Source organism: Mesoplodon bidens, assembly GCF_964165515.1.
Source record: "Mesoplodon bidens genome assembly, chromosome: 6".
Classification (NCBI taxonomy): domain Eukaryota; kingdom Metazoa; phylum Chordata; class Mammalia; order Artiodactyla; family Ziphiidae; genus Mesoplodon; species Mesoplodon bidens.
In genome coordinates, this window is record NC_138162.1 from 36,881,753 (window position 1) to 37,023,190 (window position 141,438).

A 141,438-nucleotide genomic window follows, 5' to 3' on the forward strand; every position below is an offset into this window, starting at 1 on the left:
CACTCATAGTTACTGATGTTGTAGATAAAAGGGGTGATCGTGTCACCGGCGTTGTTCCCCTCCCCTGTAAACACAGGACTCTGGCCGTGGGCTTCATAGTGTTGCAACCCATTGTTACCACACCACCCCCAAGTCTAAAAGGAGGCACAGAGCATTTTTAGGAAATGTTCAGTGGAAAAAAAAATTTGCCAAGGCTGTTCTAAACATTCATGTGGAAGAGAACTGTCTAACTTAACAGAATATTTTTACTGGAATGAAGACTTATGGCTTTTGAATACATAGAAGACAAAAGGAACTGTATCAAAGCAACACTGCCTAACAGACATTGCAGGGAACTTACTGGGGTGGCCAGGCTAGCATACTTTCTAATTAGTGTGTCAACCAATTGTCGGAAAAGGGCTTCTTAAGTGTTTACCGTATTTGCCTATGTCAATGATCTCTAGCCTTTGCAATGACCTCCTTCATAAAGTCAAATTCTAGCCCACACTTAAGTCTATCTCATTACTTATTGTAAAAGAATGGATTCTGAATTAATGACAGAGATGCTATAAAGGAAGAGGCAGACAGTCTCTTGCATTCAGTGCCTAGAGGAGCTGACTCTCAGGCATCACTCAGAGGAGAACACAGGCCAGTCCATGTGACCTGTAGCCTGTGGTCAATATTACATTGTACATCAAGGTTCTCAAGTTCAGAGACACAGAACTGGTCGTGTAGCAGGGAAGACATCAACGATTCCCGAGCGTCCTCCTTTTGGGGGATTCCAAAGAGATAGTCACTGTCTTGAATCCAGGAATGGGATTGCAGGCCCACACACACACAGGGCCTTTGTGCAGACACTTGAGAAGCTGTCATAACATCTGCCCCAGCAGCAGTGCATCGTCTTCACGCAGCATTGGCAATCTAGACATGGTGGAGGAAAAGAGAGTTCACTGACACTTAGGTTTTCCTGCGGTGCACCCCCGTGTGCACGGGAAGCGGTACAGGAGATGAGCCACCACTCTGTGAGTGTTCAGGGCGCCATCACTGACCCTGCTCTCTTCCTGGGACTGGAGGGCATGCCCCTCCCTCCTGAGGTGCAGAGTTACCCATGCCTTTCACCTGCTGAGCCTGGGACAACCTCCTGCACTCCCCCTCTGACCCTCCTCAATCCCAGCTATTCTTCCTGACTCCAGCCCCACCCTCCCTCCATTCCACTCATTCCTCAAAAATGACAGTCGCACATACCACACTGCTGAGAAGGAGAGGAATGCGAGGACAATCACAACAGCCAGGGAGCCTAGCCCAACGCCTACCATCTGCTGCAGCGTGAGCGATGAATCTGCGGGACAAAACCACACGCTGAACCCACAGAGCACAGAATCACGGCCCTCCCCGGAGGTGCACATCCACCTGTCCTCGCTCTGTTTTAACCAGAGGTTGGCCCCATTTAACAAACCATCCCAAGAATGCCCAGAGTTCCTCTGTGCCCCCTCAGTTGGCCCTGAGAACAGGGCATCAGGAAAAACCGTTCCACGACATTTTTGAAAAGGAAGCGTAAAACCTGGCCACATTCAAGTTACAAGGGATAAAAGCTGATTTGTTGGGCACACACATAAAGCATCCTGTGTTGTGTGTGTTGGTCCTCTCTCAAGTCAATTACACTTGATCGATTTTTACCGGCAGTTTTCCTTTGCGTCGAGGAAGATGTCATTCTGATGTCATTTGGACTTTTGCTCCAAAAATGATAGCTCCAGTAATCAAATATAGCAAACAGGGACTTCCCTCGTGCTCCAGTGGTAAAGAATCTGCCACTGGGGGACGCGGGTTTGATCCCTGGTCGGGGAACTAAGATCCCACATGCTGCTGGGCAACTAAGTCCGCAAGCCACAACTATTAAGGTTGCTCGCCTCCACTAGAGCCTGCATGCCACAAACTACAGAGCCCATGCGCTCTGGAGCCTGCGTGCCACACCTAGAGAAGAGAAAACCTGCTGCCACAAATAGAGAGAAACCCGAGCACCACAATGAAGAGCCCGCATGCCACGACAAAAGATCCCTCGCGCCTCAACAAAGATCCCACGTGCTGCAACTAAGACCCGATGCAGCCCAAAATAATAATAATAATAAAAATATTAATAAAATAAATAAATAAATCTTTAAAAGAAAAACAAACATAGCAAACAAATCCTCTCTGTTGGGTAGAGTCATCTGTCATTTCCCCTACAGGAAGAAAAGTAGTACCTCCCTGCTCTGTTCAGCAGGTTGCCGTGAAGATAAAATAAGAAAATTGATGTAAAAGCTCTTTGAAAGACATTCATATGTTCTATTCAGGGGTGTATTGCATGTCAACTCCAGGGAGATCCCTGGCTGTTAACTGAAAAACACGCACATTTGAGTTGTACATTTGGGCCAAGTGACTAAGTCAGGGCGTCATGTTCTAAACTAAAGATCTCATTTTAACTTGCAAACACTTACTTAGCACTTACTATGTGCCAGACACCGTTCTAAAACCTCTCCTAACCACCCACTGGGTACCGTAATAATGGCACCAGGTATTATTACACTGGGTACTATTATTATTCCCACTTTATAGATGATGAATCCAGACATGGAGTGGTTAAGAAACTTGCCCAAGGTCACCGAGCTAGTAAATGACAGAGCCAGGATTCAAACCCAAGCTGCCTGGCTCCAGGGTCTTTGCTTTTGACCACAGCACCATGCTTTCCCAGTGCAGATCTGAATCCAGCTCTTTCTGCAGCAGAGTGGGTCATGTTCTCCCCCAGAAGTCAGGGGTGCTGGCCCAGATCTTTCCTCCACAGGCTGATGATTATGGGGCCTCGGGCTGTGGTTGCTCAAATTCCTCTTTGGAAGAACAAAAATCTGTACAATGGTGCCACCAGACATTGAGAAGATCTTGGGGGGCTGACTTTGCATGTATAGAATTAAAAATAAAAATACCACCAAGTCATGGAATAAGTTTAAGGGAGTGCAATCAATTCCAAATTTTTCCAGATGATTTGTTGCAGTTGTCATTGTTGGAATATCAAATTACAGTCATCCCTTGGTATCCATGGGGGATTGGTTCCAGGGCCCCCCTTGGATACCAAAATCCTCAGATGCTTGAGTCCCTGATATAAAATGGTGTAGTATTTGCTTATAACCTACTGTATACTTTAAATCATCTCTAGATTATTTATAATACCTAAAACAACATAAATGCTATGTATATAGCTGTAAATACAACATATTCAATAAATCCTAGGTAAAGAGTTGCCAGTGTGCAGCAAATTCAAATTTTGCTTTTTGGAACTTTTTGGAATTATTTTTTCTGAATATTTTCAATCCATGGTTGGTTGAATCCATGAATGTGGAACCCGAAGATATGGAGGGCCAACTGTATTTCATTTGTCTGTACCCTCCTTTTACCAATGCACCAGGCATATGCTTAGTGCTCCCCCTGGGTAATCCAACACTGCCATTGGAGAGCTGAAAACAGCAAAAGCAAACATCTGTTACCATAAGGGGAGAGGGGCTTAAGAGGAAAAATAGCCCCTGGACTTGAGACCCTCAAAATATAGATGACTTATTTCCCTGGCAGTGAATGTAGCACATTTGAGAACAGTTCAAGCTGCTTAACTTTTTCATCATCAATTCTGTGCTGTCTAATACAGCAGCCGCTAGCCACAAGGTGGCTATCTAAATCTAAATTAATTTAAATTAAATTAGATTTAAAATTCAGTTTCTCAGTCATACTATTTTAAGTGCACATTTCAAGTGCCCAGTAGCCACAAGTGGTGAGTGGCTACCATACCGGACAACACAGCGTTTAAATCTTTCCATCACTGCAGAGACTTCTACTGATCAGCACTGCGCAGATCTCTACAACTAGGTTGAGAGCAGTTTGAGTCTACTGGAGACTCTACAGGAGAGCTGGCACCAGCAAAAGCAGCCATGGAACATATCTCTTGCTAAAGAGCCTGGCAAATCATTACCTCAGAAAATGTTGTCAAGAGACTTTCTAGAGGGACTTCCCTGGTGGCTCAGTGGTTAAGAATCCGCCTGCCAATGCAAGGGACACGGGTTCGATCCCTGGTCCGGGAAGATCCCACATGCCGCGGAGCGGCTAGGCCCGTGAGCCACGGCCGTTGATCCTGCGCGTCCAGAGCCTGTGCTCCGCAACGGGAGAAGCCACAACAGTGAGAGGCCCGCATACCGCAAAAAAAAAAAAAAAAAAAAAATCTACAAACAATAAATGCTGGAGAGGGTGTGGAGAAAAGGGAACCCTCTTGCACTGTTGGTGGGAATGTAAATTGATACAGCCATTATGGAGAACAGTATGGAGGTTCCTTAAAAAACTAAAAATAGAACTACCATATGACCCGGCAATCCCACTACTGGGCATATACCCTGAGAAAACCATAATTCAAAAAGAGTCACGTACCACCATGTTCATTGCAGATCTGTTTACAATAGCGAGGACATGGAAGCAACCTAAGTGTCCATCGACCGATGAATGGATAAAGAAGATGTGGCACATATATACAATGGAATATTACTCAGCCATAAAAAGAAACGAAACTGAGTTATTTGTAGTGAGGTGGATGGATCTAGAGTCTGTCATACAGAGTGAAGTAAGTCAGAAAGAGACAAACAAATACCGTATGCTAACACATATATATGGAATCTAAAAAAAAAAAAAAGGTTCTGAAGAACCTAGGTGCAGGACATGAATAAAGACGCAGACATAGAGAATGGACTTGAGGACACGGGGAGTGGGAAGGGTAAGCTGGGACAAAGTGAGAGAGTGGCATGGACATATATACACTACCAAATGTAAAATAGCTAGCTAGTGGGAAGCAGCCGCATAGCACAGGGAGATCAGCTCAGTGCTTTGTGACCACCTAGAGGGGTGGGATAAGGAGGTAGGAGGGAGACACAAGACAGAGGGGATATGGGGATATATGCTCACATATAGCTGATTCACTTTGTTATACAGCAGAAACTAACACAACATTGTAAAGCAATTATACTCCAATAAAGATGTTCAAAAAATAAAATAAAATGAGTGTGAGTGTATATGTGTATACATGCATGCACATAGTATATTCATAGATAATGTACACACTAGGCTTATACCTTGATATTAATCTTCTCTGGCTTATTTGATAAGTATTGCACCCACTATGCTTCTTTTCTCACCAGACTGTACTGTTGGTTCCCCAGTAATCATTCAACTCAATTCAATAAATTCTGACTGAGCACCTACTGTGTGCCAGGCACTGCTCCAGCCCTTCAAATGCTCTCTCTCAAGCGTATGAAATCTAGTAAGAAAAAACAAGTATACCAGTGACTCGAAAGTATGGCAGAATGGCTAAAGAGAGGGAGGGAGAGAGATCCTGCCCTGTTGAGGAAATTTAAAAAAGTGTCAAGGAGGAGATGGCATTTGATTTTAATCTTGAAGAACAGGAGGGGTTGTAATAAACAGAAATTACAGGAAGGTTATAGGGCAATCCAGGTGGAGGTAAGTACATAATCGTATGAGCAAGACATTAAGGAGAGAAAGAAAGGGCCATATCCAGAGAAGAGCTGACACATCGGTTTGAATGGAGAAGAATGAGAGATGCAATCAGAAGGGTACATTGGTGTCCAACTGAGGCCTTGGAAACCAGAAAAAGAAATACTGGAGAACTGTGGAGGGAACATGTCAGGTGGTAGTGTAGGCTTGAGTGAAGAGGGAAACCTGAAAACTGTGATGGGAGATGAGAAAGAGGCTTGGCCAGTCATCCAAAGGCCTCTGCTCAGGGAGTAAACACAGAAATGACAGTCAGAGAGGTCTGCCCAAGTGCAAAATGTGGGCTAAATGAGAAAGAGGAGTAGTCACTAATGACTCAGAGCTTTCATGCCTATGACTAAAGGATGTTCCCTGATTACAGTTTATCATCATCTCACATATATCAAATGACCTTGCTCTGTGACTCAAGAAAGCACAGAATCATAGTACTTTGTGGCTGGAAGGGATCGCAGAGATCTTGGAGGAAGGCAACAGTGAACCAGCCAAGTTACATATAATTTCCAAGACACTCAGCTGATTAGTAGCAGGACTCGGGCAAAGAAGCCCAGGCCTCTGCACTTCCCATCAAACCGACTGCTGGCTCCCTGATAGTCATCACAAAGCTCTTTTAGGGGCAACGTGCAAAAGGTAAATAGCATAATTCATCAGAGGGCAAGGGCAAGAATGGGGCTGTTGCTTGGCATGAGTGAACTGAAACAAACTGAGGACTTATTTGGATCCTAGTTCTCTCCAAATTACTTTCTGAAATGGCAGGCTCCAAAATTTTTGCAAAAGGAGACTGCCAGGTGAGCGCACAACCCATTCCGTATGTAGATGTATATCTGCTAGAGCTGCCTTCAAAATTTCAACGTAACTGGGTTTTCTATTATCTCAGCTCTTTCCAGTAGCTTGAATTCAAAGGTTCAGATTCTCTTTCAACATGAGGGGAAAAAAGCATTGCCAAAAGCCACTTAGATATTTCCAAAGCAAAATCCTTCCTGTTAACTTAATCACAGTAGAATGACTGTAGCCAGCTCTTTGGCCATTTCTTCTACCCAGTTTGAGTTTGTTAATCACACTGAACAGCTGCTGAAAGCAGCGGATTCTGGAAGCTATTGTATCTGTGCCTGTCCATGATGCTTGCACATCTCCGTTCTTCTGGTAAAAGCACCTCTTTTCCTGTAGGAACTCCATCCCACCCTTAAGTCTCCAGGGAATGGATTGGCAGAAAAATTTCCAAATGTTGGAATGCATGATTGTTTCTCGTGGCCATCATTCAATTCTAAGAAAGGGGCTTAGTCTATCTGCACGCAGAAATGTAAGAGCGCACATCTTTGTTAAGAGAGGCCCTCACTCATGGACATATCTACACTACCAAATGTAAAATAGATACCTAGTGGGAAGCAGCCGCATAGCACAGGGAGATCAGCTCGGTGCTTTGTGACCGCCTAGAGGGGTGGGAGAGGGAGGGTGGGAGGGAGATGCAAGAGGGAGGGGATATGGGGATATATGTATATGTATAGCTGATTCACTGTGTTATACAGCAGAAACTAACACACCATTGTAAAGCAATTATACTCCAATAAAGATGTTAAAAATATACAGAGAGAAAATGCAAAAAAATAAAAAACAAAAAAAGAGGCCCTCACTTATGATGCTAAGTGAAATAAGTCAGACAGAGAAAGACAAATATGGAATGATCTCACTTATACATGGAATCTAAAAAAGCTGAATTCGTAGACATAGAGAATAGAACGGTGGTTGCCAGGGGCTAGGGGGTAGGGGAAACGGGGAGATGATGGTCAAAGGGTACAAACTTCCAGTTGTAAGATAATTAAGTTCTGGGACATATTCTAATGTACAGCATGTTGACTGTAGTTAACAGTACTGTATTGCACACTTGAAAGATATTAGGAGAGTAGTTCTTAAATATTCACACATACATATACACAAATTATATATATAAATATATACGTATACCTATATACATAAATTACATATATATACGGTGATTATGTGAGGTAATGGAGGTATTAACTAACCTTACTGCGGTAGTCATTTTGCAATAAGTAAGTGAATCAAATCATCACATTGTACACCTTAAACTCACACAACGTTATATGTAAATTATTTTCTCAAGAAAATTGAAAAAAGAGAGAGAGGCCCTTGCTGCCTGGCAATGTACAATCCAAGATGGCTGACAGTCAGGTAATGTGCCTTGCCCAGTTGAAAATCCATGTACCCTACCCTTGTTGAAGAGATAAATACATGGGAAATGAGATTAGGGGATAAGCAGAAAACGAAGGAAGCTTATTTCTCCAGCTTCCTCCCAAACATTTCCTGCTAGGTACCCTCTACAGACAGGGTAACAAATCCCCCAATTGTAAGGCACCATCCACTGGAACCCTCCTGGAAGCACCCCAGCCTATTGTTTTATGATGCTCTTAGGTGAGGGACAGGATGTAAGGAGTTAAACCGATACTCTGGGCTAAAAGCAGAATTCCTCAGGCTGTTGCTAGGATTCATGAACCACAAGGAAAAGTTCCAGACTCAAAAGGTCATAAACTTGACAAGATTTCTGGTATTAGCTACAAACTAATGGAATTCTTATGAATCAAATCCAGTGGCTGGCTGCCTGCTGGTTTAAAGAAATGTACTGCCAGGGAAATCCCAGCCTGGCAAACAAGGACCTGTGATTGCTCAATCCCTAAGGCAACTCCGCCACCCAGATAACTGCCCCCATGAAGCAGAAGGTTTAAGTTGTAGGCACTCAGTGGGGCTCCTTCTCTCTGCATCTCTTAGGGAAGGCTCTGGAGGAAAGGGACAAGGCTTCTCTCCCATCAGGCAGAGCCCGAGGCAGCCAAAACTAACTGACCAAGCGACCCATTCTGCTGCCAGGACAGGAGATGCTTGCTTTTCCTGTCCAGCAGGATGTGGTCCTTGTTATCGGCCCCCTGGCCACTGCACGGTTCTTTATCTTTTCTTCCTTTCTAAATGAACGTACTTATTGTGATTATCCACCCTTCCCTTTCATATTATATACTGTGGTTTGAGAATGATTAAGTTTGCCATTTAATCATAGATTGCTAACAGATCATGAGAAGCACATCTAGATTAATTAGATCAAGAGGGACGGATCATCCCCAGGAACCCTGGTCTTGGAGTTGGATTCAGTAAGAGACCCACCTTTGAGCTGTCTTCTACTTGGGTTCCATTTTTGGTTGTATGGAGGATAATTTCACTTTCTTAATGGAGGGTGTTTTTCTAAATAGTGTATGTGTATGTGTGTGCACATGCTAAGTAGCCAAATGGTTGAAAGTAGTGGACTGCTTGTGGCTCTTTGTTTTGGTCTGCCAACATGGTTTTCTGTGCTTCCTCCTGATGGGGATCATGTCCCCCTCTCAATGCAACCCTGGTGAGGTTGCTGATCACATTGATCTGCCCCCAAAGAGCCATACCAGTAAGCCCCAAACCCAAAGTAGGCTAATCACACTACCCTATCTCCTCTTAATAGTGATTCATCCAATGGATAGTCACTTAGCTAGGAGAAGAGACTCCCTGAATTGAAAAACTGTCTGTTCCCACTGAAGTGGCTAAGCTGGGGCAGCTGGTTCCCCCCCACCCCAACACCACATAGCTTATAGTAGAAGAAAATGAGGCCAACTCACACTTAGAGAGGAGATAGAGACAGATAGAAAGGGACAGTCCTACTTATGGTATTGAGTCCCAAGTCCCAGTTTCTGGAGGCCTGGTGATGCCACTCTGGTTCTAATTCCATAAGTTCCTACCCCTCATCCTTTTCAGCTATGTTTTTTTGTAGGCTAGTCTGAGATGCGTTTTTGTCACCTGTGACAATTTAAAAAGAAATCTCATTAACATATACTTGATGCTGCAGAGTGGACAGAGGAGAAATAAGGAGAACAGTCTTAGGCAGAAAATGGTTTTACCTTTTACCTGAGCCCAAACTGCACAGGAGCTTCTTCTCACCTATAAAGGAAAACACAGCAACACATATAATTGGGTGGCATGTGATGTCAGTTTAAATAACACACTTTAGCCCTCCAAGTTGCAGGGTTTTATCTCTTATTTTGGACCACACGATCTTTAAAATCTCTTCTAGCTCTAACATCTTACAATTTAGCCTTATGATCACCAAGTGTTCAAAGGGACTGGCGTGGGCAGCAGAGACAGAAGTGACCCTAGGAATGGATGACCCTAAAGCTTTCCAATGGATCTCAGGAAGCACATGCTATGAGGAAAGAGCAGGGATGGTGGTAAGTTCCATTCCCCTTGCCAGCTCTCAGCAACTGGCACTGACTGCCTGGAGAGCTACAGTATGTTGAAAAGGATTCTGGGGTCACATCCAGGTTCAGCAAGAAGTAGTGATGCATGTTATGTGCAAGGCTATGAGACGGCCTAGTATATACGAATACTTCACTTCTCTAGATGATATTTACCAGGCAAACTCAGTTACCCAAAACATAGCCAAGAACCAGAAAGAAAGCTAAAGGAACATGTATGAAAGCTCATCCATGGTAGAAGCAACCCACAAACTCATTGGAATGAAATACCTTCTCTTCTTCTCCCCTGCTGATATTACAGGCACATTTGTCTGTTAGGGATGCTAGGATTACTGTTGATCTATGATAAAAGTCAGCAAAAAATTTCCCAAAGGAAACCAAATAGTAGAGGTTAGAGAAAGATCCCTTCAACTTCATTAAGTAATTCTCTTTCAAGTGACAACCTTAGTCATTCTTGGTTTATTTTATTAAAAATTGAAAAACTATATTTACACTGATAAATTCTGGGAAAAGCTTAAAATGGCCACAAGGTTTTGAATGTGACTAAATTTTGCCTTGATGCTTAGTGCATCAGGTGCATTTAATAAAAGATAACATGCAATTCCTATACACTAATGATGAAAAATCTGAAGGAGAAATTAAGGAAACACTCCCATTTACCACTGCAACAAAAAGAATAAAATACCTAGGAATAAACCTACCTAAGGAGACAAAAGACCTGTATGCAGAAAAGTATAAGACACTGAGGAAAGAAATTAAAGATGATACAAACAGATAGAGAGATATACCATGTTCTTGGATTGGAAGAATCAACATTGTGAAAATGACTATACTACCCAAAGCAATCTACAGATTCAACGCAATCCCTATCAAACTACCAATGGCATTTTTCACAGAACTAGAACAAAAAATTTCAAAATTTGTATGGAAACACAAAAAAACCCAGAATAGCCAAAGCAATCTTGAAAAAGAAAAACGGAGCTAGAGGAATCAGGCTCCCTGACTTTAGACTATACTACAAAGCTACAGTAATCAAGACAGTATGGTACTGGCACAGAAACAAATATAGCTCAATGGAACAGGATAGAAAGCCCAGAGATAAACCCATGCACATATGGTCACCTTATTTTTGATAAAGGAGGCAAGAATATACAATGGAGAAAAGACAGCCTCTTCAATAAGTGGTGCTGGGAAAACAGGACAGCTACATGTAAAAGAATGAAATTAGAACACTTCCTAATACCATACACAAAAATAAACTCAAAGTGGATTACAGACCTAAATGTAAGGTCAGACACTATGAGACTCTTAGAGGAAAACATAGGCAGAACACTGTATGACATAAATCACAGCAAGGTCCTTTTTGACCCACCTCCTAGAGAAATGGAAATAAAAACAGAAATAAACAAATGGGACCTAATGAAACTTAAAAGCTTTTGCATAGCAAAAGAAAACATAAACAAGATGAAAAGACAACCCTCAGAATGGGAGAAAATATTTGCAAATGAAACAACTGACAAAGGATTAATCTCCATAATTTACAAGCAGCTCATGCAGCTCAATATCAAAAAACAAACAACCCAATCCAAAAATGGGCAGAAGACCTAAATAGCCATTTCTCCAAAGAAGATATACAGATTGCCAACAAACACATGAAAGGATGCTCAACATTACTAATAATTAGAGAAATGCAAATCAAAACTACAATGAGGTATCACCTCACACGGGTCAGAATGGCCATCATCAAAAAATCTAGAAACAATAAATCCTGGAGAGGGTGTGGAGAAAAGGGAACCCTCTTGCACTGCTGGTGGGAATGTGAATTGGTACAGTCACTATGGAGAACAGTATGGAGGTTCCTTAAAAAACTAAAAATAGAACTACCATATGACCCAGCAATCCCACTACTGGGCATATACCCTGAGAAAACCATAATTCAAAAAGAGTCATGTACCAAAATGTTCATTGCAGCTCTATTTACAACAGCCCGGAGATGGAAACAACCTAAGTGTCCATCATCCGATGAATGATAAAGAAGATGTGGCACATATATACAACGGAATATTACTCAGCCATAAAAAGAAACAAAATTGAGCTACTTGTAATGAGGTGGATAGTCTGTCATACAGAGTGAAGTAAGTCAGAAAGAGAAAAACAAATACCGTATGCTAACACATATATATGGAATTTAAGAAAAAAAATGTCATGAAGAACCTAGGGGTAAAACAGGAATAAAGACACAGACCTACTTGAGAATGGACTTGAGGATATGGGGAGGGGGAAGGGTAAGCTGTGACAAAGCGAGAGAGAGGTATGGACATATATACACTACCAAACGTAAGGTAGATAGCTAGTGGGAAGCAGCCGCAGAGCACAGGGAGATCAGCTTGGTGCTTTGTGACCGACTGGAGGGGTGGGATAGGGAGGGTGGGAGGGAGGGAGATGCAAGAGGGAAGGGATATAGGAACAGATGTATATGTATAACTGATTCACTTTGTTATAAAGCAGAAACTAAAAAAAAATTGTTAAATGGTAAATTTTATGTGTACTTTACCACAATTAAAAATAAATATTAAAAATAATCACTGCTAAATGTCTGAGTATTAGATGGTGATCGTTGCATTACCACCATCTTGTAAACATATTAAAAACCACTGAATTGTACACTTTAGAATTATATGAATCGCATCTCAGTAAAGCTGTTTTAAAAAGAAAAATAAATAAATAAATCACTACTGATTTTAATATGACTGCAACACTAATATATTTGAAACCCACAGGGGAAGTAATAGCAATTCAAATATGTGAGTCCAAATATAAATGATTTCAAAGAACAAGGACGTGTTCCACTTAGCTGTATGAAAAAGAGGCATCAATACAGGAAAGTTCCCTATAAACTAGAACTCTTATTGTAACCTCCCACTTCATTCCCTCTGTGCCCCAAATTGATATTGATTCATATTGAAGCCCTAACCCCCAATGTGATGTTATTTGGAGACAGGGCCTTTGGAATGTAATTAGGTTTAGATGAGGTCATGAGGGTAGGGCCCACATGATGGGATCAGGGTCCATAAGATGAGGAAGACTGATCAGAGCTCACTCAGTCCCCACCACATGAGGACACAGCAAGAAGGCAGCTGTCTGCAAGCCAGGAAGAGGGTCCTCCCCAGGGAACCAAAGCAGCCTGCACCTTAATCTTGGACTTCCCCGTCTCCAGAACTATGAGAAATAAACGTCTGTTGTTTAAGCCACGCAGTCTATGGCATTTTGAAATGGCAGCCCAAGATAACTAATACACCCTCCCAGACCAAAGTCTCAGTCTGAGACAGAAGCTCTCTGAGCAATCTCTAAGTTGCACACGTATGGTACTGCCAGTGTTGTCTATGGCTAGAAACACCAAGTCAGGATCTCCAGGTAATTTACCAGCAAGGAGGCCTTGTCTAAGTCATAAACACCTGTGGAACAAATTCAGGGCAATATATTCTGGACTTTAGTCTTCCAATTCTTAATCCCTACATAATTGCCACAAAAACACCACCAGAACTTTTTGCTACTTGGAAATATTCTTAGTTTTATATCAAGCATGATAATGGCGCATTGACTTGAGTCCTATACAGAATTTAATTGCATGTTTCAGTTTTAAATATGTGATGAACCTTACACGATGGCTCAAATTCATCAGTCAAGAGATATTTCTATTAATATTATTTTTTCTAGTTTCCATTACCAACCGATATGAATTGATACCAAACCTTGAGTCCTCCTAAGGCAACCATCACAATGCTTCTTCTAGATCTTCCACCCCTGACTGACCCATCCAGCTCTTGCTATTCTGCTTGTCCAGCTCATTATATTTATTCATTCTTTTTTTTTTTTTTTTGGCTGCACTACATGGTAGATAGGATCTCAGTTCCCTGACCAGGGATCAAACCTGCGCCCCCTGCGTTGGAAGCACAGAGTCTTAACCACTGGACTGGCAGGGAAGTCCCCATCTATTCATTCTGAAATGAATATATAGTTTTATGTCTCAAGAAAGAACCAGCACTGGAAAAACATAGCCTTTCAAAGGATGGAGAGAGGAGAGTGAGGCTTACGCAATAGCCAAGGAAATAACAGAAGCAGAAAATAGAGCCAGAAAATAGTGCTGAGCTTAATCTGCCCCTCCTCCTGGCTTCCTGGAGAATGAGGAGAGGCAGCAGTCTGGCAGGAGTACGGGGAAGTGACAGAAAGATCTAGATGTTCCTCTCCAACTTAGGCTTCAACAGTGCAATAGGATGAGGGCATTCATGAAGCTTAAGAAGAAGAATCCAAACTAATTCAGTCCAAACAGGTCCCCCAGCAAGTTCAGAATATCAACCTCCAAAAAGGTTTCACCTGCTCATCCTTTATAAAGTGAAGATTCAACACATTCTTATTGTTCTTACAAGCAGTGCTCATCTCAAATATTGGGAAAACAAATGTTCAAATATTTAAATTTCACATGAAGAGGAAAATATAGAATTCACAAGAGTTTTTAAAGAAATATACCTTATTCCATTCACTTGTGATTCGTAATATAATGCAGTAGTCATTCCCTATTTTCAAGGGTGCATTATAATATTTCCCATAGTACAGCCTGTCTCCAATAGATATCTCCATGGCATCATCAGGAACATCCTTGGCGAGCAGTTCTGCCGTCACATATCCATCAGCACCAGAAGCATTGCTAAAGAATGAGGTAGCCTCTTCAGAATCACAAACAAATGTGCTTTGGAGGGCCAGGGGAAGCACTAACACCTGATATGAACTGGAAGAGAAAAGAAAATGTCTATCAGATCCTTGCTTGGGGGATTCGTTCATTCATTTATTCGTATTTGTTGAGCACCTGCTATGAGATCAACACTTTTCTAGACACTGGAGATGCAACACTGGATAAAAGTCCTTGCCCATGTGGGATTTACGGTCTGACAACTCCCACAGTCATGGAACTCCAGTTGGAACCAACAGTGTTAATGCCAGATGACACTGGGTGAGGGATCTCTCCAAGTTCTGGCTGCAGATGGCTATCCGGTAAATCCTCTTTAGCTGGGAGAAGTTGCTGCATGAGTATATGTGTCTTAAAGTTGATCTAGTCAGTGATTTTCACATGGGCAAATAAAACCCAGCTGTGGAAAGGGTTTAGTAGTCACATGGAGGCCAAATGCCTACAAGAGTTAATGCACTAAGTCTGCAAAAAGGCTCCACACAATCACATGCAGTACCTAAAACGGAACTCATGTGATTTACATTCCCTCCAGTTCACGTACTGATACCAAAGTTCCTGTGAAATGAATGAGAAGCATGGAGTATAGATCACCATGAGTTCATCTAGTCTGACAATATCCTGAAAGAGCCAGAAAGGGAAAATCTCATATGCTCCCTAGATGTGGACAAAGAAACACGCTAGCAATCAGGTGTCATTTTTGTCATGTGTTTTAGTATTATTTATCCCACCAAATAGAAAATCTGTCAGTGAAAGGAAGTGTAAGAACAAAAACACTCTGAGAGACCTACTAGAGAATGGACTTGAGGACACGGGGAGGGGGAAGGGTAAGCTGTGACAAAGCGAGAGAGTGGCATGGACATATATACACTACCAAACGTAAGGTAGATAGCTAGTGGGAAGCAGCCGCATAGCACAGGGAGATCAGCTAGGTGCTTTGTGACCACCTAGAGGGGTGGGATAGAGAGGGTGGGAGGGAGGGAGATGCAAGAGGGAAGAGATATGGGAACATATGTATATGTATAACTGATTCACTCTGTTATAAAGCAGAAACTAACACACCACTGTAAAGCAATTATACTCCAATAAAGATATTTAAAAAAATTTAAAAAAACTCTGAGAATGAATCACGCCTTTCTTTTTATTCCCATCTATTTGGGACTCATCTCCTGCCTCTAGTATAGTAGGTGTTGGGATGTCTGCTTTTTCTATCAGGCTTGATAGCAGGGATTTGAATGATTTACTCTTTTTTTTTGTAAGTTCATAGGGGTGCTTTTTTTTTAACATCTTTATTGGAGTACAATGGCTTTACAATGGTGTGTTAGTTTCTGCTTTATAACAAAGTGAATCAGCTATACATATACATATATCCCCATATCTCCTCCCTCTTGCATCTCCTTCCCACCCTCCCTATCCCACCCCTCTAGGTAGTCACAAAGCACTGAGCTGATCTCCCTGTGCTATGCGGCTGCTTCCCACTAGCTATCTATTTTACATTGGGTAGTGTATATGTCAATGCCACTCTCTCACTTCGTCCCAGCTTACCCTTCCCCCTCCCTGTGTCCTCAAGTCCATTCTCTACATGTGCGTCTTTATTGAATGATTTACTCTTGTATCCTTGCAAATCCTTGCACAGCTCTTTGGCTGTGACTGATTCCTCACTAATGTTTCTTGAGTTGAAATTTCAGTAAAGAAGAAAAACATGCATCAGCACCAAATACGATTAGGGTACTTTCCAAAACTCATTAGCACACATAATTCTATTTTACCAATAAGTATACGCTTCCTGCTCCGCATTCCTAACGCCCTATCTCCTGCTTCCTAAGAGCTCATGAGTTACTAGGTTAAGAAAAGGGAGTCCTCCCCAACAGCAGGTGTTGGATTTGGAAACTATCCACCAACCAGGCTCCCCAAATTCCTAGGTGTCCTCAGGCCCCTGATTTCCACAAAGTTTCTGGGTTCACTTTCAGCATAGGGCTTTCTACAAAAGGGACAAAGTAAAGACTGCTGGGCAATAAGTTGTCACTGCCATCACCAGTAAACATTTACTAAGCCTCCACTGCCGACAACGGAACACTTATAACAACAAACTTTCCTGGGAACTTGAAGACATCCCTATGAATCATGGCCACAGGTAAGAAAGTAAATAGGCAGCAGACTCCATGCTGTCCATAAGTACATCTTCAAGTCCCTCTCATCTTTCCATGTAGGTGGTGATATTCAAGTGAAAGTTCAAGGCTCACCTGAACTCTTTTGGTTCTGAACGTTGCCCAGTAGAGGCACCATTCATGACGCATAAAGCAGTCTCCCAAATTAGCATGATCATAATCACCTGAGTTGCTTGATAATTGCACAAATTCCCAGCCCCCATTCCAGACCTACTGAATCAAAATCTCCAGTAGAGTCTCAGAATTCATACAGCTGATAAAGCACCCCAGGTACACTTGTAATCTGGAAAGTGTGGGAGACACTAGCATTAAGAGAGCCCAGCCACAGGCTGCATCATCCACCCAAGATCACCAAGCTAAGGAAGGGAGTGTGGCCCCAGAGCCCCTGCTCCACCATGTGCCCAAGCCACTGTCCCCTGACAATGTACAAGGCAGACTCCGGCCTGTCACACTGGCGGTGCTGCTACCCCCAGCTCAAACCAGGTAGTCGGGCCAAGAAAACCCCCCAACTGCCTGCTGGTAATTAGCTCCGATGATGTTGGGGAAGCAGTTGTGGCTGTTTAGAGCATGACTGCTCTGGAAGGACTTCTCCCCTCTTTCTCACCACCACCCTCCCTTGAATGACTCACAGATCTCCACTTCCTGTTTTAGAGGCACTGGCCGGCACAGAGCCACAAGGATAGACTGTCATTTGGCTTTTCTTTCTGCCTTACATAATCATCTGGCCTAAATATCACGTACGTCTTGCAAATTCTCTCAGGCAGTGAGATCACAACTTCTGTTCTCCTTATAGCAACAGAATTACAATGCCTTCCAGTAACTTGTCAGGAATCAAGAAACAGAACAACTTAGGCCATATCCATGCCTGGAAAGACTTTTGAGCACTTACTGAACTCAAACTAATAGACACAAAAAGCTCAAGTTTCATTACAAATGGACACATAATATCGATGCTTTCTTTTTTATAGTTTTGTGATACCTCACGAATTTTACCTTGATTGTACAGCAGGGTCATTAGACCGAAGGGTCAGGAGAGACATAGGTGGTGTAAGTTAGGTCAAGGAAACAGGTTGTTGCCATCTCCTTGATTTGTTACTGTCAGTAAGTTACTCATCTCTCCAGGCAAACCTCAATCTTCCTCTCTAAAAAGGGAATAATTCTGCTTTCCTAATCCTGCCATGACCTTTGTAAATAAAAAGCTTAATTGCACACAAGGTAGTCCAGCAACTGAGGCAAATTAATTCCATCCTAATACCACCTGGAGTCCCAGAAGCAGTTGTTAACAATGCAGTGTCTTGCTCACATCTCAATACATGAATGAATTAAAAGAATTATCCAAATGACTCTTCCAGAAATCACTACACACATGGGAGTGGGGGAGGGAGAGGGATGGACTGGGAGTTTGGGGTTGGTAGATGCAAACTATTATTTTAGAATGGATAAACAACAAGGTCCTAATGTATAGCTCAGGGAACTATATTCAATATCCTGTGATAAACCATAATGGTAAAGAATATTTAAAAAAAGAATGTCTATATGTGTATAACTGAGTCACTCTGCTGTACAGCAGAGATTGTAACAACATTGTAAATCAACTATACTTCAATAAATAAATAAATAAAAAAGAAAGCACTACACTGCCACCCCCAAGATCATCCTTAAATAAAGGAAAATATATTCTGTCTTTGGTAAATGAAATGATGCTCCTGATCCACCATCACTAAAGGATGTACCTGGAGGTGTGAGTGCAAAGTGATAGCCTGACATGTCACGGGCACCCAACCAGTGCTCATCTAATGACCAGTGGAACGGATTTAATTTCTCGAGCTCAGCTGCCCAAATGTTTGTCTCTGGTACTTTACAAGTCTCTCTATTCATTAGGGAGGGTGCTAGTTGGAATTAAAGGCCCAGTCTGTACCCAAGGAAACAAAAAATGAGGCCCTGACTGCACTGACTCAACTACTCCAGTGAAGCCACCTAAAGAGAAGTCTCCTCCTCACTCAAATCAAAGTTTTCAAAACACTCCATGGAGATCACTGGGCAGCCATGGAAAAGAGGCCTCTACTGACCTGATGGGTCCATTTTTCTCCTTGGCTTTCCTCAGTCTCAGGCGTGGTAAAGGCCCTCCGTGCACAGTGAAAAAGTCTACTTCCGGAAGGGGAGGCTCTGAAAACATGTTGAAGAGAAGAAAGGGGGTATGATCAGAATGAGCAGAAGCATGAAAAAAGTGGTCCTGGGCTTCCCTGGTGGTGCAGTGGTTGGGAGTCCGCCTGCCGATGCAGGGGACATGGGTTCGTGCCCCAGTCCGGGAGGATCCCACATGCCACCGAGCGGCTGGGCCCGTGAGCCATGGCCGCTGAGCCTGCACGTCTGGAGCCTGTGCTCCGCGACGGGAGAGGCCACAGCAGTGAGAGGCCCGCATACTGAAAAAAAAAAGTGGTCCTCATGGGGCATCAAGAGGAAAGTTTTCATGTAAGAAGAGATGAGCAAATTCAGACACATGCTCCGACATGGATGAATCTTGAACACATTAGGCTAAATGAAATAAGCCAGACACAGAAGGACAACTATTGCATGATTCCACTTACATGAAATATCTGGAACAGGTAAATCCATAGAGACAGAAATAGATTAGAGGTTGCCAAGGGTTGAGGGGGGGTGTAGGAAATGGGGAGTTATTGCTTAATGGTCAACAGAGTTTCTGCCTGGGGTGAAAACATTTTAGAAATAGATAGTGGTGACAGTTTACAACATTGTGAATGTACTTAATGCCAATAAATTGTGTCCTGAAAAGTAATTAAAATGGTATATTTTATGTTGCATATATTTTATTACAATTAAAAAAAAAATGATGCCCCAGCACTGACAGATGGTGGATGCTGTGGGCATTTCAATTAACTTGGTAAATAGGTTCTTATTTGGTGGGGAGACCAGCTTATCAGACTTCTAGATCCTTTAGGAACAGTTTATTTATTATTATTATTATTATTATTATTATTATTACTATTATACATATATTTTTTGGCTGCGCCGTGCAGCTTGTGGGATCTTAGTTCCCCCACCAGGGATCGAACCTGTGCCCTCGGCAGTGAAAGCACAGAGTCCTAACCTCTGGACCACCAGGGAATTCCCTAGACTTCTAGATCCTTTATAATCGCACAGCTGTCTGCCCTTATCTTGCTCTCCCCAGCAACCAGATTTCCCAAGTAGATATTCCACAGGGAGGAGAGTGTTGGTTGATTGGTTGACACCAGTGTTCTAGCATCTAACTGGGAGTTATAATCATGGTATAAATGTACCAGCTGCCACTCTGCCTTGTGAGTAACACAGCTTACATGTGTTGGGCACACAACACATATATAGATGTGTCCTATATATGCCTCATCTCATTTAATCTTCTCCACAGTGCTATCAAGTGGATGAGATTTATAAAGGGAGGGAGGAGGAAAGAGAAGAAGAAAATATGAACACCACCTCCCCTGAAATTCCTCTGAATCCTGCCACAGTGAAATTAGGACTAAGAGGCCAAAATAGACACTCAAGACTCTATTTACCCAATTAGAAAATAGCTTTGGGGTGGAAATTCTCAATTCAAATTATAATAAATAAAAACTTAGACCTTCCTAGATAATTTTTAAAGCTCTACTGAATATGTTATTCATACACTGCCTTTCAACAAATATTTATTAGCCACCTCTATGCACCTCTATGTGAGGCTGGGAGAAACAGCTATGGAAGACATGGTTTCTGCTTTCCAGGAGCTCAGAGTCTAATAGTGGAGAAAGTCTTATAAACAGGCAGTGCTTGGAACTACGAGAAAGTTCCACAAGAGGGTGGTGGGAGTGCAGAGGAAGAACACCAAGGGCAGGGGGGTGAGCCTATCAAATACAGAAACAGACGCAGGGGCAGGAGGTGAGAGAGAGTGCGGGCTGAGACAGAACTGCAGGAGTTCAGTGTGTCCGAAAGGTTGAGTCCCAGCTGGGTAGAAGTGGGCAATAGAGTGAGACATGTGAGTATAGGTCAGATCTGAGGTCCTAGAAATAATGAGAAGCCACCTAACGATGCTTAGCAGATGTGTATTTTAGAAATACAATTTGGACCGCCTGTTGGAGGATGAATTGGAAAAGAGCAAAAGCACAGGTTCTCCAAAATCTAGGTAAGAAGTGCCTGAGGTCTGAAGCGAGTGATGGCCCTCGGAAGGGAGAAGAGGGGGCAGATGGAGGAGACACGTGGGGCGGAGACGGAACAGAAGGTGGTGGAAGATAAGGGAGGGGAAGGAATCTGGGCTTTGGTTTTGGCCACTGAGTCAGTGGTGACGTCATTCGTCAAGGTCTGCAGGGAAGGTTCAGACGCAGCTCACTTCTAGAGCTGTTAAGTTTGAAGTGCTTGTGAAATCGTCCAGCAGGCAGTTAGAAATGCGGGTCTAGAGCTTAGGAGCAAACTGTGATCGTGATATGGAGTCAGTCATCAATAGAAGAGGCTACGGCTGCCCATGGGGGAAGGTAGAAATGCATCTGAGAAGAGACGAGGGCCTAAGGCGACCACCGGGAAACCCAGGCATCTAAGACCAGGTGGATGAGTGAGAGTCCCCTATAGCTCTTATTAAACAGTGCTAAGTCTAGAATTTCTTCCAAAGTCACCCAGATACGCCACACAAATTAGGTTTTCCATAAATCCGTGGGTTTGTTAGGGAACAATCCCCCACCTACAGTTAAGACCTCACGCTATGGTGTTGAAGGTCTATGCTGTTTCCAAGAGGTGTCCAGTAAGAGACTCCATAACTGACACCCCTGAGAAAGACAACGGCCAGCTTCCTGCAGCGGTAATGGGGAGAGGGGAAAATGCAGTTTTAAAAGCCCCCACCAGGTTCCCCAGGGAAATGTGAGCATTTGAGTACAGTAAGTCCCCTGCGTACAAACAAGTTCCGTTCCAAGAGTGATTCTGTTGAGTCCAATTTGTTCTTAAGTCCAATAAAGTTAGCCTAGGCACCCAACTAACACAATCGGCTATATAGTACTGTACTGTAATAGGTTTATAATACTTTTCACACAAATAATACATAAAAAACAAACAAACCAAAAATAAAGAAAACATTTTTAATCTTACAGTACAGTACCTTGAAAAGTACAGTTGTACAGTACAACAGCTGGCATACAGGGGCTGGCATCGAGTGAACAGGCAAGAAGAGTTACTGACTGGAGGAGGGAGAGGAGGTGGGAGATGGTAGAGCTGAAGGATCGTCAGCAACAGGAGATGGAGGGCAAGGTGCAGTTTCACTCAGGCCTGACGTTGATGGCACAGGTCCTGGTTCCTTGCTGGATTCAATTCTATCTACCCTCTTGAAAAAACGATCCAGTGATATCTGGGTAGTAGCTCTTTTTTTTCATCATAGATGACATGGAAGCACTGGATTGCATCCTGAACAGCTGTTGCAACCTTCGTGTACCGTTCTACGTGCAGGTGCTGTGCCTCAAAAACTAACAGTGCCTCCTCACACCAAGGAAATCCCCTGGCCATTTCCTGTGTTGTGAATCTCTTCAGTTCTTCAGTTACTTCTTCTTCCTCTTGTCTCTCTTCATCCTTTCTCTGGGCCTCCAATTCCTGGCGCTTCTTAGCAGTACCAGTTACATCACCGTGGCTTTTACACTTGCTTCTGGTCATCCTGGGCTTGAAATAAAGATACCGTACCACTGTACTCTATACAGTTCTGTACAGTAAAGTACGCAAAAGCACAACCACTTGTAGAGGATGTACGCATGTGACAATGTATGCCAGACACATGAACTAACGTACATGATTGGACATGTGAATGCACGTTCTCATCCTTGAAAGCTCACAACTTGAAGGTTCATATGTAGGGGATTTACTGTATCTCTGCACGCAGCCCTTCAGGCTATCAATGAAATGCCCTTTCATTCATGATGTTTTTTCCTCACAGTAAAGTAAGTGGTTTTTATCACACATTTCCTGTTTTCAGCCCAGAGGGAGATTAACTGTTTACTCTTTTCTGTGTGAGAACTCTCCTTAAGCTCACGTTATTCCTCTGTTTGCTCTTCTCTGAGATTAATAATTCTAGGTCCTCTAATCTCTTGGCTAACCTTTTAAAACCACCAGCTTTCTCACCCACCCCAGGAACAGCAGAACAAAGTGCTCGCCCGGCTTGGAGAAGGAGGGCCCACAGCAGGGGCAGGAAGGCCATCGTCTGCTTGTTCTGTACCACGCTGCCCCTTGTCAGTCCCAGCATCATTGTTGCCATTCTAAATGTGCCACTACCATGCAGTTGATTCCATCAACACGTGACTTCTAGACTGTTTTCTGCTCTGCCTGCTCGAGGCCTTCCCCACCTTAAAAACAGTCTGCCTTTTCTCTCGAATGTGAAAGCCTGGATTTCATCAGGCTGGTTCTTCGCCACATTTTTGAGTTTAAATAATCTTAACTTCCAGCCATATTTTCCAAGGTGCTGTTTCCCATCCCCCAACCTGCTGTCTATGGCAGACCTGCTCTCCTTTCCATCGGCTTCATTACTGATTTAAACCAAATCAGACCCAAGGCAAGAAATGGGTCGTGTCTAGGCTGGAGTTCTTTCACCCTGAGTATGTGAGATGAGGGGACATACTCATTACTACCCCTAGGCGTCAACAGTATCCATTCTCTACTAGAAGCAAGTGACAAAGGAAATTATGGAGGCTACCATCTGAGAAAACTTTGAAGAGTCAGGAAAAAAGCAATGAAGCAGGACTTGTCCTACAAAATATTAAATATATTATAAATTTACAATAACTGAAATAGGAAGGTACAAGCACAGGACAGGCAAAGCAATGGAAGAAGCTAGACAATCGAGAAAGAGACCCAAATAAATAAATGAGAATATAGTGTGTGGCCTGGACAGTCATTCCAAAGGTGATGGGGAAACTGGCTTATCATCTGGGGGAAAAAAATTACCATGTAAATTTAGCCTTATACACGCATCTAAACAAATTCCAAATGGGTCTAACCTTCAATGTGAAAAGCAAAACCATTAAGAAGCATTTGAAAATAGTAGAGAATAAAAATTATTGATCTGATTTTCAGGGTGGGGAAGGCTTTTCTTGGCATGACCAGAGGGAGAAACTATAAAAGAATCAATAGAATTGATTACATGAAAACTTAAAATGTCTAAATGTCAAAAAGAATATTGACAAGAAAATTAAAGAGTAAATAACCTGGGGGTGTAATATGTATAACAAAAGATTAAAACCATTAATGTAGGCAAGCTATTAAAATCAATGAGAGGAAGGAGGTAACAGAAGTGCAAATGTGTTAAAATTCCTCTAAAACCCATTAAATGAACCAAAAAAAAAAGTAAAAGAAAATTTTATCTGCACCAAATCTAAACAAAGGTCGCAACCTTATGCTATAAACTTCAAGTAAATGCAAGGAACTAATACATATAAATAAATATATAAAAATAAAGACACCTAATGGTTCTTTTCTAATCCTCAGCATCTCCCCAACTGGACCACAGCCCCCACTCAAGGCATGATAAATTGAAATTGATGGCAATAGAGCAAATGGAGCTTACACCATAAGTCATCAGATATCGCAAGGTGAGCTGCATCTTCCCCATCAATAAGGTTATGAGACTTGGCTTCCCAGGAAGAAGGAACAATCTTCTTTTTATCTTTATCTCCCCTTCAGCACTTGGCACTGGTCTTTGTACATAACCAATCAATAGGTATTCACTGAATTAAATTGTTAAGTTGCAGTATACCCTTCCCCCACTTCTATAACACAGAGAAACACTGTTTTTTAGGCTTCTGATATAAAGAAACTTTCCCATCCATATTTTGTAAAAAGCTAGCATTAATATAGGAACATAACACATCCAGCCCATTTTCCTCTGTGGTGTACCATCTTGTCTCAGTGGGGCCTCAGCAGGGATGCAGATGTTTTCAGTGAGAAGAGTGGGGAGATATCCATCCCCATATAGCCATTTCCTTGAGAGGCTAGGTTTTGATTTGAAGCTGGAAAGTAGTTGAGAGATTTCTGGGCATGAGAGGAACAGGTGGCCCATGGAGGTATGGAAGGACATGTGTGCCTCCCTCCTGGCCTGACCTAACATTAGGTCCTCAGATGTCAAAGAACCTGTGTCCGTGAAAGACTTAGAGAGAGCCTGGAGGAAGAAAAACAGTTGGGATGAAGGCCAGCTCCTCTCCTAACCTCCGGGGCAGTTCCTACCCAGGGGAAACAGCAGGAATAAGTGTGGTACCCTGGAACCAGCCTGAGAAGACAAGGTCCTCACTGAGGACACAGGAGTGCACAGTCCTTGGATGGTTTGTGGAAGAGAAGCTCACAGCAGAAGAACATCAAGACACCTGGCCCTGCATGGTCCTTCCTAAGGACACTTAACAGTAAGAGAGGAGGGGTCAGAGGAGGGGGCAGTGGTCCCCAGCCCTGTAGGAGGAATTACAGCTATCCTGACTGGACCTCTCTGTTAGAGGGATAGCCTGAGAACGCTTGGGACATACCTGTGTTTTCAGTGGCTTTCCTGAACATCTGAAAAAGTACATTGTTTTTCTTATTACGAATGCAGGTAGAGATGGGAAAGTTCCTGTGTACGTTGCCAGCCTTGGTGTTGAAGGTGGACTTGGGAAGGAATGATTTCCTTTACATATTCGTTTCCCTTTTCTCTTCCAGCATTCTTGGTTCCATAATAAACATTCAACCACAAATGATCACCACATCGCGTGGAACAAGTGGTTTATCTTTACATTCCTGCAGGCACTTGCTTTCTCTCTCTCTCTCTCTTTCTCTCCCTCCCCCCACTTTCCCCTCTCTGGTTCTCTCCCTCTCTCTATGAGAAGAAAATTTTGCCTACAAGCTTTTTGACTTGGCTAGAAAGTAGCATAACCAGTGTGGGGCAGCTCTTCTGACCCTTTGGGTTTACATCAAGGATGAAAGTTTGTTCTTACATAAGGGTGTATAAATGGTGGTACTATTCTGATGAATTCCCATCAATGGGCTGCTGCGGAAGCACGTGGGCCATGAGTCAGAAGCACTGTGATAGCCCTCCATCTCACCACCTTTCTCACCAGCACCCTCTTCCATTGCCACTACAACACTTGCCTCTGTCCTTCAACATTCCAAAAGCTTTCACTCTCCTCTGAGGTCAGCAATATATTTAAAGCGCTCATTTTCATCCTGTTCCCATCCGTAAGATTTAGCTTAATGTAAGACACTCAGAAGGGAAATTCCATTCACTTTTCTTCTGGGAAATCAGCTGCTGCGTATTCCACGTCCAAACCCCTTGCCTCACATTTCTGGTAAAATTCAAAAGTTCACAATTTTGCTGAAACAAAGCCACATCTTAGGCAAACAGGCATACCTCTTCACATCAGTATATGGTTCTCTTATTAAAGAGAGGGCTTGGGGTTTGTTCTTATTTGTTTAGTTACTCTTTCATAAGATCTTAACAATGTGAATTTTCACACTTTTAAAAAATTGCTAATTCTTTAAAGTAGAGTGAAAAATATGCAGTCATGGTTTCAATGAACTTAAACAGCTCAACAGTGTCCCCTGGTGGCCATGAACACAGACACAGGGTGCTTGAGCTACAGGGCAATATTTAGCGTACAAAACAAGGTAGAAGGGCTTCCCTGGTGGCACAGTGGTTGAGAGTCCGTCTGCCAATGCAGCGGACATGGGTTCGTGCCCCAGTCCGGGAGGATCCCACATGCCGCGGAGCGGCTGGGCCCGTGAGCTATGGCCGCTGAGCCTGTGCGTCCGGAGCCTGTGCTCCGCAATGGGAAAAGCCACAACAGTGAGAGGCCCGTGTACCGCAAAAACAAAACAAAGTAGAAGTAAGTGTCTCATCGAGATGAAACACCCTCTCCCCAGCTCAAAAAATATGAAATGCTAATGTGAATCAGCAATGCAAACCATCAAAACATGAGAAGGACCAAAGAGTAGGAGACTGAATAGCTATCCATTTTGATAAATCACCATGGGAAAAAATGCCCAAATTGAACATCTCTTTCCAGCCCCAAAGTTGGTGAATTCTTTTTGGTCTAAAGCCTTTATTAACTAACCAGGCATTTCTTCAATGCCAATACCACCTGCTGGCCATTTGGGGGTTAGCCCTCGTATGCATTCATTACAAAAATATTCTTTTGTTGTGCTATCATTGTCCTTATGTGTGCTCACACTGTCCTTATGTGTTGGGGATTCAATGAGAACACACAGACAAAAGTCTCTGTCTTCAAAGAGTTCCTATTTTAGTAGGGGAAAAGAAAATAAACAAGTAAATTTTAAAATACGAGTCCTGAAAATGAGTTCTATGAAGAAATTCAAGCAGAGGAAATGGATAGAGTGATGGGGTGGCAATGGGAGATGATTTTTGAAAGGGTGGGCAGGGAGAGGCTCTCTAGGTAATGGCACTTGAGCAGAAACCTGAGTGATTATAAAGAAGCCATGTGGAGAGAGTGTCCCACGAAGATTAACCAGCAAATGGAAAGACCTGGATGCAAGAACAAGTTTGACCCGTTTGAGAAATAACAAGGAAGGATGCTGCTGCTTAGTGAGAAGGAAAGAGGGCAGAGGGAGATGAGGTCAATGAGGTAGGCAGGGGCCAGACTCCATGTTCCATGGTAAGGAACGTGGATTCCGTTAGAACGCTAATGCAAACTCATAGGACCGTTTTGAGCTGGGGATGACATGTTCTTATATGCATTTTTAAATTAATTTTTATTGGAGTAGAGTTGATTTATAATGTTGTGTTAGTTTCAGTTGTACAGCAAAGTGAATCAGTTATACATATATATATATACATCCACTCTTTTTTAGATTCTTTTCCCATATAGGTCATTAGAGTATTGAGTAGAGCTCCCTGTGCTATACAGTAGGTCCTTATTAGTTATCTATTTTATATATAGTAGTGTGTATATGTCAATCCCAATCTCCCAATTTATCCCTCCCTTCGTTTTCCCCTGGTAACCATGAGTTTGTTTTTTACATCTGTGACTCTGTTTTGTTAATAAGTGCATTTGTACCATTTTTTTAGATTCCTCATATAAGCAATATCATGATATTTGACTTTCTCTGTCTGACTTACTTCATTCAATATGACACTTTGAGTGATTTTTTAAAGTTATGGTGAAGATTAAGACTTAGGGCAGCAGGTGATAGGCAACTGTGAAAACAGGGAGAAGAGTTAGAATGCTATTGCAGGAGTCCAAGCAAGAAGTTGCTGGCTTGGATTGGGTTGCTAGTGGTAAAGGCAAAGGTGGGGAGAAGTGGTTGGATTCAGAACGTTTATTTCAGAAACAAGCCAGCTTGCTGATGGACTAGAAATGGGGGGAGAGATAGAATCAATTATGATTCCTTTCTGGCCTGAGCAGTTGGTGAATAGGAATGCCAATAACTGAGATAGAGAAGCCTGGGTGGAAATGGATTTGGGGGTGAGGGAAGAGGTGAGAAATCAAAAGTTCTACTGGGTTTGCCTATTAGATGTTCAATAGGATATGTTTAGGACGCAGGTGGACACATGAGTCTGGAGCTCAGAGGAGAGATTGGGACTAGGATACATATTTGGGAATGCTCAGCACATAGGTAATGTTTATAGCCATGAGACTGGTAGAGATCGCCTAGGCAGAAAGAGTAAATAACGAAGAAAAAGGAATAGAAGAAGGCGAGGGGAGGGGCATCAATAAAAGTATTCGGTTGGCCAAAAAGTTCATTTGGGTTCTTTGGAAGCTCTTATGGCAAAACCTGAACGATATTTTTGGCCAACCCAATAGATGGACCTAGTGAAAAAAAAAACTGAGAAGGAACAGCCAGCAAGGTAGAAGGATCCAAAAGCCAAGAGAAAAGGTGTTTCAAGGATGGAATGCCAAATGCTGTAGAGAAAATCATATAAGAACAAAATTGGGCAGTGGGTTTTGCAAGATGGAGACACTTCCAGTAAAGCATTGAGGACAAATGCCTCTGGACTGGAACCAGTTAAAGAAAGAGTTAAAGAAAGAAGAGGAGGTAATGATGTGGAGCCTACACAACATTCTTTCAAGGAGTTTTACTGTAAAGAGGGGCTGAGAGAAGGCAGAGTAGCTGGAGGGAATATGGGATCAAAAGAAGTGTGTTTATCTTTTCTATGTTTTCATTTAAAAATGAGATATTACAACATGCTTGTGCAGTGTTGGGACTAATTCTTTTTTTTTTTTTTTTTTTTGCAGTAGGCGGGCCTCTCACTGTTGTGGCTTTTCCCGTTGCGGAGCACAGGCTCCGGACGCGCAGGCTCAGCAGCCATGGCTCACAGGCCCAGCCACTCCGCGGCATGTGGGATCCTCCTGGACCAGGGCATGAACCCGTGTCCCCTGCATCGGCAGGCGGACTCTCTACCACTGTGCCGCCAGGGAAGCCCGGGACTAATTCTTTTTTTTTTTTTTTTTTTTTTCGGTACGCGGGCCTCTCACTGTTGTGGCCTCTCCCGCTGCGGAGCACAGGCTCCGGACGCGCAGTCTCAGCGGCCATGGCTCACGGGCCCAGCCGCTCCGCGGCATGTGGGATCTTCCCGGACCGGGGCACGAACCCGTGTCCCCTGCATCGGCAGGCGGACTCTCAACCACTGCGCCACCAGGGAAGCCCGGGACTAATTCTTTACTGGAGGGAATTGAGGATGAGGCAAGAAGGGATGACGGGTTGAGGGAGGATTCGCCTTAGGAGTGGGGACAAGAGAGAAGATAAAATATAGGTTCTGCATGAAGGCAACAATGGGAGATTTGGGAGTGGAAAGTCCTCACCTGATTCCTTTTTTTTAAAAATTTTATTTATTGATTGATTGATTTTTATTTATTTTTATACAGCAGGTTCTTATTAGTTATCTATTTTATACATATTAGTGTATATATGTCAATCTCAGTCTCCCAACTCATCCCACCACCACCCCCTCACCTGATTACTTCTAATTCCTCAGTGAAATAAGAAACAAGAAGCTAATAGTCGGAATATTAGCTCAGAGTGTGTGTGTTGGGGGATGGAGTGAGCATCACAGATTTGAGGAGACATGAGAAAATGAGTGGAAAGTGATTTTCTAGGGGACGAGAGTGGGACTCCCAGTCATTTTTCCCTGAGACTAACCTACTCTTAAGGTACTTGTAACAGAATAAGAATTAAATATGTTACTGAGAAAGAAAGAGTAATAGGAAAAATTCTTTTTAAGTATGAAATATTTTAAATATTTCAAATATCCAGAAGGAATTTAACCAACACTCAGGTACACACTACCCAGATTTCTTCAATGTTCCTATTTTGTTTCAGGTAACTTTTTAAGAAATAAAACATTGCAGTTCAGGCTGCAGTCCCCTTAGTTCCCCTCTCCAATTTCACATCCTTCTTCCTCTTTCTCTTTAAGTTCATTATATAAAGATAGAAAGTAATAGTGTGCCTCTTTATTTGAGCCTATACAGCTCTGCGGTGACTTCCTTCATCCAAATGCTGTTATTCAAGATTTACCTGTTATCTGTGTTGTCAGGGAGATGACCGCAGGAAGTTCAGAAGACAAAGCCTGGATGCTGACACTGTAGTTGGTACCTGGCCTCAGGTCCAAACACGTCTCAGGAGCCTGGCTGCTGGCAGTGATATTAAAGACCATTTCCTGGGCAAATTCCTTCTGATACCATCTCTGGCCCCAAATGTGGAACTAAAACATAGAAAAGTTCACCAGGTGAATTGCTAGCTTGAAAGGCTCTGAATGCCTGGATATCTACCCTTTCTCTCACACTCTGTTACTCTTGATTCTAAAGTTCCTTCAGAAAGTGAAATACAGCAGAAAGCAAATATTAGAGTTTTAATACCATAAATATTGTAATTACAATATTATCAGTATCATAAACATATTTTTAAATCAAAATGCACAAAAACTCGAGGCCCCAACACCGACAACTTTCTCTTTCTTGTTCTCACACATATAACGGCACATGCCCAATGTGAAAGTCTGTTGGCTAAACCACAGGAGCAAAACCAAAGAACAACTTCCTAGAAAGAAAATTAAGAATCTGAACTAAGGCTTCTCCCAGGGCAGAACGTGCATTAGGATAGGGGTCCCCAACCCCCAGACCGCAGACTGGTACCAGTCCACAGCCTGTTAGGAACCAGGCCACACAGCACGAGGGGAGTGGTGGACGGAGTGAAGCTTTGTCTGCTGCTCCCCATCGCTCGCATTACCGCCTGACCCATCACCCCGCCCCCTGGCGGTCGAAAAATTGTCTTCCATGAAACCGGTCCCTGGTGCCGAAAAGATTGGGGACTGCTGCATTAGGGTAATCCTAGTCGGTTTGGTAAAACCTGGGAAGAGTTTTTCTCCTCTGCCCGCCCCCTTCTGACATTCCCTGCACTTTACTGTAACATGCCAGCACCTGGGCCAATAGATGCACTTTTCTTCCTACTTAATTGCTCCTAGTAGCAGCTCATCCCATGGTCTTTACCTTTCTTACTCACAACCATATCTAGCTTTAGAAGTTCCCCTTGACTCTCCAGGCAACACATTCAGACCCTGACCAGAGGCACTGGTGTGGAGAGACACACACTTGCAAAAGCCACTGGCTTCCTTCCATGACACTGCCTGAACATCAGCTCTGCATCAGGCTATGTTGCACAAAGAACCTCTCATGATTTTCTCATCAATCCCCAAGGTCTCTGTCTTCAAATATGCAGCAGAAGTTCCCACTTTCTTGTTTCTTACTGCAATTGTCACTATAAATCTTCCACTGATAATGGCAGCTATATAAGTAGTTTTTTTGGTTTGTTGATATTTTTTGAACCTCCCACACAAGACAAACACCTATAAACAAAGTAACTTTCAGTAACTTACTAAATACATCTCCTCTATATCAGCTGTCTTCATACTTCTCCATCTCAAGCAGGTTTCATTAAATATTGAAATGTTACTGATGGTCTGCTTTACTGCAAGGGGAAAAGAATGAGAAATCAACTTACACCTTATACCAAAATACTACCTTTTAATTGAACAATATTCCAAGGATAAGCATTTACAGAGGATGACTTCAGCAGTATTTTTTTTTTTTTTTTTTTTTTTTTTTTTTTTTTGCCGTACGCGGGCCTCTCACTGTTGTGGCCTCTCCCGTTGCGGAGCACAGGCTCCGGATGCGCAGGCTCAGCGGCCATGGCTCACGGGCCCAGCCGCTCCGCGGCATATGGGATCCTCCCAGACCGGGGCACGAACCCGTATCCTCTGCATTGGCAGGCGGACTCTCAACCACTGCGCCACCAGGGAGGCCCAGCAGTATTTTAATTTAGAAATCAGTGGTAGCAGTCCAAGAAACACCATTTTTATATTTATATAAACACAGTCCTGATGAAAGATTTAAGATCAAAAGATACCCAGTCAGAGAATCCTTCCTAAAATATTATTTAAGTCGATCCACTGCAAATTCCCTTGGTTTAGTAAGCTAAAACAGCAACTCATTGTCCTGGCCTTGGACAACCTCATTTAGACAAACAACCATCAGTTTGAAATTCTGAGCTGAGAGTAACATTTTGGCAGAGAACTGAGAATTACTCCTTGAGGAAATGAAAAAGGCTACCTCAAGCAGTCAGGCTTTTCATGATGAAAAGGGGGGAGTGGTCCCTCTCGGTTTGGTCTTCCTCATCTCTTATGATCAAAGAAGCATTCAGTGGTCTCTGCTCAATTTCATGGTAATGAATCCAAAAGACAGTTCAGTACTGTACCATATAATACAGAGGCACATCCCCCAAGCTTTTTAAAATAAAGACTAGTTATTCAAACAACACTGTAATTCAACTATACTTCAATTAAAAAAATTTTTTTTAAAGACTGGTTATTCAAAACTCTGGTATCAAAGGTTATTTCCTTCAATGATGATTCCTGTCCTTAAACTGAAAATAATACATCAGACTTGCTAAGAAGTTTCATAGGAACACTGTGATGATTAATAAGTGATAAAGAACTCCCAAAGCACGTGAAAAAAAAAGAAAATCTCATGGGAGCCAAACCTTTATTGTGTAAGCCCCTGGACCAACAGGCTCCTATGAATGAAGCCTAGTTGATAGATGTGACCCCTCTTTATGGATGGGGCAGCTTTGCCCAGAGAAAACCTGTTCCACAGGTCACAAGCTATTCTTCAAATGCTGTAAGACAGAGTAAGGGATAAAGTATGGATGATTCAGGATAAAGCAACCTTTAAGGAAGGTAAGGAAGATGGTTTTAGAGATAAGTAGTAGTGGCCCAAGGAAACTCACATTTATGAAACTTTCAAAAAGCATATAACTTCAGTAGTATTTAAACAGTTCCAGACCATACAAAAAGGTAGAAAATTTCCCAATTCACTCAGTATGACTGGATAATCCACAATGTCCAACGTGTACAAGGACAGCACAACAAATTACTAAACACACTATGCCAAATTCACTTATTAATATAAATACAAAAATAAAATATTAACAAATAGAAGTCAGCAGTACATTCAAAGAACAATACAGTATAAACAAGGGAGATTTACTCCAGGAATACAGAGATGATCATTACTAGGAAAGCTATTAATAGATTGAAAGAGAAAAAACATATGGTCACTTTTATAAGCATAATGGTTAATACATCTAATGTACATTCCTGCCTAAAAATCTTAGCAAACTAGGATTTAATTTGATAAAAACTCCTTGATTTAAACGAATGTTTATTAGAAACCACCACACTCAGTGGTAAAACAATTTCTAATAAAGTTAAGAACAATCCAAGGATGCATGGTTTCACAGCTATTATTTAGCATTAGTCAGGAGATTCTAGACAATGCAGAACGAGGCAAGGAAAAAAATGAGCTATAAATACCAGAAAGAAAGGGAACAAATTATGCAACTGACAGTAAATTTTAAAAAAAACTGAAAAACAAATATGCAATTGTTTGAAACTGACAGAAAAATAATAGAAGTTTGGCAAAATGCACCCAAAGACAAGAACATAGAAAAACTTATCGTTTTCTACATATCTGTAAGCACAAGTATGGTAGGCTGAATAATGGTCCCTTCAAAGATGTTCACATCCTAGTCCCTGGAATCTGTAACCATGTTACCTTACATGCCATAAAGACTTTGCAAATGTGATTACAATAGGGAGATTATCCTGGATTATCCAGATGGGCCCAATGCAGTGACAAGGGTCTTTAAAAGACGGAGACAAGAAAATCAGGGCCAGAGAGAACTTAAGGTTGAACTGATGAGCTTTAAAGATGGAGGATGGGGCCACAAGCCAAGGAATGTAGGCAGGGGCTAGAAACTGGAAAGAGCAAGGAAACAGATCCTCCCTTTGAGACCCCACAATGAACACAGGCCTGCTGACACAAATAAACTAAAACCACAAATAAAATATAATAGAAAAATTAAAAGATTTCTATTCACAAGAGAAGAAACCATGAACAAACTTCAGATACCTAGCAATAAATGTAACTAGAAATGTCCAAAACTTACAAGACGATATTTTTCCCCCAGAAGGACATAAAATAAAACAATAAAGAGAAAATGCCACATCCTTGAATGGAAAGTTTGAAACGTGAAAAGATATCAACCCTCCACCAATTAACCTGTAAGTGGAATATACTTCCAATGGTGATTCCAATGGACTTTCTTGGAACGTGATAAGTTTACACATTATTCAGTGAATAGAAATTTCTCACCATGTGCCAGGTATGCTTTGGGGCTAAGGATAAAGTGGTGAGAAAACAAAGTCCCTGCACCTAGTGGAATTCATTCTAGTGAGAAAGGCAGAAAATAAACAAGTGAAAAAATAAATTTTAAAAATATAGGGCTTCCCTGGTGGCACAGTGGTTAAGAATCCGCCTGCAAATGCAGGGGACATGGGTTAGACCCCTGGTCCAGGAAGATCCAACATATGCCGTGGAGCAACTAAGCCCATGCACCACAACTACTGAGCCTGTGCTCTAGAGCCCACGAGCCACAACTACTGAAGCCCATGTGCCACAACTACTGAAACCCATGCACTGCAATAAGAGAAGACAGCACAATGAGAAGCCCGTGCGCTGAAACAAAGAGTAGCCCTGCTCACTGCAACTAGAGAAAGCCCACGCACAGCAGTGAAGATGCAACGTGGCCAAAAATAAACAAATAAAATAAATAAAAATTTTTTAAGTATATATATATATATATATATGTATATATATATATATATAAAATTTTGTGCACTGGTAAAGACTATGAAAAGCATCATACAAGAATAGAAAGGATGGTTATGGAAGGTCCGCTGTGGAGGTGATATGTGAGCAGAGACCTGAAGGATGAGTGAGTGAGCATCAAGAGTGGAGGAAGAGGGGTCAGACAGAGGGGGCTCCAAGGTCAAAACCCCACATGCAGGAATCAGCTTGGCATGCTCAATGAACAAAAACACAATTACTGCTAAATTTTGGGGGGGGGAGATTAATGAGAATAACAAGAAAAAAGTTAAAATAAAAATATTGAAACAGGACATAACCAGGTTTCAGTAACTATTATAAAGTTATGACAGTATTTCTCAACCTTTTTTCATTATAGCCCTACATGGAGCCTTTTTAAACATTTTTTTCCCCTAATCTCTCACACTTTATAAAATTTTAACACCACAGGTTTGTATATGTTTCTTATTTACTATATGTTTATCTATGATTCATATATATATATTTGTTTGTTTGTTTGGTTTTGTTTTTTAGTGTTAATTTCCTGGGTTTTGTTTTGCTTTGTTTTGTTTTTTTTGGCTGTGTTGGGTCTTCGTCACTGTGCCCAGGCTTGTGCCCAAACAAGCCTTTGGAATATAAAGAAAACACCTTGAGTTAGAAATTCGAAAATAAGAACAGAATGAACAAAAAGCAGGAAGGAAATGAAACACAAGTGACTGAATTCAGGAAAAAAGCAAAGGAAAAGACAAAATCACATCAGAAATAAAGACTAAATTTCATGGTGCCCAAAGAAGGATAGATTAGAATATAAATGTATTGAACAAATACAAGAAAACCACCAAAAAGAATAAAAATGAGATTAAAAAGGAAGTAAAAAGGATCATAAATAAAGTGGTTGACATGGAATATAGGCGAAGATCCAACATATGTATAATTAAAGTCTCTAAAGAAGAAAAACATGGAAACAGAATAAATATTTAAAACTATAATCCAAGATAGCCTTACAAAAATAAAAAGACCTGAATATAAATACTGGAAGGATTCACCAGATACCTGAGAAAACTCACCCAGAACAATCAGCCCTAAGATTTAGCTAAGTAAAACTATTAGACTTCAAAGATAAAGAAAAACTCCTCAGCATCTCCACTCAAAGAAATAAACAATTAAGATCCAAAGGCAAAAGAATTAGGCTGCGCCAGACTTCTCAAAAGCTACATAAAAAAGCAACAAAAGAAGTTATTTTAAGGAAATTCAAACAAAGAAAGTGTAAATCAAGATTTTTATATCCAACTATTCTATCTTTCAAGTATCAAGACCATAGAGAAACAGTTTTAAACATCTAAGAACTCAGGGAATACTGTACTCTTAAGGAACCTACTAGAAAATGAGCTTCATCCAAGAGGTAACTGAAGAAACTTCAGTAAAAAGACTGATGGTGAGCATCTGATATATTAAACTGTAAATCTAAGACTAAAATAAAGGTGGGGCAAGATGGAAGGATACAATATAAACAGTATATGTTCTGATAAAGTAGAAATAAGGCAACTGAAAAATTGAGAGGAGAAGGAATAAAGAAAAAGGGAAATAGAATAGACTAGTTTGAATGTTATATAGGCAATACATGGAAGTTACAGTATGCCATTTAAAAACTTATAAACCAGGAGAAGACCTTCAAGATGGCAGAGGAGTAAGACGTGGAGATCACCTTCCTCCCCATAAATACATCAAATATACATCTACATGTGGAACAACTCCTTCAGAACACCTACTGAACGCTGGCAGAAGACCTCAGACCTCCCCAAAGGCAAGAAACTCCCCACGTACCTGGGTAGGGCAAAAGAAAAAATACAGACAAAAGAATAGGGATGGGACCCCTATCTCTGGGAAGGAACTGTGAAGGAGGAAACGTTTCCGCACACTAGGGAGCGCCTTCACTGGTGGGGATGGGGCATGGGGGGAGGGAAGCTTTGGAGCCACGGAGGGGAGTGCAGCAACAGGGGCGCAGAGGGCAAAGTGGAGAGATTCCCGCACAGAGGATCGGTGCCAACCAGCACTCACCAGCCCGAGAGGTCTGTCTGCTCACCTGCCAGGGCAGGTGGGGGCTGGGAGCTGAGGCTCAGGCTTCGGAGGTCAGACCCCAGGGAGAGGACTGGGGCTGGCTGCGTGAACACAGCCTGAAGGGAGCTAGTGCATCACAGATAGCCAGGAGGGAGTCTGGGAAAAAGACTAGACCTGCGGCAAGAGACCATTGTTTCGAGGTGTGCGAAGAGAAGGGATTCCTTCCCAGAGTGCCCAAAGAAGGCAGAGCACCGCCTAAACAAGCTCCAGGGACAGGCATGAGCCACAGACATCAGCTCGGACCCCAGAGATGGGCATGAACTGTTAAGGCTGCTGCTGCTGCCACCAAGAATCCTGAGTGCAAGTGCAGGTCACTACCCATTCCACCACCCCGGGATCCTGTGCAGCACGCCACTGCCAGGGTCCCATAACCCAGGGACAATTTCCCCGGGAGAACACACGGCACGCCTCAGGCTGTTGCAACATCACGCCGGCCTCTGCCACCTCAGGCTCGCCCCGCATTCCAATTATGACTACCGTACCCCTCCCTCCCCCTGGCCTGAGTGAGCAAGAGAGACCTAATCAGCTGCTGTCTTAACACCCTCCTGTCTGGGTGGGTAACAGACTCCTGAGGGTGGCCTACATGCAGAGGCGGGGCCACAACCAAAGCTGAACCCCAGGAGCTGTGCGAACAAAGAAGAGAAAGGGAAATCTCTCCCAGCAGCCTCAGGAGCAGCAGATTAAATCCCCACAATCAACTTGATAAAACCTGCATCTGAAAAATACCTGAATAGACAATGAATGTTCCCAAAATTGAGGTGGTGGACTTTGGGAGCAACTGTAGACTTGGGGTTTGCTTTCTGCATCTAATTTGTTTCTGGTTTTATGTTTATCTTAGTTTAGTATTTAGTACTTATTGATGGATTTGTTTATTGGTTTGGTTGCTCTCTTCTTTTATATATATATATATTTTTTAATCCTTTTTCTCTTTTTCTGAGTGTGTATGTGTATGCTTCTTTGTGTGATTTTGTCTGTATAGCTTTGCTTTTACCATTTGTCCTAGAGTTCTGTCTGTTTGTTTTTTTCTTCCTTTTCTTCTGAGCCATGGGGCTGGCAGGGTCTTGGTGCTCCGGCCAGGTGTCGGGCCTGAGCCTCTGAGGTGGGAGGGCTGAGTCCAGGATATTGGACCACAAGAAGCCTCCCTGCCCCATGTACTATCAATCAGCGAGAGCTCTCCCAGAGATCTTCATCTCAGCACTAAGACCCAGCCCCACCCAAAGGCCAGCAAGCTCCAGTGCTGGATACCCCATGCCAAACAACTAGCAAGACAGGAACACAACCCCACACATTAGCAGATAGGCTGCCTAAAGTCATACTGAGTTCACAGACATTCCAAAACACACCACCAGATGCAGCCCTGCCCACCAGAAGGACAAGATCCAGCCCCACCCAACAGAACACAGGCACCAGCCCCCTCCACCAGGAAGCCTGAACAAGCCACTGAACCACCCTCACCCATGGGGGCAGACAACAAAAATAACAGGAGCTACAAACCTGCAGCCTGCAAAAAGGAGAACCCAAACACAGTAGGTTAAACAAAATGAGAAAACAGAGGAATATGCAGCCGACGAAGGAGCAAGGTAAAAACCAACCAAATAATGCTGGAGAGGGTGTGGAGAAAAGGGAACACTCTTGCACTGCTGGTGGGAATGTGAATTGGTACAGCCACTATGGAGAACGGTATGGAGGTTCCTTAAAAAACTACAAATAGAACTACCATATGACCCAGCAATCCCACTACTGGGCATATACCCTGAGAAAACCATAATTCAAAAAGAGACATGTACCAAAATGTTCATTGCAGCTCTATTCACAATAGCCCGGAGCTGGAAACAACCTAAGTGTCCATCATCGGATGAATGGATAAAGAAGATGTGGCACATATATACAATGGAATATTACTCAGCCATAAAAAGAAACGAAACTGAGCTATTTGTAATGAGGTGGATAGACCTAGAGTCTGTCATACAGAGTGAAGTTAGTCAGAAAGAGAAAGACAAATACCGTATGCTAACACATATATACGGAATTTAAAAAAAAAAAATGTCATGAAGAACCTAGGGGCAAAACGGGAATAAAGACACAGACCTACTTGAGAATGGACTTGAGGATATGGGGAGGGGGAAGGGTAAGCTGTGACAAAGCGAAAGAGAGGCATGGACATATATACACTACCAAACGTAAGGTAGATAGATAGTGGGAAGCAGCCGCAGAGCACAGGGAGATCAGCTCGGTGATTTGTGACCGCCTGGAGGGGTGGGATGGGGAGGGTGGGAGGGAGGGAGATGCATGAGGGAAGGGATGTGGGAACAGATGTATATGTATGACTGATTCACTTTGTTATAAAGCAGAAACTAATTAAAAAAAAAAAAAAAAAAAAAAACCAACCAAATGAAACAAATGAAGAGGAAATAGGCAGTCTACCTGAAAAAGAATTTAGAGTAATGATAGTAAAGATGATCCAAAATCTTGGAAACAGAATGGAGAAAATACAAGAAACGTTTAAAAAGGGCCTAGAAGAACTAAAGAGCAAACAAACAATGATGAACAACACAGCAAATGAAATTAAAAACACTCTAGAAGGAATGAATAGCAGAATAACTGAGGCAAAAGAATGGATAAGTGACCTGGAAGATAAAATAGTGGAAAAAAACTGCTGCAGAGCAGAATAAAGAAAAAAGAGTGAAAAGAATTGAGGAACAGTACTCAGAGACCTCTGGGACAACATTAAACGGACCAACATTCGAATTATAGGGGTCCAAGAAGAAAAAGAGAAAAAGAAAGGGTCTGAGAAAATATTTGAAGAGACTGTAGTTGAAAACTTCCCTAACATGGGAAAGGAAATAGTCAATCAAGTCCAGGAAGCGCAGAAAGTCCCATACAGGATAAATCCAAGGAAAAGCACACCAAGACACAAATTTATCAAAGTATCAGAAATTAAATTCAAAGAAAAAATATTAAAAGCAGCAAGGGCAAAGCAACAAATTATATACAAGGAAAACCCCATAATGTTAACAGCTGATCTTTCAGCAGAAACTCTGTAAGCCAGAAGGGAGTGGCAGGACATATTTAAAGTGATGAGAGGGAAAAACCTACAACCAAGATTACTCTACCCAGCAAGGATCTCATTCAGATTTGATGGAGAAATTAAAACCTTTACAGACAAGCAAAAGTTAAGAGAATTCAGCACCACCAAACCATTTACAACAAATGCTAAAGGAACTTCTCTAGGCAGGAAACACAAGAGAAGGAAAAGACCTACAATAACAAACCCAAAACAATTAAGAAAATGTTGGTAGGAACATACATATCAATAATTACCTTAAATGTAAATGGATTAAATGCTGCAACCAAAAGACACAGACTGGCTAAATGGATACTAAAATAAGACCTGTATATATGTTGTTTACAAGAGACCCACTTCAGATCTAGAGACACACACAGACTGAAAGTGAGGGGATGGAAAAAGATACTCTGTGCAAATGGAAATCAGAAGAAAGCTGGAGTAGCAATACTCATATAAGACACAATGGACTTTAAAATAAAGACTATTACAAGAGACAAAGAAGGACACTACATAATGATCAAGGGATCAATCCAAGAAGACAATATAACAATGGTAAATATTTATGCACCCAACCTAAGAGCACCTCAATACATAAGGCAAATGCTAACAGCCATAAAAGGGAAATCAACAGTAACAAAATAATAGTAGGGGACTTTATAACACCCCACTTTCACCAATGGATGGAGCACCCAAAATGAAAATAAATAAGGAAACAAGCCTTAAAAGACACAGTAGACCAGATAGACTTAATTGATATTTTTGGACATTCCATCTAAAAACAACAGAATACACTTTCTTCTCAAGTGCTCATGGAACATTCTCCAGGATAGATCATATCTTGGGTTACAAATCAAGCCTTGTTAAATTTAAGAAAACTGAAATTGTATCAAGTATCTTTTCCACCCACAACGCTATGAGACTAGATATCAATTACATGAAAAAAGCTGTAAAAAATACAAACACATGGAGGCTAAACAATATGCTACTCAATAACCAAGAGATCACTGAAGAAATCAAAGAGGAAATTAAAAAATACCTAGAAACAAATGACAATGAAAACACGATGACCCACAATCCTACCTCAAGAAACAAGAGAAATCTCAAATAAACAACCTAAACTTACACCTAAAGCAATTATAGAAAGAAGAAGAACAACAACAACAAAAACCCAAGTTAGCAGAAGGAAAGAAATTATAAAGATCAGATCAGAAATAAATGAAAAAGAAATGAATGAAACAATACCAAAGTTCAATAAAACTAAAAGCAAGTTCTTTGAGAAGATAAACAAAATTGATAAACCATTAGCCAGACTCATCATCAGAAAAAAAGGGAGGAGACTCAAATCAACAGAATTAGAAATGAAAAAGGAGAAGTAACAACTGACACTACAGAAATACAAAGGATCATGAGAGACTACTACAATCAACCCTATGCCAATAAAATGGACAATCTGGAAGAAACTGACAAATTCTTAGAAAAGTACAATCTTCCAAGATGGAACCAGGAAGAAATAGACAATATGAACAGACCAGTCACAAGCACTGAAATTGAAACTGTGATTTAAAATCTTCCAACAAACAAAAGCCCAGGACCAGATGGCTTCACAGGTGAATTCTATCAAACATTTAGAGAAGAGCTAATACCTATATTTCTCAAACTCTTCCGAAATACAGCAGATGGAGGAACACTCCCAAACACATTCTACAAGGCCACCATCACCCTGATACCAAAACCAAACAAAAATGTCACAAAAAAAGAAAACTACAGACCAATATCACTGATGAACATAGATGCAAAAATCCTCAACAAAATACTAGCAAACAGAATCCAACAGCACATTAAAAGGATCATACATCATGATCAAGTGGGGTTTATCCCAGGAATGCAAGGATTCTTCAATACATGCAAATCAACCAATGTGATAAACTACATTAACAAACTGAAGGATAAAAACTATATAATAATCTCAATAGATGCAGAAAAAGCTTTTGACAAAATTCAACACCCATTTATGATAAAAACTCTCCAGAAAGTGGGCATAAGGGAACCTACCTCAATATAATAAAGGCCATATATGACAAACCCACAGCCAACATCATTCTCAATGATGAAAAACTGAAACACTTCCTTTAAGATCAGGAAGAAGACAAGGTTGCCCAATCTCACCGCTATTATTCAACATAGTTTTGAAAGTTTTAGCCACAGCAATCAGAGAAGAAAAAGAAATAAAAGGAATCCAAATTGGAAAAGATCAAGTAAAACTGTCACTGTTTGCAGATGACATGATACTAAACATAGAGAATCCTAAACATGTTACCAGAAAACTACTAGAGCTAATCAATGAATTTGGTAAAGTAACAGGATACAAAATTAATGCACAGAAATCTCTTGCATTCCTATACACTAAGGATGAAAACTCTGAAGGAGAAATTAAGGAAACAATCCCATTTACCACTGCAACAAAAAGAATAAAATACCTAGGAATAAACCTACCTAAGGAGACAAAAAACCTGTATGCAGAAAACTATAAGACACTGATGAAAGAAATTAAAGATGATACCAACAGATGGAGAGATATACCATGTTCTTGGATTGGAAGAATCAACACTGTGAAAATGACTATACTACCCAAAGCAGTCTACAGATTCAATTCAATCCCTATCAAGCTACCAATGGCATTTTTCACAGAACTAGAACAAAAATTTTTACAATTTGTATGGAGACACAAAAGACCCCGAATAGCCCATCTTGAGAAAAAAAAAAACCGGAGCTAGAGGAATCAGACTCCCTGACTTCAGACTATACTACAAAGCTACAGTAATCAAGACAATATGGTACTGGCACAAAAACAGAAATATAGATCAATGGAACAGGATAGAAAGCCCAGAGATAAACCCATGCACCTATGGTCACCTAATCTATGACAAAGGAGGCAAGGATAAACAATGGAGAAAAGACAGCCTCTTCAATAAGTGGTGCTGGGAAAACTGGACAGATACATGTAAAAGGATGAAATTAGAACACTCCCTAACACCATACACAAAAATAAACTCAAAATGGGTTAAAGACCTAAATGTAAGATTGGACACTATAAAACTCTTAGAGGAAAACAGAGGAAGAACACTCTTTGACATAAATCACAGCAAGATCTTTTTTGACCCACTTCCTAGAGTAATGGAAATAAAAACAAAAATAAACGAATGGGACCGAATGAAACTTAAAAGCTTTTGCAGAGCAAAGGAAACTATAAACAAGACGAAAAGCCAGAATGGGTGAAAATATTTGCAAATGAATCAACAGACAAAGGATTAATCTCCAAAATATATTATCAGCTCAAAAAAACAAACAACCCAGTCAAAAACTGGACAGAAGACCTAAATAGACATTTCTCCAAAGAAGACATACAGATGGCCAAGAGGCACATGAAAAGCTACTCAACATCACTAATTATTAGAGAAATGCAAATCAAAACCACAATGAGGGGCTTCCCTGGTGGCGCAGTCGTTGAGAGTCTGCCTGCCGATGCAGGGGACACGGGTTCGTGCCCCGGTCCGGGAAGATCCCGCATGCCGCGGAGTGGCTGGGCCCGTGAGCCATGGCCGCTGAGCCTGCACGTCTGGAGCCTGTGCTCCGCAATGGGGGAGGCCACAGCAGTGAGAGGCCCGCATACTGCAAAAAAAAAAAAAAAAAAAAAACACAATGAGGTATCACCTCACACCAGTTAGAATGGGCATCATTAGAAAATCTACGAACAATAAATTCTGGAGAGGGTGCGGAGAAGAGGGAACCCTCTTGCACTGTTGGCGGGAATGTAAATTGATACAGCCATTATGGAGAACAGTATGGAGGTTCCTTAAAAAACTAAAAATAGAATTACCATATGACCCAGCAATCCCACTACTGGGCATATACCCTGAGAAAACCATAATTCAAAAAGACACATGCACCTCAATGTTCACTGCAGCACTATTTACAATAGCTAGGTCATGGAAGCAACCTAAATGTCCATTGACAGACGAATGGATAAAGAAGATGTGGTACATATATACAATGGAATATTACTCAGCCATAAAAAGGGATGAAACTGGGTCATTTGTAGAGACATGGATGGACCTAGAGACTGTCACGCAGAGTGAAGTCAGTCAGAAAGAGAAAAACAAATATCGTATATTAACACGTATATGTGGAATCTAGAAAAATGGTACAGATGAACCGGTTTGCAAGGCAGAAATAGAGACACAGATGTAGAGAACAAACATATGGACCCAAGGGGGGAAAGCGGGGTGGGGGTGGGGGTGGGATGAATTGGGAGAGTGGAATTGACATATATACACTAATATGTATAAAATAGATAACTAATAAGAACCTGCTGTATAGCACAGGGAACTCCACTTTGCTGTACAGTAGAAACTAACACAACATTGTAAAACAACTATACCCCAATAAAAATTTCTTAAAAAAAGAAATTATATCAAATTAAAAAGTCACAAGGAAATGAAATAAAAAAGAACATCTTGTAGTTAGCTTTCCTTTGCATTGTATTACTGGATAGAGTACACTAAGAAGCAAGCAGTCTTTGATTTCAGCCTAGAAGACAGTCGTGGAGCCTCTTTGTCTGTACACATGATTAGAATATTGTGGCCCTGAAAAGAATGAGATGAACCCATTGCTTCTAGAGCCATTTAAAACCCATTTAGTGATGGGCTTCAATTCCAAATAACTTATTCATCTTTATATACCCCATGGGTATGGTTCTACCTAGCTGGATCTTACAATGTCATTATCTTATCTTATAAAGAACAACTGTTTACTCTCCCCAGTTTTGGCGTGTTACAGATGATTGGATATTCCATACAAAACATATGCCAATTTCTGGCTTGGCCAACTGCAAGTATGAGTTTCTCAGGCTGATGGTTTATAAGAGAAGCAGGCTGCCTTCAGACATAACTTTTCCACTACAGAATACTGTTACAATATTTATCATTTTGTGGGAAAATGTCAGAAACAATGTTAAACTATTTACTCTTTATTATGTTTTCTTTGGACTTCGGTTCTGTGAACAGGAATCAGTTATGGGGAAAGTTTTATTAGGTCCCTGTAGATCTCAAATTACGCATACTGTTAGAAAACCTGCCATCATAAGCCACCTCATCAGTTAGGCGTTCTACCAGGGAACAGAGGGAAAAAGTGGTCTGTCCCTTCTTTAGATTTTTTTTTTTAATTTACCAACACTATTTTAGAAGTAACTAAATGCATGCAGTCCTCTGCTAAAGAGAACAGAAAAACCAGTATTCTCTTGATCATAAATGATATGGTTTTAAAACCTCTAATTAGGAGCAGCCTAAATAGACAGTTGGTTTTGCAGGGTAAGTATTGTTGGAAAGAATGGCTACAAGTCAACTATTTTGAAAGCAAAGTTACTATTTTTATAACACCTCTATAGCTCTATAAATAGTGGTATCATTTTATTATCCTTTAGTTGTCCTTGATGTACATTTCAGTTTGTCTTAGAAGGATATAACATACTTTAAAGTTGGGAGTTTGACTGTTATTTTGTTGAAATTTTTCTTAAGACAAATTTGGTATCTAGTTACAACTACCATGAGATTTTCAAGCTAAAAGTATGTGGTCACATTATATGGAGAGGAACTGGGATTCAACCATGGAGAAGCAGATTCATACAATTCCCTTAGCTCAGCTCCCTAGGCTCGGCTCCGCCTTCTAACCGAGGTGGCCAGCCTTCTTTTCAGGCACAGATTCTTGTTATTCAACTGGCAACACAGACCAACTGCTCCCTTGGTACGGATGAAAGAGGACTGTCTGAAGCACAATGGCCCCATCATTTATCAAATCTGAGTTGAGAGAAACAATATTTAGGAAACATTGCCTGAAAAACATGGACTCCAGTCATTCCTCCAAATAATCTAAAATAACCTAATCCTACCCCTGAATCAAGCCAGGTCAGCAGAGCACAGGCATTTCTAAGGAATCTTTCCTTGTCTACCCCACAATGAATTGTGCTTTCCTCAAATATAATGAGCCATGTTGAGGGATGATGTAAGAAACAGCATCATAAAATCCTCATAAAATGCTGCTCATACATGGAACTATTTATGAAACCCCCCAGAATCAGAAATTCCTATCTGATCGTGGTGTTGAAAATAATTGTGCTTCTCCCAAAAAACACTGCTTTGTTGTAACCTTATGGATAATATAATGGCTCCCTTTCTGACTGGATGGGTTGAAAACTTAAACCTAAACGTGTGAACCACTAATGAACAAGTAAATAGGTTATAAGGATATGAACTATTCTTAGCCTTATCTGACATCTTTTTTTATGTCCCTGACTTTGTTTTCATTCTTCTTTAGGTTACCTATTTAACTTATTTTCTTTTATTTTATATACCTATGCAGGTCACTTAAAGTCCTTCCTAGAAAAAAGATGGGATATAAATTTAAAATTTTGTTTAAAAAAAATTCTAGGGCTGGGCTTCCCTGGTGGCGCAGTGGTTGAGAGTCCGCTTGCCGATGCAGGGGACATGGGTTCGTGCCCCGGTCCGGGAAGATCCCACATGCTGCGGAGCGGCTGGGCCCGTGAGCCATGGCCGCTGAGCCTGCGTGTCCGGAGCCTGTGCTCCGCAACGGGAGAGGCCACAACAGTGAGAGGCCCGCGTACCGCAAAAAAAAAAAAAAAAAAAAAAATTCTAGGGCTTCCCTGGTGGCACAGTGGTTGAGAGTCCACCTGCCGATGCAGGGACACGGGTTTGTGCCCCAGTCTGGGAAGATCCCACGTGCCGCGGAGTGGCTGGGCCCGTGAGCCATGGCCACTGAGCCTGCGCGTCCGGAGCCCATGCTCCGCAACGGGAGAGGCTACGACAGTGAGAGGCCGCGTACCGAAAAAAAAAAAAAATTCTATATTTAATATTAATGTAATATCACAAAGGAAAAGTTCAATAGATTGGACTATTTAGAAATCTAAAAACTTTACATGTCAAAAACACCATAAAGAGAATTAAAAGAAATGATAAAACAGGAGAAATATTTGACACAAATAGTCAACTCTTACTATATGAATAAGCTGTATATATCAATAAGAACACAAAATAGAATAGATAAATGAAATAATGATGGTAAATAAATCAGTCAAGAAATTTGGATGTTGAAATAAATGAATTTGAAGGAACTTAAAATTGCTTTCCTAACACAGACTCCTAGAACTAGAATGGACCTTTCCTGATCAACCCTCTAACATTACAGAGGTCATGTGTGTTCAAGGCTGCTATTTACCTGTCTTCTCATTTTTATAAAGGAAAGGACAATTTTGGCCTCTCTCCACTCCCTACTCACTAATCCTCAAGGAATGAACAGTAAATATGTAATCTGACAGGTAAGAAGGAGACTGCTATTCCTTGGGTCACATTTCCTAGTAGGTGGAGTTCATATATTACAGGTCACTGCCCAAAAAAGATGCAGATTTTTGCTCTCTGGGACCTGCCTGCGCTTAGGCACAAGGGGCATGTGTATCTCCAGTCTCTAAGAGGTAAGTAACCTGTCTTTGTCCACTCCCTCTCCTCAGATCTTCAGCCTAAGACTGGGTGGGTAAACCAGGCAAGGTCCCTGTGCAGATCCAACTGCCCATACTTCCAGGGGGAGAGGCAGTAGAAAACCCCATTTGGCCATTTCTAAGCCTCATTCTCCAATATAAAGTTTAGTACTAGAAACTGTGTTGGGGGTAGTTCCTGGGAACTTGCTCAGGCCATAACGTTGATACTTGACTTCTTCTTTGTCAGTCTGCAGGAAGGAGGGGTAAGATTCAGTCTCTCCCCCCGCAACATGTGAATACACTGACTGGGACTCTGAGTTTATATAAAGAGAGGAGCCGCCACAGGGGAGCAAAGCACCATCAGGGAAGATGGAGGCTCTTGGTCTCTATAGCTGGAACTGCAAGAATAGATGAGGTAGATATTCGATTACCAGGAAAACTTCACAAATCAGGCAAAAACACTTAGGTTTCTTAGGCATGAGCACTTTGAATTATTTTGGTTATCACTTTTTTTTTTTTTTGTCTTTCTCTTTATCGGGTCTTTTCTTTCAAGTGAGGGCTTTAAATTGCCCAGAAGTAGCTAAGGTCTATGTGGTTAGAGCAGTGCTGCTCAAAATATGGACTGGCAGCATCAGCAAGGCCTGGGACTTTCTAGAAATGAAAATTTGGGGTCTCCACTCCAGGCCTGCTGAATCTGAACCTCTAGCATGGAGCCCAAGGACCTGTGCTTTAATAAGCTCTCCAGCTGATTCTTTGTTCGCTAAAGTTTGAGAAGCACAAAGAGAGCATTAGTGGAAGATTTTGATAGATTTCAGAAAGCATTTGGGGGAGCCTGACATTAGCAGACAACAGGAGATTAGCTGCCCAAAATTCTGTCCCTCTTTATCTTGTTCAGAAGAAAGAGATCTGAGAAAAGACTGAATCCATGGTTTGTCTACAAGCTCAGGAGTCACCCCAGCATCACAGGCTCTCAAATTGCTCTGGACTGTTTTACAGAGCCCCAGACTGGGGATTCTACACCAGGGATTCTTCTTGCGTGGAGAGGATAAAATCCAGGGGGATTTTACAACCTCAAGTGCTGGGAAGGAGTCATAAAAGGTGTATGCCTAGAACCCTCTGTTTCTAAAGATGAGATTTGCCCAACCTCTGAACAAGGAATGAAATCAGTTTACAAAACAGGTTTTGATCTTGCAAATGGGACAAGATTAGGAGAGAATGGAAAAAAGTGAAGGAAAGCACACCAAGGAGGAGAAGGAAATTTGAAATCATATTAGCCCAGCTAGAAATCTATGACAAGGAAAAGGAGAAATACTTACTAGGTCAGGGGAATGGCTGAAAATCATCAAAGAGAAGAATAAAGGGACTATTTTGGAGAACAAACTAAAATGACTCCCCTAAAAGGGTACCCAGAGTCAGGTATTATTCTATCAAAAAGGATCCTCTCACAGTTTTAAATAGGGAACCCAGAGCAGGCATTAATGGAGAACTCTTTAATAACTGGAGTTGTGGTGCTATGTAGTTACAGAAAATGTGGACATATTTAAAAAGAGAAATACTAGAAGGATCAGTGTAGAATTCTTCAGGTATCATTAAATGAATTCCAAGGTGGCATTGTTCTTACAGATGAAAGAGAGGGTATAGCCCAGGCTATAAGGAAGCCTGCCTGGGAAATGCAAGGATTTAGAACTTGAAAAGAAGGAACAGAAAAGCAGAGAAATGTTAAGGAGGATCCAGGGATCCAGGGAGCATGACCCTTGATCAGGGCTGAGGTTATAGGCTGAACTGAATAAAAATAAATACCTCCTAACAAAAGGGAAGGTGGGCAGAATTTACCTGAACACTGGGTGAACGTGGCACCATTCTTGCTCTATAGAGACCTCACAGGCAGAATCGAAAGTAATATGTTAGGAGAAGAAAAATGTACGTATGAAAACAAAAAGGAAATACAGAGAAGGAAAGTACTAAGACCGAGCAAAAGGTATTAGCCAGGCCTGGGGAGGAAGAAGGAACAGAAGCAGCTGGCATGGAAGGTTGAAAGCTTACTACTCAGCTGGCCTGCTGGAGCAGTAGGAATACTTAGAAGGACCTGGAACACTGGAGGATTATCTCTCCCGACGCAGAAAAAGAAATGGTGGCAGGAAAGAGTGCTTCAGTTCCCATCAAAGAAGCACAGGCAGTTCAAGTCTCAGAAATTCAGTTCTAAGGAAGAGTGGGGCTTGGGTGAAAAACCACGAAAACTAGGGGACTTCCTAGACCTCATTAGACCAGTGAAAACACAGGTTCCAGAAACTCAACAGCAGCTCAAGGATCAGCTGAGGGTGATACTCCAGGGAAGACAAAGGAAACCTCCTAACCAGGAAGCAGGACTCAGAAGCAAGGCATTCAATAATAGGAAGCCACGCTGCTCAGAATTAAAGCAATACTTAGGATCTTCCTGGGGATAGAGAAATTCCGAGAAAACAGCAGGAAACTGGGAGTGTGAAGGAGGCAGGCATGCAAGACAACGCACTTCTTTTTTTTTTTTTTTTTTTTTTTAGTTAAATATGAGTTTATTGAAGTACTTTTCTCCCCATTTGGTATGTTCCCTCCTTCTTTTTTTTTGTTGTGGTATAATTAATTTACAACGTTGTGTTAGTTTCAAGTGTTCGATTCAGGTATACAATTTTACATATATATCTATTCTTTTTGAGATTCTTTCCCATTATAGGTTATTACAAGATATTGAGCACAGTTCCCTGTGCTATACAGTAGGTCCTTGTTGTTTACCTACCTTATATACAGTAGTGTGTACAGGTTAATCCCAAACTCCTAATTTATCTCTCCCCCTGCCCCCCCGCTACACTTGAAGAGCTTCCTATTATAAATATGGGATGTCCTGCTCACAAAGAAAGGAGGCTCTTTCACTGCACGGATCAAGATCTTCAGCAACGGTGGAGGGTAGGTAGAAGAAGGACTCAAGGGAGACATGAAAATAAAAGGTTCTAAATACTTGGGATAGACACCAAGAAAGACCTGGAACCACCATTGGCCAAGTTCCAAAATTTTCACGAAGCATAGATTTCCTTCCCCCACGACAGATGGGAAGCCTGGTGTCAGACTGAATCCAGTAACTTCCAGAGAAGAGATCTCCCAAGGTAAGTTGAAACTCACAGGGGGTGGAATTCGGACAGCTGAGTAACCTACAGAGGCTGTCACATCACACGCTAGATTACACGCACTACTGACAATCTGGGGTCCACCCCGCAAAGGAGGAGGTAACAATAGTCTCACTTTCTGAACTTGACACCATGGCCCCCTCGTTATACTCAAGCTAGAGACCTCAGCTCCCACCACTTTCTCCAGCTCACTCTGCTCCAGCCACGCTGGCTCCCTTGATGAACCCAGAACATGCCAAGGACATGCCTATCATTTGGTGTTCCCCCTCACTCCCTTCAGGCCTGTGCTTACATGTCTGTAATAGAGGCCTTCCCTGACCACCAAGTGCCACTCCCTTTGCCAAGCTTTATTCTTCATCTTACCACTTAGCCCCACCTAGCACACATTGCCTTACTTGTTTATCTGTCTCCTCTCCAACCTCCTGACTCCAACCCCATGACAGCTGAGTCTCTTTTATTGCTGCTACACTGTCAGCTATCCGAACCTGCCGGACACACAGTAGATAAGAAATGGACACTTATTAAACGAATGCATGTACACATCCATGGCATTTGAAGTTTTTGCTCACGGTCCAAGGTTGAAAAAAGCAAGGTGGGTCTAGACAGACTTACGCACTAGGTTCTAGGAACAAAATTCTCCCTTTTTTCTTTTTAAGCACCAAATATTTAGTAAAAAGCAGTAGATGTACTGATTAAAACTGAGGGCCCTGGAGCCAGAATGCCTGTATTCAAATCCCAGTTGTACATCTCACTAAGTGTGTGATCTTGGGCAAGTTGCTTAACTTCTCTGTGCCTCATGATCCTTAATCTGTAAAACGGGAATAAAATAATGCCTTCCTCAAAAGGTTGGGTAGGTTTGGGTTGACCGAAGGATAGCACTTTGAAAAATGCCTGGACATCTTCAGTGCTCAATAAACAAAGCTAGTATTGTCATCATCATTATTATGTACTAGGCACCATTCTAAACATTTTACTTGCATTACGTCACGTACGAATCACTCAGAAGGTAACTGAGGCCCAGGTGCAAGAAGAACGTATCTAAGCCATTGGCTTTTCTTTTTTAAGTGAGATGAAATTCACACAACATAAAATTAACCACTTTAAAGTATACAATTCAGTGATATTTAGTACATTCACAGTGTTGTATAACTATCACGTAACTTCGCTTTTCTAAGTTTTGTATCTCTGGGACTCATGTTGAGAAATGGGACAATGAAACTTGGAATAAGATTAATTCAACTTTGGAGGTACCTAAGAAATAACATCTACTACAAAAAAAAAAAAAAAAAGATTTATAGGATGTAACAGCTAGAACATACTCCCTGTCTCAGGGAGGCCACTCTAATGGAGGCTTAGCAGAGAAGGCACTGGGGAGGAAAGAACCTGAGACTTGAGTGCCTTTACACGTTAATTTACAGGGAGAGGTGGGTGTTATTTTTAGACTTTAATTTCTCTGAGGATTTAATAATTGGAGGAAATGCATATTCAAGTTGTGAGCATTATTCTGTAGCCAGAAATGTATGTGGGGGCTAGGTTTATGCTGTCAGGAGGTCTTCAGCGTGCAACCTCTGCTGATACAAGGCACAATCTGAGATGAAAAATACAATAAAGAGTGAATTTTCGGCCTCTGGTGCTGCGTGGCCCTCATCTGTGTCTACTGCATTTCAGAGCCTTCCAAGTACAAAGACCAACGTGCCCACTACTGACCCACAAAGATCAGTCGGTGAACAGGATAAAGGCCTCAGGAAGGTAGGAGCGAGACCTATCTTATTCTACTGTTTTCTTTCAATGGTTGCCCATAAATTTGTCCGTTAAACCCAACTGATGAGGGACTTCCCTGGTGGCACAGTGGTTAAGACGCTGCGTTCCCAATGCAGGGGGCCCAGGTTCCATCCCTGGTCAGGGAGCTAGATCCCACATGCACGCGGCAACTAAGAGTTCGCATGCCACAACTAAGGAGGCCGTGAGCCACAACTAAGACCCAGCACAACCAAATAAATAAATAAATATTTTTTTAAAAAAAAGCAACCCAACTGATGAAAGAACAGAAGAAATGGTAGAGACTTCTGCATCCCTCCCCACCAGGGAGGCCTGTGGAGTTGACACAGCCGCCTCTATTGGGCTTCCTTGCAAGCTACAGGAGAAGGAGCCTGACCTGCTTTAGGCCACTGTTCTCTGCGACGGATTAATGTGCTCGTACGGCGCCGTCAGGAGGCCTCCTTGTCCTACCCATGTCCAACACACTGCAGCTCACATTTCTGATCTCCTGGAAGTTAGTTCTAGTTGCCCATAGTGACTACCCTTAGGGTTCAGCTGTCTTAAATTTGAGGTGAGAGATAGGAAGCCTTACAGTATTCTCAATCCATCACTCCTAGGAATTCCTGAGTAAAGCAGTCCACTCCTGGTCTGTACCGTCTCTGAGCCAGAACCCAAGTGGGAAAGGGGAGAGGTGGTAAGATTCAGGGACACTGTGCCCCAGAGAACATTGGTAGTTTGTTAGAACTAGAACCCAGGTCTCTTGACTCTGAGGCTATCGTTCTGCCCCATGTTGTACAGTTCAATACACATATTTAACTTGTTGTCTTGAGATACCAAACAGAAAGACAACTACACCCACCTGCTGGTGCGGTTGTTATTGTTATTTGCACTGAGTGCTGCTCAGGAGATCCCAGGAGGGTGACATTCACTGTGTACTCAGTTGCTGGATACAGATCTAAACACACCACTGCGGTTTGTTCCCTCGTTGTGAAGTTAAATGATGTTGCGTGATAAAAATTATTCAGATACCGCCTTTGACCTAGAACTTTAAACTGTGGTGAGATTAAAAGAAAGTGATGCATTAAATTCATTTGGCTTGCAGATGTCTAGACTATAAGCAAAATGGAAAGAACGCAGGAAGGTTCCTTCTACTTGTCCTCACCCACACAGAATTATTTTTAATACAATAGCAGGCTAAACCGGACAAGAACTTTACAAAGCTACCCTACGTACCCTATTCAACCTCCCTCTCAACCTAAGCTTAAAATGCATAACTACATCTCAGATGGACAAAATGTCAGGCTATTCTAAAGTAACCCCTTGAGCCTTCCCAGGTGAAGGAGACAGTACTGGAGTTACTGGGCAAAATTCTTTTCATTTTTTTTCATTCATAAGGCATCCATAGACAAGCCTCATGGAACAGACTTTTTACACTGTATGAGGACTACCCCAAATTATGCATTCAAAGCAACTGAGTCATGGTACTTCACTGGAGGCTTCCTATTAGAGTTCTGTAAACCAGTTCTTGGTCCACAGAGTCATCACACACACTGGTAACCCAATAATGCTCTAACCACTGCCAACTCAAGATGTATGTATAATATAGGGATTTATAAGAGAAAAAAGATAATAAAACATGTGAAGGTCCCAGAAGTAATATGATCAGCCCTTGATCAATCAATGTGTTTTAGCTGGATGTACATGTTTTTAGTGTTTCCTTTGATGCTCGTGTCATTGGCTATTCCACCCTCTACCCTTCCTCATCACTGTCATTCTTCCACAGACATCCAAGACCCTGGCTCATTTGGGAGATTCCTCTCTCCCCCAGTTCCTAGCATTCTCTTGGGTAACATAAAGGTCCTTATAGGTAAGCCATCAAAACTTGGCCTCAGAGTTGCTTGAGTTCAGTGCTGTGAAGTTCCTCCACTCTGCTTCAGCTACCCACATCCACCGCCACATCCTTGACTGTCATCCTCTGAGCTGCTCCACCAAGATCTCACAATTCCTTGTTCTTCTGGACCACTCATTCCCACTCAGTCTGATCTCTCTCAGGAAATCCCCCAAGATTTCCTCACTCAAGATTTTCTACCAATATTTTAACACCCCCATCCTCATCTTCCCACCTATCTCGGATACCATTGTCTATCACTTCCACCATTCTCTTTGCCTGATACCCTCAACACCCTTGCCACTTTGTTCTCAATTTCACCCATTCTTGAAAACTCAAAAGCCCTGGGCCAATCCAGATGTTTGACTTCACCACTTCTGCATTCAGACTGCTGCCCTCTGCTGGAGAAAAACCTCACAACTATGGAGGCTGCATTTCTATACAAAGTCAGTCTCATTCTAAACTACATGTAGTTCAGTCTATAAACAAAAAATTACTTTCTAGTTAACAAACTTCGGATCACACTGTCTGTACAATTTTATAATATAGTCCTTTTACTTAACAACATATTAGAAAGTTTTTCTCTATCATTAATTCATTGTATAAATAGACAGACTGCCTATTATTTGCCAGCCAGAGTATACAGTGTTGGTTATACAATAGTAAATAAGATACAGGCCCTAACCTCAAGGAACTCACAGGTAAGTATCTAGGCAAATAAAATACCCAGGGATAAGTTTTATAATACATGAAGCTGGAGGAGTACCCAGGAAGGACACCTGACCCTCCTCTTTGGGGAATCAGGGAAGGCTTCCTCATCTTAATTGTGGACCGAAAGAGAAATTAGCATTAACCAGGTGAGTTGGTGATGTGAAAAGTAAGGGTAGGAAAAACAACTCAGAGCAGGGACAGCATTTGGGGGAGGAGGTCAATGAAGGCCTCCCACCAGGGAGATGACTGAGCTGAGCACTGAAGGACGAGCAGGAGTTATCCAGGTAAAGGAGGGAAAGGCTTTGCAGGTAGGAGAGTCACCTATGTGAAGACACAGTGCTAAAGGGAGCACAGGAGCCTTTTGTGGGGTACAGGGCCCAGAGCTTAGAGAGCAGATTAGCCCTAAAGAAATCGATTTAGGAGTCTTCAGCATGGAGATGGTCAAGGAGGTCAGGAGAATGGGTAAGACAACCAAAGACGGGTATAGAATGACAAGAGAACAGGGAAGGCACAACCTTGGGGGTAATCAGATTTAAATTGTGAAAGAGACTGAGAAGGCTCAGACCAACAGGAGAAAAAGAGACCATTTCAATGGGAATATTGGTCCACAGCAACAAATGTTGTCCAGTGGGAAGCAGAAGGTATTTCGTGTCTGCATAGTGTTCTATCCAATAAATGTATGATTATTTATCTAATCAAATCCCTATTGATGAACATTTGTCTCCAATTTCCCCTATTATAAATAAAGCTTCAGAGAACAGTTTAATCTTTCTGTATATGTTTGAATAATTAATTATAGTATACTTGTGGAAGTTTATGGATCCTAACAAATAACTATTCCAGAAAAGTCATGCCACTTTAAGGGCCCACGGCTGTGTGTAGTAATACTTTCTCCAGGTTTACAGAAAAATCACGGTATCTCATGATTTAAAAATTTTTTTCATGTGTGTATTCATGTGTGTTTTGGCAGTATCTATATTCTCTTTTACATTCAAACTGCCTTTGAATGTTCACTTCCTTCCAATGGATTTGTTAAGAGTGTTTCACATGTTACTTAAATTAACCTTTGTCTAACATATTAAAAAATAGCAATTTTTTTTTCAATTGAACTCTTTAATCATTTTAGTGCAGGACATGAAGTGAGAATCATTTATCTTCTTAACCAAGTAGTTAACCAGTTGTCCCAGAACCATTTATTTCTGTACCCATTCGAAAAATCATCTTTGTTTTATATTAAGTTATTTAGGTACCTGAATATATTTCTAGGTCCAGTGTTCTTTCCAATATTAAAATTTGAATATTTCACTCACCTGCTTAAAATCCTTCAGTGCCTCCATATAGACATAAAAAATAAGATCCAAGCTTAAAAGTACAGGATACAGGGATGATCACTATTCAGATTTTTGCCTCATCTCCTCCTACTCCCCCTTGCTTTCTCTGTTCCCCAAGAAAGCCACATTCTCAATTATCCAATAAGCTACTCAACTTGCCCACACTGCCCTTCGTCACCTCATCCAACATCTTTTATCTGGTTAATTCCTACTTACTGTTTATGACTCTGCAATGTTTTTGCTTCTTGTTAAAAAAATTGTACCTGGACATGGGGACTTCCCTGGTGGTCCAGTGGTTAAGACTCCGCGCTCCCAGTGCAGGGGGCCCAGGTTTGATCCCTGGTCAGGGAACTAGATCCTGCATGCTGCAACTAAGACTCAGCGCAGCCAAATAAATATATATATTTTTAAATTGTACCTGGACATATATACACATACATACAGACTCCTATTCCATTTATTTACTTTTTATCAAAGCTCTCATTACACCATATTGTAGTTGTCTGTTTACTTGTATGTTTATATTAGTTCGAATAGAACTTCCAGGTCCTAATACATGATATTCTTTTGGTAAATGGTTAATGAATTAATTCTAATTTAATACTTACTTAGTCTACTCTTTGCCAGATGATTTGCTAGGCACTAAAAATGATACAAAAATAATAAATTTCAGTTCCTGCCTGAATATACTTATAATTTTACTTGAGATTTGTGATGTTTATAAATTCAAGTTAAGTGAGGACCAAGAGCCCTGCAATAAGTTTCTTAAAAACCCACATCCGAGTGTGAATTTGTTGACAAAATAAGCTGCAACTATAAATGAACCAAAATAAAATATAATACATGTGAAATACCAGACAGAGAAAATGAGAGCAAATCACCCAATAGTGTCTTCCTTCAATTTAGTCCCTCACTTGCAGCCATCTCATATCCATCTCTAGAAACAAAAATCAAACAGTCTAGAAGCTCATTCCATTAGTGTTTTTAAATACTCTGGATCCCCACTTGGAGAGCACCCAAATTTTTAAGTGACACAATTCATTAACGAATAGCATAAGAGATCTTCTTACTTGGTACATTCGTTCTGCTCCAACTTTCCTAGAATGCCTGTTCAATTTCAAACAAGCTTCATTAAGTATTGAAATATTGAAAATCCTGTCATCTTCTAAGAGATCATCACCTAAAAGATAAGAAAGAACACAGGGAAAGGTTACATCTTCTTAGCAAAACATACCATGGCCAAGGACAACTGAAACTCCGAGAGCCAACAGTGTTTAACAGCAGAAGCATCAAATCTGGTTTCAAGTCCTAGCTCTACAACTTCTTAATTGCATGATCTTAGCTAACTCACTTAACCCCTCTGAACCTCAGTTTCCTTATTTGTGGAATCAAGTAATCACGTTTGCTTTTCTTATATCATAGGCTGTTGAATCAAATGAAATAATGCATATTTTAAAACTGTTGTAAACTCACAAGGCTGTGAGATTTTTAGAGAGTTCATTCTATCACTTGGATGGTCCATAAGTAAAATGTCATGAAGGTAAGTATATCAATAGCCAGAAAGTCTGAGAATAAGGAAAAAGCTGAATAAAAGTCAAAGGTCAGGGATTAGAACTCTCAGAGCAGGTGTTTCCAACCTAGAAGATGACCAGAAAGTAGATGACCAGGCAAGATGTTTATTCTCACAGCAGACAGTATTTCAAGAGCTACTCAGATGAGGCAATGAAATAATCAGAGAGCTGATATATTTGCATCGCTATATAGAAAAAAAGTCATTTCATGCCTCCTGCAGCCTAATTCATTCCTTCGATGTTCTATTTCCTTAATGCAGGAAATGAAAAAAAAGAAGAAGAAGAAGAAAAAATTTGTTACTAATGAATTAAAGAACCCACAGAGAGTCTAGTAGTACCATGGCTAATTTTCAAGGAAAAGCAAATTTCCTAACAAACAGGTCTGTACATTTTCTACAAGTGAGAAAAAGTTAAATGTCTACAGAGAGAAGCTTTTTATTACTATAAGATAGCTATATTTCTCCCATGGGAGTCTTTGTTACCTAAGAAGTAATAATTATAACAATAAATTATTCTACTCAAAATTGGAATTGTCCACAGCATTTTAAATATCACTGACATAGGCAGCACCAGGCAATTAGCTGTGGGAGAAAATATTCTTGGTTAGCTATAGCTGGAAAATGTAAAATATGGTTATGAGAGAGAATTTGAAGACCTATCACAATGTGCTCTCCGTTATCTTCATAGCTTTCATTTTCAAGATTTCATAAGGACACCAGAAACAAAAATTTCCCCATGTACGCACATGATTTTGAGGTATACCAAATAAATGTATGTGAGAAATACCACATATAGTATATGTCTGTACACAAACAGAGCATAAAGCAGAAGTATTGTCTGCAGAATTCCCATCTCAATATGATTTTCCCACTTATAGCCATTATAGTCTGAAAACAAAAGCATCTGGCTCCCACTTCCCACCTCCAACCCTGACAGAAGTGACTGAGAATAGTGAAAATGGGTCAAAATTTGCATCTGGGCTGGAAAGAGGGATTGACTGCCATCCATAAGGCAGAAACATGAAGATATTTCTGCTTAGCACAATGTGGAAGAGACTAGGTAAAGAAAGATGCCTTCCAAGCAAAGGAGCAGGGTTCCAAAATCTCAAAAGAAGGAATAGGGGAGGACTGGTGCCCATAGAGGTAGGGGCTGGAAGCAAGGATAGGCCACAGGACTGCTCCAGCTGGAGCCATTTACCCTGGGGGTTCCCAATCCTAAATGCACATCAGCCTCACTCAGACATGGCAGATCTAAAGTAAAGCTTGGACACCTGTGGGTTTTTTTTTTTTTTTTTTTTTTACTTCACCAGGCAATTCTGATAGGCACCCAGGGTTATATACTCTGTTATCACTATTTCTACTTCTAATAATAATAGCCTTTCCTTAGCACAATGGAGATCAGTAACAGGGAAGGACTTCTAAGGGGAGGCCTAGGGACCTGGAGGTTCCACCTGACAGACAGCCTGGGTTGGCAAAAGGAGAGACTTGGCTCCCTCCTGCCTCTGTAGGCTATAGCACCATAATGAAGCCAGGCAATGCTGAGCTGGCCCAAGAGCTACAGCTTCACCACTCAAGACAGCAAAGTGCTCAGAAATAAAACTCGGGGCAGTAGGTTTTCTCACAGCTGCTCTCCAAAGGATACTGGATCATCAACCAGCAGTAAATCTTTCAAGATGAGATCTGAGATAAGCATACCAATATTATCCAATAAAAAGTAAGATCAAAGGGAATGCCATCCATTTTATTATGAGGGAAATATCAAACCTAAATAAAACTTTTATCTTCCAAGGATAAATAATATAGAAGGGGGGAAGCCCATGAAATGATTTTACAAAGAAAAAGAGGGAGATCGCGCCTAGAAGGCAAAGAATGAACACTGCTGAAAAAAATAGTGAGCAAAATAATGGTAAAATTCAGCAACATCTGTTCTGTACTTTCAGTAAAAAAATTTTAAAGATGATTCAAACAGATTAAGGATGAGATGTAAGAGAATGTGATAGCAGAGAGGAAGCTGGTTGAGAGAGGCAGAAATAAAAAGGGAACTAGAAGAGACAAAAAACAAAAAGAAATGAAAGTGCAACAACAGAATTTAAAGTGCATCAGAAATGTCAGTGCAGGGACTTCCCTGGTGGCGCAGTGGTTAAGAATCCGCCTGCCAATGCAGGGGACAAAGGTTCAAGCCCTGGTCCGGGAAGATCCCACATGCCATGGAGCAACTAAGCCCCTGTGTACCACAACTACACAAGCCTGAGCTCTAGAGACCGCGAGCCACAACTACTGAGCCTGTGTGCCACAACTACTGAAGCCCACGCACCTAGAGCCCATGCTCTGCAACAAGAGAAGCCACCGCAATGAGAAGCCCAGGCACCGCAACAAAGAGTAGCTCCCACTCGCCGCAACTAGAGGAAGCCTGTGTGAAGCAATGAGGACCCAACGCAACCAAAAATTAATTAACTAATTAATTAATCTTTTAAAAAAAGAAATGTCAATGCATATATGCATATATGCATATAGAGAACAAACTTGCTAAGTACTCACAGAAGGCAAAGGAAAAAGGCACGGATATAAAAAAAGAGAAAATAGAAGACCAATGCAGACAGACAAGGAATTCCACATAGGAGTATTTGAAGAGCTAAAACAAACAAACAAAAACAATAATCAGAGATTTAATGAAAGAAAATATTCCTAATGTGTAGACAGATTGAAATTTGAAGATCCAAAATCTCACAGGGTACTAGGAAAACTTTGTGAAAAACATTAACATGTATATAACCCATGACTGAAATTTCATGAAAGAAAGGACTCCTGTCTCATTCACTATTGAATTCCTGATGCCTAGAACAATGTCAAACACATAGTAAGTGGTCAATAAACATTTACCATGTGCATGAGTAAATGATTAAAGTCTTGAACTTCACACATAAAGAAAGCTTCTATGATATCCAGGCTGAAAAATCAGATTGTCTACATAGGATTTTTTTTTTAAATCACACCTTCAAATTCCTCTTTCAAAACTTTAAATTCCCAAAGCCAATGTGAAATGCCACCAGAATTCTGACAACAAAGATTTTGGCCCAAGAATTTTATCTTCAATCAAGTTCCTATTCACTTGTGAAGACAACAAAAGGATATTCTCAGATAATCCTGGGCTCAGAAAGTATCCCATTCCTCAGTAAGAAGATAGAAATCACTGTGCAGAGAGAGAAATAAAAATACAGAGAAAGACAGAGATGCGTTGGTATGAAAGGACTGGTAGTAAACACTGAAACTATTAAAACACATACCTATTTAAATAATTGTTATGAATATTGCTATAAATTAATATAAAAATGAATCCTTTAAAAATGTAGTACATGTTAAAAATAATTAAAAATAAGAATCTGGCAATAAAATGCTGTATTAAACCAATAACATAAGGGAAGCAAAAGGGGAAGGAATAAAAGGAAGTAAAGAATGCTAACTTCCTTATCTTACGGGGGGAGAAGTTAACATTATTTCAGTCAACACAGGCAATAAGAGAAATACACATTCAAATAGGATTTTTTTATTTTTGTTTTTTAATGTGTAATATAGAATAAAAGCAAAATCTATACTGTCTGAATCACTGAAAAAAGAAAATCCGTGTACCAAAAAGAGAAAACAATGGACATAACAACATAGCATAAAAAAGAGAAAAAATTAAGATGACAGAAGAAAGGAAAACCATATCACAAACAACACTAATGTAAATTGCTTAACTACTATTTTTCTCAAAAAGGTTTGCAACATATGCTGTCTCCTAGAGTACCTCTATAGCAATGTTATCCAGATAGCTTTTAAGAAGAACAAAAGTGGGGCCAAGGCATATCATGCAAACAGAGCACAAAGAAATCAAGAAAATCGGGGCAAAAAAAAAATTAAATAGGCTAAAGTGAGCCACTTCTTAATAGTGGAAGTTAGAATCTACAGTTAAGATATCAATCACGAACATAAATATCATAACATCAAAATGTGTGAAACAAAACAATTAGAATTTCTAAGAGAAACTAAGAAGAATGGCAATCCAAGTAAGCAAAGAACAGTAACAACAACAAAAACAGAAGTCCTGAAAAACCTTACTACTAGAGCTGATTTAAGACTAGATCCTACCTTACAAGCAAACACTCTACCTATTATCACAAAACTTTGCCAAATAGTAAGCCCCAAGAAAATGTTGATAAATTCCCCACAAAGAACACTAAAATGTAAAAAAAAACCTAGAAATCAACAACAAAGTGTAAATGTTAAAAATATTTTAAACCTACCACTTGATAACACACGTAATTAATCCTTCAATCAATGAGGAAATCAAGCTAGCAAGTAGGGACTTCCCTGGTGGTGCAGTGGTTAAGAATCTGCCTGCCAATGCAGTGGACACAGGTTCAAGCCCTGGTCCAGGAAGATCCCACATGCTGCAGAGCAACTAAGCCCCTGTGTGCCACAACTACTGAAGCCCATGCGCCTAGAGCCCATGCTCCACAGCAAGAGAAGCCACCGCAATGAGAAGCCTAGGCACTGCAACAAAGAGTAGCCCCTGCTGGCCACAACTAGAGAAAGTACACATGCAGCAACAAAGACCCAATGAAGCCAAAAAAATAAATAAATATATAAATAAAAAATAGCAAGTATATAATGCTTCGAAAGTAAAAATAAAGAGAACATATATTAACACCCTCATAAATAATTATTCGATCAAGGGAAAATCAGAATAGCAATTATACCATGTCTTGAAAGTAAAGATAAAGAGAACATGTATAAATGCCTAAAGAATTCTGCCAAAGCTCAAATCCAGAAGGGAGAAAGAAGCACTGAAGGCTTTTATTATCAAACAGAAAATAATGGAAATAAGTTGAACTATGCATTCAACTCAAGAATTTAGTAATAGAACAATATAACGAAGTTAAGAGAATCAGGGAGAAGGAAATAATAAAAAAAAATATAAGGGGAGAAATTAATAAGCCAGAGAAAGAAAAACAATGAAAAAACCCAAGAGATTACTCTTTGGGGGAAAACAACAGTAATAAAACAGACAACCCAAGCGAAGCAGATCAAGTGTTAAAAAGAGAGAAACACAAAACTACAAATCGAAATAACCTGGCGTTATATAATCTGTAACCCCAGAGGAGTTGTAAACAAATATTCCATGTGACATTCTGCCAATATATCTGCCAATATATTTAAAATCACAGCTAAATGGACGTTTCTTAGGAAACTACAAATTATAAAAATTGACTCAAGAAAATGTAAGAAACATAAACAGACCCCCAAAAGCATAGAAGAAACTGACAAAGTTATCAAAGAATCATCTCCCAAAGGGGTGAAACTTAAATAATATTAAGAGCAACGTGTCCAACTTTAAGGGAAGGGGATAATTCTAAAGTGGTATAAACTTTTCCAAGGTATAAAAAATATGGAAAACTTCCCAATTCATTTAAAGAGAACTAGCATAATGCTAATAATGAAATCAGATGGCTAAATGTGCAGGATATAGAGGAGGGAATGACAGACCTTCACAAGAGTGCATAAGGAAACAGCAAAGACAAAATTTGAGTAGATATGGAGTAAATGTAGAAACATACCTTGTTCCCAGTTGGAATAATTCAATATAAATCCCAATCCTCACTAGATTAATTTGCAAATTTAATCCAATTCCACTTAACATTTCAGACAGAGGAAGGAGGTCTGGCGACATTAAAAAACTCAGCCATGGTCACCCAACTCTTAAGCAGCAGAGTTAAGATGCAAATCCAGGTATGTCTGACCCAAAAGGCCATGCTTTTCTCAGTGGAAATTAACTTGAAGAGGTTGAAGGGGATATTAGTAAAAACAGCTGACACTGAACAGTAAGCTGTCATTCTGACTGAACAGAGACAGATGAGTTCGGAGTCCTGGGATACTCTTTTAAAGAAGACATATTCCTAATAAATCCACAGTAGTTTATTTTTAACTTTGAACAACTTTCTCTAGTTACTATATTAATCTGACAATATCTTTCCCTACCTAGTATTTACTTAGAAATAAATCATTTTGTTTTATTTATATACAAGTACCCTGAGACCTATTTTGTATAATTTCACAGTTGGCTTGATATTGTTAAGACTGGCAGGCTTCAATTATTTCTGCCACATCCATGTTACTTCCCAGTTCCTAGTGGCAGCAACACCTAAAGGTTGAGTTTTCTTAATTAGGACATCAAATAGCGAGTTGAGAACTACCTCAACTCATCCAAAATAATAAATGACACCAGTGGCTTTTCAAGGTTTGCTTATTAGGAGTTTAATTAGTCCTGACACCTCACAACCAGAATTATGAAAAAAAAAAACTTACTGTAATTGTCATGATGATATAAAAATCCATGTGATAACTATGTGCCTTGGGGCTTATTATGACTTCTTGAAGCTCCTTCTTGTCCACTCCTCTTTTCACCCCACATCTACCATCCTGCATCCTAGGGCTGCCTCCCCCTCTCCACCTGCCCACTCTCAGCTCAGTTCCCCAACCCCAATCAGTCCTAGGGTCAGTTCCCATCCTGGAGCACAGCTCCTGGGTCAGCATCCCTGGCTCCACCTTTCCCATAGGCAAGAGTGAATGACTTTTGAGTTTCCTACCAAAGATAAGCCATGTGGCTACCCTCTATTGCCTTGGATAACTGAAATGGACTGCATCATCACCTACTGTTTTCCTCTTTTAAATGCCTTATTACCTTCCACGTCAACCAGAGGACGCAGCTGAGAATCAATACATCAGTGACCATTCAGCCTGGCACCATAGGATAGGAATCTCTCCTACCAGACCCGCTCTGGTTCTGAGCCCTAGAGCAATTAATCCCCCGGCTACAAATCTCAGAAAGCAACCATGAACTCTCCTGACCAGTAGGTTCTGAAGCACATTTCCCCACATCCTGTGCTTAGCATTTTCTAGGAAGAAATGAGACTTCACCTCCACCTACCAGCTGTCTGGAACCCAATGATGGCTGGCACAGAGCGTCTGGGAGAGGCAGTAGAAATGTGCATGGTGTAGTTGGTGCCCTGGTACAGATCTAGGCACACTTCCGGGGTCCTGTTGTCTGTGGTCAAATTAACTGTCTCCTCATGAACTGTTTCCATGGGGTCCAACCGTCGTCCTTTTATGTATATCTTTGTGAGGGGAAAAGACAAGAGAACCCACCGTGACTCCAGTTAAAACAAACAAGAGAGATTTTTGTGGTGCTGGAAACTACTCTCTTACTACTCCCTTTAATACTGCACTGCTCACCCCAGGGGAGATAAATAGGGCAAACCTCTGCTATCAGGTATCTGATGATGAAATCTGATCAGCCCAGTAATCCATAAATGCTGAGAAGTGACATAAAATGAGGAGTATCTCCAGGGAGTGCTATCCTGCACTCAAATGACCAGCGATCAATGGAGGCAACACAACCTGAGACCCGCTCACTGCCAACTGTCACCGAGGCAGCAGATGCTTCTAGGCTTGTTCTGGGGGAGTGAAATACAAGAGCTTGCAAACAAGCGATAATGACGATGCCAAATATAAATACATCCCACACACATACACGCTGGAGGATGACAAATATACTAAACACAACATGTAAAATAAAATAATCCAGATATCTTAAAAATTCTGTTCACTTTTTTAAAGGACTATGGGATTGGAAAGCTATTAGATTGAGAAGCACTTCCGGAAGCAAGACCCTCCTACTCTTATTCCCATGGTAACCATTTCTGCCCTAGCAGGAAAAAGGAGCTCACTTTACTTACCACATATACGATCTTGGAGTTTATTCTTCTTGGGTTTATTTGCCACCTCACACAAGTGTTATTAAACACTGACACGTCATTAATTTCTATAATTATTTCTAAAATAGAAAAAGAGAGAGTCCACTCACAAAATGCATTGATGGGCTTTGGAAAAACCCTAATGGCCACCACATTAGAGGGCATGACTTAGTTTATCTGCCCAGCTGGTCTCTCTGATGATCACCATTCATGCTCTGATTCAGAAGCCGAATCAGCAATTCAAGCTACCCCAGGCCAATCACCCAATTTAACTTCACCATGAGTGAGCTTGGCCCATTACCTGATTTGGAGGAAAAGGAAAGATTCCTGCTTAAGTGTGGGTGAGAATTCCAACCTGTGATTGGTCTGACAGGCCACTGGATGCCACTGGTGTTCCACTCCTGTGGGATAGGAAGCGGCCCAGAGTTGAGCCCTGAATCTTCCCTGCAGCTGCACAGGTGAGATCAGCTTCCGGCTTCCTCATCCCATCCAGAGCGTTATTTCCAGGTCACTGCTGTTCCCAAGAGGGAAATGACACGCATCACCACATGGGACCATTCCTCAGGAGTAACCCGTTAGGGTAAACTAAATAAATGCTCCACAAGGTCCCTGGATACTTCCAGGGCTCCTTTAACTGAAGCTATTTAATCCTGACTTATTAGGAAGCCACTAATTTCTTCAAGTTGTTCTGCTTTTTTTTATATATTCTGTGTGTATTTCATGTAATATATTTGGCAATGTGGGAACCAGTATTAGAGCCTCGGTTCCTGAGGTAACACAGTTTCCAATGAACCTAGTAAACCACCTAGGAAGTTGTCCAGATGGGAAGGGGGCAAGGATCTAGCTTTTTATCCATTTAATAAATTCCCTGCAGATAAGTAAAACTATTTTTACTTGCAGTTGACATACTCTTGTCTATAAAGAATCCTAAGGAATTCACGTACACACACACACACACACACAAACACACACACACACAAACACACACAAAGCTAAGAAAGGAGTTCAGCCAGGTTGCAGGATACAAGGTCAATGTACAAAAATCAATTGCATTTCTGTCCACTAGCAAGGAACAATCCAAAAAGGAAATTAAAAAAAAAAATTTCACTCACACCAACATCAAAAGGAATAAAACTCCCTGCGGGTAGAAGTTACCAAACCATCACCTCTGGAGAAGGGAATCATCACCTCACCACACAGGAATGTTCCTCAGCCCAAATTCAAGCTTCCCCATTGAATCAGACATCCCTTGTGGATGTTCTAGAACCTCTCAGCTTCTCCTGTTCCTTGTTCCAGCCCTGTGTGGGCTTTGATACCATGACCGTGCATTGTCTCCCATGCTGGGGCTTCCCTGCTGCACACCCTAGCGCATGCAACCTGGAAGTGGGGGGCATTAACACCTCCTGGGGGACAGGAGGTACTAGATAAGTCTGCCCCTTATCTTTCTTCCCCTTGAAGGGCAGACCTACAGACACCTCTCAGGGCGCTGTCGCACCGATGGAGCGATACTTGCACTCGGTGAGGCCACTGCAACAAGGCGTCCTCACGCTGGCTCTGCCTCCTTCCCTGCTCTCCTCACCTTGGCCCTCACTCCTGCCTCCTGGGATAGCATATGCCCTACTGTGAAAAAAATAGAACCCTCTGCCTCAGGCCCTGCTTTCTGGGAAACCCAGGGTAAGGCTCCCATCAAGAAGGCTGAGAGAGATAAGTCTCCGCCCCAGAAGACGCCTCTCTTCATCTCAGCTCCCATCCTTCCCTTCTAGTAAATCTCTTCTCAGCCTCCAAGTGGGAAAGGGAGCCTGCACCTCAGGCACCTGTAGGGTTGACTAATTCCTCCTCTACTCAGAACCAATACTATCTTTAGACAGACCCTAGTCTACTGCTCTCTTTGCCTATGGAAGATTTTATATCTTTACTAAATCATCCCTTCAGCAGCATTGCCGAGATTCTATGTCACACATTACCTGGTCTTGGGTAAGCCCAGGTCAGCTGACTATAAGTGGGAATAAATGGAGGCAGAGAGAGGAAAACAGGCAAACTTCTGGAGAGACACCTGAGGATCACCAATGGCTGTCTAAAGCACCCCTGGGTCTCTACATCAGTGTTTCTCCCTGGAGCACAGATAATTTGAAATAAAAGAAATACTCCAGTTGTGGACATGGGTATCCTGATAGATGCAAAGACCTATCCACTCACCTCCTTGGGTAGCATAATGATGATGTTGGCACCAGTCTTTTATCAGCTTGAACAAGCCCCAAATATTCCTGGCCCTTTCCCTCTCCACTGACCTTCAAAGCCCTAGAGTTCTAGACTCCTCTGCTCATTCCCACATCCCTCTGATACTCACCCCCTGGTCCAGAAGGAAAAGGAAACATCCCACCCCCCACCTTCTCTCTGAGTTGCCAGTAAAGCACATTTCCTTCCCACTTGGGACCTCTTTGCCACCCAAGCAGAGATTAGAAAGGAAACATGAAAGTTTCCTTTCTTGTTCTTCCTTTTTGCTCATTCACTATGACAACTGCAAATAACATCTCAAAAATGCTATCTGCCTCCAGGCTGTGCCATGCTCTCTGCACAGAGGGACCCAGATCTGATTATAGGGATGTCAGCTATTTCATCCCAAGGAGTAGTATAACAAAGTCCGGTTGCTTTTCCCTCCAGGTGTCTACGAATCAGCTGGAAAGACTTCGTTATAAATGCATCAGCTATTAAACATCCATATCCATGCTGCCCCTTTAAAAGAGATGACTTGGGAGGCTACGCCCTAATGCTAATAGTACCGAAAACTGAAAACATTTCTGGAAGTTCTCTTTGGAACTGACTCCAGGGCACTTTATTCACCAGTGACCCTGAACTGAATGATTATCGAATGCCAAGCATCCTCCCATGCCAGGCACTGGGCTGTGACGATGATCAGAAGTCCTGGCTTCTAGCGGAGGGAGCAAACATAGAAGCAGAAAAATTACAACTTGATAAATATCAGAACAAAGTTGCACACAAGTACCACAGGGTATAGAGAAAGAAGCCACCAACTCTCACTGGAAGACCTGGGGAAGCCGGCTTCGTGGGGGGCATGACCTTCAAGGCTGAATGGCTGAAGAGTGAGGAAGACAGAAGACAGAACAGCAGGTCCAATGCCTGCAAGTGTAAAGGGTGTGGCAGATTCAGAGTGGCGACAGAGACGTGTAACGTGCTGGGGAGGAGGAAAGAGGGGAAGTGAGGTTGCAGAGAGAGGAAGGGATCAGGCTTGGGAAGACCTGCTCACTAGACTAAGCGCAGACTTACTCCGACAAGCCTTGGAGAGCTAAAAGCAGGAAGATGATGGGGACTTCTTTTTTTAGAAAGATAACTCTGGTGTATTTTGAAGGCAACACTGGAGGTCACAAGGAAAGAATGTGATACCCTTTACTCAGTGATTACAATACATCCAACAGTGATACATAGGTCTTTATAGATTTGATCACATTTTCCCAGCAGTCATAGGAGGCAATCATAAAATCAATAATGAGTGAACATTTATTGAGTTGTTACTATGGGCCAGATAGCATGTACAGTACTTTAAATGTATCATTCATCTAATCTTCAAAATAACACCATGAATTTGACATTATCGTGTCCATTTTACAGGCCTGAGGCTTAGAGAAGTTAAGTAACCTGCCAAAGGTCACACAGCTAGTAAGCAGTGAAGTCAGGATTCAAAGCTAGACCTGCCAGACTCCAAAGCCCAGAGCCTTTGCACTGAAGTAGTTATTCAGCAAAAAGGTGAAAAGATGAAATCAGGGCACTGTATGTAAAACCGTGAGCAATTCTGAAGGAAAGCAGTAGGAGGCGAGATAAGGAGTCTAGGCTGACTGCCAGTCTCTGAGCCTGAGAGTCTGAATAGATCGCCTTCTACTGTACTCATAAGAAATATAGGAGGAAGCAGACTGGGTTTGTGAGAAAGAGACGAACGAATTGTGTTTAGAACGTGCTAAGTCTGAGTTAATCTACCTGGGTGAAAAAAACAGTCTTGAAGGTCATCAATGGGTAGATGGTAGTTGAAGCCCTGGGTGCAGGTGACACGCCCAGGTAGGACATAGAGAGCAGGTGGCATGATAGCAGGGCACTGGGACACATGGAAACCAAAGGGGAAACTAGAGGAGAAAGAGGAATGCAGAAGGAGGTCGGAGGTTGGCTGGGAGAGTGTGATGCCTCGAGAGTCAAGGAAAGAGAAGATCTGAAGGAGTGTCTGCTTCCTCGAACGTTCTCTCCCTTCCTTCCCACCAATCCCCCCAACCTCCTCACTCCCACCCAAGAAGGGCCTGGAGCAGAACATAAGCACTGGGGGCTCGACCTCTTGCTCTTCTCTCATATGGCTCTTTCTTCCCCAGTGGAGGGCACGTGGTGCCATGATCAGATCTGAGGTCTGACTTTGGACAGAGGCAGGCAGAGTAGGTCTCTGCCTTGTCCTGTTGTAGGACGTTTAGGCTTCTCTGGCCTAAACAAAGTAGGCCCCCACAGCATCCAACTGAACTCTGCATTGGACTTCGGGGACCAAAGCCTCCGTGGGTTATAAAGTACCTTTGCTTTGCTTTAGATTCTGCATGTGGTGCATGGGTGCGTGCGTGTGTGTGTGTATAAATGTACATATATCAAGTTTTGTATTTTAGTATTCTATTAGCATCCAGTATTTCTCTGTGGTACTCATCATGTTTGTAATTAAATAATTTTGTAATTAGTTATTTAATGTCTATCTCTCCTGAATGTAAGCTCTATGACAGCGAAGACAAGATCTATCTATCTCTCCATCCCCAGAAACTAATACAGTTGGTTGGACATAGATATTTTTAAAATATTTATCATTTGGTAGACTGGTTGAATAGATGGATAAATGTATGGATAGATAATCAACAATGCTAAATGTTGTGGAAAGGTTAAGAGGAAGAAGGACTGACCCTAGAACAAGAATTTGACAGGTGGTCTTTAGTGACCTTGAGAGAGAGCGGCAGTGAAGTGGGGTGTTGGATGCCTGATTCTCCTTCAGGAAGCTCAGAAGAGAACAGGGTGGGAGGGGACAGAGACAGTGAGCACAGACTACTCTCTCAGAAGTCCCATTGTGGGCAGGGCCTAGTCTAGTGCACGCTCTTGGTTTCCAATTTTATATCCATTTTCTCTACTTTTGAAAACAGTAAAAGGTCCTACAGAATAAATTCAAGAGACCTTAACAGAATGTCAAGCTCAATGTCATTTCTAGTAACTGATTTCAAAAGTGATATGACCAGTCTTCTAATATGACTCATAAACTACCTCCAAAGGCAATTCCCAAATAGATTACAAAACCAACACACTTTGATAATAGCAGCATCACTGAAATGAGGGTATGGCTTCCCAAGGTGACAACTTTGAATAAATGCATGTTTGGCTATAAGAGTTTTGCTATGCTTCCTTTCTCCTTTTTAAGTCATTAGGGTCACATAAAATAGGTAGAAGCAGCATGGCTTAAAGTAGTGCTTTCCTAAAATGCGTTATACACTTTAGGATGATTTTTTGGTGGCACATGAATACATTTTTATATGTTTGCTTTGTATTGATTTTTGTGTATATTTGAAAAAACCCAGGTGTTCATCAAACTCATGATATCACATATATTACTGTGTCCTTGATCAATAAATTTAAATTAAAAATTTAAGTTTTAAACGTAAGTTGTTTTAAGAAACTTATTAAATTAAAAAATACTTTTGTTCTGGCAAACATTGTCAGGGTGGTCTACAAATAATTCAAGCTTAGGAAAGTGGCAGGAGACAGATCGTGGGCTTTCCAGGTTTAAAGGCCTGAGTTCAAATTCTGTCTCTGCCATTTACTAGTCATTGAAAGACTCTGTGAAAGTTGTGTAACTTTTTTGAGTCTCAGATTACTCATCTATGAAATGAAAATATCAATACTTCACAGGGTTTTTCTGAGGACAAAATGAAATCAAGCATCAAGGCTCCTAGCAGAGCCGTGGGTGTTTAAGTGGGCGCACAATCAATGGTAGCTATAATGCTTGACGGTCTAAACAGTATGCACAGATTCAAACAAATCCCAGCCATGTGGCTATTTGCATAAATGTGCCCATTTATTCCAGCTGACCTTTCTCTTCTATCTGAAATCTGTCTAGCTGCAAGTGAGCACTCACTGGGCTGAAGAGGAGGATCAACAACAAAACAGAAGGGGCAGGAGCTAACAGGAGGCCTGGAGGCATTTGGATTCGGTCCCTGAGTCGGGTGAGGGGCCCAGAAAGGATCCCAGCAGCCAGTCTGTGTTTCCATAGAGATGTTGCTCTTTAGAGAGCCTGGAGTGAGTGAGCGTCAACTTCATCATTATTAACTCAGATTCTAAACGTAAAAAGCCAAATGACCTGTGCAGAATGAAAGCCAGGGACAGTCTTATCAAGAATGAATCAGTCCCTTTGATCTTGAGGTAAACCGACTCACTGAACATCAAGCTTCTACCTGGGGTTTTTCCAGACACTAAAGTAATTGCCTAATTCTCAGCTCTCTGGAGTTTCCAGTCTAAACTGGCCTTGAAAAAAAAAAAAAAAAAAAGTCCCACCACCTTGCCAGAGTTCACACTCCATTAAAAACATATACAGATCTAACTGAATCACTTTGCTGTACAGCAGAATTAACACAACATTGTAAATCAACTATACTTCAATAAAATTAAATATATATGTGTGTGTGTGTGTGTGTGTGTGTATATATATATATACACATACACACAGATCTGTCCTATTAATCCAAAGAAATAGGGACTCCAAAAATATTTTTAACTAACAACAACTCACGTAAAGTGAAGATAAATTATTCTATTTAGAATGAAACACTCATGCATAAAAAGATGGGTAAACAGAATGAAAACAAAGGACAGGGGTACAAGGCATTCACAGGTTAGGCAGAAATGTAAAAGAAGATGGGGAAAAAACCCAAAAGTGAACATTGAAGGAGGTAAATACAAAATACACAGAGAGATTTGGGACAGAAGGGGAGGTGTGAAGAAATTGGTGAAAAACAGGAAAAAGAAGGAAGGGAGGGCAGCTGAGCAAGAGCCATGGTAATCGGCATCTCTCACTACAGTTCCAGAAGCCTCTCGTACCTACCTACCCAGCGATCATGTGCACTGTGCCATGAATTAATCAGCATGTAAATCGCCCCCTTTATCTGCGGAAATTGAATTTAGCTGTCAATCTTGATGGAGGGCATAGAGGCCTCCTCTCAGAAAGATCACAGCCCTCAGGGAGAAAGCCTTTTCTCTCCTTAAATCAAAGCTTGCATAAACCCATGGAAACAGCTGCAGCTGGAGCCACAGACTTTGTGAACGGTGGCAGGCTGAGGTTGGTAATTATAATTAGCAGTTACATAACATGTTTGTTCTTCAAAGTGCTCTATAAGCATCAGCTAATTAATAGCTTACTATGCCACATGCAGATCCACTGGTTTTTCATGGAGTGACTAATCCTGGTACCCCCACTGAATTCTGAATGGTGGAGGCACAGCAGCTTGAACAATGAAGAAAATGGCTGAGGGTCCAGAAGCTAGGCCCAGCTCTCTGACCAAGGGATTCCATAGGTAGCTCTGGGCCAAGACCACCTCCCCAGATGTTGAATTCAGCAACCCACGAGGCAGCTGCCTCACTTCCTCCAAATAACTCTTAGAGGTGCTGCTGGAGGTGCAATAATAGTTTGGAATGACTATCAGTCTGGTTCAAAACGGCATTAGCTCTTCTCAATGTCCCCAAGTATGAAGACTGGGACTCTGGAGTCCTTGGCGTTACTTACAGGTTTGCCCTTGCTTCTCTGTGCAAGTTCGGCAAGTCAATGGGACCTAAGAGAAGGCCGAACTCGATCTCTGGGTTCTCATCCGTGTCTGCCCCTCCTTGTTACTATGACTGCAATCTCTAGCCTACAGCCTGCTGCAGTTGTGGTGGAGATTAACTGAATGTGGGAAATGCACGGCACAGGCAGGGCCTCAGGAGCAGAGCTAAGTTCTTCATCTACTCCAGAGATGCTTTACCCAAGGGCTTCAGAGGTCCATGATTTTGTAAAATATTATATGTATATCCGTATGTGCATTTCTTTGGAGAAAAGTCTATTTACCCTATTGCCCTGTAAATTCCAAGAAGGCAGTGTCCAGCAAAGTACCTCACACATAGTGTATGCTAAATAAACATCTACTGAACAAATTGAGAGATTTCATCAAATTCCTAACCCCAAGATGGTCATGAACCATTCCTCTGTGGACAAATAATCACCAGCAGTCCGCATGTGGTATTTGCTCTGGTTAGACTTTCCTATGGAAAACTTTGATTGGCAACACCTAAGACATTCTTCCGTAATTCTGCTACAAAATCAAGCCAGAGACCTAGACCAAAGCTACCTAGAGACTTCACTCTTCAGAGATCTGTCTTCAGAGCCAAGCAAGTTAACAGCTTGAAATAAATTCCCAGAGCCATTCAAGACCAGGTGACAACCATCTGTCACACCCACGGCCAACCACCACAAACCTAAGAACCATTGCCTTTTCCCATCTTATTTCTTGGAGGCCGAGGTGTGAAATAAAGCATGTGGAAGTCTACACTTCTGACTTGTGAGAAGATCCTTTTCGAGCAAGGTTAATAATTTCAGTAAAAGACCTAACATGTGCACAGTGGTTTAAACTTCAAAATGCTCCCCATAGATTATCTCATTTGATTTCCTCTCAATAACTATTTGAGGTAGGAAAAGCAGGTTTTATTTTCTCCCCTTTATAGATGAGGAAACTGAGGCTCTGAGAGAATAATGCCTTACCTAATGACACACAGCTAACACATGGCACTGCTAGAATATGTACTGAAGTATCAAAACTCCTTCTCACCGGTAATTTCATTTGGGGGTATATATCCAAAAGAATTGAAAGCAAGGTCTCAAAGAGATATTTGTATACCCGTGCTCACAGCAGCATTATTCACAATAACCAAAAGGTGGAAGCAACACAATTCATCCATCAATGGATGAATTGATAAGCATAATGTTTATATACATACTACAAAATACTATTTAGCCAGAAAAAAAGAAGGAAATCCCACCATTGGCAGCAACATGAATGAACCTGTAGTACATTATGTTAAGTGAAATAAACCAGTCACAGAAGGATAAATACTACATGATTCTGCTTACATGAGGTCAATTAGTCAAACTCATAGAAACAGAAAGCAGAATGGTGGTACCAGAAGCTGTGGGAAGGGGGAAGTAGGGAGTTACTGTTTAACCCGTATAGAGTTTCAGTTTTTCAACATGAAAAAGTTCTGGAGATTGGTTGTGCAACGTGAATATACTTAACACTGAAAAAATCGTTAAGATGGTAGATTTTATGTTGTTCATATTTTACCACAATTAAAAATAAACATTAAAAACCTCGATATACATTATACCACCTTCTCTCTGAAAAGCTGTCAACATGTGCTTAATTAGGACTTTTAAGTATTCCCCCCTGAGAAAATGGTTCATGGCGAAAAATATCTCTGGCAACCAAGCAGAAGAGAGAGGAATCACTGTGATTTAAGGTGGGTTTCAAAAGATTAGATGCATAAAATTTCCTATCCAACTTATTTTCCCAATCCACCCTCTGAATCTTCAGGGTTTAGCTGACAAACCTAAAGCCAGGTACCTGCCCAGGTAAATGGCACAGCCAGGGCAGTATACAGGGTAAGCAATCGAAGGTTTTAGGTTCTGCTGTTTGCTTCCACGAGACAGGAGACCCACAGAATGGAGTCTATACCTGTGCATGACAAAGTACTTGTTCTCCAGATCCCTTTCTCTGTGCAAACAGAAGTGATCTTTCCTCCAGGGCTCTCAAAGCCCTCTTGACAGACATAGTGAGCCATACCGCCCAGGCTGGAGCTGTGATTCCCCACCAGGACCGCGTGCTGCACTTCCGGAGGGCGGCCACAGTCGATCTCTGCAATGGGAAGTAGCACAGCACTTGTTATGACCCATGACTTCTACACCATAATTCACCTTCTAGAAATAAATATTTAGTAATGATAGAGTCCAGTCATATGGGAGAAGAGAAAACACTAACCCCATCAAATAATCCAGTTGCAGGTATTTAAAATAAGATTGTTCAGAAGTAAGGAAAATAGAGATCCCTGAGTTTAATAAAATTTATAAACATGCATGTATAGAAAATATTCCAATTATGAGATTATTTATACTATAGAGAATTCCTTGGTCAATGAAATAATCCATCTCAGGGTTATTTTGCATATTAAGATTTTCTGGTACCTTTTAGTATGTATCTTCAGATCATTAACTCCTGAGTAGATAATAATGCAAATATAGTTTCTTTTTTTTTTTTTTTTTTTGCTAACTGAAGAGTAAATGAAATATATACAAAATCTCTGGACTTTTTACAGCAAATTAATGGGGAAAGTATTTATAGTCTAAACATTCAATATATATGTACCTTTCAAAGAAAAATCAGTTGCATAGAGGGAGACAAACCTGGAATTATAAAATTGACATGAAATTTCTTCTCTGCAACTCTGACTACCAGAAGACACTGGAATATTTACAGAAAACAATCTGAAGGACAAGGATTATGATATTACCATTTTAGACCCAGCCAAACTCTACTTCATATAAGAATAAAAGAGTCATTTTCAGATATTTACAATTTTTAAAAAATCTATACATGTATCTTTTCTGGAAAAAAGTTTAAAAATAACCTCAGACCAACAACAAAAAAAAATGAATCAGAATAAATACCCTAGGAAAGGAGAAGGACAGGGCTTTAGAAGAAACACTAGTGAGCAATGAAACTAGCAGGATGTACAGGTAAGTCTCCATAATCATTTAAGTGTGACTGTAGAGCTGGATAGAACTAGCAATAAAGGATTCTAGAACTAAAGGCTGAAAAATGTGAAAAAATTAATAATTTGAAAATTAAATTCCAAACTATTTCAATAAAATCTGAGCAGCGAAGTGAAGAGAAGAAATAAAACATGCTAAATTTCCCATACAGCAGTGGGGAGCTCATAGACACAATTTTATTCAAGAAAACGTAATAAATATAAAATATAAAGTAAAGTAGTCATGATAATTGCAAATGTAATCCAGTTATACCTAAATCCAGAAAGAAAAATACATAACTTTTGGCCTTCATTCTTTTAGTTTTCTCTCCCATCTGCAGAAAGCCAAGAAAATTAAGCACTCTTGATATCCAGACTTTTAAAATATGAGTCCATTTATGGAGATAGAGCATACAAAAACAGAGAAAATGTTATGATCTGTTCCCAACTCCCCATTAACCATTCACGGCATTAGAAATATGTGGCTTCTCTTAAATGAGCTTCTGATACAGAATTGGCGGATTTACTGTAATTGTACTCTTCTCCAACCCCTTATGGATGTTTGGTCTGTTCTAGAACCCCAGAGTTACTTCCCTGAGGGAGGCCTCTGGGAGCAGGGTTTCATCTGTTGTCATTGGAGTTATCATAAGACTCTCAATATAACAGCTCAACCCACCTGACCAGTCACTTGGCTCTGAGATTTTTCAAAAAAGAGTTAAGCTCTGGTCAGTGCAGATGCAAATCCTGAGCAGTTATGGGACAGAATGAGGTGGTCATTAAATAAATCCTCCAACCCTATCTATCTCTCAAGTCCCATGTTTGCTCATAGGAATTTGTTCCCTTCTCATACATGTTGACCAGACACAAGACAAGACCCCTTGGCCCTCAGAATGTTTTCCCAACATCAAACCTTTAGACATGTTTACTGGCCCAAAACATTCCAAGACATGAGTATATTTGTGTGTACATGAGCAACCAACCGAACAGGTGGTTAATGTTTCCTAAGACTGCCCAGTGATTGTTGACATCAAAAACATCTAGTTTAAGCCAGGGTTCAGTTACAGCAGGAAATTAGAGGGATCATCAGTGAAGAGATTGAGGGTATAGGTTTATGCAGGTCTATGGACCTTGAAGCTGGAATTCTAAACAGCATATTGGAGAGATATGGGAGGGAACCTGGTGACAGATAGTCGGATTAGGGGAGAAGCATAGATACTAAAGGAATAAGAGTACAGAAGATAACTAAATTGGCTCCTATATTGGACATCACCAAGAATAATAGAAGGCATGGTGGCTTTAGCTGGGACGACAAGATTTTTTTTTGGCTGTGTTGGGTCTTCATTGTCGCACGCAGGCTTTCTCTAGTTGCGGTGAGCAGGCTCTAGAGCGCAGGCTCAGTAGTTGTGGCGCACGGGCTTAGTTGCTCCCCAGCATGTGGGATCTTCAGGGACCAGGGATCGAACCTGTGTACCCTGCATTGGCAGGCGGATTCTTAACCACTGCACCACCAGGGAAGTCCCAAGATTTTTTAAAATTAATATTAACTTGGGGGTAGATAAGAAATCAATAGCCTGTTCTCTAGGGGCTCAGGTAGATGTCCAGTGGTAGGCAATCTGGACCCAACTCTGTGAGTTCCCATCACAGAGCTATTCGAGTTGGACAGTCCCTTGGCAGGAGATATTTAGAGAGGATTCCGGAGTGGCTTGGATTAAACACATGGTTCTAAACAATAGCTATACAATCTGAATCAGCTGGGGAGCTTTTGAAAAATCATCCATGCTGGAGTCTCACACACACATCCCCACCCTCACCCAGAGATAACTCTTCTGAATGAGTAGTACTGAGTTGGGTTCTTGGCATCCACATTTCTACAAAGCTGCAAATTTGATCTGTATGCATACCCGCAGCTGAGAATCTAAATTAAATATTGGTATGAATAGCTACCATTTAGCATCATATGCATCCCAATTGGGCCCCAAGTATATATCATTACTTCTTACAGTAACCCTCCGTGGAGAGATTATTTCCCCCATTTTACAGGTAAAATGGCTCAACATGGTTAAATAAAACATCTAAAGTCACAGAGGTAGTCATGTGATGGCTAGGAGCAGAATCCACATCCTTCAGATTCCTTCTCCTACACCCACTGCCTCTCAAGAGCAGCTCCATCTCTGAAAACCTATAGTATATGCCCCCTTTCTACCCCCTTCCACCTTGCTCATCCTCTCTCTCTCCTCGAGGTACACTCTTATCTCCCTCAGACCTAGCAAAATCCTTCCCAGTGATGAATCTGCTCCATGACTAATACAGGGATCCCTTCTTCCTCTGAACTTTCATGGCCTATGTTCATTTGTTCATTTATTCATATATTTACTGAGCACCTAGTACATGCCAGACACTATGCTAGTCACAATAGCAGAGAACAAAATGGAAAATATCACTGCCCTTGCAGAACTTAGGGGGAGAATAATTAGACAAAAAAATAAATCAACAAGGTAATTGCAGATTGTAGTAAATGTTATGTAGGAGGAAAGATAACGTGATAGGATAGGAAAGACTTTTTAAATAGAGTGGTCAGGAACGGTTTGAGCTCTCTGAGGAGGTAACATCAGAGTTAGGACCTGAAGGATGAGAATGAACCAGTCCTGTCCAGGACCAGAGGAAGAACATTTCAATCAAATGAAATAGCCAATGCAAAGACCCTGAGGCGAGAAAGCTCTTGATATGCTCCAGAAAGGAAAATGCAACCTGTTGGCTGGAGCACAGTTAGCAAGAGGGAGAGTGGCATGAGATGAAGGTGCAGAGAAGACCAGAGCCAGGTCACAGAGGGCCTTGTAAGCCTTAGGAAAGAGCCTGGGTTTTATTTAAAAGCCATGGAGTGCCATTGGAGGATTTTAAGCGAGGGAATGAAATAATCTGACAGATTTTTAAAACACCATTTTGACTGTTAGGTAGATAAGGGATGGGAGAACAGGAGTAAAAGGAGAGGTTGGTTAGTGTCTACAGCAGTAGCCCAACAGAAGGAGAGATGAGGTCTTGGATGCACTTGAGAGGTGATGGCGGAGACGGAAGGAAGAGGATGGATTCGAGATGCATCTTGGAAGCAGAACAAGGTTCTTGGTGATAGTCTGGATGTGAGAGTGAGAGAAGCAGTAGAATCAAAATACTTATCTATCCTATTCATGTGACCTTTATTTCCTCCTTGAGGATTTTGTGGGTTTTTTGTTTTGTTTTTTGCAGTACGCGGGCCTCTCACTATTGCAGCCTCTCCCGTTGCAGAGCACACACTCCAGACGCGCAGGCTCAGCGGCCATGGCTCACGGGCCCAGCCGCTCCACGGCATGTGGGATCTTCCCAGACTGAGGCACGAACCCGTGTCCCCTGCATCGGCAGGTGGACTCTCAACCACTGCGCCACCAGGGAAGCCCCCTGTGGGTTTGCTTTAATGACTATGTCTTCCCAAATATATGGACAGTTCCTAAAGGGCAGAATCTTTATCTTATAATCCCTTGCTTCCCCACAATGCCTACTTACAATAGTAGTTTTTACATAGTAAATAATAAAGAGTTGTTCACTGGTAGCTTGCTACTACTTTATCATTGTTCAAGATGCAATATATGTTACTTCCTTCCTGAGGAAGGAAACACACATCAGTAAATTGTAAGTATATATAACAAGACAGGAACACATTACCTCTATATTTTGTATCCAAAAGAGGTAACTCATAGCTACCAGACACCAAGTAGATGAAAGCTGAGAAAAAGACCCACAAAAACTAATACATATCAGTCTTGTACCAGTGAATTCTGGGAAAGCTGTTTAAACTGCAATAATTTTAATTATAATAGCATGCATCAAAATCCTACTAAACACAAGGTAGTCTATTAGATAGATATACACTATCTCATTTATTTCTCACAGAAAGCCCTACTGCAAGGTAGATGGGTTTTTCTCATGTAGTTTATAGATACAAAAATGGAGGTCCTAAGAGTCTGTCACATTCAAAAATTACACCACTACTAAAAGACAGAGCCACGGGACTTCCCTGGTGGCACAGTGGTTAGGAATCCGCCTGGCAATGCAGGGGACACAGGTTTGAGCCCTGGTCCAGGAAGATCCCACATGCCACAAAGCAAATAAGCCCGTCTGCCACAACTACTGAGCCTGCGGCCTAGAGCCTGCAAGCCACAACTACTGAGCCCACGTGCCACAACTACTGAAGCCCGCACACCTAGAGCCCGTGCTCTGCAACAGACAAGCCACCACAGTGAGAAGCCCGCGCACGGCAACAAAGAGTAGCCCCTGCTCGCCACGACTAGAGAAAGCCTGTGTGCAGCAACGAAGACCCAATGCAGCCAAAAAAAAAAAAAAAAAAAAAAAAAAGGCAGAGCCAGTATTCAAACCATGGTTTTTGTGACCCCAAAGTCCAGGACCATTATATCTGGGCAGCTTCACACTGAAGGGGTCCACTCTAGGCTCTTACTGGGACTGACCATATTATAGTTTAGCTAAAACCTCAGAAGAAAAGGTTGCATGAAAAAGCATTTAAATCAGTCTGGAAGGGTTCTATGACAAGTCCCTCTGCCCCAATCTTGTCTCCAAGAACTTTCCCAGAGAAGAGAGCTGCTGGAAATGGAATTCCTCTGCCACTGTATTTGCCCTGAAGTCTTCTTGGTACTGATGTTTAACCCTATGACATGGGGGTCTGGCCCAGGTCTTGCCTGGAACATAAGCCCATCACAGATATTCCCACCATGCTTAAGAGAGATGGCAGCCACTGCCACTTCTACTCAGACCAAATGGTACCCAAGAAAGCAGGTGATCCCTATTACGACATATTCAAAAATCAATCCAACAGATACTGCAATAGGTAATAAAAATATCACTATCGCAAGGAAAGAAGACATTTAAAAACAGTTAACATCCAAAGGAAAGAAAAATAATAATAAGCAGCACAAATTTTGTATTGCATATGCATAGGGGTGTTCATTAAAGCACACGTTTCTCTGGCTAATTACATTATTAACAATGTTTGGATCTGCATCAGGAATACAGTCAACTAATTATGAACATGGCTGGGAATTTTTCCTTAGTATCCTATTATCTGTGATTTTATTCAAATAATCAACTTCAAAATAGGTCTGTCTCCCTGGGGGTAAATGTGTTGTGCCAGTTCCAAGGACCACATTGATATTGTAACTCTGTTTCATATCTTGAAGGTAAAAATGTTTATTCTCACTGCTAGCTTTAAAATTCTACCCAAGAAAATATTCCAGAAGGAAATCTGTTTGATGAAAGGTATAGGCAATTTATGGGATCTAATCAACAACTGACTGTATCACCAATGACTTCTATTTATTACACATATCAGCACAATAATGTGATTGATGACTGAAATAACAGAGTAAAATAAGGCTTAATCTAAGACTGTTTTAGAGACCAAAAAATACCAAGCTGAGAAAGAAAAAATAATGACCAATAATGTCTATAAATTGAGGCAGACATTTTGCCAAATGCTGGGGGAATAAATGATTGACCTATTCCACTTATTGATATTGAGCAAAGGGAAAAAAAAAATGATCTTCCAAGAAAAATAAACTACTAGATGAAAAACTCCAGTAAAAGGGCAGATACAAGTACGAAAATGGAAGAAAATCACATTAAAGCCAGTGTTCATCTTTACCCAACAATAATAGGAAGAAGTCTCTATTGTGCCTTAGGATCAGATCAGAAGGTTTATGTAACACCTGGAATTTAGTACAACACGGTAGGTGGTAAGGGCCCAAACAGTCTAGGCAGATGAATACCAGAGTCTATACTACATTCATGTTCTAGATCTGATAATTCAGCATTTATACCTATACTTTCTTCATTTATAAAAATATTCTCTTCCCCTCTTAACAGTAAGCTCTTTGTGGGCTGTGTCTATATTCTATATCTTTAGAATATCCCCTGTAGTCATGTGAGTTATTAATATCATTAGGAACATTAATTTTGGTGAAGTTTATATGTAAGAAATATGGCCTAAGGAATAAGGCTGAAAGCGTAACCTTATGACAAAGTTTCATGCACTTTATGGCATGTTCTGAGTTTGGCCAAATTTAGTTAGACCCTCAATCCAGGATCACTTGGGCATTAAATTACGTACATCACTGATGTTGGCGTTGGAATCTAACATCGCAATATGTGGCTACTTGAATTTAGACAATGTTATCACAGTCATCAGAAGGAAATGGGAGGGTTATAGCATTCCCTGAAGCACATTCTCAAAAGTGTCGATAGCTTATTAACGGCTGTAACTGAGCCCTTCAGTAACAAAAAGTGTACTTGCCCTTAAGACAGTAGAAAGAAAAAAATTACTTTTTGATGGATTTTTTATTCTAAAGTTTCCCATGAACTTTAACCTCAACTAATAATACATTTCCTTCAGATCGTATTCATAGATCATTTGGAGGAAAAAGAAAATTTTCCATTTCACATTAAAACACTTACTGTCAACAAATAGTGTCTAATATGGAAACGGCTAGAATCTGAACACTTCAGAAACTGCAGAGGAGGTGATAGGGTAGGTAAAAGCATGAGTGCTGGAAGAAAAAAACACGAGTTTATCAGCATGAGTTCTGGAAGAAAAAAACACGAGTTTATCAGCATGAGTTCTGGAAGAAAAAAACACGAGTTTATCAGCATGTCTCTTAAAAAGATCTTCCATTCACAGAGGTGAAATGGTTTTTGATGCTTTGAGCTGCATAGGAATCTTTCTTTTTTTAAAAAAATAACATTAAAACTCTTTGTTTTAATGTTCTAGCTGTAAATAGAACATTTGAATCAAAAACCAATAAACAGGGCTTTCCTGGTGGCACAGTGGTTAAGAATCTGCCTGCCAATGCAGGAGACACGGGTTCGATCCCTGGTCTGGGAAGATCCCACATGCCATGGAGCAACTAAGCCCGTGCGCCACAACTACTGAGCCTGCGCTCTAAAGCCCACGAGCCACAACTACTGAAGCCCACGTGCCAGGGTTTCAGCAAGGCTCAGCCACAGGACAAGCTGGGACGCAGTCCGGAAGCCAATTTCACTATGCCTGCCATCATCTGGGCCACCTTTTGGGGGTGATTCACAGTGCTTCTACAGGCCTTAGGTATGCCAGGCACTGTGCCAGGTGCTGAAGAGATGATACTGAAGAAGACTACATGGTCACTGAGCTCCCAGATTTACAGCCCAGTAGGGCAGATTGATAAAAACTATGAAAATAGTGATAAATAATATACTTACATGTTGGGTACTAAGCAAGAGAATGTCAGAGACGACATTTCAGCTGAAACTTGAAAGATGAGAAGGAGCTTCCTGTGCAGAAAGCAGGTAGTCTCCCTCAACAGATGAATGAATAAATAAAATGTGGTGTACACATACAGTAGAAAATTATTCAGCCTGAAAGAGGAATGATATTCTTCAAAAGGTACAAACTCTCACTCATAAGATAAATGAGTACTAGGGATGAAATGTACAACATGACATATGAATATTGTTGACAGTAATTCCCAAGAGTTCTCATCACAAGGAAAAAAATATCATTTTTTTATTTCTTTAATGTTGTATCTGTATGAGAGGATGAATGCTCACTAAACTCATTGTGATAATCATTTCATGATGTCTGTGAGTCAAATCATTATGCTGCACACCTTAAACTTATACAGTGCTGTGTGTCAATTATATCTCAATAAAACTGAAAGGAAACAAAAAGGAATGAAGTTCTGATACATGCTATAACATGGATGAACCCTGAAAATATTATGCTCAGTCAAATAAGCAGATATAAAAAAGACAAGTATTGTATGAGTCCACATATATGAGGTACCTACAATACAAATTCACAGAATCAGAAAGTAGAACAGAGGTTACCAGGGGCTAGAGGGAGGAGGGAATGGGGAGTTCTTGTTTAATGGGTACAGAGTTTCTGTTGTGAGATCATGAAAATGTTCTGGAAATGGACAGCAGTGTTAATTGCACAACATTGTGAATGCACTTAATACCGTGGAATTGTACACTTAAGCATGGTTAAAATGGTAAACTTTATATTATGTGTATTTTACCACAATAACAATTTTTAAAACAGGTTGGCAATTATTTCAAATAGAGAGAAAAGGCCCTTGGGCTTCCCTGGTGGGGCAGTGGTTGTGAGTCCGCCTGCCGATGCAGGGGACGTGGGTTCGTGCCCCGGTCCAGGAGGATCCCACATGCCGCTGAACGGCTGCGCCCGTGAGCCATGGCCACTGAGCCTGCACGTCCGGAGCCTGTGCTCCGCAACGGGAGAGGCCACAACAGTGAGAGGCCCGCGTACGGCAAAAAAAAAAAAAAAAAGGCCCTGAAACTGATAAGAGATTGACATACTGGTTGGGAGAGAATGATGGGAGACATAACCTGTATAAAAGCCAAAAAGGACAAACCCCTGTTGGCTTCAAAACCCATGGTTAGGAGTTTGGATTTTATTCTAAGTGCAGTAGTCATTTCACTGTTTTTAGAAAGGTTTTAAGAAGAAGTAGGAAGCTTGGAAGCAGATTCTTAAAGGGACTATTCAGTACCAGACACATTGCTGGTGAGAATTCCCAGCCCGAAAGGAAGATAAGGCCCCAAAAAGGATGGGAAGAAAATCTGTAAGACAGTCCCAGAACCCTCAACCGGTCTGCCTACACTGCAAACCACTCATCACTGGACCCTTCCACGGGAGGCAAACTACCAAAGGGAAGAACACAAATGCCACCCCTTCCATGAACCACCCAATCTCCCCATCTGAACTCTCTTAGTCTTTACCCATTCTTCTCACATGATACTTAGGAGTTCACCCTTATAGAACAGTTCGTGGTGTACCTGTCTTTACTCTGCTCCCAGACTCCAGACTTACCTAGTCACAGGATCTATCAAGTATGCTGGACTCTGGATTTGTTGCTAATGATAACACAGTTAAAGTGATTCCCTCACCTTGCTCCTGGCTTGGTTGAATTACAAAAACTCAAATTCTTTAAGCTGTCACTTACAACTGGCACCTTCTCTGAAAATCAAAAAATAATAATAATAATAAGGGACTTCCCTGGTGGCGCAGTAGTTAAGAATCCTGCCAATGAAGGGGACACAGGTTCGATCCCTGGTCCGGGAAGATCCCGCGGAGCAGCTAAGCCCATGTGCCACAACTACTGAGGCTGCGCTCTAGAGCCCACGAGCCACAACTACTGAGCCTGTGTGCCGCAACTACCGAAGCCCGCGTGCCTAGAGCCCACGCTCCGCAACAAGAGAAAGCCTGTGCGCAGCAACGAGGACCCAACACAGCCAAAAATAAATAAATTAGAAAAATAAAATGTTCAGCAGAAAAATGTTTAAGAAAGTAATAATAATAGCGAAATAACAGGAAATGCAAGCTAGAGATTGTGTCTTTTCCAGAGAGTGGATGGAAGTGTGTGATGGATGTTTCCACAAATTCCTACCCATTTTGGAAGATTTCATCCTCACTCCCAACATCCACGTCTGAGGCCTGCTTAGGTGCAGAACTTGTGTCACAATGCCCCCACCCCCACCCCCAAGGCAGCAGCAGAGCCTCCAGGGACACGGTCATTGGGAGAAGGCAAACAACAGGAGCTTCCAGCTGTGTCTTCTCTGATGGGGAAGTCTGTTACCGGACACACACGCTGCCGTCTGGAACGCACGGCTGCTCCTTTCAAAAGTACCTGCTCCTCAGCATCCAAGTTCACAGTTTGCTAGTGTTTTTAGTGGAATTCCCAATTCCTGTGGCTTCATAACGCTGAGCTAAAAATACAGTGCCGGCTGGCACATAGCCCAGATTCTGAAGCCCCAAAGAGGAATGAGGGATAAATAAGAAGGGGTGTGTTTAGAGAGAAGCAGGCACAGCCAGGAGAAGCCAGTGGCCATATGGTGAAACGGGGGAGGAAGAAGGGGGAGGGTGTCAGCAGGCGAAGGGAACAGTTATGACAGGAGGGAAAAAAGAAGTGAAGACCTGCTAAATGACAGTTCTTTGGGAAATGGAACAAGCCCTCTCCTCTAAATTAACTTTCTACATTCTCAGTACAATAATCTGGATGACTACTGATTTTCAAAGTAATACAAATTATCTTATATGGAGTTTCTTATATAAATCTCTAGGGGGTTCTTTGATATGCATTATGGCACATTTTAATCTAAGCTCTGTATTTCAATTGATCCACGGAAAGATAATGTTAGAACTCAATTGTATGTTTAGAATTTCTTAACCCGCAGGATGATAATTATCAGAATGTGTTTAGAGCCTGAATTGCAAATCAATATCAAAAGGATTAACTTAGCCAAGCACATCACTGAGGTTTCTTAGCTATGCACGCAATAAATTCACTGAAAACTTTTATTTTTTCTTTTTTCCAAAATGGAAACAACTTTGTTACTTTTTCTAATACATTAAAAAAAATTCCTTCAATACAGAAAGTATATAAAATATAAAAATCATCCAGGACTTCCCTGGTGGCGCAGTGGTTAAGAATCCGCCTGCCAATGCAGGGGACACAGGTTTGAGCCCTGGTCCGGGAAGATTCCCACATACCACAGAGCAACTGGGCCCGTGTGCCACAACTGCTGACTCTGCGCTCTAGAGCCCTCGAGCTACAACTGTTGAGCCCGCGTGCCACAACTACTGAAGCCTGAGCGCCTAGAGCCCGTGCTCTGCAACAAGAGAAGCCACCGCAATGAGAAGCCCGCGCACTGCAATGAAGAGTAGCCCCTGCTCGCCTCAATTAGAGAAAGCCCATGCACAGCAACGAAGGCCCAACACAGCCAAAAGTAAAAAACAAATAAATAAATTTATTTGAAAAAAAATCATCCAGGATCCCTCCCAGTGGCAACTACCATGGTTAATGTTTTGATATATAGCTTTCTAAACTTTTTCATAAACATACATGTACATATGAAACATTTTCATGTACATTTACATGTACATTTTTCAAACTTAAGACCATGTTATTCATACAGTTTGTAACTCAGTAGTATACTGTTAATACTTACCTATGTCGGTAAAGATTCTTCCCAACATAATTTTTATTGGCTACAAAATATCCACTTTATGTACATGCTATGATTTATTTAACCAATTTCCTTATCGACAGACATTTGAAATTGTTTCCAATATCTCACTATTATAAAATAACTACAGAAAATCAAAAACGTGAGTGCCTTACACTTCTCTCTACAAATAAATTTGAAAATAAACTTGAAATAGATGATTTTTCTTAGAATATGTAAATCACCAAAATGGATATCAACAAGAATAGGAAACTTAAACAGGACCAGTAAGTATTAATTTTTTTAACTATCCCAAGGACTGCCTCTCCCTAAGTGTCACATCCAGATGGTTTTCTAGGTGAAATCTTTAAAAATCCTATTTATAGTATTCCAGAGAATAGAGGAAGAAGGAAATGTTTTCACATTCTTTCCTCAAAATTTAGAATAACATTAATACCCAAACCAACAAAGATGGCATAGAAAAGGAAAATAGACCAATCTTACCTATGAATATCAATGCAAGACTTCGAAGTAAAATTTAGCAAATATAATCCCGATTAAAAGAAAAAAAACACCAAAGACCCAGAAGAATCCATTCCAGCAGCTAGTATTGATCAGGAAATATAAGCCAGCATATAACTGGTTAAAAGGAGAAAAAATATATATGATCACCTTAATACATGCCTAAAAGACGTGATAAAATTACTCATTTCTGATTTTTTTTAAATCCCAGTAAAATGGGAATAGATGAAGGCTTCCTCAATATTATGTACATATAGTCAAAAACTGGTGAACTGATGAAGAGAGAGAAAGCCAAAAGTAGAAACAAACCAAAAGCCAACATCATCACAAAAATGGAAGCAATATACCAGAGTGATTAAGCACACAATCTCAGAAACTAGAATTCTAAGTTCAAATTTCAGCTCTATCACTAGTTGGATAACCTCAAACAAATTACTTAACTTCTCCATGCCTCAGTTTTCCCATCTGTAAAATGTGATAATAATAGCACACACTCATAGGGATATTGTAATTGAATGAGTCTCTCTCTCTCTCTCTCTCTCTCTCTCTCTCTCTCTCTCTCTCTATATATATATATATATATATGCTTAGAACAGCACTTGGCTCACAGCACTCTCTCAGTGTACATAAGAATATAAATAGATGTATGTAACATCAAAAAGCCAAGATCATGAATGAATAATGAAACAGTCCCATGAAAGTCAGGAATAAGAAAAGAATATTCAAAGTCAATACTACTACTTAAATTTTTGTTCTGAAAATACAAGCTAAGTGGTCAGTCAAGAGAAAAATATAACTTTTATAAACATAGAAAAACAAAAGATGGAATTATCATTATTTGCAGATGATAAAATATTATTCCTATAAATATCAAGAGAATCAACTGAAAACCTATTAGAAACAATAGGAATTTATTGGATTTATTTAATTCATTCAGTACCCCAAAGAGAGATTTAGAGAGAAATACGAAAACAATCTCAAGATGGTGTAAGCTGGGAAGCTGACCTTTGGAAAACTCACCTTGGCAATTTAATTTTGGGGATTCCCATGTGCCCAAGGCTGTGCAGCTTGAAACTGTATCTTCTGGGCCACTGAAGAATCCTTCTTTGCAAGCATAACGAACCTGGCTGCCAAGCCTAGACGTATAATTTCCTACGATATAGCCATCTGGGACCTCAGGAGGGGTGCCACAGTCTATTTCTGAAAACAAATTAACATCAAACTCATTACTATATGAATGTGAATTTTCAAAATTCATAATCTCTCTCCACCTCTACCTCATGCCCTCTCCCCTCACCTATACACACCCGAGCCATATTTTAAATAGGCTGGTTCATTTCCACATGACTTCTGGGCATGTTTCCAGTGAGTGTCTCTATTCATTCTTCTGGCCTTCCACAGGTAATAGCATCTATACATGCACAAAACTGAAAGGATTTGGCAATCAACCCTCACTAATTGATACTAACTAAAGAGGAGAAGCCTAGCCCAGCAAAGTAAAACATCTGAATTGCACAATACCTTAAGATATATAGGCTTTTATAACTTCCCTGGTCACTTTTGAGATGGTGGCTCTTACCAGATCAGCTCTGTTTACTATCTAACATAATAGTTAATATCTGAATATCTATTAACTACTCAAAATCCCCAAAGCATACTAATTTTAGCTTTTTTAATATAGCCCCTTCTATCTTGACTGTTATTTTATTTCATAGGTTACAAAGGAACAGATCCAACACACATCCCCAACACAGACCCACAGACTTAGGCTCAGAGCAGGAGAAAGTCACCACCAACAGACTCTCACCTTCGGATGCTGCATCTTTGGCAGAAACCCACCTGTGCACGACGTGGCATCTCTGGTTGGATGGAAAGGCTCAGGCCCACCCTTTGGCAAGTATCCATCCATACAGTAGCATTCAAAGCTCCCACGAGTGTTCACGCACCGTCCTCCATGCCTGCACCGGCCGGAAACCTCACACTCGTCTATGTCTTGAGACCCATCCCCAATATAAGAAGGGACAGAAAAACAGAAAAAAGAAAAAAAGTGGGGGGACATTGTGACAGCCACTTCTCACATTCCCACTCTACACTTATAAGTGAATGCATTTGTTTGTAATTGTATCATGAATTTTATTTTACTCCTTAAGAGTTCTTCTCCTGTATCCTTCACATCACAGGCCCTAAGAGGTGCTCAATAAATATCTGTCAATGTGTTCTGAAAATTTACAAAAACCAACAAGTATCAACAAAACAAATAACCCAACAAAATGAACCCAAAAAAGTATGCTAAAAAAACTCAATTACTGGGCTTCCCGGGTGGCGCAGTGGTTGAGAGTCCGCCTGCCGATGCAGGGGATACGGGTTCGTGCCCTGGTCCAGGAAGATCCCACATGCCGCGGAGCGGCTGGGCCCGTGAGCCGTGGCCGCTGAGCCTGCGCGTCCGGAGCCTGTGCTCCACAACGGGAGAGGCCACAACAGTGAGAGGCCCGCGTACCGCAAAAAAAAAAACAACTCAATTACTATAAAATAAGGATAGCCTCAACCTCATACTAAAATATCTGAAGCAGAACTCCTAATACAAAACAATTTAGACCAGGGTGAAAAATGCTTTCCAGCTCATGAGCATAGGACAATGCAGCAAGAAGTAAAGAACATAACTCAGAAGGGTCTCGCTAATTTTACCAAGATTGGAAGGGCTTAAAATAGCCTTTAAGAAGGACAAGACATGCTCCTTAGCCGACTTTTCCCCTTGACTGAAGATTGCCAGTGGTAGCAGGTCCAGGAGTAAAAACCACACAATAATTCAGAGGCTGAAAAAGAAACCTCTCTGCCAGTTAGCAGTCTTTTCCCCCCAGACCTGGCTTAGTGAACAAAATTTAAAACTTTGGAAACTCCATCAGAGCCACACACACACCAATTTCATTTAGAGAAAGAAAAGTACCTTAAGGAAAAGGGGACTTTTTCCAGGACATTTGCAAGAACCATCGGGTGGCAGAGGACAGGGGGGCATTGTGACTGAAGAAAGCCTGGTTGTTCCCAGACTCTGGGATTTCAAAGACCAGTCATTTTGGAAGGACTGATATAAGGTGGCCAATATTCTATTTTGCCAGTAAAGACTTTTTTTTTTTTTAAACTAACACTATGATTTCATTTAAAAAAAGAATATTTTAACAACCCACCCCCAAAAGGAAGAATATAATCTCAGAATCCTTTTAAATTGTTTAGTGTGATTTTATTAAAATTCACTACATTCTTTATATTGGTTGGTTTGTTTTTTGGTTTTGGACCAAGGAACACCTCATCCCTTCCTGATTGTTGTCTGGGAACCAGTAATTCATTCAGTTGCTGGAGGAGACCCAAGTTACCAATTCTGATCAACCTACATCTTTAGTGCAGCAAACTCTGGGAACTCTGTGGGAGATCAGCTCCAGAGATAGCTGTCAACAATTCCTCTCCTTCCTTTCTTGTATGCTTCTCCTCCCATCAAGAATGCAAACCATTTCCCCTCCCCTTGAGCTGGTCTTGAGACTTGCTTTAGCCAATAGAACTCGGCAGAAGTGATACAGTGCCTACTCTGGACCCAGCCTGAGAAGATGGCTGGTAGCTTCCTCTTTCCGTCATTTTTTAAATTTATTTATTTATTTATTTTTAAGATTTTTTTTTTTTATGTGGACCACTTTTTTTTTTTGAAAATTTTTTTTTAATGTCTCTCTCTCTCTGTTGCTTTTTTTTTTTTTAATTTTATTTATTTATTTATTTATTTATTTTTGGCTGTGTTGGGTCTTCGTTTCTGTGCGAGGGCTTTCTCTAGTTGCGGCAAGTGGGGGCCACTCTTCATCGCGGTGCGCGGGCCTCTCACTATCGGGGCCTCTCTTGTTGCGGAGCACAGGCTCCAGACACACAGGCTCAGTAGTTGTGGCTCACGGGCCTAGTTGCTCCGCGGCATGTGGGATCTTCCCAGACCAGGGCTCGATCCCGTGTCCCCTGCATCGGCAGGCAGACTGTCAACCACTGCGCCACCAGGGAAGCCCATATGTGGACCACTTTTAAAATCTTTATTGAATTTGCTGCAATATCGCTTCTGTTTTATGTTTTGTTTTTTTGGCCGTGAGGCATGTGGGATCTTAGCTTCCCGACCAGGGATTGAACCTGCACCCCCTGCATTGGAAGGCAAAGTCTTAACCACTGGACCATCAGGGAAGTCCCCCTCTTTCCCTCTTTTAGAATCCAGTGTCCATGCTGAAGAAAATCCGTGCTTGGGAGAGAGGCCCTCAAGATGAGATGCCATGTGAAGACAGAGGCCACATGGAGGAGAAATAAAGTGGCCTGGTGAACAGCCAGCATCAAGGTCCGAGCCATGTGTGAGAGAGGCCTTCTTTTTTTGGCTGTACCGGGCGGCATGCTGGATCTTAGTTCCCCGACCAGGGATCGAACCCTTGCCCCCTGCAGTGGAAGCACAGAGTCTTAACCACTGGGCTGCCAGGGAAGACCTGAGAGAGGCCTTCTTTTTTTGGCTGTACCGGGCGGCATGCTGGATCTTAGTTCCCCGACCAGGGATCGAACCCTTGCCCCCTGCAGTGGAAGCACAGAGTCTTAACCACTGGGCTGCCAGGGAAGACCTGAGAGAGGCCTTCTTTCATCTGCCAGCACAGTCCAGCCTCGCCCAGCCACCAGCTGACTATGTCTACACATTACAAAATCACGTAGCCATGGAATTGTGACAAATGATAAACTGTTGTTTTAAACCGCTAAATTTGGGGTAATGGTGGGGTGGGAGGAGTGGGGTTATGCAGTAAGAAATAACCAAGACACTCTTGACATACGAAGAGACTGTGAAGTCCAAACAAGGCTAAGAGGATACTGTATTAATGAAAAAGAGGGGAGGTTCTGAGAAAACAAGGAAGTCTTGGAAATTAAAAACAAAATATGAATGCCAAAAATAAAAACTCAATGGAGGCACTGAATAATAGGTTGGTCACTGCTAGAAAATAAATTCACAAATTTCAACCTGAGGAATTCTCCAAAGCACGTAGAAATATTAATTATATAAGATAGAAACTATGGGACAAAAAATGATATGAGGACAGACCCAAAATATTCAGTATTATTTAAAAGGAATTACAGAAGAGAATGGAGTAAATGTATAAGAATTAATATCAAGAGAAAAATCTCTCAGCTTATGTATTCAAATCCAAATAGCCTTTTAAGGTGACAGGCATGAATGTTGAAAAATGAGTCATTCTGAATTTCATGGAATAAGAGAAAAATCTATAAACCTCCTGAGAGAAAGGAATGGTAATCTATGAGGAAAAGAGAACCAATCTGACCCAGGACTTCTTGTCTGAAACACTAAATGCTAGATAGCACTGGAGTAATATTTATAGAGCTCTAAGGAAAAGGGAGCAAAACATCGTGCTATATTTAAGCAAAGGAATGACATTTTAGAACATGAATGATCTCAAGAACTACACTACTGACATTTCCTTTCTGAAAAAGATTTTGAGAAAATACTCGAGCCAGTGAAAAACATCAGAATAAATAATGTCAAGAAAGAGGAAGACATCATAAAACACAACAAAGCGTGGTAAGAAATGAAACCAGTAAAACAAACAATTGTTGATAACAGAATCATGGAGGTTTGGTAACTGTTAAGAAAGGATTTTTAAAAGTAATATAAAATAAAAGCAGTCTCAATCTAGTACAAACTTTAGAAATTATTTCAACACTGCAGGATCTAACATGTGTTCCTAGATTGGATCCATCATTCTAGCTTATCAAGATTTTGTTATTCCACTGAGGAATTTGTAAAATGCGTTTATATACATACCTTTAACACAGAAGCCATATTCCAGCCTGTCCCCCTGCCTCAGACTCCTCAAAGATAGTGAGTGGGAAAAATGAATTTTTCAGTAGACTGCTAGAAATAAGGCCTCCAAGTATTATAAGGCAAAGATGCAGTGGTATAGAAAAGACTTGGAGTTTCTAGATACTGATTAGCTCTGTATGAGTCACTATAGGCATTAATCAGTTTGCTTTGTGTACAATCATTCAACAGCCTAATAACAATAATTGTTATAATGATTGTTAATAACAATAACTCCTGCATGTCATCTTGCACATGCCAAGCACTGTTCTAAACACTTCATTATTTATTACTGATTATTTTCCATCTTATTTAATCCTCACAATAACTCTGGGAGGTTGATGCTATTATTATCTCTATTTTATAGATGAAGTAACTGAAGCATAGAATGGTTAACTGGACTGAAGTCACACAGGCTAAGCAGTGCAAAAGCCAGGATCAGAAGCCAGACATCTGGCTTCTCAGACCTTATTCTTTTTTTTTTTTTTTTTTTTTGTGGTACGCGGGCCTCTCACTGCTGTGGCCTCTCCCATTGTGGAGCACAGGCTCCGGACGCGCAGGCTCAGCAGCCATGGCTCACCAGCCCAGCCGCTCCGCGGCATGTGGGATCTTCCCGGATCGGGGCATGAACCCGTGTCTCCTGCATCGGCAGGCAGACTCTCAACCACTGCGCCACCAGGGAAGCCCTCAGACCTTATTCTTAATCACTATGCCACACCCTTTCTCCCTTTACAGTCTAACTGTACCATCATCCAATCAACAATTCTCTATCTTTTCCACAGAGATTGTCAAAGATATCAATTGCCTTAATGATGTCTAGATGTATCTACCCTGCATCACTGAGATGAGTATGACACGATTTTGACTTTTAATCCCCTGCTACCTCCTAATGCTCACAAACCAGCCCTTTTCTAAACTTCTAGAGGGACTTCCCTGGCGGTCCAGTGGTGAAGAATCCACCTTCCAATGAAGAGGACGCGGGTTCGATCCCTGGTCGGGGAACTAGGATCCCACATTCCGCGGGGCAACTAAGCCCATGTGCCACAACTACTGAGTTCATATGCCTCAACGAGAGAGCCTGTGTGTTGCAAACTACAGAGCCCACGGGCTATGGAACCTGCGGGCCACAACTAGAGAAGAGAAAACCCGCACACCACAACTAGAGAGAAGCCTGCGCACTGCAACGAAAGATCCCAAATGCCTCAACAAAGATCCTGCCTGCCGCAACTAAGAACTGACACGGCCAAAAATAAATAAAATAAATAAATAAATTTTAAAAATAAATAAATAAACTTCTAGAATCTTGGCTGGATAAATACATTAAATTCATCAGAACAGCTTCTCCACGTAGTGGTAGATTCCATGGGGTGTCCAAGGTTACAACACGTTAGCTTGTGAAGAAAAAATGTTCTGAGCAACCTTATTAACATACTTAACTAAACCAGGGAGAAAATTCCCTATGCCCCATTCTATATATAGGATTATTTAATTTTACCCACAGCCAGAACAACTCCTTGGTAGAAAGTAGCAAAACCGAGCAGGACACTCTGACCACATGCCAGGGCCCTGGTGTTCTATATTTAAAGTCTTTTCATGGATTTGAACGTCAAACAGACCCAGGTTTGAGAACTGATTCTGCTACTTACTAGTTGTACTAATACCTGTTCCTTGACCTTTCCAAATCACTTCTGTAAAATGAAGTTAATTATAGTAGGTCTTTTTGCAGAGGTTAAATAAAACATGTGGAAAGCACTTAGCACAGTGCCTGGCTGACCTTTGGTCCTCAATACGTGTTAGCTAATAAGTGAGTGGACCTCGCCTCTCTACTGACTCAGTTCTCCCTGGAGCACAAGCCACTCCTTCATAACCGTGACCCTGACCATGAGCAATGAGCCTGCACATGCATACACTCACTGTCACAGGATTCTTGGCTGGAATCACGGGAGTGGCCACATGGCTTGTTGCACTAGATCTAAATGCTCTAAGACAGAGGCCACCTTCCCTCCTCAAATGCCAGGTTCAGCTCAGAAACCTACATCTTAAGAAGCCACATTAGAGGAACACAAACACCCATTTAAAATCAGAACTGTTAAATTCATATCATGTATTGATATTATCCAGTGTTGGCAAGGATGTAAAGAAATGAAGACCTTCATGAAATGATTAGTGAGAGAGAATATTGGTATGAACTTTCTGGAATACAGTCTGGCACTATGTATCAAAATGTAAAATGTGTACGTATCCCTTTGACATAGAAATTATTTTCCAGAATTTATAATAAGGAGATAATTACTTGTAAGAATGTAAGTACAAAAATGTTCATTAGAGCATTTCTTATAATGGCAAAAAACAGAAAAACAATCACAACAGGGGAAAAAATAATGAGTTAAGTAACATGGTACAGCCATGTAATAAATTCCATTCAGGGACTTCCCTGGTGGCTCAGTGCTTAAGAATCCGCCTGCCAATGCAGGGGACACGGGTTCAATCCCTGGTCCAGGAAGATCCCACGTGCCATGGAACAACAAAGCCCGTGCACCACCACTACTGAGCCTGCGCTCTAGAGCCCACGAGCCACAACTACTGAGCCCACGAGCTGCAACTACTGAAGCCAACGCGCCTAAAGCCCATGCCCTGCAACAAGAGAAGCCTGCGCACTGAAACAAAGAGTAGCCCCCGCTCGCCACAGCAAGAGAAAGCCCGCGCACAGCAATGAAGATGCAACACAGCCGGGAAAAAAAAAAAAAAAAAAAAGAGTTGTTGACTCTGGGTTAATATTAGGTAATTTTTTTTCTTTCTCCTTTATATGTGTCCATAATTGCTTGACTTTTCTCCATAAGTATTTTTTTAAAATAAATGGACAAAATAAAGCTATATTTCTTCTCTGGGGGGAAATATTGACTTATTCTTCTGCCTCCTTTTGGCAAGAACAATTTTGGATCATTATAATCAGAAGTAAATGATGGAAAGTGGGGAGAAGGGATAGACTAGGAGTTTGGGATTATCATATATACACTACTGCATATAAAATAGATAACCAGCAAGGACTTACTGTATAGCACAAGGAACTATACTCAATATTTTATAATAACCTATAAGGGAAAATAATATATATATATATATATATAAAGTTATATATATATAACTGAATCACTTTGCTGTACACCTGAAACTAACACAACATGGTAAATCAACTATACTTCAATTAAAAAAAAAAGAAGTAAATGACCCATTCACCCAGACTCTATTCTAGAGCTTCATCCTAGGGTAACAGCTCCATCCTTTCCTGACACATAACTTTTGCAAAAGCAGTAGCTGAATAAGTGGAAAACCATTTTCAAATCATATTCATGGGGACTTCCCTGGTGGTCCAGTGGGTAAGACAACGGGCTCCCAATGCAAGCGTCCCAGGTTCGATCCCTGGTTGGGGAACTAGATCCCACATGCCCAGCTAAAGATCCCACGTGCCATGCAACTAAGACCTGGTGCAGCCAAAATAAATAAATAATTTTTTTTTCAAAAACCATATTCATGCTCAGAGATGCGCTGGCCATGAACAAAGAGCCTGAACTTAAAGGGCTAAGCATTTCCTTCACAATCTTGCTAATATTGATAGCTTGCTTAGGAAAGCCTACTTTACAGACAGTTCAAAAATAAACTTAAGCCCAGCTCCTGTCCCTATTACTCCTCCCAAAACTTTAAATTACTAGAGTAAAAAAGAACCCTGTGTATGTATTTTACTATACTCAACAGGGCCTTTGGGAAGAACCTGGGTTATCTATATCCTGGGGCTTGAGCAAGTAAGAGGCAAGAGTAAAGGGTGGGAGATGTTAACCTGCAGAGGGAGCTCAGGCACAGCCCCGTCACTCCCCAAGAGTGACAATGGGGCCTTAGTCAAGGCCTCTGGCATTTGGGGGGATGGAGCTTTGTTTTAACCACCTTTTGATTGAGAATCTTTGGCCTTTCCTTCCAAGGCACTGGGGCAGTAGCAGGGGTCTGAGGCCGTCACCCACCACAGTTGGAGATCTAAGCAGGAGGCAGGGGATTCCACAGGGAGTAAGGCAAGGAGCTAATAGCTATGAGCACTGCTCTGGGCAGTAGCGAGCAACATGTCCCCAGTGTGATTTTTCCCTTGGGTTTATCCTTCCTTGTTTCTTCTTTCTTCCAGAGTGGTAAAGCATGACTCTAGGAATAAATCCAGCTAAAACAAAGGATTGGGATTTGGGCAGCAGAGTTCTGTTAGAGATAGCACTGGGAGAAATCTCAGGATGGCTGCAAGGCTAGTGAGCACAGCCCACATCGAGCAAGCAGCATCTTGATGGAGCTGAGCATTTGTGTCTGAGACCACAGCAGGCTGCTCTGGGACCCGAAACAACAGGGCAGCTGAGAAGCTTGTGGGCAAAGGCTCACATGGAAAACAAGGCTCCTGACCTGGGAGAGACACCAACAGACTACACTGGTCTCAGTCGTGGTGGTGATTTACGTGTAGGAATGAAGGTGTTTACTTCACCGTGGGCAGACCTATGGGATACAGGTTTGGGGCAGCAGGTTCCAGGAAATGACGAATGGCAAAGCAAAGCATTCACTCCCTCCAGGTTCTTTCCACCCCCCCCCCACACCCAACCGCCATTTTTCTCATTTCTCAGCCAAAGCTGAAGTGCTGTTACATTTCTCTAGAAGAAATGGCATTAGGCCCTTGTACTGCAGGAAATGAGCTTATGATAAAGCACGTTGCTGTTGTCAATAGCGTCAGGATGGATTCCCAAGAGCTGAGGAATTCAAAGGCAGAGAAAGAGTATTTTGCAGTTTTCAGCAGACCCTGAACACCGGGGTCTATGCCTGTTTGGAGTCATGCTGGTAGAGAGATGACAGCCCTGAGCCTTATTTTCACATCAGTCTCGTATCTCTCCACTTACTCTTTTTGTTTCTAATTTACTTATTTGGGCTGCACCGGGTCTGCGCTGCACTGCTGCAATCATGTAGCAAGTAATATGCTACCTAAAACAACAAGATATTGCAAAATGTTTTCTTTGAGGGAATGTGTTCCTTCAGGCCAAGAATAAATCAAATGTTCCCTTTGAGGGATTTTTACCTTGGTACAGGTCAAGAGGGAGAATGAATCTGAGCATCAAAATCTGTGGTTCCTTGTGGGTACAAAGATAAAAAATGCTCTCCTCTCTCTTTTTTTCTCCCCCAAACCTTTAAATATCACAAAGCTTTTAAGGAGAGTCATTAAGACTATGCAAAACCATCTTAGAACCAGGAGTCTTTGCCTGCCTTTCCTCTTCATTACTGTTCAAAGATTTTCTTAGAAAACCTAAGAGCTATATTATCATGACAGGCTGTAAATAGAGTTCAGATAATACAGGAGCTACTGAAAATTAGGAGGGTTTTGCCCACCCCTTGTATTTGACCAACATATGCCCCAAATCTGACCTTCAAAGCTACTGAGGTCCTAAAAGCTCGACTTATTCACTCCTCACTCAACTTATTCCTCCAGGAGACAAGCCCACATCTCTAACAGGTGCAGCACGCTGCTGCATCACAGGGCCCGCCCCCTGGGCAACGTGCACAGAGCTGGCGGGTACCAGAGTCACTCCAAGGAAACTGCAGATGGCACACCATCTCGGAGAGCCCCCTCTTGTTGTTTGTTATAAAACTTTTCAAACACACAGAACAAGAAAAAGAATATTACAGTCTCCCCTAGTCCCACCCTTACCCCCAAGATTCAACAATCATTCACATTTTGCCATTTAAAGTACCTTACAGATAAACACTAGATACTTCATAATAACACCCCTAGGTACTTCAGCATGCAGCTCGCAAAATAAGAATATTATCCTAAATACCCCAGTACAGTTATTCCCTCTAACAAAGTGAACAATAATTCCCTAATATGAACTAATACTCAGTCCAAGTCCAAATTTCCCTCATAGACAAAGGAGAGTCCCTCCCTTAAATCCCACTATGTCCTGTCCCCACCCTCGCCCTCCTCCACATCCCAGGTACCAGGCACCATCCTGCCGTCACCACGTTGCCATCACTGCAGCCCCCTTCCCAAGTACCTGTGCAAAAGGTGCCGTCATTGGGGATGAACGCCTTGTTGTTGTTTGTGGCTCGATATCCTTCTAGGCAAATGCAATAAAATCCTCCCAGTGTATTGTGACAAGATGTGTGGTTCCCACAGACCACAGTGGCTCCGAACTGGCACTCATTTTTATCTGTTGATACATTGAGACAACGCACAGAAAGGGCTGTCAATCCATACCACGATCAACCACCCAGACTGTTCTCCTGTGTTATGGACTTGAGAATCAATATTCTGTGACAACAGCAGAAAGATCTATTTCCCCAGCCTCTTCTCCTCTCGCTATGCTTCTCAGACTACAGGACGCGGGCCCCTCGTAGTCTCGCACCAGGTGTATTACAAAACCACAAGAGAAACCCAACATCTCAATCTGATAGTCCATCTTATTTGAAGATTGGGAGAAGGGAATGCTTTTTGAACTTCTCCACACTTAAAAAGATCTTGTCATAGGCCTGGGGAAACAAATCCAACAGAATCCCACTTTTCCAGCCCAACCATTCTCTTGCTTTTTTTTTTTTTTAACGAAAACCAGAGTAGGATGATTTTACATCCAATGATTAACTGGAAAATCTGTTACTTCTGAGTTACCAGGAGACACAATGGAATTAGTGCTCAAGCCTCACCCAGGGGCAGGGCTAATATTGAGGCAGAAGCAGCTCCTGCTAATCGTCAGTGACCCTTATAAATAATGTTAATCACCCAGTGAGGAGGGGCTGGAACATGTGATGCTTGATGAGACCACAGAACCTGCCCCGAGTATTTCTAATTCAACAATTTGACGTCAATGTAAAATGAAAGTAAACCTCCCTCCCATCTCCGTCCTCCAGCCCAGGGGTCAGCAAACTTTTTCTGTCAAAGGCCAGTCAGAGGTCTCCAATTGCAACTGCTCATCCATACTTTGGAGCACAAAAGCAGTCCCAGACAATCAGTAAACAAATTAGTAATGAAAAACAGGTGGCAGTGAAGTTCGGCCCCCCCCACCCCCACCCCCCCAAGCCCCCCCACCCCCCCAAGCTCCAGTTTGCTGACTCTGCCCTAGCCTCTACCATCAGAGGAAACTCCTGTGACCAATTTCTTTTGCAACCTTTGAGAGCTGATCTAACCAGCTAGTTTTTTGGCAGGGGGATATCATCAACTTATGAACTGGAGTTTTCTTGTCTGTTATTTAGTGTTTTATTCCACTACTGGTTCCCTCAAAGCAGTTCAGTCGCCTCCCACAATTGCACTCCATTCCTGCTAACTCAAGAGCCAACCCCCCTGCCCTCCACCAGCCCCACTCAAAATCTGGTGGGGTTTTATTTTTTTCATTTTTCTTATATTATCTTTTTTTAAATTTAATTAAACCTGGAACACTATTCATCATTAAAACCATCTGTGGTAAGATCTGCATGAGCGCTCAGATGAGCAGAACAGACCCTCAAGGCATTGCCAGGCCAAGTGTCCAGTCAGTCCAGCTTACTGAGCAGGGCACGGGGGTTTCAGATACAAGTCCACCTGTGCATAAGATGGAATATTCCTGTCCTTTGCCATTGTTTCTGAGGCATATCTCCCCTGCAGACTTCATCAGAAGGGACATCTGTGTTTGTATGAGATTCTAGAATTCTTAGGTCCCTTGACATAATACCATGTTATAGCACCTCTGGCACACCTATGATCTTACCTGTAACCTACAGCGTGGTCTCATCAGGCCAAGTACTGTGATATGCAGTGTCTAGTGTTTGGGAGCAAGTACCACATAAATTAATAAAGCCCCCTCCACCCACTCAGAGAAGTTTCTATTGTTCAGAAGTCAAAGAACAATCAAGATTGCAGCGAGATTTCATGAAAGGAGGACTTCAGTAGGGGAGGGAGTAGAAAAGCCTTGTCTGTGCTCCCCAATCCCAACTTCATTTCCAAGCACCTGCTCGTAAGCAGTGGGGGGAAGAATCTTATGGGCAGAATTCTAAAGAGAGAAGGGTCAAGAAGGCCCAACTCCAGCCTGCAGGAACAGGCAATGGTGTATGACTGTGAAAACATGTACCTGTGAAGTAGAATATGACTATTTAAACTCAGGACTTAATTGCCATTTTTCTTTAGGGAGGAAAAACAAAACAAAACAAAACAAAAACAAAGATACCACAACAAGGCCGTATATACTGTCAATCCACAGCTACAAGGCAAAACTATCCATATTTTTACTGCAGGTAACATGGTTGCTGGGAGGAAACTGTGATTATCTTAACATTCACTACTACAAAGTTACTATGAAACTCTCCCTCTCTCTGAATGGGGCTTGAACCTGGATATTGTCTGACTCTCATGGCATGGTGAATGCTATGAGACAAAAAATTACCCCAGATGTTTCTAGCCTAAAGGTCTCTGTATTTCTTTAAGTCATCCAAGACCCTAAAGGGTCACAACTACAAAAAATTTGGAGGATGGATTCTGGTAGACATGAGACTCAAAGCAACAGTATTTCACTAATCAGCCAAAAAGTTGGCAACTGTGTTTTGTTTTTCCCCATGGTACTAAATAGTTTCCTATCAAAACAACTAGAGAAATTTAAAAATGCAATACTCACTCGAGTTGTTAAGTTAAACTCAAGAGTTAAAACAGATTTCAAATCTGTGTTAGGTCAGAGAGTTTCCAGAGATTCAAGTTCAATGACCTCTAACATGAGGGATAATTCCTTGGAAACGCTAGAGAAAGGATACATCCCAACACTAAAACAAAGACTTATCATAATTGACAAACCTTCTTGTAATAAAAACACATGAACAAAATAATGTTTTCCCCCCAAAACATCAACTCTTTAACTCTAGAGAATCTTGTTTCTTTTTTTTTTTTTTTTTTTTTCTTTTTGTGGTACGCGGGCCTCTCACTGTTGTGGCCTCTCCCGTTGCGGAGCACAGGCTCCGGATGCGCAGGCCCAGCGGCCATGGCTCACGGGCCCAGCCGCTCCGCGGCATATGGGATCCTCCCAGACCGGGGCACGAACCCGTATCCCCTGCATCGGCAGGCGGACTCTCAACCACTGCGCCACCAGGGAGGCCCGAGAATCTTGTTTCTTGACTCAACTTTTCAACTTAACCCAGGATTCAGAACTTACCAATACACTGAGTCCTCCCATTGCCCACAAATCCGTATTTGCAAATACACATCTTCTTCCCTCCTCTTTGCAAGCAGGTAGCATGTTCATGGCAAGTGGCACAGACATCTGAAGCTGAATCATAAATTATATATATCAGGAAAAGAACATTTCAATCACCTACTCTAGGTGAGTCACATTTTGGGTAACAAACCATTAAAATGGAGAACCAAAATTTGAATACCAAAATTATGAAGGGTAGACCTTATCCCATCCTTAGAAACCTGCAATGGCTACCCATTGCCGATGGAGTAAAGTGCAAATCCCTCTACGTGGCAATCAGTGCTCTTTTCCGTCTAACCCCAGACTAACTCCTGCAGCCTCACTGCTCCCAAACCCAAATACACACAGTGTTCTCCAGGCAAGAGGCCAGCTACTCTTTCCCATACATACATGCTATCCACTGTCTTATGTCATGCCATAGTCACGATGTTCCCTTCGTCTAGAATGCCTATCTTTCCTTCCCTATCCAACAAGCACCTATTCCTATTTCAAGACCCAGTTTAATCATCACACTCTCCTTAAGGTTTTCCGCATTCCTCCATTCTTGAGGAAAATTCAATCTTCCTCTGTGCGCCCCTAACACTTGTACATTTCCATATCAACCATATTAATTTGTCAGTATATTCTATTCCACCTCTGTCTTCCCAGCTTGCTATTATGAACGAGCTTCTCAAGGACAGGGAGTATATCATTTGCCAATACATCATTATGGCATGGTATAAACATTAAGTGTATTTTTATTGACCAACTGGATAAAGGAAACTGCAGTCCTACTGCCTACAACTTAAAAAGCAGATGGAAGGGAGAAGAACTGTCTATTGCCCTATCCATTTTCCTTTTAGGGAAACAGTGGTGAATGTGTTTAAAATGTCAGTGAGATAACAGCCAGGTCCCAGCAGGATGACCAGATCCCAATTATTTAGATAAGCAGCAAAAATGTTTGGGGCTAAAATTCCTGAAACATTCAAATCTACCAGATGGTGATACATGGCCCAAGATCAAACAAGAATTTCTACCCGAGGCTATGTGGGATACTGTGTTGCACTCCCAGTGTCTGTAATATCAGGCGTGGCCTAGTAAGGAGAACATATCAGCATAGAATTTCATCTTAGTCTTGGCCCCATTACCACCCAGGCAATAAAGACTTGCTCTCAGGCTGCTCTAGGCATGAAACCAACTGAGAAAGGGATATATATAAATTCTCTTAACCATGCTTGCTTTTTTTTTTAAAACAAAATATAACACAAAAATGAGACAAGCCATGCTTATCACTAATACTAAATTAACCATAGGATATTTACAAAATGTATTATATCCCAGACCATAAAGAAAAATGCAACAAGTTTAAAAAAAAGTAGAAATTATAGAGGTCATACTGACTACCATGTAATAATGTAATAAAACTACAAAATAAAACATAAGACTTGCATTCCCAAAAGAAAACCTACTTGGAAACTACAGAACACTCTCCTAAATAATTCTTGGGGCAAAGAGGATATCAACATTGAAATGTTTAATACCAGACATAAAAGCTTATCTACACCAGAAAATTTGAGTTTGACATGTTTTTATATTTTAAATGAGAGAAAGAAAAGCAGGCGGCTGGGGGGATGGGAGAAACTAAAATTTTAATACAAGAAGCTTGAAAAAAAGGAAAAAACGAAATAGGGGTTTATGAGGGAGGTGGTTAGGACTCAGTAAAGATTAAAAAGATGTTAAAGAATTAGAAAATATATTCAAATTCATTGGAAAAACAAAAAACTTTTGCCAAAGTCAGTGCATCATAAAGACCAGTAGCCAAAACACAAGACCAGTGAAGGAAAAAAAGGTTATATACAAACATACAACATTAGGAATAAGAAAGAGCTTGTAACAAAAAATACATAACAATTTCTTTTAAATTACAAATGAAAGACTTCCAGTTAAACACAGCAGATTTAATACACTTGCAACCCTCACCCAAAAATTTAAAAATGAAATCAAGGACCAGAAAGGTATAAACCCTGGGAGAGAAGATGACAGCAGACAAGGATGTTGACAATATTTCAGAAGATGAAAGAGATGGACATATGGGAACTGCCTGAGAGGAAGAAGTAAAAGCCAAGGAAGGAGGGAAGGAAGGAAAGAAAGGAAGGAAGGAAGGAAGGAAGGGAGGAAGGAAGGAAGGGAGGGAGGGAGGGAGGGAGGGAGGGAGGGAGGGGAAATTAATTAAAATAAAATTTTAAATGTAAATAAAAGCCAACTTGAAAGGTTCAGGAATGGAGTCACTTAGCACCCCAGAAGGCAAACATAAAGGGTAGGGGCTGAGAGTTAAGGAACAAGTTGAAAATATGGAGGAGTAGTTAGATGCTCAGATCCCCTAACTCACCCTGGCATAAGATGGAGTTTTACAACCTGGAGAAAACAGACCAGGAAGGCTTCTGCTTATAGGGGCAACAGACAGAGCTGAAGGGAGAATGAGTCCCCATACTAAATGTCCACCAATATGGGGTAAATTTATTTAACCATTTTAACATTTTAATACACAACATTTTAAAACAGTACCATAAGGACACTGTCAATCCATAATCACATGCAACCAAAATCCTGGAAATACCTTCTAAATAATGGGTCCTGGGTCACCTCCACAAACCCAGCTGTGGTCAACCATATAATGATGAACACTCACCCCAATGTGTGTGGGTAGTACAATAATAGATACAAACACTAAACTTTTTTTTTGAAGTATAGTTGATTTACAGTACTATGTTAGTTTCAGGTGTACAGCAAAGTGATTCGGTTATACATATATATGTATGTATCTGTATTCTTTTTTTCTATTGACACAAATACTATACTAATGAAATAAACAATAAAATGATAAGATGTTTGATTTTTTTCCTATATGGAATACTTATCTTTATAAAGATGGCAGCATTTTTATATCCATCCAGTTCCAGAAACTTACATTAGATAGAAAATGATTACCTCATGTAACTGTTGAAAGAATCTAATAAACACGAAATATTAAGAAGCAAAGTAGTACCACCCACAGGCTCTGATCTTGTTAAACCACAGGCTCTGATTCAGTTGGTCTGGGGTGAGACCCTATATTTTGCATTTCTAACAAGCTGCCATGTGGACTACATTTTGAGTAGCAGGGATTCAAGGGCCCCTGAAGTCCTTTCCCTCTAATGTTCTGACACTTCATTCTTAGGGTACCTGTTTTAATGATCCATTAGGAATACTTTAGCATAAGTGTAGCCCCAAGGACAGTACCTGTCATGTTTGGCTCAATAAATGTTTGTTTCCCATACTGGCGAAAAAGACAAGATGTGTGCCAGTCTACCAAAGGCTTCCCAGACCACCCACAGAAGAGAAAGTGGTTTCCAGAGGTAGAGGGACCTCAGCTGAAGCTTCTTGTTCAGCCATGATTAGCCCAGTCTGCAGGGCCTAGTAGGGAGGCCCTCTTAGTTCTAACTGCTTGAGGGACAAAGTTGTCTTCTGGGGGAAAAAAAAGGGGGGTAGGAAGCACAACCTCAATACAAGGAAAGGCAGGGGCTGGGGTGGGGTTGGGGGCTGCTTCTGACCACATAATAGTGTCCATTGGTCAAAAGCTCAGTTAAGAATCACTGGAGAAGAGCATAAGTGTATACAACTAGTCTATAAAGCAATTTTGCAACAATTGTAAATTTTGCAGACATTAATTACATATGTATTCCTTTCTGGTTTATAGTTTTTTTACTGCTACATAATGAATTACTCCAAAACTTAGCAACTTAAAACAACAATAAACATCTGTTGTCTCTCTCTCTTTTTCTCTCTCTCTCTCTCCCCCTCTCTCTCTCTCACTCACACACACACACACACACACACACACAATCACTGGAGACAGAGTAACCAATTCAACCCAGTTTTAATACTAAAAGTCCCCTGTCCCAGGAAACCCCTCAGTTTGGTGCAAACCAAGACAGTGGATCACCCTACTTGGAGAACTTGTTAAAACAGAATCCCCAAAGAGTTTGATTCAGTAGGTGTGAGTGGGGTCTGGGAATCTGCATTTCTAAGAAGATCCCAGATGCACCACACTACCAGCAACACTGAAAAGTCTCCCTCAATCTCAAGGACTTAGTCAGAATCCTGGGGAAAGAAAAAGGTAATACCGAAGACATCTTTCACCAAGTCTAGACTGAGGCACAGCATAGCTATGGGACCAACATGACAGAGAGAATAACCCAATGGAGAAGAATTCTGCAGGCCTGTGTCAAGACCACTGTGCTTTCCTTATAACCTGGGGGTGGAACTGTGTCAGGCAGCAGCTTCTCATCCAAGTCAAGGATGACTTGACTTTTGTCTTCAGCAGATTCTGCTCAGGAGAGCAGAGAGGTGGCTGCCACACAGTAACTAAGGGGACTACTACAGGGGCGAGGGACCCCCCTCTTCCCCTTGCCCTAGGGATGCCTAGAATTACTGGCAGAGAAACAGGAGAGTGCGGACTCCAAAAATCTAGGAGGAAAAGCCTGCCGAGCACTCTGTTATTATTATTGTGTCCCCCAGCTGAGGGTTGCCACCCTAGATTCACTTCCCTTCTCTACCCTGTAGTGACTAACCCAGCTAAATCCCCATCCAACAATGAGAGGACCAGACAGGATTTAGTGTCTCATCCTCGGCTGGAGTCTTCTCTCTTGTTCCCTAATTATGTGATGGAAGGCAAATGAAACTGTCAGAGCTCTGGTTTTAATCTGTAAGACGGAGATCGTGTTGCGAAGATTAGATGAGAAATATAAATGCTGTATGAGCTCAGAGCACTAGACAAAGAGCTAATTTACATGAATATCTATGTCTCTTTCCATAGCTATTGTTATTGCTGTTAGAAACAAGTCATGCATGATGCAGTGCCTGGTAGGAGACACACTGGTTCAGAGCAGGGTTGAGAGAGAGAGAGAGATCACTTGGGCTACAATCCTAGCTTGGCCACTTGCTAGCTGGGTAATCCTTGATAGTTTCTGTGCCTCAGTTGCCTGTAAAACTGTAATATGAGGATGATAATAAACCTAGCTCATATGGTTGTTTTGAGGATTAAAGAGTAAATGAGTTAATACGCATAAAGCAATTAGAATGTGAGACATTATTAATACAACCACTCAACAGCTCTTTGTTAATGAGTAAATGAAGGTACTGACAGCTTAGCCAGCTCCCAATTATACTAATGAAGAGAGTGATGGAGAGCTGCATTGATGCAAAAACCCAAAGCAACATTGCTGTGTGGACAGATGCCCAACTATTCATGGGGCTGATATTCTGGGAACCATAATACCTTCATTTCCACGATCACTCCTTGCTTCCTCCACATCCTCCCAGCCTTCTGGGTAATACCTGACTCAGAAGTTGGAAATTCAGCTTCCTCACCCTTTCAGCCCTGCTCACCCCTCCCTCCCCTCCCCCACACATCACATAAACCTCCACAACGGGATGGAGTGGAGGCTGCCAGCCTGAGACTGCACCTCTCGCTCTGTATTTCAATACTCAAGCAACAACTTACATGCACTCTTGAAATAACAGCAGCTGGACTGTGACAAAACAGTGAAGAGATTTTGTCCACTGTCAAGGGAAGAAGGAAGTGTTAAAGCACAAATAGAGCGCTTGAGTTCAAATCTTAATCTCATCCCCAGCCATTCACGGTCAGACCAAACAAGCCCACTGCACAACCTTCCTGAGATCCTGTCTCTCAAACTCGTGGAGACATGTGGAAACAGATCCAATGACCTGAGGAAATAAGCAAAGGGGCGCAAAGCTCAGGAGGAGAGAGAATTCCCAAGTCTTCTGCAACATTGTGGAAAATTGCATTGCTTGTAAGAGACGGCATCAAATTCCAGAGACAGAAGGAACCTGAGAGACCTCCTCTTCAACATCCCTCACAGAAAAAAACAAAAACAAAAACATAGCCTGTGCTTTAAAAATCCACCAAAGGACTTCCCTGGTGGTCCAGTGGTAAAGAATCCGCCTTCCAATGCAGGGGACGTGGGTTCCACCCCTGGTTAGGGAACTAAGATCCCACATGCCGTGGGGCAACTAAGCCTGCGCCACAACTACCGAGCCTGCCTGCCACAACTAGAGAGAAGTCCACGCACTGCAAGGAGGAGCCTGCGCACCACAACGAAAGATCCCGCATGCAGCAACTGACATGATGCATCCAAAAAGAAAATAAATAAATAAAATATTTTTAAAATAATAAAATAAAATAAAAATCTGCCAAGACAGAGAGCACTCTACTGTTTCAAGCAGTATAATCCTTGTGGGGCAATGGGAACCATCATCCAGTCCCCTTCTCCTCCCCAACCCAGGGCTGCCATTCCCCATCAGGAACCCAGAACCTTTCCTTGTATAAAACGGTTATCAGCCCGCAGCTGCTTTTGCTCTTTTGCCCTCTTCTGACCATTTTCCTGTTTGACCAAGACCAACTTGCAGAGGGGGTCCCACACCTGGCCTCCAGACTAGGAACCAACCCACTCCGAGCACCCCAATGTCAATGCTTTTGAGCTCTGAGCAAAGTAGCCACACCCTAGGTTTATGTCCTGAATGTCACACATGAACAGGCTGCCCCACATTCTCGAGCAAGCTGAATACCTTTTTTTTTTAAGATCCATGCAATTCAACACCCCTGTCTCCTCTGCAGAGCTAAGGCCAATAGGCCTCTTGCCACCTTTGGCTGCAGAGACCTAGGAGCACATTTTAGGATTTGACCAGAAGCTGAGGATGTGCTCAGGGCCAAGTCCTTGGAGGGGGAACACAGGCCGTGGCAGGGATCGTCTTCATTGGCTCTAATCCTGCTACATTACTTTGAGCAACTGTAAGTCACTCCAAAACCACACACCCGCTCCGTTTCCCTTCTTTCCTCCTCTTCCTCACTCTGAACAGGGAATACGCTGCTGTGATTCATGATGACAGAGTGAAGACCAAGCCTATGGAATGCACGATTCAGGAAGTCAGGTGTACTTTACACAGTAAAAACTTCCCCAACCCTCTCCATCATCGCTCCCCAAGCCTCTCAAGGCCTCTGCCTGCCCTCTGTCCACCCTCTGGCCTTCCCAAACCCCAGCCACTCCCAGACTCAGAGCAATGCCAGGAAAAGGTTAAGAAACAGGACTGACTGGTTCCAGCCCTCCTGGCCCATTCCTAACCTCTCTGTTCCCCTAGGGCTTGGCACCGTGTCCGCCACCAACACCCTCCTGCTCTACCAAGTACCACTTCACACTTCCTTCACACTCAGGCCACCTGACTTTGGCTCCCCCACTCTCTCCTCCCTGAAACGTCTTGGATAACAATTAAATGTAATTCAGCTATGTTACTGTGAGAGACTGAATATACAAATGGACAACCCCAGACCACACATAAAAATAGAACTCTGACCCACAATCTGCAGCCATCGGTCTAGGAAGTCAAACCACAACCTCTGTAGCAAGAAGTCCCAAGTGGTCAGGATTTAATCAATATCGGACAACTTCCATAATTTTTGCCCACGCTTCAAACTTAGGGCCAATCAGAGAAAGCCAAATACACTCCCCTAACCAATCACACGAGATGCCTGCTGTCAGAGAGAAGCTATCTCCAGCTTCCCCATGGCAACATCCCCCAACCAACCCGGGCATACCTGAAACCTTCCTTTCTGTTCCACTGTAAAGTTTTTACACTCCCCAGCCTGCCTGTGAGTCTCTGACAAATGTAAATGATGATCGCTGACTCTTTTGCTAGAGCAAGCTCTGAATAAACAGCCTTTGCCTGTTCTCATTTGAGTGGTCTTCGTTTATTTCCATACCAGATTCCTAATACAAGCCACAGTCCCTACTCACAAGGAGCTCTTAGTCTAGTAAACAATTACATTGCAATATGGTGTAAGTGTATAGAGCAAGGGTACCTTATAAATATGTATGTATATAAGTAAGTGTGTAGTGGCCCATGTAATACAGTACAGAGGGGCTTCCAGCGGGGAGGACAATTGGGCTGCTTTTGAAAAATGAACAGCACTAAGTAGCTAGCTGTGGAGGAAGGGAAGAGCTGTTCTCCATTCTTCTCCTTCCCTCTTCTCTCCCTATCGAGCTTTCCCACTTGTAGACCAACTTTGCTTTTTGACCTGCTCCAATAAATATCTCCTTTATTTTTCCATTTTCAGTTTCTCCCTCTACCCAATAATTCCCCTCATTCGTGTCGGAGTCTGCTTTACCACTGCCCCCAGCAAAAAAATTTCTTGCACTGACCTGGCCAGCCCAACTGAATGCTATCTTCTCTTCCCTTCTATCTTCTATCTTCTTTCAAGAATATCTACGCTGCAGCCAAAGTCCTGCACTCACCTGAGCCCTATGCATCTGGCTCTCACCCTCACTGCTCTGCTAGCTCTGGCTTCCACTGACAGAGTCACCAAATCCAAAGCCTTGTTCTCAGTCTCCACTCACTTGGCTCCGCCTCCCCTGGTTTCCTTGATGCTCTACTAGCCCGGTCTTCCTCCGATCTGTGTGGCCACTGCTCTTTCTCCTCCTTGTGCATCTACCATCTGAACTTAGTCTTCCCATGAATCTGTTCTTGGTCCTCTTACTCTTATCAACCCCAAGGTATCAAGTGACCATCGAGTCTCCATCATTTGCACAGACCTACTGTCCACAGTCTCAACTCCCTGTTGGTTTCATCTCTCCGAAAGTCCTAGCATTACCTCGAATTCAGGATCTCCAAAACAACTAGGCATCTTTCTTCCAAAATCTTTTTTTCTCCTCCCATAGACCCACATACCCAAGTCACCCAGCCCTAAACCCTTAGTGTTCCAACTTCCCTCTTCTGCTCCTTTGCACCTTAACATCTGTCATTAAGTCCTTCCAGTTCCCTTTCCACCTTATCACCTACATGCAGTCCTCATCTCCTGCTGTCATGACTGTGGGGCCAGTCTTCCGGCCTCAGAACTTCTAGAACAGATATTACAACTTCCTCAATGGCCCTAAGCATCCAGTCAGTTCCCACATTGCAAGGAAACCTGCCCTTAATCAAACCAGGTTCTACACGATTGTAAATGATGGGAAATGCCTGCGTAAGGAGAGGAGGCTCAACCAGGTAACCCCGGCTTCCATTTCCCAAAATTCACCCCACAGCCGTTAAGCAGTTGCAGATGGATGGCCTTAGGTAGTTACTTTGTTCAACCAACTCAGGCCAGCAAGCCAATGGGACCCCAGTGGACAGATTCCTAGGCTACAGTCTTAACACAAAGATTCTGAAATAGGCTCCAAGCATCTGCAAGCTTTTACACACACTGCTGTGGGAGACCAAGTTAGAGAAGGAAGTTAGAAAGCCCACCAGAGCACCTGATGTATAAAAATGGCCACTCCAGGAGGTTGGCTGTCAAGAAAAACACCGTCCAGTGATGGTAAAAGTCCCAAGGTAAAGAAAATTGAGGGGAACAGCAGTCTGAGCCACAAAGTCCCCTCATATCTCCTTGCATAGAATTTGCCATCCACTACAGGAGTGTTTCATTTTATGAAGGAAGCTGGAAGCTTTTCTTATACCAGCTTTTACATCACTCCCTATACTAAAAGCTGCAGTGATTTCCAATGGCTACTCACTGCCCAGGAACAACTAAGTCTAAATGCCTTGGTTTGCCAGTCACAACACTCTGCCTCCTGGTTAAATCCAATCTGCTTTTCTGCCCCCCATTTCCCACGCACCTCCTACATACCAGTCAAACTGAAACACAGCCCCCATGCTTTCATGCCTTCCTGTGGTTCCTCACTTTGTCCCCTCCACCTGGAATTCATTCATTCTACACATATTTGTGGAGAGCTGCTGTGCCCTCTGCTATGGGTTGGGATGCCTTTTCCTCCTCTTCCCACATCCAAATATTACCAATCGTTGTTGGCCCAGTTCAAAGGTCACCTCATCCATGAGGCCACCAGATTCCCTTGGTCAGAAGTAGTTTTTCCCTCCTCTGACCACCCACCTCTTCAGAGCACTGATGGCGTTCTGCCTTTATTACAGTTATTTGAGTAAATGCCACCTCCCCTCCGTGTCTGAATCCTCTGCGTAACTCGTACCACGTTCAACACTACGTTCTGCAGGGGGAATAAAAACTACTCCAACTGCCTAGAAACGGCTTATTTGCTCGTCTGTCTTCTGCAGAGTATGAGCTCAATGAGGACCAGCACAAGGGCCTCACATCCTTCACAGGGAAACTATTCAAGGACCATTCATCTGTTGAATGAAAGGCTTAATGGCTGCTTTATTCCCATAAACTTCCTTACACTTCTTCCTCACCGTATTAGCATCTGGTTCTTCATCAAAGGGAACAAATTAAAAGGTAGAAAGACAACTGCTCCGGGTCAAGAATTTGTCGCGGAAAAGCCACAGCCGGGCCGGAAGCGTGACAGTGCAGGCGGAACGCCCTTCCACGCCCTCGCGCGCCGGGCGCGGCTCTCCTGGGGGGCCCCCTCGCTCGCGCCCGGCCCCCACTCGCTCCAGGTCCGCCGGGGGCGCGGGCCAGGCCTCTGCGCACTTGCCTCCCGCAGTCCCGGACCGGGCCGGAGGCGGGGAAGCCCGCCCGGGAGGCCCTCCCGCTTCTCGGAGCCCCGCCCTCCGATCCCCCACCTGCGCCCCGCTACCGGGCTCCTAGCCAGCCCGGCCCAGGGGCGGGGGAGCGGCCGGGGCGCGCCCGGCGTCGTCCGGGCCGCCGTGCTCCCCCCACCCCGACCTCGCGCTGCGCCTGCTCCCCGCCTGCACTCACCGTCCGCGCCCGGCGCTCGGGGCACGCCGAGGGCCAGGCTGAGCAGCGGCAGGAGCGGCAGCAGGCGCCCAGGCGGGAAGCCGGCGCCCCGGGGCCCCCGGGCCATGCCGCCGCCTCCGCCTCCCTCCCGGCGCGCCCGCGACTCCTCCTGCGGCCCCAAGGCGCCGAGATAAGGCGTCGGGCGCCCCGGGGAGGGGGCCGGGCGGGCCGCTTCCGGCGCCAAGCTACGGAGCTGAGGGCTCCGCGGGGTCCCAGGGAGCGGCGGCGGCGGCGGCGGCGCGCGGGCCCTTCCTCCCCGCCAGGCCCGCGCGCCGGGGGCGACGCTCGTTCAGCCACTCGCGGCTTCACCTGGCCGTACCCCCTGCTGCGCGCCAGGCACGCGGGGGGCCCGGGGACACGCTGCGGGCCCGGCTTAGTGACACAGCTGAACGTAGAGTCCCGGACTGTGCCAGAAGGAAACGTCCCCCGTGCTCTAAGCGTGTGGAACGATCGCGGGATCCAAGGCGGTCGGGAGCTCCTTTGCCCCCGGGATGGCAAAGGAAGAGGGGTGAGGGGCAGAAGGAGCGGGAATCTTCCAGGAGCTGAAAGCGAGCCGGGCGACGTGGCTGGAGCTCCAAGGGCGAGAAGCCGCCGGTCCAGGCCACCTAGGGGCGACAGGCTTGACTAGGCGACAAGACCGTCTGGGGCGAGAGAGCTGGCAGGACTTCCTGCTGCTCCGAGGACACTCAGCTTGGGGCGTCAGGGAGGAGGCTTCAGGAAGAAGTAAGCGAAGACCTGAGAGTGAGAAGGGCGCGGGAGAGGAGTCTAAGCGGTGAGAGGCGTGGGCAAAGAGACAGACTAGAGAGTGTGTTCTAGCAATGGCGAGCAGGACCTCCTCAGATTGGAACGGACGGCTGGAGAGCGGCAGTGAGCTGCGGAAATAAAGAAGACTTCATAAAGCAAGTCAAGGAGGTTGCTCAGAAGCTGTCACGGGGTTCTCAGCAGCGCGACCTCATCAGGAAAGGCTCCCAGGGTCGGCTCTGTGGGATTGGGATTGGGTCTGAGGAGGCAGGGAGACGGCCTGGAGCTGCTTCAGGGCTCCAGACAAGAGAGGACATGTCCAGGAGCAGGGCACTGACAATGAGTATGGAGAGAAGTGGCAAATGAGAGTGGTATTGGGTGGAATCCACTGGATTTTATGGCCAGTGGACTCTGGTGGACAAGAAAAGAGAAGTTACAGATGTCACCGAAACTTTTGGTTTGGGCAACTGGGTTGATGGTGGCAGGAGTCACTGAGACAGAAACACAAAGGGAATTGTGGCAAGTTAGGGTAGAGAGGCTTCAGGGGGAGAAAAAATAAGTTCCAGGTTGAAGGCTTTCAGCTGGGGATGTCTGTAGGGCTCCCCAAGAGCAGAGCCCCCCACTCCTTCACCCATATCCTCAATTGCTTTCTCTCTGCGCCTTGAGCCCACTGTAACCCTAACCACCCATGAACACGCCCATATAAGGGCTCAACTTGTTGTGCAGCCTTAAAAAGAAGTCGTTAAAAATACACTTCCGAGGCCCTTTTGCAGCAGGCTTTCTTGCTAATTATTTTTTGCTCAGCAAAGATAAGAGCCTGCTTTGGGGAGTAGGAGATGGACAGTGCAGGTACTGCAAACTATCTCCTATTATTTAAACAGTTTCTTTGTTAAGCTCTGCTCTCCATGAACTTTGAAATCATGTCACTGTTTCAACAAAAATACATTAAAGACATTTTTAAGCCAACCTATACCTCTCCTTCTCTGCCATGGTCCCCTGAAAAATAAATAAATTTAAATACATTTGTGTATATATGTGTATAAGTTTATATATATATATATATATATTTTTTTTTAATTGGTGATGTCAGGGAAAAATATCCAAAACTTGGAAATGGGCAAAAGAGATGACTGGGTGTCTTTTCAGTGGGGTGCTGGGTGTTGTGTAGTAGCCCTTCTGGAGATTGATTCTAGAGGGTTGTGCACCTTTGATGGACTTTTTATTGACTAGGCTATTTATAACTCTGTAGGGGTAAAGTTAACTTGCAGAAAGTTGATGATAATGCAAAAGATTCTTGTCCATAGCAATGCAAGTTAATTTTTCCAGTAGAGATATGGGTGATTTCTGCCAGATAAAAAATAAGATAAACCTAATTAGATTTTGTCTTATATGATATAAATCAGTTACCCAGTTTTGCATCTATTAGCAAATTCATTTCATCATTCCTAACTGAAATATATATAATATATATACATATATGTTCTTCAAATTTTCCTTTAAACCTTATTATCTTACAAGTTCTCCTTTGAAGTCAACATCTTGCTGAGTCCCTCATGAATTGGTTAAATAAAATCTTAGATAAGTTTTCATTTTATGTTTGCATGAACCATGTTTTTTAAATTTTGAAAATTTTACGTTAGTACAATACATTATACTCATATTCTACATTAGATTGTGTGACTTTCATCAGTTCTTTTTATTGGCTCATTTTTTGCTTTCAAACAAATATTTTTTTGCAAAAAAAAGAAAACTACATCCTACCCAATGGTGAGTTCATGGAATCACAGAATGAAAAATTATCTCCTCATCAGTATTTGTCACTAGAATTAAAAGAGAATATTGAACCAGCATTAAATTTGGAGCAATGAGATTATTGCCGAGAAAATATTTAGCTTAAGAAAAATGTTCTTATTTTAAGAGAGCATGGCCAATACACAAATATCTTCTAAAAGAGAATTTAGACAGAGCTCTTTTTTTCCATGATATCAAGATTTTTTTTTTAATGAAAACACATGTAATTTAAAATTGTTTTAAATTATATGCACACTTCAAGTTACCATTGTACATATTAACACAATGTTCATATTTTTAGGGTTTTTTTGTTTTGTTTTCTTGGCTGCGCTGCATGGCATGCGGGATCTTGGTTCCCCCACCAGGGATTGAACCTGCACACCCTGCAGTGGAAGCGCAGACTCTTAACCACTGGACTGCCAGGGAAGGCCCTGTGCAGGTTTTATAATATTTTCAGATTTACTCCAGAACCACTATGTAGGAATTGTTGGGAAAAAAATGCATAGTACACTTTTTACCAGTTCAAAGCATTTTATTTTCCTCATCTGTGTACATATTGTTCACTACAATCTGCTTCTTCAGGCTTCAGGCCACCAAATGCCAGTTTCCTGGCTCTCCAGAAAAACTATAATTTTCCACACTTAAAAAAATAACTTCTAACTTTTTAAAAAGTTTTTTTATAGTAATTTACTCATCAGTGAGCCTTCATGTGATTAGACAAAATATTTAAATCCTACCTAAAATATTGAGATTACTGACCATATATCGTGGAAGTGATCTTAAAGTACATCAAGCGGGTATACATAATCCAGAGAGTTTCCCAATTTGTTCCTGTTTCCCATCATCGAAGGTTAAGAAATATTGAACTCTATCTTAATGCATCTTGCTACACAATCAAAACATTCAGTGACAACAAAGAACACCCATGCTCACAGCAACATTATTCACAAGAGCCAGAGGGTGGAAACAACCCAAATATCCATCAAAGGATGAATGGATAAACAAAATGTGGTAGAGCCATACAATGGAATATTATTCAGCCTTAAAAAGGAAGTAAATTCTGACACATGCTATATTGTGGATAAACCTTGAGGGCATTATGCTAAGTGAAATAAGCCAGTTAAAAAAGGACAAGTACTGGAAATTCCCTGGCAGTCCAGGGTTTAGGACTCCGCCCTCTTACTGCCTAGGGTCCTGGGTTCTATCCCTGACAGGGAACCAAAATCCCACAAGCCTCATGGCCAATAAAATAAAATAAAATAAAATAGGATAAGTACTGTAAGTTTCCATTTATGTGAGTTACTTAGAATAGTCAAATTCATAGAGACAGAAAGTAGAAGGGTGGTTGCCAGGGGCTTGGGGGAGAGGGGAATGGGAAGTTGATGTTTAATGAGTAGAGAGTTTCAATTTTGCAAGATGAAAGAATTCTGTGCGTGGGTTGTGCCAATGGTTGCAAAACAAGGTGAACGTATGCCGCTGAACTGTACGTTTAAACATGATTAAAATGATTTTAAAAATCAATAAGAAAACAATGTAGGTACCAATTTTTATTTTACCTGGCAGGCACTAACATGTAGGACTCCCCAAATCAATTTTGGATCCTGGGAAATCAGAATTATAGGAAAGGTCCCTTGGAAAAGCCCCATCCCCCAACCCCTGAGACGTAAATGGATGGGATTCCTAGAGATCCCTGAATGGGCTATGAGGCAGCCACGGGTGGGAGGAGAAGGAGGGCAGGAAAATAGAAAATGAACACTGGCCTAGTATCTCTAGCATTTTCCCCCAGGCAGCTCTTCAGTGTGTCTGCTTACAATGTAAAGTTTGGGGTTTGCCTGGTGGGTTCTCATCTGGATAAAATATAAAGCCAGAAGGAGAAGAGGGACAGGGAGGCTGGATACCGTATATCCTGGAACTTTCCTGGAAAAGTCCCTTGCTTGGTCATCACACTCCTGACCAGAAATGACGTACTGCTTTTCCCAGAGGCTGGCTTGGGCATGCTACTAGCGGGCTTGCAAATTGTAAATAAATTGCTTATCTGTGGGTATTCCGGGAATGGTTTGACTATCTAATTCTAATGAGTTGGATATACTCTGGTGTTGAACTTATTGCTTGAAGTTTGCATTACCAGGAATGATTTAAATGTTTGAAGCCTTTGAATGATGTTGGTTGAAAAATAGAGGGTTTGAAACAGATAAAAGTCAGTCCCTCTGTAACACCACACTCCACACTCACACACATTTGTCACACACATCTATCCCTAGCTGACATGACATCTGAGATCACCGCAAGGCCTCCTGAAAGGGGCCACATTGACCCTCCCAGAATGGAGTCATCCTCTCAAGCAGATTTGTCCGATTGATAACAGGCACCTGTCTCTATGGAGAAATGCCCTGCTGAAGACTGTCTCTAAGTCAAGTACTGGTAGACTTACCATTCTTTTTTTTTTAAGATTTTTTTGATGTGGACCCTTTTTAAAGTCTTTATTGAATTTGTTACAATATTGCTTCTGTTTTATGTTTTGTTTTTTTGGCCACGAGGCATGTGGGATCTTAGCTCCCTGACCAGGGATCGAACCCTCACCCCTGCATTGGAAGGCAAAGTCTTAACCACTGGACCGCCAGGGAAGTCCCGACTTACCATTCTTAAAGCCACCATCACTGTGGGTTTTTTTGTTTGTTTGTTTCAATTTTTAAAAATTTTTGGCTGTGTTGGGCCTTTGTTGCTATGCGCGGGCTTTCTCTAGTTGTGGCGAGTGGAGGCTACTCTTCGTTGCAGTGCACGGGCTTCTCATTGCGGTGGCTTCTCTTGTTGTGGAGCACGGGCTCTAGGCACGTGGGCTTCAGTAGTTGTGGCATGTGGGCTTAGTTGCTCTGCGGCATGTGAGATCTTCCCTGACCAGGGCTCGAACCCGTGTCCCCTGTATTGGCAGGCGGATTCTTAACCACTGCACCACCAGGGAAGCCCCAGACTTATCATTCTTAAAAGCTCAATGACTCTCAGACACTTTGTTGCCATGTGAGAAACAGCAGGATTATTCTGCCTTCCTCAGCACGCCTCTCCCTCCTCCAGAACACACACACAAACCAAACACCCTACCTGGAGTTAGTTTGTGGAGCGTGGGTTACAAGTAGACTATTGGCTGCTGTACATGGCTGTTCTAGAAGCTGTGCTGTCTGACCTGTCACCCATCCAGGACACCAGTGTTCTCAGAAAAGCAAAGCGAACATGGGTGGGAAGTGATGGCTCAGTAGAGCAGGCCCTCCCTCCTCATTTTGCACTGGCAAGGGCACTCTGACAGGACTCAGACATCCTGTGATCCCACCAGCGGAAGCTGGAGGAGCGGAAGATTTGAATTTGGAGCAAACTTCAGGCACTCCAGTTGAAGTTCAGGGAGCAGCTGGCATAGTATTCAACCATCCTCCCCCTGATCTCAGGAGGCAGGGGCAACACCAAGCGAGACTGGGGCTCTGTCACCCAATTCTCTCCCTCTCTCTCTCTCCCTCTCTCTCTCTCTCTCTCTCTCTCTCTCACACACACACACACACACACACACACACACACACACACACACACACACACAGTCACCTGCCTCACTTGAGGAAGCCTCAGCTGTTGGTCTGTTTGTTCCACAAACCCCAAAAGGAAGCCTGCTGACAGCCCATTTCCGGACCTAGAATCAGCCTGAGGACCCTTGCAGCCACCCACAGCCTTGAGGAGAAGTGGGGCGCCTCTAACCATGACTGACACAATTGCTGAGGAAGCCAAGCCCACAACAGCTGTGAAGGCTGATGGAGCTAGACTTTGCTTGATAAATACCAGCCAACAGTGAAGACTCATATCACCGACCTTGGTAAATAGTGCAATCTTCAAATTAGAAATAGCGTATTCAATTATTTTGCAATGGACTTAGCTGCAGGTTTTACTGGTTTCTTTACTAACTGCTGGTTTTTGTGTCCTATGTCTTCCTGTTTCACCCTCCTCCTCCTCCCCCTCCTCCTCCTCCCCCTCCTCCTCCTCCTCTTCCTCCCCTTCCTCCTTCTTCTTCATCTTCTGGTACATCGTATCTCTTTCAGAAACTATTCCTGGATGATAAACTTTCAGAATCCTTGCATGTCCAAATATATCTTGATTTTGCTCTCATCATTTACTTAAAGATTAACTGAGTTGAGAATTCTGAATTCAAAATAATTAAATGATAGGGTAATTGTGTCTAGAATCTGGATTCAGAATAATTTTTCCTCAGAATTTTGTTTTCTGTATTAGTATTACAGATGAGAACCACAGGCTAATTTGATTACCAATTCCTTCCAGGTGATTTGTCTCCCATGACACTCAACCTAAGCTTTGGGGATTTTCTGTCTATCCTTGGAATTCAGAAATTTCATCAGGATGTAGTTTTTCATCATTCTTGCCCAGCACTCACTGGGCCCTTTCAATTTGTAGATTTGAGCCTTTCTTCAGCAGAGACATTTTTTCTTTAATTCTTTGATTGTTTAGTTCTCTCAGTTCTTTCTATTTATCCCTTCTGGAATGTATGGTAGGCAATTTCTAAAAGCATGCCTGTAGCCTCCATGGCTCCGTATTTATCTTATTCTCATCTTCTTTGCCTTTATTCACTGAATATGGGAGACTGCTCTAACGCAATCTTCCTGTTCACTAATTTGATCTTCATTCATACCTATTCTGCTCTTCAGTCCATCTGTTGAAATTTTATTTTAATTTCATCAATCATGATTTTAATTTCCAAGAACTCTTTCTTTTTATAGAATGCTTTTATTTCTGTAAATGTGATAACTTCTTGACTTCCTCTGAGTATACCAACTATCATATTTTAAAGTTCTTTTCTTTCCTGATTAACTCTTTCATCAGGAGGTTGTTCATTTATTTGTAGCATTGGATGACACTTCTGCTGGTTTTCCTCATTTGTTTCATGATTTTCAATTGCCCATTATTTTTTTACATGAGAGTCTCATCTGTTTAGAATGAGTAGTTTGGATATATTTCCCCAGGCCAGGTGAGAATCCTTGCTTTTTTAGGAGTAAATGGAGATTTGGTTACAGTGGTCCTAGCTCTAATGGTTTTGAGGGTGGGAGGGGGAAAGTGCACAATGGCTACACTCTCTGGCTCCAGGGCCTTCTGTGGAAGACTCATGTATCATAAATCTCATCTTATTTGATAAGCAATAAGCTTTACTCAAAATTTTCACTTGGGGAAGAAATCCAGGACCCACCACTTCTAAGGCAGAAAATGGGTGCAGATGTTTGCAGCTCGTGAATTAATTACCAGTTCACCATCATACCAGCTCCTTCTCCCTGTCCCTGCTGTCTCTGAACTTGAGGTTATTCTGGTGTTCTAATTAGAAAGTTCACTTTTTTGAAGAGCCTCTCTCTGCTTTCATGGGTTGGAGGTGCACTGGCTCTTTCATGTTTTTATTAATCTGACATCTGCTTTATATCTTCAACAAATCACCTCTATTTTGGTGCTCTCATAATACCCTGCCTGGATTTCCAGTACCACTTTTTAAGTGATTCTTTTTTTTAATTTCTGTTTTTTTAAAACTGAGGTATAATTTACATACAGTGAAATACACAAATATTAAGTATACATTTCTACTTCCAAAGTTGCCCTATAAGTCACTTGCAGAATTTAATTGTCTGTCCTTCCCATTAGACTATAAGTTGCTCAAGGCCACTTGAGTGCTGTATTAACCAGCTATCCCTGTATCTGGCAAAACTCCTGGTACCGAGTAAGTATTCTACATATTTGAGGAAAGAAGGAAAGATTGGAGTCAGTCACTGTCTGTCCTAGGTTGCAAGTGGATGTTAATATTTGGTTCAGCTGTGCATCCTTGGAAGAAGCCAATGTAGACAATCTTCAGATTAGTCACCTCCCTACATGTCTCATTTCCTGTTCTTTCAAGGACTTGGTGGCTCCTAGATGATCTATCCCCAGGTGACTGTCTCCTAGACTCTGATGACACCCCACATTGTACTGACTTGTTTGCACAGTGGTGTTTAAAATGGATATGAGTGAGAAACTTTGAATCTGTGCCAAAGCGGGTAATGGAAAATGAAGCACGTATTAGCCAGTTCAAAAGATTTCTTATGCTTTGATTTTCTCTGGCAGGTTTGTGGAATAAACCTTAAGCACTCACGGGTAATTTTTAAATCAGGTTATTCTTTCTCATCACGGTAGCTACTTCTTAAATATAATTTGCCAATAACAGGCACAATATTAGGCTGACAGGCCACAACCCTTAGATGCTCGCCTAAAACACAGGTGTCACACATCATCGAAATCAAGCCACCTGCACCTGCTCAAACCGACTAGCTCTCCATATTACCAACTCACCAGCTGCTGTCAAAATTCCTCTTTCCTGGGTCCCTCTGCTTCATTTCCCTGCTGTGTGCTACTTAGGAGACTTTTGGTTCACGTGACTTCATATGATGCAAAATGTTGAAAGCAAAACTTGAATTTATTGGCCCCCATAACCTAAGAGGTTCACTGGCAGATCTAACTTAAGGTGTGACTTGACCAAACACAAACAGTGCCCCTGGAATCCAGTTTCTTCTTCTTAGCTCTGCTTGCTCTGTTCTTCAGGTTTTCCCCTCACGACTATATGACGGCTGCTGCAAAGCAGTTCTTACACCCTCTCAGCTTCAAATCCAGTGGAGAGAGAAAGCTCTTTCCCAGAAGTGACACAAAAGCCTGAAGCCTATTTCTCCCTGGGGACAGGTGCCTATAGTAAACCAAACACACCACAGTCCTGGACAGGATCAATAATTAACCTAGAGCTTCCAGGGCTCAGCCTGAGCGTGGGGTCAGCCTCACCCAAACCCCAAGGACTAAGCTGGGAAGGAGGGGTTCCTGATGGAAACACAGGGTAATGTTTTATCAGAAGGGTAAATAGTGCCAGGCAGCAAAACCAGTAGGTGTGACTGTAAGTTGTGAGCACGCTGGCTCTTCAGAATCCCTCCCTTCTCAACTTAACTGATATGCCTTTTCACAAATCAAAGCTTATTTGAGCTGGACTCCCTCTCCATGTGGCATTCTAGGACGTGTCTTTGAGTGTCATCATTCTGGGTCACTACTTTTTGTTTTACTGTTGTTGTTGTTTTAAGTCTTTATTGAATTAGTTACAATATTGCTTCTGTTTTCTATGTTTTGGTTTTTTGGCCATGAGCCATGTGGGAATCTTAGCTCCCTGACTAGGGATTGAACTCGCACCTGCCCTGCGTTGGAAGGTGAAGTCTTAACCACCGGACCGCCAGGGAAGTCCCTGTTGTTTTTGTTTTAAGCTACGTCTACCTAAAGAGTTATTTATGCCCCAAACTGAGCACTATACTTGAGGAATAGTCTGACCAGTGTTGAATCAAGTGGATCTTTTCCCACAGGTCCTAATACTAAACCCTTGTAACAGACTCACATCTTGTATAACTCAAGTGTATGACCTTAAATACCTACCCATTACATTTCACATTGTTGGATACAGTCCATTGCACTTACCTCTGGTCTTTTAGAACATGATGACTCCAGAATACACTAGAAATGGCTTTCTGGAGACCAGCTCTCCACCTCACCCAGAAGTAATGAGCCTGAAATCACCTCAGGCTGGCTCCCAGGACCTGTTCAGAGTGGCCTAAAAGGGGAGGTTCCAGGCAAGGAGGTTCCGTGTCTTCCTTAAACCACATACTACATTTGTAGCCTCCGCCAAGATGTAGGAAGGACTATGGCTTCTAGATCAACCTAGTTTCTAAGAAGCATTTGTCTGGCTTAAACAAAGGCCTATGAGGCCTCAGATAAGGGGCCTTCCAGCTGTCCAGATCAAGAAAGGTATCATTAAGGAGGAAGCCTTCAAAGTAGACCCTAAAAGATGGGTAGATTTTCAACAGATGAAAACAGGGACCCAAAGGAGAACACAAGACAGACAGAAGAGGGCTTTTCTCTGAAAAAAAAACCCCCAAAACAAAAAAGAACTGCAAAGAAATTTCCTAAGGGTTGGAGATATCTGGTTTGCCACAGATACTCAGAGAAGAGAGTCCAAAATTGAAAGGAAAATCCTGTTAATGTCCAGCCCTAAGCCTCCGGTGCTCTCAAAGGCCTTCCCCAGGAAGTGTCTCCAAACCAGGATGCTCTTAAATTGTAGCAAGAAGAGCGCCACCCTGAACCCCACTTTTCAGAGGGCCCTGCCAATGACAGGCATATTCTTAAGAATTACATTTATTAATGTACAAAATAGCACTTTCTGGTTCATCTTCTGATTATGAAAGTCATACGGGTGAATTATGGAACTTTTTCTTTTTTTTCCTTTGAGGAATAAACAGTCTTCATTAGGCTCAGACCAGGAATCTGAAAGTCTCAAGGGCGTCTGCGTATTCATCAGTTTTCTTCTCCACGTTCTTTTCAGCCTGTTTCCGTAGCGTCATGAGCTGTCCTTCCTTTCTGCAACCGACCTTGGTCTTCTCCTTCCTCTTCTCCTCCAGGGGCTGCTGTCACTGCCAACGCTTTGAACCAGGCACCCCGGGGAGGCACACTTTCACACAAGCTTCACGCGCGTGGCCTTGAGAGCGGCAGGAACCACGCTTTGATTTTTCTGGCCATAGGGCAGTGGGGTCCCATCAAACACCTTGAGGGCTCAGGGCGGCTTGGCATCACTTGGTTTTGGGGAAAGCCGGCCATGCACCATCCGAAAGATGCGGCAAGGGACTCGGGAGCTGAGGCAGCTGCACGTTCGTTAGCGTTCATCCGCTTGCAAAGGAAGGTCAGGAATTTTACCTTGCTTCTGTAGAAATTGCCAGAAATGTCGGTGCCCTCACAGGGCATGTCCACCACCTTCCAGCCCTGCAGTACTTGCTTGACCTCGATGGGTGACCAGCTGCTCAGGGAGACGGCTGGGGCCATTAGCACCAGGACCTGACCCTCTGCCACCTTGGGCAGCCGCCTGGGAAAGTGAAACATTTTAATACAGAAAAATTATAAAGAAGAAAAGAAAGACAGGAAAAACCTGAAAATTAATTTATTAAAAATCGCTCAGGCTTTTCCTCTTAGCATTGTCATAAGCAACCTGTAACTCTAATCATCCACCCCCATGATCAACCCCACCCAGACTCAGGAAATGTTTCTCCACATCTCTTGCCCCACATTCTTTTTTTTTTTTTTAATTTATTTTTGGCTGCGCTGGGTCTTTGTTGCTGCGCAAGGGCTTTCTCTAGTTGCAGCGAGCGGGGGCTACTCTTCGCTGTGGTGCGCGGGCTTCTCATTGCGGTGGCTTCTCTTGTTGCAGAGCAGGGGCTCTAGGCACGCGGGCTTCAGTAGTTGTGGCTGGCAGGCTCAGTAGTTGTGGCGTACGGGCTTAGTTGCTCCACAGCATGTGGGATCTTCCCGGACCAGGGATGGAACCTGTGTTCCCTGCATTGGCAGGCGGATTCTTAACCACTGCATCACTTGGGAAATCCCTGCCCCACATTCTTGAAACAAGAGGTGGCAGCTTCCAAATACCCAGAAATACCCAGAAAGTTTCTCATTATATCACTCCTGACCTCAGAGGTAGATACTTCAAAGGGTAGGGAGGATTGAGAACTGAAAGTACGTAAAGGAGAGAGAAGACAGATAATTAACTTATTAAATCCCTTCTCTGTGATAGTACGGATGTAACAGATTCTTTCATGATGAAATACCAGTTTCCAGTAGTGCTGAGTGTCCACTATCTGTTTTTCTTTCTTTCTTTCTTTCTTTTGTCAATCAACTCATTTATTTGACTTCGTCTTTTGGGGGATGGGGTGGGATGGGATCAAGGCTGTAGCTTCGGCTACACCCACTGGAGTGGGGAGGGGGCCTGTCAGGCTGCTGTTGGAGCCTTGCCCTCAGGAAAGCCTCACAAGTGCACTGTCACGCTCATCTCCCCTGGCCTGGGAGTAAGACCCCAGGGAGAGATCTTTCCCCCTACTACCCACTTTAGAGCCTGTGCCACACACTGGTGTTGCCCCTCACCCAGGCACGACACCAGCAGGCCTGAGCAGGGCAGGAGAGTAAGGTCACGGTGGTGACAAGAATGGCCTGGCGGTGGTTGTGACCCTCCAACAGCCCTCTCTGCCCAGCCCCTGCCCGAGGCCAGACTTGGATCCAAGAAGCGACTGCTGCTTCCCCAGCTGTGCCAGCAGGTGTCTGGGGAGGGAGGCCAGCTCTGTGTTCCCAGCTCCCCCTCAACATGGGTGACAGTGGGCACAGGCTGTTTCAGCCACCAGGCCCCTTGGCCCTATTGAAAAATAAAGTGACTTGGACTTCCCTGGTGGTGCAGTGGTTAAGAATCCATCTGCCAGTGCAGGGGACATGGGTTCAATCCCTGGTCCAGGAAGATCCCACATGCCGCGGAGCAACTAAGCCCATGCACCACAACTACTGAGCCTGCGCTCTAGAGCACGTGAGCCACAACTACTGAGCCTGCATGCTGCAACTACTGAAGCCGCACACCTAGAGCCCGTGCTCCACAACAAGAGGAGCCACTGCAGTGAGAAGCCCACGAACCCCAATGAAGAGTAGCCCCTGCTCGCCACAACTAGAGAAAGCCCACATGCAGCAACGAAGACCAAAGCAGCCACAAATAAAAACAAATAAATAAATTTAAAAAAGAAAAAGAAAGTGACTTACAAAAATATATACATTTTAATCCCACATAAATTACTGGCAATAGACACAGCGGCAGCTGGAGGTGAGTGCACTCAGCAGGGGGACAGAGGAGGTAATAATTTAGAGGGGAGGATATCTTCACGTTATACCTAATCCATGGCTCTAGAGGTACTCACGAATTTGCACAGTTTTTGCAACCATGACAGTTGAGTATTTTGCAACCTTAACAATTCATATGGGGCTTCCCTGGTGGCTCAGTGGTTAAGAATCTGCCTGCCAATGCAGGGGGACATGGACTCAAGCCCTGGTCTGGGAAGATCCCACATGCCGCGGAGCAACTAAGCCTGTGCACCACAACTACTGAGCCTGCGCTCTAGAGCCCACGAGCCACAACTACTGAGCCCATGTGCCACAACTACTGAAGCCTGCTCACCTAGAGCCCGTGCTCCGCAACAAGAGGAGCCACCACAATGAGAAGCCTGCGCACCCCAACGAAGAGTAGCCCCCGCTCGCCGCAACTAGAGAAAGCCTGTGCACAGCAACAAAGACCCAGCACAGCCAAAAATAAAAAATAAATAAAATTAAAAAAAATACAATTCATATGACTTTTAAATTTGTAAATATATTGGTCTACATCTAATGCATATGATGCATGATCCCAGTTCTTTACTGTTGGCAGCTAAATGAGTATTAAAGGCTAGAACTGTGAGTAGTTTTAAGTTTATAGACTTTTTTTTTTTTTTTTTTTTTTTTTTTTTTTGCTGTACGCGGGCCTCTCACTGCTGTGGCCTCTCCCGTTGCGGAGCACAGGCTCCGGACACACAGGCTCTGCGGCCATGGCTCGCGGGCCCAGCCGCTCCGCGGCATGTGGGATCTTCCGGGATAGGGGCACGAACCCGTGTCCCCTGCATCGGCAGGCGGACTCTCAACCACTGCGCCACCAGGGAAGCCCTATAGACTTATTTTTTAGATTTTATAGACAATCAAATCTTTACAAAATTAAATTAAGTCAGGTTTTTAAAATGATTCTGACTTCAAATGTTGATATTAACCCATCATAATGTGTATTTTATTTTACTCTTCATTTTAACAGAGGATTTTGACTATTTTAGAAGAAAACTTTTTTTTTTTCTGGCTGTGCCTCGTAGCATGTGGGATCTTAGTTCCCTGACTAAGGATCCAAACCAAGCTGCCTGCAGTGGAAGTGTGGAGTCCTAACCACTGGACCCCCAGGGAAGTCCCTAGAAAACAGCTTCTTAAATTGTAAATATTAAAATAATTTGAATTTTTTATTTTGATTTACTGTTTTTGATACAATATATTCAAAATTTGTACCCTGTGAACACAATTACACTGTATTTTTTAAAAATAAATTTATTTATTTATTTGGCTGCATTGGGTCTTCATTGCTGTGCACGGGCTTTCTCTAGTTGTGGTGAGCGGGCACTACTCTTTGTTGTGGTGTGCAGGCTTCTCATTGCAGTGGCTTCTCTTGTTGCGGAACATGGGCTCTAGGTGCACAGGCTTCAGTAGTTGTGGCACGCGGGCTCAGTAGTTGTGGTTGTGGCTCATATGATATGAGTATGTCCCATGTGTCACTTCTCAGACAAGCAGTGGGGCATTTAAGAACCAGGGCCAAAAAAAAAAAAAAAAAAAAAAGAACCAGGGCCTTGGGACTTCCCTGGCAGTCCAGTGGTTAAGACTCTGTGCTTCCAATGCAGGGGGCGTGGCTTCGATCCCTCATTGGGGAACTAAGATCCTACATGCTGTGCGTCCTGGCCAAAAAAAGAAGAAGAACCGGGGCTTTTAAGGATCATTGCTTTTTCCCTGCTGAGGAGACTTTGGAGGCCATGTTTTAGATGGTGTAACTACAAGATGGAGGATGGTTGCCTGGTTCATAGAAGTGAACTTTTATTTATTGTTGAAAGTTGTGAACTTTTAGGGTTTATCTGTTATCACAGCATCACCTACACTCTCTTGACTATTACATCATTCAAGACCCTGCCCACACTTCACTCTGGCTCCTTTCCCTTCCATTGTGCTCCGCTGGTGTTTTATAAATACTCTCTTACAGTGCTTAATAAATGCCTGCTTAGTTATTTCTCTCCCTCTAACCAGGACAAGGAGCCTTGTCTTATTCGACCTTGTGACCCCAGGACCTCACATAGTAAGTACTTTACCGTGTACTGAATGAATGGCCAATAATTTCCCGAGTTTGGAGCCAGGAGGTATGTTCATATTCGCCTTGGTTTCACCAAGGACGATACCTCTCCAGGTTTCATCTCTGTTATTCCTTAAATAAAGGATCACCTCCCTTTAAAGGTCTGCAGTCTTGGGAAATCAAATTACTTGTAGCTGCATTATTTACATAGTGGCTGGTAATCTCTTCTGAGCAAGAGATGGTGGGTGATGACATTCACTCTCAGTCACAAATTAAAAGAGAAACATGACAATGACCTTTCCACTGTGAGAGTAAAGGTCACCTGGCATTCAGAAGCCCTAATTGCAAGGCTGTGTTTGCATTCTAATCGGCTATACTTCCTGGGGATGTCATTGCTACTGGTGCAGAAAGTCTGGTTCCATAGTCTACTTAGAAGAAAGAAGGAATTATTATTTCCCTAAATGTTTACTCTCTTTAGATCAGTGATTATCAACCAGGGGGTGGGAAGGGAGCATGTCAGACTCTCAGAATGGGGGGAAACATAGAAAATACTTTTATTTTTAAAAAACTCACTTCCTAATGCAAAATACAGAGATTCAAGTGTGACACTTTAGGGTGACAGGCCCGTGGAGAACATGGAATGAGAAAGCATTCAGAACAAGCTGCGGGACCAAGATGGCGCTCAGCAAACATCTATACTGCATGTTGGGTACCACCTGTGCAAACACAAAGTCAGTATTCTCTGTTTGAAGGGGAGTGTAGGTTTTTATTTTAAAGCAAGTTCTGATTTTGAGTCCTTCCCATGCACGAGAGAGGGGGCTTTGATGAGTATAGGAAGATGAAGAAGCAGAGACCATTCTGTTTGGAAGTCTGGCTGTGAAGGGGAAGATGAGATGTAGAATGGTAGGCAAAGGAGCATTGGGGGTTTCATTTCCTTGTTTTAAGATTGGAGAGAGTTGAGAATGTTTAAAAGGCTGACAGGAAAATCCAGTGAAGCAGATGAGATGGAAGAAGCAGGAGAGACGAGCCAATGGGTATAGATAATGGATGGTGGACAGAGTGAGATCTCTGGGGAGGTAGGAGGGAATGAGAACCTGGTCACAGGAGGGAAAGAGGAAAAAAGGGACAAACAATGGGTGTGGCTGCAGTAAGTTTTAGAGTCGCTGGCAGGTCGCCATCAAGGCAATCAGGATGTGGGTAGAAAACGACTGGCTTATTGGCCTTTTTTGTGAATATCTGAATGACGGTGCCAAATTTGTACAAATTTCTTCAGTCCCATACTGAAGTTTGTGGGTGGCCAAAGAAATATTCACTTGGCTAAATTTAGAAACTATTACCCTACTTTAGGGCGAGGCTAACTTTTGAAAATTTTCGAAAAAGCCTAACTTTGCAGTTGAGTTTGTTTTGCTTGGAATATAGAATTGAAGCCCTGAAGACACTGAATCTGAATTATAAAGGGTCGAACACCAAACTTGCTTGTTCCTGTAAGCATTTATAACCAAAATCCATTTCTAGATTCAAGTTGATATTGAAATGTCTTTTCATTTTCTCATCTTGATGGTGTTCTAAAGGACAAGGATTTTGAGATTGGCTTCCAAGAAAAACAAATTCCAACCCCTTCCAGTCCAGCTGCAGGATAAATTCAGGATAACTTTTCCTCGTGTCAGGGGTAGACCCCAATTTCCTTCGGGAAACTCCGGGGGAAAACTCTTCCTTCCTGATATTTAGTCTTTGCCAGGAAAAATCTCAAGAAGGGTTGAAATGAACACAAGTTTGAGTCAGTTACATAAGAGAACATTTAGGAAAGCATATTGGACAATTTGGGGATAAAGTAGTTCCCAGTTTATCACAGAGAAGAGAAGCGATTTGTGTGCCGTTATATCATTTCCAACACTGTACCCTTGCTGAGCTGATTTGTCTGCGCCTCTGGTTATGCAAACCAAGCAAGCGCAGACTTGACTTAGAAAATGCTTTGTCTTCCACACTGCATAAGATGCAAAGCTTTTATGGTGAGCTGTACTGTACACTCAGTGCTCACATTGGTAACCACCTTAATAAGGTTAAAAAACATGGATTTTTAAAAAAGACCAATATGCATTTATTTGTTCTCAAAAATTGCTATTGCTGGGCTTCCCTGGTGGCGCAGTGGTTGAGAGTCTGCCTGCCGATGCAGGGGACACGGGTTCGTGCCCCGGTCCGTGAAAATCCCACACGCCGCGGAGCGGCTGGCCCTCTGAGCCATGGCCGCTGAGCCTGTGCGTCCGGAGCCTGTGCTCCGCAACAGGAGAGGCCACGAGAGTGACAGGCCCGCGTACAGCAAAAAAAAAAAAAAAAAATTGCTATTGTTTTGTTTTTAGCTATGATGGTTACATTATTATAAACTTTCTAACAACCCTAAAGGGGAGCATGAGATTTGCATGTTTATCAAAGGAGAATAAAGAAGAGTTGAGAAAAACTGCTGTAAATGGAAAAAATAGTGCTGAAAAAAGACACTGGTAGAGGGATAAGGAATAGGTGTCTGCAGAGGCTCCACCTTGTTGACAGCACCCTGTTTAATTCAAATTTCTGGCTTAGCTGGAGGGTGTGGATCATTTCCTTACAGGAAGATGAAGGTCAGTCTATCATGTGATCGAGGACCTGGATGAACAAATGACTGTTCAATAATAGATAGCTTTTGAAAAAAAAAAAAAAGATAGCTTTTGGATAACATGTAATATGTTCAGGCACTGTTCTAAGTACTTTATGTATAGTAACTCATTTATTCCTCACAACAATTTTATAAGAAAGGTATTATTATCATCCCCATTTTATAGAGGCAACCAAAACGCCAAGTGTGTAACGGACTGAATTGTGTCCCCCCAAATTCATAGGTTGAAGCCCTAACTTCCAATGTGACTATATTTGGAGATAAGCCTTTAGGAGGTAATTAAGGTTAAATGAGGTCATAAGAATGGGGCCCTAATCCAATATGACTGGTGTCCTTAGAAGACGAAGAGACACCAGGGATGCATGAGCACGGAGGAAAGGCCATGTGAGGACACTGCAAGAAAATGGCCATCTGCAAGCAAGGGGAGAGGCCTCCGAAGAAACAAAATTTGCTGACAACTTGATATTGGACTTCCAGCCTCCAGAACTATACGGAAATAAATTTCTGTTGTTTAAACCACCCAGTCTGTTGTATTTTGTTACGGCAGCCTTAGCAAATTAATATACCAAGAAACTAAGAAATTTGCCCAGGATCTTTGCACAGCTCTTCTGAACCCAGACAGTCTGGATTCAGAAATCATGCTCTTGACCTTCTTCTATCTTCATTCAGTGAGTTAAAGCAGCACTGAACAATAGAAATATAACTATAAGCCACAAATTTGAACCTCATATGTAATTTACAACATTCTAGCAGTCACATTTTAAAAGACAGGTGAAATTAATTTCAAAATATTTTATTTAACACAATATACCGAAGTATTATTTCAGCATGTATTAAATATGAAACATTATTAATAAAATATTTAACATTCTTTCTTTTGTACCAAGTCTTCAAATCCAGGGTCTATTTTCTACTTACAGCACTTCTCAGTTTGGACTAGCCACATTTCAAGTGCTCAGTAAGCCACATGTGACTAGTGGCTGCCATACTGACAACACAAGTTAAAGCACTTTCATGGTTCTCCACTGTGTGCAAGATAAAGTCAAGTCTCCTTAAATGGACATGTTAAGTCTGTCCTGATGTAGCCAGGGCAAAAGTGACAGGCCCCAGTATTCTCAACATGCCCCATCTGAGAACAAGTCTCGACTCCATGATTAGGGGCTGGGTGGGAGAGCAAAGCCCCCACCTCTTGACCACACTCGGGACTTAGTCTCAGCAACAGATGGCTGCGGGTAAGATGAGAAAAGCTGTTGTTCTGCAGCTCCCAGGAAGAAAATCCTCTGTGAGCCGGGAGATGGTCTTGGCTGCAGCTGTCTGCCTGGGAGCTGGGACCAGGGAGAGAGGAAGCCATCTTGGTTCAAATACCATAGACTCTGACCTTTCTTACTAGGTTTTGGTAGATGTTCTTGAATACATGTTTCTTTGTGTGCTGTTTCTCTTTAGGACCATTTCCAGAGTCCTTAAACCTTTTTTTTTTTTTTTTCCACCAATCTTACTGGGGAGCAGGTCAGCAGAGCCCCTCATGCTGTCATGCCAGAAGCCAATCTTTAGAACTGCGTCTTTTAAGGTCCATGGCTGGCAAAGTTGTTCAAGGAGACTCAGGATAAATGACAATATGTGTTAGATTCTGACTGATGACTTTATTCATGCAAGAAAAATACAACTTTGAAATAATACCAAATGATGATTAGGTGACTAACAATCCTATGTTAGAGGTTAACTTGTAGAAAACTGTTAAGGATGTTTTAAGTATCTGGAAGAGAAGAGAACCTCAAATGTTATATGGTTTAATTGCCTGCAGAAGATTAACTGGCTTTATATTTAAATTAGAAATCTCATTTCAGAATTCCTTTCCCCACTAATTATATCAAACCTAGTTCTTCTTTTTATTTATTTAATTTATTTTTGGCTGCGTTGGGTCTTTGTTGCTGCGTGCGGGCTTTCTCTAGTTGCTGCGAGCAGGGGCTACTCCTCATTGTGGTGCTCTGGCTTCTCACTGCGGCGGCTTCTCTTGTTGCGGAGCTCGGGCTCTAGGCACGCAGGCTTCAGTAGTTGTGGCTCGTGGGCTCTAGAGCGCAGGCTTGGTAGTTGTGGTGCGTGGGCTTAGTTGCTCTGTGGCACATGGGATCTTCCCGGAGCAGGGCTTGAACCCGTGACCCCTGCATTGGCAGGCGGATTCTTAACCACTGCGTCACCAGGGAAGCCCCAAACCTAGTTCTTCTAATTCTTTTCTATCCAGCTCTGTCCTTCTGCCATCTCCTTCATTAATGAGTTAAATAAAACTTAAACTCATGCTATCTTTGGTATAAGACTTACGTTTTTAACGATTTAAGAACTTTGCTTTTCAAACATCTGCCATCTCAACTCTCTTTTCCCTGCACAAAGAGCACAGGCCCCAGTCAGTGAGATTAAAGAATAGACGGCTCTTCTCAGAGCCGTGCTCTTAAGGTCCTGAAGATTCGTAGCAGGGCCACGAGCTCCTAAGGGACAAATGTGTGCTATCGGCTCAACTGTGTCCCCTCAAACTTCTTGTTGAGGTCCTAGCCCCCAGTTCCTCAGAAGGTGACTGTATTTGGAGACAGAGCCTTTAAAGAGGTAACTGAGGTAAAATGAGGTCACATGAGTGGGCCCTAATCCAGTATGACTGGTGTCCTTCTAAGAGATGAGGACACACACAGAGAAGAAAGCAAACCTACCGACAACTTTGATCTCAGACATCTAACTTCCAGAACCTTGAGGAAATACATTTCTGCTGTTTAAGCCATCCAGTTTGTGGTACTTTGTAATGGCAGCTCTAGCAAACTAATACATTATGCAAGGGAATATTTTGGCTTCCTTTGGACTGACAATATCTGGGAAATCTATGCTTTTAGGGGTCATGATGGAACAAGTTATGGCTACCCTGAAAATGGATAGTTCAGAGGCAGTAGTTCCAGTGAAGGGTAGAAATCTGTGAATACATACACTTTGTTGGAGTTTGTCACCAAATTCCCAAAGCCCTAAAGTGGAGGTGGAGAGGTGTTTTTGTAGGTTAAGGCAGGGCCCCATCTCCTTCTGTGAGTATTCACTCAAGCTCCCTGTGTATTTCAATGACCAGCGGGCAGCCTGGTTTAGACAAAGTATTGGTCTATAATAACCAGTTTCTGTCTACAAAGTCACCAGAAGCACCAAGGTTCTATCTATAATGGTCTCAGTAGTTTTACTTCACGGGTGAAGGATGGGGACTGCCAAGGGAAAAAAATGGGGGGCTGCTTCCACCAGAAGCTCCTAACAGCTGTAAGGAAATGCAAATCTTTATTTATTCAACAGATAATCTACTGTATACTGGTCTCTGCAGGAGTGCTTTATTTAAGGAGAGACTATGCTTTCTTAGTGAATAGGGGTTATCATTAGAACCCTGTAATCTCTTTTATCTTTCTGCCTTTGTGAGAATTTATAGATTAGTCTAGAAGTGAGCTGCCTTGTCACATGCCAAGCACACTATTTAATAGTTGTTTCTGTAGCTCTAAGAACTATATTTTTGAAAAAAATAAAAAACTGGAAGCATGATCTGAAAATACAGATTCTATGCCTGTTCTGGAAAATCTGGAACTGAGAGCCACCGCACCATATTCAGAGATGTTTAGAAACACTAGTTGTCAATGAATCAGGTAAATTCTTTACAATTAGTTTGTAAGCTAGTATCATGCTGCACGAAATGACATACCAGTGCTTTACACACTTGATGGCATGGTTAGAATAACTTTTACTACTTTGGACCCTCCAGTGAACATATTTGTCTATCAAATCAGCCTACACAAAGGCAGTACAGGAATAAAAGGTATGGGAGAGAATCAGTGGGATAATCCTAAACTTTTTTTTTTCAAGTAAGTTTTTATTCCTACCTAGTTTTATTTCACTCTCAAGCCCATATTTATTGTTTTTGTCATAAGGGATAGATATGCAGTGGAAATCCTTAGGATAAACAAGGCAATCAAAGCAGACAGCTATGATTTAACACACCAAAAGTCTTTTGCAGAAGAACCACAACATATCAATAAATCCAAAGACAGCATTTAAAAAAAAATTAATGAACTAAAAAATAAACTTATTTGGGGGATCAAAACAAGTGAAAAGCAGGTTCTTAAAAATCCTTCTGGCAAGGTGACTGAAGGAAAAAAAAAGGCACAGCAGAAAAAACCAGCAATTAAAAACATGGCTATAATTACCAATTAGGCATACATTTTTTCCTAAAGAAGGATATTTATTTATTTATTTATGGCTGTGTTGGGTCTTCATTGCTGCAAGCAGGCTTTCTCTAGTTGCATTGATTGGGGCCACACTTCATTGCAGTGCGTGGGCTTCTCACTGCAGTGGCTTCTCTTGTTTCAGAGCACGGGCTCTAGGCACGCGGGCTTCAGTAGTTGTGGCGCATGGGCTTAGTTGCTCTGCGGCATATGGGATCTTCCTGGACCAGTGCTCGAACCCGTGTCCCCTGCACTGGCAGGCGGATTCTTAACCACTGCGCCACCAGGGAAGTCCCAAGGCAGAAAATTTTAAATATTATATACAACTTTTTACCAGTTTGAAAACTACTGTGTGAAATGAATTGTCAATAATTTTCCAAGTAGAAGGACAGAATGAGTATGGTTATAGAAGATAAAACACTGAATACGAATGCATTATTTAGGTGACAGGAACATGAGTTTCATTGTGCTAGTCTTTCTACTTTTAAAAATGTTTGAAATTTTTCATAAAAACACAAGTTTAAAAAAAAACAAGGTAAACAAATTTTTGGAGCATGATAGGAAACAAAGTAATTATTTCAAAAACAGGCAAGTGGAAGAATCAAGCATTTATCTTGTCTTTCCTATAGAGATTGTACCTCAGAGTAACCAAATAGTTGATATTGGGAAGTTTCTCTTTTACATAGAAGTAATCCAAATAAATCACACAAAAAGATAGAACTTTGCCATTTTGCAATCCCTAAATATTAACTGACCTATGCAATGATCAGCAATGGCTACTACAAGAAAAGACACATTATATAAGTGCCCAGTGCCATCTATGAAATATTCTTGCCAAAAAAAAAGAGGGAGGCAGGCAGGAGGTAAGGAAAGAAGCAGCTCCCAATTTACAGAAAATTTGAGGCGGTGAGACCTATTAAAGAAATAATATCATGGGGACATTATCAGCGAAATCCAGATTGTTAGAATTTTCACAAAACAAATAGTTCAATTTCTTCAACAAATTAAGTTGCAAGGGAAAAAAAAGGATGGAAAGGAAAGCTACATATTAAAAGACTGTATCAACAATTGCAATGTATGGATTTATAAATACTGAAATATTTAGAGATGAAATTATATGAAGGCTAGGGTTTGTTTCAAAATAATCCAGGGAGTGGATGAAGAGTAGAGGAAACAAGATTTGCCACTAGTTGTAGTTGTGTATTGGGAATACGGGGCTCCATCCTACTATACTAACTAGTATATATTTAAGAATCTTAATGACAAGAAGTTCTGCTAAGCCTTTGGTATAAAGTCTCCTCGTAGGATGCCAGAGAGCTAGGGAGGTTTTTCTGGCTCTTCTTGATGGAAATGCATAAGGGGTTAGATATCAAACAATCTACCAGATCAGGCTTATATTTGCAAAAACAAAACTAAAATGTATTAATGAAATCTTTTCTGAAGGTAGTGGGGTGTAAAACCACTCAAAATGATAAAATTTACTTGAAAACACAGTGTGTGATTTTTGTTTTGTCAGAGAAACATTTTTCCCATAGGTATGCCATGGTCAGAGAAATGCAATATACAGATATGCAGGACAGTGCCAATGATGAAACTCAGTGCATGGTATCTTGAATACTTTATAACATGGCCTTACTTACTCAGTAGAATAATGAGCTGATTTAAGAAGCTAGGAGAATGGTTTACAGTTCCTTGCTCAGTTACAATCATTTTTCAAAATCCTTTTAATTGAAGTATAATACACAGATAAATGCACAAATCCTAAGTGTACAAGCTCAATGAATTATCAGAAAGTAAACACTCCTGGGTAACTGGTACAAAGGTTAAGAAATAAAACATTAACCACAAACCAGAAACCTCTCCTCAAGCCCTCAATTACCTCCTTCCCAAAGGTAACCACTACCCTATTTCTGAACTTGATGTAAATAGAATTATACATTACACATTCTTCTGTGTATGGCTTCCTTTGTTCAACATCACATCTGTGAGATTCTTCCCTGTAGGTTTTATGTAGCTTTATTGTGTTCACTTGTATAAAGTATTCCACTATAAAAATACATCGTTACAAAATTTCTCTCATAGTGCCTGTTGCCCTAATGTGTACTTTGTCTAACATTTATGTAACTAATACTGGCTTTCATTTGGCTAAAGACAATCTCTTAACAGGTTAGAATTTGACACTTGTTTTCTGTAGGATCAAGGACTTAGATAATTCCATAATTTTAGGCATAAAACAAGGATATAGGTGCTTACCTAACTGAACTGTGGGCAATTTATTCCAACAAAACCAATGAGTTTTTCCTGTTACCCTACGTCCTTAGAACATAGAAATGAAAGAAAATAGATAAAGGGATCTTCATGGAACATTAGACTCATTAACTTTTCCTACTCAATTATATTTTTATAATAGCAGAGGTAGGAGTTCTACATCCAAACCCAGATTACAAATGCAGTAATTCTAAGAAAACTGTTATAGAATTTTATAAGTTCAACATAAATTGTTTTGATAGAAACATATAATGAAGAATTTCCATTGGAAGTAGACAATAGAAAAAAAATCATTGATGTAGGATCACACAAACAGTAAACAAAGTGGGTTTAATACTTTTAACTAACTATTCCTAACATAGCATCCTAGTTTAATTACCTACAAATGTTGGGCATTAAAAATTGGGTACGGGGCTTCCCTGGTGGCACAGTGGTTGAGAGCCTGCCTGCCGATGCAGGGGACACGGGTTCGTGCCCCGGTCCGGGAGGATCCCACATGCCGCGGAGCGGCTGGGCCCATGAGCCATGGCCACTGAGCCTGCACGTCCGGAGCCTGTGCTCCGCAACGGGAGAGGCCACAACAGTGAGAGGCCCGCATACTGCAAAAAAAAAAAAAAAAAAAAAAAAAATTGGGTACAGCTTGACAGTATCCTCTTGATTATTTCTGTAACTGTTCTTCAAGTAATGGCATATGTCTTAGAAATGATCATTGCTCTGAAATGACATTTCTTAGAGATAATTATTGCAGGGTATGTGTTCCTACATATTCATAATTAGCTGTAGGATAGCTTTAGCCATGTGTATTCTGATTAGAATGGCCTAGAGGGAGGCGTTATGATCCATTTGGGGGCCTTTCCATTGAATGAAAGAATTGAAGACTACTTGATTTATGGATTTAGGCTGACATTTCCACTAGATTACACAGTTCTAAAAGGTAAATCACCATATCCCTAACTTCTCATATCTTTCCCAGCACAAAGCTCAGTTCTGGTACAATCAGTACTTGGTGAGCTGAAGGAATAATTTTCACTAAACAGCGTTAAGGGCCAAATTACATCCTGTCAAAATTCTTCTGTTGAAGTCCTAAGCCCCAGTATCTCAGAATGTAACTGTATTTGGAGATATAGCCTTTAAAGAGGTAATTGAGGTAAAATGAGATCAGATGGGTGGGCCCTAATCCAATATGAATGGTGTCCTCATAAAAAGAGATTAGGACACAGACACATACAGAGGAAAGATCATGTGAAGGTAGTGGGAGAAGATGGCCACCTACAAGTCAAGGAAAGAGGTCTCAAAAGAAATCAACCCTGGTGACACCTTGATCTTGGACTTCTAACCTCTAGAACTGTAAGAATACACATTTCTATTGTTTAAGCTGCCCAGTCTGTGGTACTTTATTATGTCAGCCCTAGCAAACTAATACATATACTGTAGTAACTACCTTTTTTAAGAGTTAGCTTTCTCAAATTTGCAACTTGAAATTACTTTTTTTTTTGCGGTACGCGAGCTTCTCACTGTTGTGGCCTCTCCCGTTGTGGAGCACAGGCTCCGGATGCGCAGGCCCAGCGGCCATGGCTCACGGGCCTAGCCGCTCCGCGGCATGTGGGATCTTCGCAGACCGGGGCACGAACCCGTGTCCCCTGCATCGGCAGGCGGACTCTCAACCACTGCGCTACCAGGGAAGTCCTGAAATTACATTTTTAAAGTTTTCAGAAGTAGGTAGGCACTTTTACTCTTCAGCAGAAAAAAACACCCCCAGCACTTATGCAATGCCTTTAAATTGGTTTTGGCAATTTATACTCAGAAGAGTATATAAACGCCCCAACCCCATGTACAGACCTTCAAGAACACGACCCTCACAGCACTTGGCAGCACAGAACTGCAACATCAGGGTGCAATGGAGAGTACTGGATAATGTTAAGGAGACCTGGGTTCTAGTCCAGACTATGTATGCCATTGACTGGCATGTGGCCTCGGGCAAGTCACTTCCTTCTCTGAGCTGCTCATCATTAAAAGGTGGAAATTGAACTAGGTAGCCTCTTAGATCCATTTATACTCAAGACTTTGTGACTGTTAATGATGGTTACAAGCCTCTGCTGTGTAAATAAGCATTTCATGGTCAAGCAAGTTTATAAAAACCTATTTGGCCATAGGATTATTTTATCTTTTCCTGATAAAAATGCCTCTAGATCTTAAAAAAAAAGCTGATCTAGTTACATTCACGGAGACAATAGATTTTAGATGAGCCAGCAAAGATCAGCAGTAGTTACCTAGTTTTCTATTCCATTAAAAATAAATCCCACCCCACCCCCAAGAAAAAATTCCCACTTGCAAAAATATCCTAGAATAGGGACTTCCCTGGTGGTCCAGTGGTTAAAAAACCACCTTCCAATGCAGGGGACACGGGTTTGATCCCTGGTCAGGGAGCCCGCGTGCCACAACTTTTGAGCCCGTGTGCTCTAGAGCCCGTGCACCACAACTAGAGAGAAGCCCATGTGCTGCAACTAGAGAAGCCCGCATGCAGCAACAAAGAGCCCACGAACCACAAGGAAAGATCCCACATGCGGCAACTAAGACCTACGCAGTCAAAGAAATAAACATTAAAAAAAAGAGATCCTAGAATAAAAGATTAAAATAAATGACTGCTTAGACTCCTACAATCCAATAACGCTTTAAAGAACCTAGAAATAAAACATTTGCCTATGGAAAAGCAATATATAGGCAGCTGGTAACTGTGTTACCCTTTAATCAAAAAAACCCACAAACTTGGTTTGTGATCACACCTCGAAATGTCTCAAAATTTATGTATACTCATCCCCTAGGGAAGTCAAAAACTGAACAGGAAAAAATGTTCCAATTCTTCTTTGGCATTGCAC

The 141,438-nt window shown here is 42.1% G+C and overlaps 1 protein-coding gene across 2 annotated transcripts; it reads right to left on the bottom strand.

Moving 5' to 3' along the window:
* Nucleotides 1-636: 636 nt before the first annotated feature.
* Nucleotides 637-114,382, bottom strand: SUSD1 (sushi domain containing 1). Of its 2 annotated transcripts, none has more exons than XM_081237166.1 (17): nt 114,064-114,382; nt 103,287-103,400; nt 100,176-100,331; nt 90,084-90,236; nt 89,265-89,444; nt 75,617-75,796; nt 65,826-65,923; nt 65,018-65,204; nt 57,551-57,660; nt 53,410-53,602; nt 31,582-31,673; nt 30,225-30,411; nt 18,809-18,905; nt 14,358-14,616; nt 9,477-9,516; nt 1,225-1,318; nt 637-900 (listed from the first exon to the last, which is right to left on the bottom strand). In XM_081237166.1, coding segments are annotated over exons 1-17 (2,247 nt in total). In that variant the 5' UTR covers nt 114,170-114,382; the 3' UTR covers nt 637-899. The 2 variants fall into 2 exon arrangements, with proteins under 2 accessions (XP_081093292.1, XP_081093291.1); XM_081237165.1 differs by lacking the exon at nt 114,064-114,382 and adding an exon at nt 113,598-113,849.
* Nucleotides 114,383-141,438: the final 27,056 nt, after the last annotated feature.

Coding starts and splice junctions, on each gene's coding strand:
- SUSD1 (XM_081237166.1), bottom strand. CDS start 114,169: ATGGCCCGGGGGCCCCGGGGCGCCGGCTTCCCGCCTGGGCGCCTGCTG. Junction 103,401..114,063: donor CCGAGCGCCGGGCGCGGACG/GTGAGTGCAGGC, acceptor TTTATGATTCAG/CTTCAGATGTCTGTGCCACT. Junction 14,617..18,808: donor GAGAAAAATGGACCCATCAG/GTCAGTAGAGGC, acceptor TTTCTCTTCCAG/TTCATATCAGGTGTTAGTGC.